Source organism: Salmo trutta, chromosome 28 (assembly GCF_901001165.1).
Source record: "Salmo trutta chromosome 28, fSalTru1.1, whole genome shotgun sequence".
NCBI lineage: Eukaryota > Metazoa > Chordata > Actinopteri > Salmoniformes > Salmonidae > Salmo > Salmo trutta.
The window spans coordinates 9211781-9355959 of record NC_042984.1 but is presented as its reverse complement, the minus strand read 5'-3'; the positions used below and the strand labels follow the sequence as shown (position 1 = coordinate 9355959).

The window sequence follows — 144179 nt, the reverse complement described above, 5'->3', positions numbered from 1 at the left end:
GAACCACAGTGCTACATCTTCACCTCACCAGCCCCAGAACCACAGTGCTACACCTTCACCCCACCAGCCCCAGAACCACAGTGCTACATCTTCACCCCACCAGCCCCAGAACCACAGTGCTACATCTTCACCTCACCAGCCCCAGAACCACAGTACTACACCTTCACCCCACCAGCCCCAGAACCACAGTGCTACATTTTCACCCTCAACTACAACCAGCCAGCCCAGCAACCACTGCCACCCTGCTACACCCACTCAGACACCCACTGAGAAAGCTAGCCTAACTGGTCCAAAGACCACCCTTCCTACAGAGACTGCTATACTGCCTCCTGTTGCCCAGCCCCAGTTCCAGTCCCCCAACCCTGTACCTGGAGCATGTCCACTCAGGAAACTGACCGCAGAGGTCCCTAAATCCAGTTCCACCCCCACCTCACCCCCTTCCTCCCCCCAGCCTCCCATCAGCAGTCTGGAGGGGTCCCCCTCCTCAGAGCCTCCGGTGCCCGGCTTTGCCACCCTGGGCCGGAGGTTGATGCTGGTCACTGAGCCACCAGGACCCCTGCAGCACTACCCTGGCATGGAGGGCAGCACCAGCGGGCACTCTCCAGCCCCTGAGGTACACACCACCCCCACATTCCCCACCTCTGCCACCGGCTGCTATCCCCAATCTGTCCCACATGTGCCATATTCGAGCTACATTGCTGTCACCATCCCCCAGCGCCCACTCCCAGAGAAACGGGGTCAGTCTGCCCAGCTAGGGTCACCTAATTGCGGGGTGAGGACCCTGAGGCCAACCCCCTCACAGCACCATGTCACCTTCTCTCCAACGGTGGGGGAGATGGCGCCCCCTGCTGGCCAAGGAGAGGGAGTGCTATCTCTGGAGAGTGAGATGGCAGGCAGAGTCAATGTTACGTTTGTCCAGGACAACTCACGCTTCTGGTACAAGCCTGGCATCTCCAGGGACCAAGGTAACTTCAGTTACTCTTTTACTTTTCATAAAGGAAGCAGACTGTTATGCAATATGCATGAAACATTTTTTAATGTTTATTTTCTCTATTCCTGTAGCCATAGCTGCACTGAAGGAGAGAGAACCAGGGGCCTTTCTTATCCGGGACAGCAACTCCTTCCAAGGAGCCTATGGCCTGGCTCTGAAAGTGGCCACCCCGCCCGCTAACCTCAACAACCACAGCAGCAAAGGTATGACTCAACGACTGCCCCTTGCCTACATCTCAACCACCTAGATTTATTCGACACAAAGCACTTCAATTTCTGCTAGCTAGTAATGTCCTCCCTGTAACACACACACACAGTGGTCGATCCATTGGAGCAGCTGGTGCGACACTTCCTGATTGAGACGGGCCCCCGTGGAGTGAATATCAAAGGGTGTCAGAATGAGCCCCATTTTGGTGAGCTGTTCATAAAGAATCGTATGCTCTCAGTTTTGGGATACATTGTTAGTTTTCAGTTATTTCAAGTGATATGTTCTATAGTTGCTCTGCCCAATGGAGAATTTAGTCTAAGTGTGTGTGTGTGTGTGTGTGTGTGTGTGTGTGTGTGTGTGTGTGTGTGTGTGTGTGTGTTCCACAGGGAGTTTGTCTGCGTTAGTATACCAGCACTCCATCACTCCCATCTCTCTGCCCTGTTCCCTACGGATCCCAGAGAAAGGTCAGCAGCAACATCCCATTATGGACTGTAATGAGTTAGCCTACTGAAACTCAACATCCCAACATCCCATTATGGACTGTACTGAGTTAGCCTAGTGAAACTCAACATCCCAACATCCCATTATAGGCTGTAATGAGTTAGCCTACTGAAACTCAACATCCCAACATCCCATTATGGACTGTAATGAGTTAGCCTACTGAAACTCAACATCCCAACATCCCATTATGGACTGTACTGAGTTAGCCTACTGAAACTCAACATCCCAACATCCCATTATGGGCTGTAATGAGTTAGCCTACTGAAACTCAACATCCCATTATGGGCTGTAATGAGTTAGACTACTGAAACTCAACATCCCAACAACCCATTATGGACTGTAATGAGTTAGCCTACTGAAACTCAACATCCCAACATCCCATTATGGGCTGTAATGAGTTAGCCTACTGAAACTCAACATCCCAACATCCCATTATGGACTGTAATGAGTTAGCCTACTGAAACTCAACATCCCAACAACCCATTATGGACTGTAATGAGTTAGCCTACTGAAACTCAACATCCCATTATGGGCTGTAATGATTTAGCCTACTGAAACTCAACATCCCATTATGGACTGTAATGAGTTAGCCTACTGAAACTCAACATCCCATTATGGGCTGTAATGAGTTAGCCTACTGAAACTCAACATCCCATTATGGACTGTAATGAGTTAGCCTACTGAAACTCAACATCCCAACATCCCATTATGGGCTGTAATGAGTTAGCCTACGGAAACTCAACATCCCAACAACCCATTATGGGCTGTAATGAGTTAGCCTACTGAAACTCAACATCCCAACATCCCATTATGGGCTGTAATGAGTTAGCCTACGGAAACTCAACATCCCAACAACCCATTATGGGCTGTAATGAGTTAGCCTACTGAAACTCAACATCCCAACATCCCATTATGGACTGTAATGAGTTAGCCTACTGAAACTCAACATCCCATTATGGACTGTAATGAGTTAGCCTACTGAAACTCAACATCCCAACAACCCATTATGGACTGTAATGAGTTAGCCTACTGAAACTTAACATCCCATTATGGGCTGTAATGAGTTAGCCTACTGAAACTCAACATCCCAACATCCCATTATGGACTGTAATGAGTTAGCCTACTGAAACTCAACATCCCATTATGGACTGTAATGAGTTAGCCTACTGAAACTCAACATCCCAACAACCCATTATGGACTGTAATGAGTTAGCCTACTGAAACTCAACATCCCATTATGGGCTGTAATGAGTTAGCCTACTGAAACTCAACATCCCATTATGGACTGTAATGAGTTAGCCTACTGAAACTCAACATCCCATTATGGGCTGTAATGAGTTAGCCTACTGAAACTCAACATCCCATTATGGACTGTAATGAGTTAGGCTACTGAAACTCAACATCCCATTATGGGCTGTAATGAGTTAGCCTACTGAAACTCAACATCCCAACAACCCATTATGGACTGTAATGAGTTAGCCTACTGAAACTCAACATCCCATTATGGACTGTAATGAGTTAGCCTACTGAAGAACCAGTCCACACCTAAGTAAAATAAGCAGTTTTATAGCCATTGATGCTAAGTACCCTCTCACAATCAAATCACGAGACAATTTGTGCTGAAAATGCAAATAATGACTGACTTCTGGCCTGGTGGGAACATTTCCAGCCATGCCCTCCAGATGGAGACAGAGTATATATTGACCCAGATGCCTTTTCCTCTTGTTTACATCTCCGTGTTGTAGATCCCATTGGAGAAATGCAGGAGCTGCAGTCGACTGCCAGTAACATGAGCACAGCTTCAGACCTGCTCAAACAGGGTGCAGGTGAGTTCCATGAATCAGTTATCATAATGTTCAATCACAAATGGCTGCATTCCTGCTGTTGTTGGTGAGAGACCCTAAAGTGATCCCCATAGTTACATCCCTGTTTGTCTGAGTGGTAACTGTCCCGCCCCACCCCCTCTCTTCTCCAGCCTGTAATGTGCTTTACCTGAACTCTGTGGAGACTGAGTCACTGACCGGACCCCAGGCCATCTCCAGGGCAACCGGAGCCACCCTGGCACAGAACCCCCAGCCAGCGGCCACAGTGGTCCACTTCAAAGTGTCCTCACAGGGCATCACACTGACCGACAGCCAGCGCAGGTAACATGACCACTGACCAGTTCATATGGCCTAAATGTCTGAGGCCTATCACCCATGTTCAGTATATCATTAGCAATAAGTAAAGAAAATTGGAATAAAGGTTTGCATGGATGTATTGTGGTAGATTAGTGAAGATGGTTGGGATATTTTATTTATTTTATTTCACCTTTATATCAATGGTCACACTGTCTGTCTGTCTGTCTGTCTGTCTGTCTGTCTGTCTGTCTGTCTGTCTGTCTGTCTGTCTGTCTGTCTGTCTGTCTGTCTGTCTGTCTGTCTGTCTGTCTGTCTGTCTGTCTGTCTGTCTGTCTGTCTGTCTGTCTGTCTGTCTGTAGGGTGTTCTTCAGGAGACACTACCCAGTGAACAGTGTGACGTTCAGCAGCATCGACCCCCAGGACAGGAGGTGGGCACTGGAGCCAGCCAGCACAGAACACAACCTAATCACAACCATGGTCAACCCAGATATGACAGATAGGCTGTAGATCCCACTGAAGACTGAGATGTTATTGAAACCAGTGCCAGGCAGTATCACATCAGTACTATATCCTCAATGTAATGGAAACATTCTGACCACACAGTATTACATTAGTACTATATCCTCAATGTAATGGAAACATTCTGACCACACAGTATTACACCAGTACTATATCCTCAATGTAATGGAAACATTCTGACCACACAGTATTACATTAGTACTATATCCTAATGGAAACATTCTGACCACACAGTATTACATCAGTACTATATCCTCAATGTAATGGAAACATTCTGACCACACAGTATTACATCAGTACTATATCCTCAATGTAATGGAAACATTCTGACCACACAGTATTACATCAGTACTATATCCTCAATGTAATGGAAACATTCTGACCACACAGTGTATCTAAACCATCCATTTAAATAAGAGAATACAGGAATTTCAATCATCACCATATTTCATTCATCTTGCTGTAAACCTGTGCATGGATATATATGTGTCTGTGTGTGTGTGTGTGTGTGTGTGTGTGTGTGTGTGTGTGTGTGTGTGTGTGTGTGTGTGTGTGTGTGTGTGTGTGTGTGTGTGCGTGCGTGCGTGCGTGCGTGCGTGCGTGCGTGCGTGCGTGCGTGCGTGCGTGCGAGATGGAGAGAGTGTGTGGTATGTATATGACTGGGTATTGCAGGCCTTGGCTGTGACTGCAGCTGTACCTATGCCTCTGTGCTTGTTTGAGAGCTCTGTCTGTCTCTTTGCTTCAGGTGGACTAACTCAGACAGCACAACTTCTAAGTAAGTGCTCTACGTGTCTGAAAATGTTGGTTTTGGAGCATGATCTGTCTGCACTTAATGTGTGTTGACAATGTTTGATTACCTGCATGGCATCTTATTGCTTCTGTGCCTTGGCCGTCATCCTGGTAAATATCTGTTGATCATGCTCACAGTCTCAAATTCATGTTCACAAATATCTATGCTCACAGTTTCTGTTTAATGCCAATTTATGACATTTGTGGGGTTTGATGATTAAAAAAAATATTGTATTTTAGCTTAGGAGATATTATGCTAACCTGATCCACCATCCTGAACGCTGGTCTCATTTCGTTTCACTTCACTGAATCTGAGAGGGCGAAACAGAATGGAAGCTTGTGAGATCAGGATGGTTGAACAAGGCTAATATTATCCCTCCAGGTTGTACCTTCTACTTCCGTAACTGTAATTACCGGGCCCATACTTTAGTCTCACCCTGTTTCCTTCTCAAGAGTTGATCACAGAGGTCTCAGTCGTCATATCAAACCAGTAAGAATGGGCATCACTTTGTCTGAGTACGTGTGTATTTCTCCCCCTTCTATCTCTTTCCTTTCCCCTCTCTCTCTCTCCTCCTCCTCCTGTTCAATAGGGTGTTTGGGTTTGTAGCCAAGAAGCCAGGCAGCATGGCAGAGAACGTGTGTCATCTGTTTGCAGAGCTCGACCCGGAGCAGCCTGCCTCAGCCATCGTCAACTTCATCAACAAGGTGATGTTAGGGCCACAGCGCAGGTAGAGAGACAGAAAAGGACCAAGCCAAGGACCTGTCACCGCAGCAACACTGTCACAACTCCTAAAGAGAGTCAGGAGGCTACAGAAATGCTTTACAGACCCACAAAGCACCAGTGGTGGTGGCATCTTCTCAAAGACTGAGTTTTGACCCCAAAAGGTCAACATTTTAAACATGACTGCCATTTCGAATTATAATCAAAATGTAATCGTTGTTTATATTCTAATGTCTATAATGCCGCCCTTTATAGTTGCCTTCAAGTTACCTAAAGCTTTGTTGTCACTTGTTAGTCAGTAATCTAAGGTATCAATAAGTAGTCTAGCCTACCAAAGATCTTGCCTCAACCCTGTCACTCTCCCTTTGACAATCATAAGTGTAAGTCAAACAAAATGTAGAAGATGATTTAGTCCTACAGTAGGATACAGTAGGATACAGTAGACTGACTACATTAGGCTACAGTAGGATACAGTAGGCTACAGTAGACTGACTACATTAGGCTACAGAAGGCTACATTAGACTACAGTAGATTACAGTAGACTGACTACATTAGGCTACAGTAAGATACAGTAGGCTACAGTAGACTGACTACATTAGGCTACAGTAGGATACAGTAGGCTACAGTAGACTGACTACATTAGGCTACAGAAGGCTACATTAGACTACAGTAGATTACAGTAGACTGACTACATTAGGCTACAGTAGGATACAGTAGGCTACAGTAGACTGACTACATTAGGCTACAGTAGGATACAGTAGGCTACAGTAGACTGACTACATTAGGCTACAGAAGGCTACATTAGACTACAGTAGATTACAGTAGACTGACTACATTAGGCTACAGTAGACTACAGTAGGCTAAATAAGGCTACAGTAGTCTACTCTGGACTGACTACATTAAGCTACAGTAGACTACATTAGACTACAGCAGGGTATGTTAAGCTACAGTAGACTACAGTAGACTACATTAGACTTCATTAGGCTACAGTAGATTACAGTAGACTACATTAGGCTACCGCAGGGTATGTTAGGCTACAGTAGACTACAGTAGACTACATTAGGCTACAGTAGATTACAGTAGACTACAATAGGCTACAGTAGATTACAGTAGACTACATTAGGCTACAGTAGACTGACTACATTAGGCTACAGTAGACTACATTAGGCTACAGTAGATTACAGTAGGCTACATTAGGCTACAGTAGACTGACTACATTAGGCTACAGCAGGGTATGTTAGGCTACAGTAGATTACAGTAGACTACAGTAAACTGCAGTAGATTACAGCAGACTACAGTAGGCTGCATTAGACTGACTACATTAGGCTACAGTAGACTACATTAGGCTACAGTAGATTACAGTAGACTACATTAGGCTACAGCAGGGTATGTTATGCTACAGTAGAAAGTAAAAGTGAGAAACGCCTATTTGTAATGTGCAAGCGACAGAGTGTATGTGGTTAGGGTATCAATGTATGTGGAGGCTAGGGGCTAGGGCACAGATATGGTAATGTGGTGGAGGCTAGGGGTTAGGGCACAGATATGGTAATGTGGTGGAGGCTAGGGGCTAGGGCACAGATATGGTAATGTAGTGGAGGCTGGGGCTAGGGCACAGATATGGTAATGTGTGGAGGCTAGGGGATAGGGCACAGATATGGTAATACAGTGGAGGCTAGGGCTTAGGGCACAGATATGGTAATGTATGTGAAGGCTAGGGGCTAGGGCACAGATATGGTAATGTGGTGGAGGCTGGGGCTAGGGCACAGATATGGTAATGTGTGGAGGCTAGGGCACAGATATGGTAATACAGTGGAGGCTAGGGCTTAGGGCACAGATATGGTAATGTGGTGGAGGCTAGGGCTTAGGGCACAGATATGGTAATACAGTGGAGACTAGGGCTTAGGGCACATATATGGTAATGTATGTGGAGGCTGGGGCTAGGGCACAGATATGGTAATGTGGTGGAGGCTAGGGCACAGATATGGTAATGTGGTGGAGGCTAGGGCACAGATATGGTAATGTATGTGGAGGCTAGGGCACAGATATGGTAATGTATGTGCAGGCTAGGGGCTAGGGCACAGATATGGTAATGCAGTGGAGGCTAGGGAACCGATATGGTAATGTGGTGGAGGCTAGGGCACAGATATGGTAATGTGTGGAGGCTAGGGGTTAGGGCACAGATATGGTAATGTGGTGGAGGCTAGGGCACAGATATGGTAATGTGGTGGAGGCTAGGGCACAGATATGGTAATGTATGTGCAGGCTAGGGGCTAGGGCACAGATATGGTAATGCAGTGGAGGCTAGGGCACCGATATGGTAATGTGGTGGAGGCTAGGGCACAGATATGGTAATGTGGTGGAGACTAGGGGCTAGGGCACAGATATGGTAATGTGGTGGAGGCTAGGGCACAGATATGGTAATGTATGTGGAGGCTAGGGGCTAGGGCACAGATATGGTAATGTAGTGGAGGCAAGGGGCTAGGGCACAGATATGGTAATATAGTGGAGGCTGGGGGCTAGGGCACAGATATGGTAATGTGGTGGAGGCTAGGGGCTAGGGCACAGATATGGTAATATGTAGAGGCTAGGGGCCAGGGCACAGATATGGTAATGTATGTGGAGGCTAGGGGCTAGGGCACAGATATGGTAATGTGGTGGAGGCTAGGGGCTAGGGCACAGATATGGTAATGTGGTGGAGGCTAGGGCACAGATATGGTAATGTATGTGGAGGCTAGGGCACAGATATGGTAATGTATGTGCAGGCTAGGGGCTAGGGCACAGATATGGTAATGCAGTGGAGGCTAGGGCACCGATATGGTAATGTGGTGGAGGCTAGGGCACAGATATGGTAATGTGTGGAGGCTAGGAGTTAGGGCACAGATATGGTAATGTGGTGGAGGCTAGGGCACAGATATGGTAATGTGGTGGAGGCTAGGGCACAGATATGGTAATGTATGTGCAGGCTAGGGGCTAGGGCACAGATATGGTAATGCAGTGGAGGCTAGGGCACCGATATGGTAATGTGGTGGAGGCTAGGGCACAGATATGGTAATGTGGTGGAGACTAGGGGCTAGGGCACAGATATGGTAATGTGGTGGAGGCTAGGGCACAGATATGGTAATGTATGTGGAGGCTAGGGGCTAGGGCACAGATATGGTAATGTAGTGGAGGCAAGGGGCTAGGGCACAGATATGGTAATATAGTGGAGGCTGGGGGCTAGGGCACAGATATGGTAATGTGGTGGAGGCTAGGGGCTAGGGCACAGATATGGTAATATGTAGAGGCTAGGGGCTAGGGCACAGATATGGTAATGTATGTGGAGGCTAGGGGCTAGGGCACAGATATGGTAATGTGGTGGAGGCTAGGGACTAGGGCACAGATATGGTAATATGTAGAGGCTAGGGGTTAGGGTACAGATATGGTAATGTATGTGGAGGCTAGGGCACAGATATGGTAAGTATGTGGAGGCTAGAGGTATGGGTACAGATATGGTAATGTGTGTGGAGGCTAGGGGCTAGGGCACAGATATGGTAATATAGTGGAGGCTGGGGGCTAGGGCACGATTATGGTAATGTGTGTAGGCTAGGGCACAGATATGGTAATACAGTGGAGGCTAGGGCTTAGGGCACAGATATGGTAATGTGGTGGAGGCTAGGGCTTAGGGCACAGATATGGTAATGTGTGGAGGCTAGGGGCTAGGGCACAACAGATGTGGTAATAGAGTGGAGGCTAGGGCTTAGGGCACAGATATGGTAATGTGTGGAGGCTAGGGGCTAGGGCACAACAGATATGGTAATACAGTGGAGGCTAGGGCTTAGGGCACAGATATGGTAATGTGTGGAGGCTAGGGGACAACAGATATGGTAATACAGTGGAGGCTAGGGCTTAGGGCACAGATATGGTAATGTGTGAAGGCTTGGGGTTAGGGCACAGATATGGCAAGTCCCAGAGATTATGGGGTATTATGTTTAGTTCACATGTACGTTCTTATGAATTGTGCCCTAGAAACGCTTGCAGTAACCAAGGACAACCAAGGAACAAGGGTGTGCCACACAACTGTCCTCCCCAGTGTATTGTATAACCATGGATTCTTCTGTCAAGCGCTATACACAATAATAATATCGCTGCAAATAGTCCTGTAGTTCTATTATACACATATATTATGGGTAAATTATCTAACCTATGGTGCAAATAATATTCCTTATATTGTATATTATTGAGAAATATATTCAAACATTAAAAACAAGACAAGGATGAGGTCCTGTCTTTGCCTCAACGTAATGCTCACATATCTTTTTACCTGTATGACTTTATGTACAAACACAAATCAGAGAGGTGTCTAAGGTCCTATGTATTTAACCAAAGACAAAGCACTCCTGTATTAAGATGTAACCCTTCATATTTTTAAGCTTCATGTGTTTGTATTGTTAGTTTTAAGACAGGAAGACTACTTTGTATAACAGTGGTAATATATTGTGGTCTGTTTTCTTATTGATCTTTATATGTAGTAATATATTTTCTCACATGCAGCTAGGAAAGTGAATGTCAAAAGGAAACATTCATAAGGAAAATAATCTGTTATATGCTATTTTTTTAAGAAAGCTATGTACAAATGAATATAATAAAACAAAAGTTGTGGTACCAAATCTGATTTCTGCTCATTGGATTTACTATCTCTAGGTTTCTAAACTGTACTCAAGAATTTAAAGCCTTGTGTATTTTGCTTAGAAACATGCACTTTTCAAGAGCAAGAATAAGGACTGAAAACAAAAACGTCACAGAGGCAACACACAGACATGTTCTCATTAAAAAAGTAACCATCTTTATTAGTTGACCATTCCCTTATTCTTTTTTTCTCCCCATTTGAGAATTTTGGCATTTCAAAAATACATACATTTCCTCGTTTTTTTTTGTTACACCTCACCATCTGTTTTCACCTTTCTCCATTGTAGCCTGGTCTCAGATCTGGTTGTGCTCGTCAAGTCATTGCTGTCACTGTCAAGCCAAACATGTTTTGCATGACAATGAGTGACGGGAAGTTAGCATGATAGCACAAACAGATTGGCACTCAGGCGGTCTCCATTGTCCTTTAGTGCAATAACCCTGTTCAAACACAATCCAAAAGATCTAACCAGCAGAGCTAAATTAAACAAGACAATCCGCTAACTTGGAAATACCACACAAGCTTATCGCTTTTTAACGCTCTCGAAATATCAAACCGCAAAAACCAAATTTCAAGTAATTTCATCAGCTTAATTATAAATTCTATGACAACAAGAGGCTGTGCTTTGGAATGTAAACAACATTAAGAAGATACCCAACACAATAGGACAGTGAGTGAGTTAATGACGTTTTAGTCATGCTGACCTGGTTAATACTGCAGTGGCTGTCGTTAAAGAAAACTTTAGCAAGCCATTATGGAGTAATTAAGTCCAGGCTGGGCCTCCGGACAGAGGTCCATACACTGTGCTGTGTACTTGGCAAGACTATGCTTTTAGTATTACATTTTTAACAATCATGTCAACAACGTTGTACTTCAAACATGGTGAGTTGGATTTACCAGCTAATCATGCTCTAGCAAAACATTTGCAGTCCCCCCCCCACCACCCACCCATAATTAAGGGCCGTAAAATGTTCGATCCTATAGGAAAAAAACACAAACCTGCCTTTTTATGGACTTTACAATCATATATTACTACTCTTGTTTAATCTTGTACTGGTATAAATGCTTAGTAAATCAGTGGGAAACACCCAAACAGAGTGTCATAATTTATATTAGTACCTGCTGACAGTAACTCTCCCTTATTAAAAAGCAGAAAATAAATCAGAGATACATATCAAACAATAGCCCTATGTACCATTTTTAAGGTGCAAACAAATTGTCTTAGGCACATCCCTCGACTAGTCCTGTCAAGTCCCAGATATAAATAGCAGGGAGCAAATCTCCCTTCTTGCGCAATAAAATATCAGTCACTTCATACATTCCTACTATGCCAAGTCCCTGAAATCATAGGACCCACACCAAAGGACACTTAAATGTGAGCGGACGCTCTCAATGTCACAAATGCAAGGACTAGCACAGCAGGATACGCAGTCATAATTCAGTAGTAACACCGGTAACTGTGCTCAAGCAAAGGATAACTAATTCCCTCCTAAAGTCAAGATTGTTGCGGCTTCAACAGGATGTAAATTAGTCATGCCTTGAATTTCAGCCAAATGCACAACAGCTAAATATAATTTACAGAAGAGCTGGTGTTTGTTGCATTTATGAAGGCAAGTGATCAAACTTAATGATCCTGAAGTCAAAACAAATGCTTGGACTGAAATGATTGGGAATATTCCTTGGTTCGTGTGGCCTGGCTCCCAGCATCTTGGTCCCTCTGTCCCTGCCTGCTGGACTCTTGGCCTCACCACTGGCTGGTGGTGATTTAAGTGGTGGGGTAGGGAGAGAGGGTTACTGCCACAGTCGGCGTGGGGGCTGGTGAACAGTGGAGTTTGAACCACAGTCAATGTAGCGATAAGCTTCCAGGGTATTCTGGGCCGTGCGCATCATGTAGGAGGTTTTCACAGATGTCCTGGGAACGAAGAACACAGTTATGAGTAAAAACATTGAAATATCATAAAGACAAAATGGCAAGAGGTAGAGATGGAAGTGATACGGTTTCACAATAAGGAGGTAGGATATACTTACTGCATGATAACCAAGATATTGTGAACCTTGATGCTTGCCATGGTGCAGAAGGCACTGGAGGGTGGAAAGAGTGGTTAGAACCTCTTCACAATCACAAATATAACTTTACCCCTACCTACATGTGCAAATTACCACAACTAACCTGTACCCCACACATTGACTCAGTACCGGTACCCCCTGTATATAGCCTCGTTGTGATACTTTTTTTTACTTTTGTTTATTTAGTAAATATTTTCTTATTGTTGGTTAATTAAAAACTTATTTGGGATCGGTGTCCCGTCCACGGGATGTACGAGCTAATGTGATTAGGATGAGGTAAGTAACAAGAACATTTCCCAGGACAGACATATCTGATATGGGCAGAAAGCTTAAATTCTTGTTAATCTAACTGCACTGTCCAATTTACAATAGCTATTACAGTGAAAGAATACCATGCTATTACTTGAGGAGTGCATAATTTTGAACATGAAGTTATTAATAAACAAATTACGCACATTTGGGCAGTCTTGATACAACATTTTGAACAGAAATAAAATGGTTCATTGGATCAGTCTAAAAATGTGCACATACACTGCTGCCATCTAGTGGACAAAATCTAAATTGCACCTGGGCTGGAATAATACATCATGGCCTTTCTCTTGCATTTCAAAGATGTTACAACAAAAATACAAAATAACGGTTGTTTTTTCTTTGTATTATCTCTTACCAGATCTAATTTGTTATATTCTCCTACATTCCTTTCACATTTCCACAAACTTTAAAGTGTTTCCTTTCAAATGGTACCAAGAACATGCATATCCTGAGCTACAGGCAGTTAGATTTGGGTAGGTCATTTTAGACAAAAAAAATTCAAAAGGGGTGGATCCTTAAGAGGTTTTAAGGGCTTGTAAGTAAGGTCTACACCGGTTGTATTCGGCGCATGTGACAAATAACATTTGATATATTAACAATTACGGGACTTGAAACAAAAACTAAATACAGGTCTTTAAAGGTCCCTTTAACTTACTAAACATAGGAGGTGCTTCCACTGATCTGAACGCTGACTGTGAAGTTCACCTGTAGCAAAAATAAAAATGTTTTAAAATAGTCAAGACCAGAAGTCAACTGAAATTTTGGCAGGAAATGCAAACAAGATGTATATTTGAAGCAAGTAACATATACAAGTCAATCATTAAACTACATGTAACATGGAGTGAATGTGTCCCAAGTGATGGTTCACTGCATGTAAGAATGCCGCAGGCCATACCTGTTTCTGGCTCAGGGGCTGGATGGTGATGACGTTATCAAGCTGCATGGTGCCTATGACTGTTTTCATATAGAGAACCTGGCAGCTTAGACTATCCACCATCACTGCGAAGAAGTTTGAGTTGGTGAAGTTCAAGGAGCTCTGACAAATAGGACCGGGGAAAATGAACAGTCAGCAGAACACACCATAAACAGCAGGCACAGTCAAATGACCATCTTATCTCCAACTAACAGAGTACATCTTCACGCGATTTACTGACTTACTGTCATATTCATGAGGACTTTAGTGTTGATGTGATCAAACTGCACGGTGACAGAGCGTATCCCATCATCCTCCACCATGACAGAGCGAGGAAAGAGGAAGAAAACCACCAGCGAGGAAGCCAGGAGACATAGCACCGCCGAGAGGACCACATACAGCTTCCTGTCAAACATAGCACTTCCTGTTTACTTTGGCAATCAATGTTACCCCCCAAAAAACTGTGAACCAACCAAAAATGACAGAATGTGATGGTTATGTACAGTTGAAGTCAGAAGTTTACATACACCTTGGCCAAATACATTTAAACTCAGTTTCACAATCTGACATTTAATCCTAGTAAAAATTCATTTTTTTAAGGTCAGTTAGGATCACCACTTTATTTTAAGAATGTGAAATGTCAGAATAAGAGTAGAGAGAATGATTTATTTCAGCTTTTATTTCACATTCCCAGTGGGTCAGAAGTTTACATACACTCAATTAGTATTTGGTAGCATTGCCTTCAAATTGTTTAACTTGGTTACTCAAAACTAGCCTTCCACAAGCTTCCCACAATAAATTGGGTGAATTTTGGCCCATTCCTCCTGATAGAGCTGGTGTAACCGAGTCAGGTTTGTATGCCTCCTTGCTCGCACAAGCTTTTTCAGTGCTGCCCACTAATTTTCTATAGGATTGAGGTCAGGGCTTTGTGATGGCCACTCCAATACCTTGACATTTTGTCACAACTTTGGAAGTATACTTGGGGTCATTGTCCATTTGGAAGACCCATTTGTGACCAAGCTTTAACTTCCTGACTGATGTCTTGAGATGTTGCTTCACTGGATATCCACATAATTTTCCTGCCTCATGATGCCATATATTTTGTGAAGTGCACCAGTCCCTCCTGCAGCAAAGCCACCTCCACAACATGATGCTGCCACCCCCGTGCTTCACGGTTGGGATGGTGCTTTCGGCTTGCAAGCCTCCCCCTTTTTCCTCCAAACATAACAATGGTCATTATGGCCAAACAGTTGTATTTTTGTTTCATCAGACCAGAGGACATTTCTCCAAAAAGTACGATCTTTGTCCCCACGTGCAGCTGCAAACCGTAGTGTGCCTTTTTTATGGCGGTTTTGGAGCAGTGGCTTCTTCCTTGCTGAGCGGCCTTTCAGGTTATGTCGATATAGGACTCGTTTTATAGTGGATATAGATACTTTTGTACCCGTTTCCTCCAGCATCTTCACAAGGTCCTTTGCTGTTGTTCTGGGATTGATTTGCACTTTTCGCACCAAAGCATGTTCATCTCTAGGAGACAGAACACGTCTCCTTCCTGAGCAGTATGACGGCTGCGTGGTCCCATGGTGTTTTTACTTGCATACTATTGTTTGTACAGATGAACGTGGTGCCTTCAGGCGTTTGGAAATTGCTCCCAAGAATGAACCAGACTTGTGAAGGTCTACAATTTGTTTTCTGAGGTCTTGGCCGATTTCCCTATTTTCCCTAAGTTTGAAGGTAGGCCTTGAAAATATCCACAAGTACAACTCCAATTGACTCAAATTATGTCAATTAGCCTATTAGAAGCTTCTAAAGCCATGACATCATTTTCTGGAATTTTCCAAGCTGTTTAAAGGCACAGTCAACTTAGTGTATGTAAACTTCTGACCCACTGGATTTGTGATACAGTGAATTATAAGTGAAATAATCTGTCTGTAAACAATTGTTGGAAAAATGACTTGTGTCATGCACAAAGTAGATGTCCTAACCAACTTGCCAAAACTATAGTTCGTTAACAAGAAATGTGTGGAGTGGTTGAAAAATGCGTTTTAATGACTCCAACCTAAGTGTATGAAAACTTCCGACTTCAACTGTATGTGACCAATCCAGATATAACCTGGTGAGAAAAAAGGGTTAGCTGTAAAACATACGTTCTCTGGGGCCGGAGTCTCTGGTCGTTGTAGGGAACCAGAGCCACAAGCTCATTGACCTGCTCTGAAGGACAATGACCACAGAAGAGGGACAAGTCAAATGGGAGAACACCATCATAATGATCCCTACCACATCAGTACAGCAATCATTGCCCAGCAGGACAGGAATCCAGACAGGAAATGCCTCACCTGAGGGGATGTGGCCAGTGCCTTGGCATGTTGGACAGGTAATACTGTCCCTGCCAGTAAACTCCACATAAGGGAACCGAGCAATGTCCTCCTGTCTGTCCAGTCCATCCAGCGAGTCATCATCATCATCATCCCCCGTCTGCCACCCTGTCCCAACCTCCGGGACGAGCAGAAGACTGCTGTCGCTTTCGCTTCGGGACCATTGAGTGCCCATGAGCTGGCTGGCAGATAATCAAGCCAGCCTTTTTTCAAAGGACAGACCCTAGAGTACAGCAAAAACAAAAGTTGTTGAGTAAAGGGCAGGACTTATTTAGGCTAATAATCAACGTTTGGCAATTGTATTTAAAATGATTAGCCTACTGCAGATGGGTTGCCTCCCACAATGTAAACAATGTTCCAGTTGCGTTGCCCTACAGTAGGTCTGGGATTTCCAGACTAGACAGACGTTGGCCAGTATGCCAGGCCTCAAAGCACATAATGTCCCAGGCACTAGTACTATACCCTATAGCACAGATATGGCAATCGGAATAAATGGCGTAGGGCGAGGCCTCTTAATGCCAAACGTGGAAGTATCTAGATAGGCATGAACAATGACCATAACATTTTTTTAAAAAACATAGCTATGAACACTATCACAATACAATAGCTAGCTAGCTACACATTGGTTAGTAAAGTATTATGTCCAACAACAACACAACTATCAGTTACTTAGTCGAATCAAAGCACAATAACAACAGCAAGCTTAGTGCCACTGCGGTCGAGAATGTTTGAGCTATCTTGCTAACGTTAGCGGTAAAGTTACGTAAGGTAAGTAGCTAGCTAACTTAGCTATCGAGCTTTTAGCTAGCAAGCAAAGTTAACTAGCCAGCTGTCAACGTTTACCAAGGTGCACAAACCTGCACTAGGCTTGCGTCTTCAGACATAATAGTTGTCTTACCTATATATATTTGGTTGACGATATTTCTAAGAACATTCAGGCAAGGCTATCAAGTCATTGATCGTGTTGTTTTGCCAGGAGCTCGTGACACTCACTTTGCGGTTCGTTCTTGTGCAGGGGTGTATTCATTCCGCAGATTATGTTGCAAAACATTTCTTAAACGGAAGCAAACTGAACTAAACGGGGCGGGAGCTACCTGAATTTGTCCAATGGTTTTAGTTACAAAACAAAACTTTTTGAAACAGTTTGAACTAATGTTTACACCCCGGCTGTTGATGGGCTTGCAATCTGCTTCATTCTAGTGGGCGCTTGAAAATCTTCTTAAAGATACAGTGCAAACCAGGATTAGTTTTTATTTTGGAAGAAGTTTGCGAAGTTTCCGTTTTGCACATCCCTACATAAAAATAAAATAATATTGAAATAAAGTAATGTACACAACCGGTCAAAGGTTTTAGAACACCTACTCATTCAAGGGTTTTTCTTTACTTTATTAAGAGCGTGCAAAGCTGTCATCAAGGCAAAGGGTGGCTATTTGAAGAATCTCAAATATATAATATATTTTTATCTGTTTAACACTTTTTTGGTTACTACATTATTCCAAATGTGTTATTTCATAGTTTTGATGTCTTCACTATTATTCTACAATGTAGAAAATAGTTAAAATAAAGAAAAACCCTTGAACGAGTAGGTGTGTCCAAACTTTTGACTGGTACTGTATATCACAGGAGGTTGGTGGCACCTTAACTTGGAGAACAGGCTCGTGGTAATGGCTGGAGTGGAATAAGTGGAATGGTATCAAATACATTCCATTTGTTCCCTTCTGGACATTATTGTGGGCTGTTCTCCCCTCAGCAGCCTCTTGTGATGTATATCCATAGACTAAATGTAGAGAGAAAGTGCATGATCCTTGGAAAATAAAGTATAGTAAAGACAACACATACAATATCCAACTAGTATTTACTGTTTTATTCAGACATTATAGTTAGAGTCATGTGGTACATCTTCAACATGTGTGTTGCATAAAGGCTTCACCATACTAGGTTTGGTTTGCTTCTTGCAGAACTCAGCTAGGCGAAGTGAACATCTGCGCTCTTATACTCCCTTAAAATACATTAGCTTGAAAAACGAAGAAAAAGCGGCATTACTGTTTGCCCGTCTTAAGACGACATAGCAACAAGTAAACTTCCTCAAAACACTGGGAAGCACAAGGTAAACCTTACTGTTTCAACTGGGAAACATGCTGTAAAAGCTTACCATATGCTTCCCAGTCGAAACAGTTTGTGCGAACTGTTTCCACTGTATGCTTTGCAATTTTGTGACATTTTTGTTCATTTTGGTGTTCGGCAGTGTTTTTTTCAGCTGTTGGCACACACATTTTTTTATCTTCAGGTTTGTCGAAGTTCAGTAGCCGAAGTCTACCCCCCTTCGCCGGTGATTGGCCAACAGTAGGAATACCTGAATGAAGCGCTTGTCTTTCAATGACAGACTAGTTTTCATGCAAATACTGCACCAACATCTTGGTTAGATGTAAAATTTTGCCACAAAGACCTCCTTGACAAAACGTTAAAATTAATTACATATTTCTTGAGTTGTCTTAATTCATACTATTTTGAGGAAGTGTACTGGCTACGGCATCTCAAGAGGGACAAACATTAACATTGCCATTTTTTTTCTCATTTGTCAAACAAAGGTATTTTAAGGGAATATGCCAGCACAGACTTCGCCTAGCCGAGTTCTGCTAGGAGCAAAACAAGCATGTGTATCCGGACACCTTAAGCTTTATAGTCCACTCCTCTTCATGCATATGTCATGTTCAGTTCCTGTGTTCTCAGTAAAGGGGCTGTGTCATCACCGAGGTGAAATGTTACTGGAAATGAGTGAAATTAAGAAAAGGATTTTCAACAGAATTCAGTTGGGGTGTGATGAATGCATGGCTGTATTGCTGTTCTTGTGGGGATTTCCCCACAAGAATAGGAAACAAACACAAATTTTGGGACATTTTGTTTGTCCCCACAAGGTCAAATGCTTTTTCTAGGGGGTTTAGGGTTAAGGTTAGAATTAGTGTTGGAATTAAGTTTAGGGTTAGGAGCTAGGGTTAGGGTTTTGGATTAAGGTTAGGGTTAGGGTTAAGGTTAGGGAAAAAGTACGGGTTAGGGTTAGGTTTAGAGGTTAGGGAAAATAGGATTTTGAATGGGACTGAATTGTGTGTCCAAACAAGGGGTAGCTGTACAAGACTGTGTGTGTGTGTGTGTAGGCCTACTGCTTCCTCACTCACATCTCCTGATGCACTGAGTCTCATCTGCAGCTCTGCATTCTCCCTCTGCAGAACTTTTTTTTTTTAAAGGAGATCTGCAATCTACAACCCATAGATGTTTTTAGTGATGTGCCCTGAAATCAAGACTGAATGATTTCACTGTACTCACAAATGTCTAGCTCTGGAACAGGTAACATTGGTACATATCTGCAGCTGGGTGTTTAGCCACAAAGCCAAAGACTTTGGGTGGGGTCGGGAGGACAGCACAGAAGGACACAGAGGAGAGGGGGCTGGGAACACAAGACAAAAGAGGGAAGTAAGAATGAGAGTGATAAAAAGCGAAAGGAAGATTATTGGAAGAGGGAGGATGGGGTAGTTGTATTACACAACACCATAGAAACACAGAAAAATGTAGTTACTTCTGTAAACCAAGTGTACATTTCTCCTTTTTAGACTTCATCATAATGAAGCAGTTTCATTTTCCCTTGGAGTTTAACCCTAAGCTCTCACCTTGGAGTTGGAGCCTAGGCTCTGACCTTGGAGTTGAACCCTAGGCTCTGACCTTGGAGTTGGAGCCTAAGCTCTGACCTTGGAGTTGAACCCTAGGCTCTGACCTTGGAGTAGGAGCCTCTTCCCTTGGAGTTGAACCCTAGGCTCTCACCTTGGAGTTGAACCCTAGGCTCTGACCTTGGAGTAGGAGCCTCTTCCCTTGGAGTTGAACCCTAGGCTCTTCCCTTGGAGTTGAACCCTAGGCTCTTCCCTTGGAGTTGAACCCTAGGCTCTGACCTTGGAGTTGGAGCCTAAGCTCTTCCTTTTGAGTTAGACCCTAGGCTATTCCTTTGGAGTTGGACCCTACGCAACTAAGCATTTAACGTTAGGCAGCGTCTTTTTTTGGTGCAGTCCTTGATTTCAACGTCCACGGACTTACCGGTCCGAAACAAATCTGAACCAATCACAGACATCCGATCCAGCCTATATTTGGTCCAAATATAGACGTTCCGATTTAGTCCAGTCCGGACCGGCCTTGATTTAGCCCAAACATAGACGTCTAGAATTGGTTCAGATTTCTATGTTTCACAAGTTTGGACAGCACAGTACAGTAGAGCACAGCCCGAGTACAGTACATTACAATACACAGTACAGTACAGGAAGAGTATAGTACAGTAGAGTCCAGTACAGTACAATGCAGTGGAGCACACTAGCCTACAGTAAAGAAAAGTGTACTATAATGTATCTTACTTTACTCTACTGTAATATACTCTACTCTAATGAACTCTACTGTAATGTACTCTACTGAAGTAAACTGTACTCTACTCTAATGAACTCTACTGTAATGTACTCTACTGAAGTAAACATTTACATTACATTTACATTTAAGTCATTTAGCAGACGCTCTTATCCAGAGCGACTTACAAATAAACTGTACTCTACTGTAATGTACTCTACTGTAATGTATTCTACTGTAATATACTCTACTGTAGTGAACTGTACGCTACTGTAATGTACTCTACTGAAGTAAACGGTACTCTAATGTAATGTACTACTGAAGTAAACTGTACTCTACTTAATTAACTATTCTGTACTGTAATGTACTGTCCTGTACTGTAGTATACTCTCCTGTGTTCTACTGTACAAAGCTGTACTGTACTGTGATGTTCAAACTTGTGAAACATAGCCTTTAACGTCTATGATTCGTTCAGATTTGGATCTGGTCCGCACCAACCAAATTGTACTTGTTTGGGGGCAGAGCTCATTAATACCCAGCATGCTTTGCAAGTGTTTGTTTTTAACGTTTACATTTTGGTCATTCAGCAGCCGCTCTCATCCAGTGACTTAGTCAGTGCATTCAACTAAGGATAGATAAATGACAACATATCACAATAATAGTGATAAAATAAAATACATCTCTAACCATTACTCAGAATGTTATTGTAGTTGAAGTGGTCTGTTGGTTTATTAGCTATGATGTATTACTTTGAACATCATTGCTGCCAGATTTTGAAAAAGCAAGCATAACTGCATGTGATAGATGGGAGTAATAATACATATTCTTTTTTCCTATTAAAATGTGTGAAAAAAAGTATAATTGTGTTGTAATGCAAATGTTGATAATTGAGAATGTTTAGCAGCTGAAATTTGGCCATAGAATCAATGACTGAAAAATACTTATTTACAATGTCTGCAAATGACATTTTTTTTTACATCCAGAAAATGTGTATTTTTACCTTTCAATCAGCACCTAAAATCCACAAGATGTTAATGTCAGGACAAGATTACTGTAATATGTATTTTCTATGTCATTTTGCGTACTGAGTAGACTCTCACCTTGGTTTTGTGCTCCAAAATGTCAATCCTGCTCATGGACAAAAACAAACACTTGCTCTTCTGCAGCTTTTCTGTCGACTCTGCGTCAGACATCTAATGGAGGGCAAAGGACAGGGCCTTGCTCAACCACTGAATATGAATATTTAAATCAATCTGATCTTTTGAAAAACTGTTAATTGAAACCATGTTAGACACTGATAAAATTGCTTCTTTCATGAGCCTTGAAAAATGTGAATCTATCTACAAAACCAAACAATCATACTAACAGTACTTCAATGCCACACTAGTCATCTGACATCTGAACAGCTTCATTCATATTTGCATGCCCTCAGGATGGACCACCTTAACACGCCCCAGCAACTTAGATCAAAAAAGCCAGTCAAGAGGCCAAGAACATTCACAAAATCAATCAAGATTTTTTTCCTCCCATCCTCAACAACAATACAGGGTTACTAATAGATGTATTACATTAGGAAAAATATTATGCACGCTGTTTTGAAGTCAGTTGTCATGTATAAAACCTCTAATAGTGTGCACTCTGCTTTCATTATTGTCAGAGATATCACTCATCTTTGGCAGGGCTGTGCTTCCGGAACAACAGATGAAAGTATAGTGTTTCAGGATATTACACCACTAAATCAACTGGTTCATGATCCCTGGGTGTAAATGACATGTAAGGCCCCTTTACGCAACAATACAACTCCTGTTAAATTTGGGATCTTAACCCTTTTAAATAACTCCACACTATTTTAGCACTGTTGACGTCAGGTGGCGAGCTTGCTTTGTGTGTAAAGTCTCGGGAGGTAAATGACTAACCAAAATTAACTTCTCCCTTATTGCCATTCATCTAATATCCTTCAGTTCAGACGCTATCTGACTGTTTGCAGGTATTGCTATTGCAGGCACTGACATCTCTCAGATCATCGGAGAAAAAAAAAAACATTAGGAAAGTGTAATTCAGATCTTGTATTGTTACAACACACCACTTTATCAATGCCTCGTCTTCCAATAGTACATACAGACGTAATTAGAAGCAAATGACCTCAAGGCAAGCAACAATGTAGGAAAACAATGGGTCCAGATTACGTGTGATTTATGGTGATACGCAATAAGATAAATTAAAATTGAGTTCAGAACATCAAAGCAACCTTATTTCTTAAAGCACCTTATATACAAGATGTCGCAAGGTTGCTTCCAACGAAATTTCACAGAATTCCAGAGTTCGGACTTGATAGACTTTGTTTGGCTCTTAGTGACGATAATTGCATGCAGCAGACCTAACATTACCATTACCCCCAAGCTGTTTCCCTAACAACGCCAACGGCCTTTCCCTTTTCCAAAGTACTCTGGTTCTACAGTAGAACAGGGCTCTGTGATAAGTGAAGGGAGCTTAAGGATAGGAATGATGATGGTGTCTAAGAATCGTTGACAGACATGTTCTCCACTTGGTTCTGGAGCTGGTCTCCACCTCCCTGTTTCTTCTTCTTCCCTCCATCCTGCTGCTTCTTCTGCTTCTTGGACGTCTCCACGTCAATAGGCGCTGGCTTCACAAACTTCAGCATCTCTGTCATACCTAAGAAAATGAATAGGAGAGGAATGAAAATGATGTCCACACACACAGTTTTTCATGGCAATACTAGTCATCAAATACGCATAGAACCAACTACAACTCTAGAGACATTTATGAAAATAAGTACTCTGTGAGAAAGACAACCTTTCATGACTACCATCTTCCACGCATAGGGCAAAAGTATTGCAGGCCCCTTCACAAAACCTGTTAAAAAAAAAATATACTGTGTCTCACCTGGAGGCATGAAGTTCCGGAGTACCTCTGGAATGACGACACCCTCTTCGGTCTGGTACGTCTCCAGAATAGCACACATTACACGTGTGGTGGCACACATGGTTGCGTTGAGCATGTGCACATAGTCAGCCTGAAAAACACAGGAAGTGTTGTTTTAAAACTGGTTCAAATATTCCATTTTACTATGAGTTTTTGATTATGGAAGCAAATCCGGATTCTATGTAAAGACTGGGTACTCTCACCTTGTCCATCATCTTTTTGGTCTGTCCATAGCGGATACGCAGCCGACGGGCCTGGTAGTCTAAACAGTTGGAGCAGGAGACCAGCTCTCTGAAGGCTGCGGAGCCTGGGAACCAGGCCTCCAAGTCCAGCTTCTTACTGGCTGCATGGTTCAGAGCACCTGGGTGGGAGCAGACAGACACAGCGGCTCAGACATCCCATGGTGTAACGCTGTGTTGTTTGTGTCGCACTGCTTTGCTCTATCTCGGCCAGGTCGCAGTTGTAAATGAGAACTTGTTCTCAACTAGCCTACCTGGTTAAATAAATAAAAAGACATGTAGGTAGTAAGACACCCTCAAAACAGCTTGCAAGGGAAATGTCCATTGTGTCACATATATCACACAGGATAAAAGGTCATTGTAATACCTTCCAATGAGAAGGTTCTTATTAAAAATGGCAAGTTAACATTTATGAGTGACTGTTATTGTCATGCTGAATACTTAAAGGAATAGTGCAAGATTCTGGCAATAAGAAATACCTCAGGATTTTGGCAATGAAGTCCTTTATCTTCTTCCCCAGATTCATATGAACTCATGGATACCATAGGCTTCCAGTTATTGCACAAAAGCTAGTTAGCATTGGCTCGTGAAACTACCTCCAACTTCCTTCATTCAGGACGCAGACATTTTTTCTCCACGAGTTCATCTGACTCTGGTGAAGTAGAAGGGGCTTAATTGCCAAAAGCCCAAAGTATCCCTTTAAAAGGCTCAGTGCAGTCAAAAACGTGACTTCCCTGTTTATCTATATTTTACACACTCCGAGGTTGGAATAATATTGTGAAAATGATGATGCTTTAGTGTAAGAGCTATTTGAAAAGATCACCTGAAATTTCAGCCTGTTTTGGTGGTTAATTAGTTTAGACCAATAAGAAAGAGTTCCAAACCTCTGCCAAAACAGCTAGTTTTCAGTTTTTCCATCCCCACTCAGACCACTCCCAGACAGTCCAAGCACAATTCTTGCTTGAGAAATTGCTCTTTGCTAAGAAGCTACTTTTGTTTCTTTTTGACCATTTTAATTGAAAACAATCACAGTAAGGTACTTTAATTGGTTACCCAGAAATGATTTGATATTGAGAAAAAAAAAAAACAGCTGCATTGGACTTTTATGCCCTATTTTACTTACCCAGAGTCAAATGGTCTTATGGATACCAATGTATGGTTTGGACCCTAGGTATGGCCCTGCGTGCAGTTTGAAGTACGTTGAAGGCGATTTCGCGAGCCAATGCTAAGTAGAGTTAGCACAATGACTGGCAAAAGGTAACATGTCACTGCACTAACGCTAGTAGCAACAATGAACCCCCCCCCACCTTTGCCACCACTGCTGAAAAAAAATCAGAGGGGAAACAAGACTTCCAGTCATTGTGCTAACGCTAGTTAGCATTGGCACACAAAACTACCCTCAACTCCCTTTAAACTGCACGCAGAATCTAGCACCATCCATTTAATCTAAAACTTGTATTTCAGAGCACACAATGTTTCAAATGACATCAAGACAGGATTTGTAGCAACTAGAGACTCAGTTCAAAATGTCACAATTCCCAACCTTAATCCATTATTTCTCAATAATCATTTTGGATACAGGTCTGCCAATCATCCTTCCTCCAAAAAGGACTTTTCTTTGGATTTACTTTCAGGAAGGTCCAAAACACAAATATCTTTGGGCCAACCACGTATGGAATTGCATGTGATAATTAGTCTCTGTCCCAGAGAGGAACAGACGTGTTAGGGAGGACCATCTGCAGGACCTACCTGAGACTATGTTGATGATGCGGTAGGGGATCCCTAGTGCCTGGTAGAACTCTTCAGCCGTCCCAATCATCTCATCCATCATCTCCCAGGACTTGTTGTCATGAGGAGAGGCAAAAACAAACTGCTCTATCTGGGGGCAGAGAGCATGTTCATTAGTATTTCACAATCATTAGCAGAGGCCCACCCCCCCAAAAAATGACCTTTTCTGGAAAATGTGTATCACTTGAAATGATCTGTAAATTGCCAATAATAACCAGACTTTATCCTTCTCCAATTAGGCCTATAAAATGCAAAGCACTACAACAAAGCTTTTTCCTTTTCTACACTGACCTTGACACAGCCACCATCTCTACTTTGAGAAAATGTCCACTTACCTTCTCAAACTGGTGCACCCTGAAGATGCCTCGGGTGTCACGCCCGTGGGAACCCACTTCCTGTCTGAAGCAGGTGGATAGGCCGGCGTAGCGCATGGGCAGTTCCTCTGGCTTCAGCCACTCGTCTCTCAGGAAGGCTGCGATGGGCTGCTCTGAAGTGGCAATCAGGTACTTCTCATCTATGGCCGTGTCCTCAGATTTCTCACTGCTCTTCCCAATCACCTGAGAGACAAGCAGAGAAGGCAGAGTGAATACATTACATAAAAACACCCACATATCAAGATGAACATCATATATATATATATATATATATATATATATATATATATATATATATATATATATATATATATATATATATATATATATATCTTAACATGCAACAAAACTGAGACATGAAAAAAAAACGTATATCGGGCCCTATCCCGCAATAGGAATGAAAGGAAGATTAGTTTAAAATCCATCATACCTTGTAAAGTTCATCATCAAACTGGCTGAGCTGGGCCACCTCCTGCATGACCTCTTTCCTCATGAAGAAGGGGGTGTAGAGCATTTGGTAGTTCTTGCTGTGGAGCATCCGCAGAGCATAATTGATCAATGCCTGCTCCAGGAAAACCAGTGGCCCCTACAAACACAAAAAGGGAAACACTCGGTAAGGATAACTATCAAGGACACACACTGAGTTTAACAGAATTACACCTGGTATGAATCGGCCTGTGAGTGTATTGGCTACATATGACAGTGTGTGACTAAGAACTTGCTTTGAGGAAGTAGCCACGGCTCCCAGCCACTATAGCTCCTTTCTCTCCGTCGTAGCCGTCGATCATGACTACCAGGTCTACGTGGGAATACTTCTTCTGCACAGTACAGTCTCCCCAGGTGCGCTCCACTTTGTTATCAGCATCCTGGCAAGGAGAGAGCGACAAGGTAAATTACAGAGTAGACAAGTAAACAAGAGGCAAAACAAAATTCATTCATGAGACAGAGGCAGCAGACAAGGCATGAGAATTTGAATTTTCTCCCTGAGGCAATGTGTACTTTCATCCACCTCCCTATTCCTGATGGGAATTCAAATTCCATGACACCCACCTCATCATTACTTATGGGCACAGATGGATGCAGGAGGTTCCCGATCTCTCGCAGGTATTGAAAGCGCTCCTCCTCCAGCTTCACCCTCTCACTGTCAGATTTCTGCACTGCCTCATCTACAAGCAGACGGACCTTCTTGATCTGGGTGACCGTGAGGGGCTAGAAAAAGGGGAAAATAGACATGAAACATACCCATGAGTATGGGACCCACAAGTCAAGCAGCATATAGATGAACTGCTGGCAGGCGAGTTGACCTACCGATAGTGTGTCTGCCGTTAGGGCCTCCAAGTTCTGGGCGTCGTCTGGGACAGAATCATCGTCATCCCCAACTGGCTCCCTCTTCTGTATACAGAAAAGGCACAGAACAGGGTGAACGGGTAGAAAGAAACTATCTGCATATAGAATAGAACATAATGCTTTCAGACTGATGGGGGGGACATGTAGCCATGTAGGTTACATAAAGCCTATATAGTTCACCAGCAGTTTCACAGGTTGTACCTTCATTTTCTCTCCAACTGTCTTGCTGCATAAATTCTTTGCCTTGTTGAGGTTGTCGGCAGTGAAACGACCTGGTGAGTATGGAAAGGGCAAGGGTCAGCGTCATATGCACGTCATGAATCAATATAATGGTGTTTGTGTCTTGCGCCTAGGTGTCAAGACAAGTAGCTGTAACGTTAGTGACGCTCACAGGCGACAATGAAGCAACCCCGTAACCATAACAATGTAGACTTGAGTAGTCCAACATTCAATCTCAGTCAAATCTGCATCCGTGCTATTTTCCATCTTGTCCCAATAACAGGGTCATATATAGATGGGATCCAGCTTGTCAAATTTACACCAAAAGTTTATATAATATTTTTGCATTTTAGCTAACCCTAACCCTTCACCTACTTATCCTAACCTGCTACGTAAATTATCCTAAACCTACAACGAAAAGTAAATTCTGGCAAAAGCTGGATCCCTTCTAGCCAAGACCCAATAACAGCTGTGGGACGCTGAGGAGAGGTTTTGATCCTTTGCTATGGACGGGGATTGCATCAGATTGTAGCTACAGTCAGTGTGGATAGGATGACGTAGCTAACCATCGTTTAGGTTTTCCTTGATAGTTTAGCTACTGAAGCATACATTGTTTTAGTTAGCTAAATTGATGTTAGACAACAATGAACGACATATCAGGTATAGCCTAACTAAAGACATGGGAAAGAAAAGTTATTGGTTGTGGTTAGTGAACTAACGTAGCTGGATAGCTAACTGGCTATACATAGTCATTTGCTAACTACCGGTGACTAACTAGCTAGCTAACGCAGGCTACCAACTAACCAGAGTTTAGCTGAGAATATCCAGGCAGATAATTCACAATAAATTATCTAAAAACGTGAACTGACGTATTATGCTTGAATTTCTTAATTTGTATCTGGGTGACTACAAGGCCGGCTTTTAACTACCTATAATAAATGCATGAAGCTAGCAAGCCATGTGAGTGGACACCACCATCAGATTCAATGAATGCTAACGCTAGCTTGCAGTCGGAACTTACATTTTCTCCATTCTGTATCTGCGTGTACTAGTTTATCCACAAGTGACACATCTTTGAACCTTTTTCTTTGAGTTTCTCTGATTACTTCAGGATCACCGCCTTTATCGGTTCGAAATTGGTCTAAATCGAGCACCATGATGATTCCACGCTTTGATGACTGTCAAAAACAGTGCAGAGTAACAGAAAAAGCAAGCCGGTGTGAAAAGTACCAGCGGCACAAACGATTACGTCACTTCCTTCTTCTTCTTCTTCGATGAGATTTAACGGTGGGTGGCATCCAATATGTTGCATTACCGCCACCAACTTGACTGGAGTACAACTCCCTTATACTTCAAAAAAATAAATAAATAAAAACAAGTCAAATCAAATTGTATTGGTCACATATACATGGTTAGCAGATGTTAATGAGAGTGTAGCGAAATGCTTGTGTTTCTAGTTCCCGACAGTGCAGTATATCTAACAAGTAATATAACAATTCACCAACAACTACCTAATACACACAAATCTAAAGGGTTGAGTGAGAATGTGTACATTTTTTTTATTTATTATTATTATTTTTTTCACCTTTATTTAACCAGGTAGGCAAGTTGAGAACAAGTTCTCATTTACAATTGCGACCTGGCCAAGATAAAGCAAAGCAGTTCGACAAAATACAAAAACACAGAGTTACACACGGAGTAAAACAACATACAATCAATGATACAGTAGAAAAAAATAAGACTATATACACAATGTGAGCAAATGATGTGAGATAAGGGAGGTAAAGGCAAAAAAGGCCATGGTGGCAGAGTAAATAAAGTATAGCAAGTAAAACACTGGAATGGTAGATTTGTTATTTGAAAATGTTCGTCTAGCAATGATCAACAACCAATTTGACAGAGCCTGAAGAATTTTGAAAATAATAATTGGCAAATGTTGCACAATCCAGGTGTGGAAAGCTCTTAGAGGCTTCCCCAGAAACACTGACAGCTGTAATGGCTGCCAAAAGTGACTCTAACATGTATTGACTAGGGGGTTGAATACTTGTCTAACCAAGATAGTGTTTTATTGTTCATTTATTTTACAAACGTTAGACATTTTCTTCCACTTTGACATGAGTGTTTTGTGTAGAGCGTTGACCAGAAAAATTACAATTTAATACATTTTAATCCCACTTTGCTACCAAACGTAAATAAAGTCAAGGGGTGTGAACACTTTCTGAAGGAACTCCAATTATAATTTAATGGCTTCCGATCCACCTGCGCTAGAGATCTACAGATACGTGCGGTGTGTTCCCTGACCTCTATCAAAGTGAATTACAAAAAATAAAAATCCCTTTTGATTATCTACAAATATTTATCCTATTACAGCTGTGTTTATTAATTAATGTACAGATCTCATTTTCAATAGCTTTCAGTTCAAATGACATTACATTTAAAACCACTTGAGTTTAGGTCTTTGACATACCCTCCTATTAGAATTGCCATTTTCATTTAACAGATTTTACATTAATATTACCTGTGATTTGTCTACATTTTTATTGCTCACTATCCATATGAGTGTCACAGAATAAGTCGTACTCATCGTTGAAAATGTCATACATGAGAGAGAAAGACCAAGGCGCAGCGGAAGTGTGGACACTCATGTTTCTTTAATTAACAAAACAAGTAAAGTATCCACTGGAAAACCAAAAACAGTACTCACTACAGCAAACAGTTTTGCAGGCTCACAAAGCAAGTGCAAAAACAATTCCCCACAACCCCAAAGACAAACACACACACCTATATAGGACTTCCAATCAAAGGCAACTATACACACCTGCCTTCAATTGGAAGTCCCAATCATCAACCCAACATTTAACAAACACAAACCCCCTGCCACATCCTGACCTAGACTAAGCAATACGCCCTCTGCTGGTCAGGACGTGACAATGAGCTACAGATCTACATCCAAGTGCGATGGGTTCCTTGACCTCTTATGAAAGATAGACCTTTTTCTAAATTCCTTCCCTTTTGATTTTCTAAAATGTCAACTAGCACAGATTTAGATATTAATTCACATACAGATCAAATTTAATAGCTTTCAGTCCAAATGACATATACATCTTAAACCACTTGATGTTAAGTCACTGGCTTCACTCTCTCCATAGTACACCCATTCCATTACAAAGTGCATTTTACATTGCACTGATTTTACTTGAGTATGTATTGTGGTAGGTCTAATTTTCAATACTTTGTTATCCATATGAGCTACAGGTCTACAGACATGTGCAGCGGCTTCCTTGACCTTTCTTATCAAAGGTTGTCCACTTGGAAATATTTTTGAAATTACTGCTTTGGTTAGTAATTCACGTACACATATTTTCTAAAGCTTTAAATCCAGATGGTTTTGAAATGTAACAAATACTTTCCAATATTGTACATATTTAACATAGTCACCTCAAATACTTGGAATCCTTGATAAAGATGAGCAAAAAAAGACTAAAATAACTAATTTAAATACTGAACTATATTGTCTGCTCAATAATTGGGGAAATTATATATTATTATACAATTGGTTAGAAAAAGCGATTTTGTTTAACAAGTTAGAATTTAAAAAAGTTGACACCTCTTTTTTCAATACTCCAGCACACTCCCCTTGCTAGGATAATGACACTGAGCCTTTTTCTAAAATGTTTTATGAAATTGGATAACACATTGGGAGAGAAGGGTGTTTTCACATACAGTCCTCATTAAAAGAACCGATCTCAGTCCTCTTTAAAGTAAACTTTGATGTAACTTTGTGTACTAACAACGTGAATGTGTTTTGCAGAGCATACAAACATGACGACAACCATCCGTGGAGATCAGTGGACAAAGGGCTGGACAACGGGCCTCACCGAAAAAAACACATGGTTTCCAAGAAAGACAGTATCGGAGGGCAGAGATATGGGTAACAGCTGATGCATTGGTCCAGAGCCAGGCGGCATTGGCAGAGAGTCAAGCGGAGAATGACGTGTTGAAGAGGGCGAGGAACGAGATGGAGTCACAATCCATGCCAGGCACACCTGTGAGCTCTGGAACTTCACCTCAGACAGGCAGAGTCAACATACCTGGCGGGTTCACCAGGTTGTCGGTTCACCCTGACATTTCCATTCCTCTTCTGACAACCTAACTTGACCAACTGCTCACCAGGCACAGCAAGGGCCGTCCGGATTGTTTTGTTGTTCTACTATAGCCTAATAAACAAATGCAGGTGGCTTATATCTTCAAAATGCTTTAAATGCTTTATTATCCAAATGTGAAAGCATATACTGTACTGTATTTATTCATCAGCATTTTTATGCTTTCGTTAATAAAATACTCTTTCAAATACCAATGTTTATTTTAGTTATGGATCCTTAATGAATTACTATGGGAATAAATATCACTAAATTACAGAAATATTGGAACAAAGTTGTCTAATGAAGGTAAACAAACTGTTGCTTACTGGAAAATACTCTTTCAAACACACGGTCACAGTGTACAGCACCATTATGGCTATTAGCAGGTAGCTGGACAATAGACTTGCCTAGAAGGAGGGTAGGGGGAGAATTCTATCGTCAAATGTATTTCTTTCCGTGGTTGGCTGCAATTTGAGTTTAATCCACCAGAAAAGACAAAACAAATAATAGAACAAAAAGTATTATTATTACGTATCACATCGGACCGTGATTGGGAGTCCCATAGGGCGGCGCACCATTGGCCCAGCGTTTCTCTCCCTCTAAAAACAGAAATAAATGTTTTAATCTTTACAAATATTATTTTGGCCTTTATTCAAATTACAATTGCTCACTTTATTTAAAAAAAAAATATGAAATAACCTCCAAAATATTGTTATATCTTATCAAGTTAATGGCACAGTCATATAGCCCGGCACCTACATAAAGCTGAGTGGCTCACTCATTCATGGCTTTGGATCAAAATAAATAAGTACCAACATTCTTTTTTATAGTATTTAATAAAGAAATATTTTGGTTATCCTCACCTGGATACCATGTACAGTATTATAATAGCCCATTGTGGCAACAGCGCCTCTTCAACCTCAGGAGGCTGAAGAAATTTGGCTTGTCACCCAAAACCCTGACAGACTTTTACAGATGCACAATCGAGAGCATCCCGTTGGTCTGTATCACAGCCTGGTACGGCAACTGCTCCGCCCACAACCTCAAGGCTCTCCAGAGGGTGGTGCGGTCTGCACAACGCATCACCGGGGGCAAACTACCTGCCCTCCATGACACCTACAGCACCCGATGTCACAGGAAGGCCAAAAAGATCATCAAGGACAACAACCACTACCATCCAGAAGGTGAGGTCAGTACAGGTGCATCAAAGCTGGGACCAAGAGACTGAAAAACAGCTTCTATCTCAAGGCCATCAGACTGCTAAACAGCAATCACTAACTCAGAGAGGCTGCTCCCTACATTGAGACCCAATCACTGGATCACTAATCACTTTAAACAATGCCACTTTAAATAATGCCACATTAATAATGTTTATATATCTTACATTACTCATATCATATGTATATACTGTATTTTATATCTATTGCACCTTGCCTATGCCGCTCGGCCATCGCTCATCCATAAAGCCAACTCCTCCTTTGGTCGTCTCTCCTTCCAGTTCTCTGCTGCCAATGACTGGAACGAACTACAAAAATCTCTGAAACTGGAAACACATCTCCCTCACTAGCTTTAAGCACCAGCTATCAGAGCAGCTCCCAGATCACTGCACCTGTACATAGCCCATCTATAATTTAGCCCAAACTACTACCCCTTCCCCTACTGTATTTATTTATTTTATTTATTTTGCTCCTTTGCACCATATTATTTATATTTGAACTTTGAACTTTCTTCAAATAACAAATCTACCATTCCAGTGTTTTACTTGCTATACTTTATTTACTCTGCCACCATGGCCTTTTTTGCCTTTACCTCCCTTATCTTTTAAAATTGATTCAATAGATTGAGGGAAAACAATCTACACACAATACCCCATAATGACAAAGCAAAAACGGGTTTAGACATTTTTGCAAATGTATTAAAAATGAAACTGAAATATCACATTTGTATGAGTATTCAGAAATGTTTAGGGAGCAAGTGGGTAAAATTGACTGGTCACCTGTGCTGGATAGTATAGGGGTAGACAGTGCCTGGGAAGCCTTTAAATGTAGATTCCTTGATGTGGTGAATGTGATGGCTCCCATTAGACAGGTCAGGGTAAAGTAGAGATCTAGCCCTTGGTTTAATCATGAGATTCTAGAATCTATCCAAGCAAGGAATAAGGCCTTTAAGACATTTTAAGAACTCTCGAGCAGCCTGATTTTGTCCTATATAAACGTCACAGAAATGAAGCACAGAGCAGGATGGATGAAACTAAGAGGGGTTACTTTGAGAAAATCATTGAGAACAAAAATGACCCTAAAAAGCTTTGGAAATCATTTAAGGAACTAGGCTGTTGTAGTACTACCAAAAACAAACTAAACAGTATTGGATTGAACATAAGGGGGGAGATGGTATATGAAAAAGCCGAGTTTGCCAATTAATTCAACTCTAATGTTTTTAAATTACTTCTGTTGGCAGCAAGCTAGTTAGCAAGTGTTGTGGAATATTGAATCAAAATATTTCACAGATACCGGAACTTGTAAATTCAATTAGACTTTATTACAAAGTAACAAAGCCGAGCAATTCCATGGAAGAACCGAATTCTCTTGCCACAGACCTCAGGCTTTATAGGTTTCCATTTTCAGATAACACACATGGTCACTCCCCTCTATGTAGATGATTAACACCCCTTGGCTTCTTGCCACCATTCTTGCTTGTTTACCAATTCAATTGGTGGCTTATCCATACACAAATGCATGTGTCTGTCCCATGATACTCATGGGACTACACAAAGGCTCTCCCCAAGCCTGTAATGGCACAGACATACATATACAATACAATCACATGCCTTAACACTAGTCACAGGACCAAGCAATGGCTTCCCTCAGGCCTACAACAGCACAGGCATACATACATAATGCAATTGCATGTCTCAAGGCTAGTCACAAGACCAGGTAATGACTTCCCTCAGGCCTATAACAACAACACAGGCACACATTTTCCGCTTACGTTCTGTTTTTGCATGTCTAGTGATTAACTCCATGTTGACCCAGTCTGTACATTCACCTGAGCTCAGCCTTTATTCTGCTTACACATGTCTATTAATTAACCCTATGTTTTCTGTCTCAATACTGCTGGGAGAACAGTCAAGATACTGGAAAATCAACCATTGTCATGAATTTTCACCTACACAAGCTGCCCAAAAGTTCTGGTTTGTTTGGAAACAACCAAGTCAAGAAGTATTACGCCGAGTTACAGGTTCAACCAAACTCTTTTGCAAAGGTAGCAACAGCCAAAATAGTCAATATGCTAGCAGAGCTTAAAATGCTCCAAAACCACAGGCTTGGATAATATTCCTACAAGGTTTCTTATAGTATCACGTTTTAAGGTAAGATCCAGAATCAGACAACGTCAAAGTAACAACAGTTTATTACTCCAACAGGGGCAGGCAGAAGACAGGTCAAGGGCAGGAAAGGGTCAGTAATCCAGATAGGTGGGGTAAGGTACAGGACGGCAGGCAGGCTCAGGGTAGGCAGAAATGGTCAACACCAGGAAAACTAGAAAACCAGAACAATCCCGAGACCGGAACAGAGGGAAAAACGCTGGTAGGCTTGATGAAACAAAACGAACAGACAGAACACAGGTATAAATACACTGGGGATAATGGGGAAGATGGGCGACACCTGGAGGGGGGTGGAGACAATAATAAAGACAGGTGAAACAGATCAGGGTTTGACAGTACCCCCCCCCCCTCTAGGGGCGCCACCTGGCGTCCTACCTGGGCACATACCTGGTTGACTGGGATTTTGGCGTTGGAAATCCGCAACGAGGCCTGGGTCCAGGATGTCCCTGGCGAGGACCCAGCACCTCTCCTCTCCTCATAAACCGCCCAGTCAACCAGGTACTGGAACCCCCTTCCTCGAGGTCGAACCTTCAGGAGACGCCTCACTGTGTATGCCGGTTGGCCGTTGATGAGACGGGGGAGAGGGGTGGGACTGGAAACAGGAGACAAAGGGCTGTGAGACATGGGTTTAAGTCTGGACACATGAAAGGTGGGATGTATTTGAAGGGTACGGCGCAACAGACGGTGAACAGCAGAGGGGCTAATCATTTTGGAGATGGAAAACGGGCCGATAAACTGGGGGGAGAGTTTGCGGGATTCCGGGATCCCGGGTAGTTAGCCGTACCTTCTGCCCGAGATGATACCGGGGAGCCGGGGTCTGATGGCAATCCGCTTGCTGTCAATACTTGGAGGTAATCTTGAGGAGGGCCGACCGGGCTCTCCTCCAGGTACGACGACAGCGGCGGACAAACATCTGGGCAGAAGGTATGCCGACCTCTTCTTCTTGCTTGGGGAAAGAACTGTGGCTGATACCCCAGGGAACATTCAAATGGCGATAGGCCCGTGGCAGAGCATGGAATGGTGTTGCGGGCATATTCTACCCACACAAGCTGCTGGCTCCAGGTGGTGGGGTTGGCGGAGACCAGGCAGCGCAGAGTTGTCTCGAGGTCCTGGTTGGCTCGCTCCGACAGCCCGTTGGACTGGGGGTGGAATCCAGAGGACAGGCTGGCCGATGATCCAATGAGGGTGCAGAACGCCTTCCAGAACCAGGACGAGAACTGAGGACACCGGTCGGAGATCATGTCCACGGCCAGTCCATGGATTCGGAAGACGTGCTGCACCATGAGCTGGGCCGTCTCCTTGGCCGAGGGTAGTTTGGGGAGAGGAATGAAGTGGGCTGCTTTGAAAAACCAGTCGAACACAGTCAGGATGGCAGGGTTACCCTCAGATGGGGGGAGACCCATGATGAAATCCAGGGATATGTGGGACCAGGGACGGTGAGGGACAGGCAGTGGTTGAAGAAGACCAGCCTGTCTGGGCAAGAAGAGCTTGCCAAGGAGTCTTGTTCTGAGCACAGACCGTGCAGGCGGTGACAAACGCGGCGACATCCTGAACCATAGTAGGCCACCAAAAGCGTTGTCGCACGAAGGCAAGCCTGGAGGAATTGGCCCACTCCAGGACCGCGGAGCAGATAGCATCGGGCACAAACATCCGGTTATCTGGGCACCCCTAAAGGTTCGGCTGGGACCGCTGCGCCTCCCGGACCTGTTTCCCTATAACCCCCGCTGAGCGCCGTCGCCAGGCACAAGGTGGGAAGGATTGTCTCGGGCTCCGTGGTGCTAACTGTGGGGCTATAGTGGCGAGACAGGGCATCCAGCTTGACGTTCTTGGACCCCGGCTGGTAAGAGAGGGAAAAGTTGAACCGGGTAAACAGCAGGGCCCATCTCGCTTGTCTGGAGTTGAGGCGCTTGGCGATGTGGAGATACTCCAGGTTTTTGAACGGATGTTCCGCCCCTTCCAGCCTGTGCCTCAATTCCTCCAAAGCCATCTTCACCACGAGAAGCTCCCGACTCCCCACATCGTAGTTCCTCTCCGTGGTGTTGAGGCGGTGGGAGAAGAAGGCGCAGGGATGCAGCTTAAGGTCCAGGGCAGAACATTGGGACAGGACAGCCCACACTCCGACATCCGAAGCATCGGCTTCCACCACGAACTGACGGGAAGGGTCAGGATGAACCAAGATAGAGGCTGTGGTGAAGCGAAGCAATGTTTGAGGTCCCGGAACGCCCGGTCAGCGACAGAGTACCACGTGAACAGAATCTTGGTAGAGGTGAGTGCAGACAGGGGGAAGCCAGGGTGCTGTAACCCCAGATAAAGCAGCAATAAAAGTTGGCAAATCCCAGCAAACGTTGCAGCTGCACTCTGGACATAGGCTGAGGCCAATCCGCCACCGCTCTCACCTTCCCGGGATCCAGCTGCACAATCCCAGCAGAGATGATGTAACCCAGAAAGGGAATGGTGGAGCGATTTAACCCGCACTTCTCCACCTTCACAAACAGCTGAATCTCCAGAAGGCGTTGTAGAACCTGCCGGACGTGGAGCACGTGCTCTTGGGGTGAGCGGGAGAAGACGAGGATGTCATCAAAGTAGATGAAGACGAACCGGTTCAACATATCACGGAGAACATCGTTTACCACAGCCTGGAACTCAGCAGGGGCATTGGTGAGGCCAAAATGCATGACCAGATACTCGTAGTGGCCGCTGGCCGTGTTGAAGGTGGTCTTCCACTCGTCCCCCTCTCGTATCCGCACCAGGTGGTATGCGTTTCGTAGCTCCAACACTGTGGCCCCCTGGAGGGGCTCAAAGGCAGAGGAAATTAGTGGTAGCGGGTAATGGTTCTTTACAGTAATGTCATTGAGTCCTCAGTAGTCAATGCACAGGAGCAGGGTATTTGTTATTTTTCCCCACGAAGAACACTGCGCCGGCAGGAGAGGAAGAGGGATGTTCCCGGGGTGGCGTGGTGCTAGGGAGAAGGCCAATCCCGCAATCATAGGGACGGTGCGGTGGAAGCAAAGTGCCCCGGGCCTTGCTGAACACGTCCCGGAGGTCCTGGTACTCCACAGAGATGGCGGAGAGGTCTGGGGCACCTTCTGAGCCCCAGACCTTCTTAGGGTTGTTGTCCTGATTGAAGGTGAACCTTCACCCCAGTCTGACGTCCAGTGCTCTGGAGCAGGTTTTCCATCAAGGATCTCTCTGTACTTTGCTCCGTTCATCTTTCCATCAATCCTGACTAGTCTCCCAGTCCCTGCCACTGAAAAGCTTCCCTTGGCATTCAGGCAAAAGAGTTCAATCTTGGTTTCATCAGACCAGAGAATCTTATATCTCCTTTATGTTAGAGTCCTTTAGGTGCCTTTTGGTAATCTCCAAGTGGGCTATCATGTGTTGTTTACTGAGGAGTGGCTTCTGTCTGGCCACTCTACCATAAAGGCCTGATTGGTGGAGTGCTACAGAGATGGTTGTCCTTCTGGAAGGTTCTCCCATCTCCACAGAGGAACTCTGGAGCTCTGTCAGAGTGACCATCGGGCCCTGACCAAGGCCCTTCTCCCCCGATTGCTCAGTTTGGCTGAGCTGCCAGCTCTAAGAGGAGTCTTGGTGGTTCCAAACTTCTCCAAATATAAGAATGATGATGGATGCCACGGTGATCTTGGGGACCTTCAATGCTGCAGAAAAATGGTACCCTTCCCCAGATCTGTGCCTCAACACAATCCTGTCTCGGAGCTCTACGGACAATTCCTTTGACCTCATGGTGTCACGTCCTGACCAGTATAGAGGATATTTTGTTATTGTAGTTTGGTCAGGACGTGGCAGAGGGTAGTTTTTGGTCACTGGTGTTTGTATTTCTATGTGTATATTCTAGGGTAGTTTTTCTATGTGTAGGTTGGGTGCTGGACTCTCAACCGGAGGCAGGTGTTTCTAGTTGCCTCTGATTGGGAGTCCTATAAATAGGTGTGTGTTTTGTTTGTCACCTGTGGGTAGTTGTTTGAGAGCACTGCTTTTGTTGAGCCTGCTTCTCTGTTCCTGTCGTTAGTTTGTTTATTGTTTTTCCGTGGTGTTCGCATTTTTTTAATAATAAATATGTTGAGCACGCAACCCGCTGCGCCTTGGTCCCATTCTCTCTTCCACGACAGCTGTGACACATGGCTTGGTTTTTGCTCCAACATGCACTGTCAACTGTGGGACCTTATACTATAGACAGGTGTGTGCCTTTCCAAATCATGTCCAATCAATTGAATTTACCACAGGTGGACTCCGATCAAGTGGTAGAAACATCTCAAGGATGATAAATAGGAACAGGATGCACCTGATCTCAATTTTGAGTCTCATAGCAAAGGGTCTGAATACTTATGTAAATAAGGTATTTCTGTAGTTTTTATAATACATTTGCTAAAATATCAAAAATCCTGTTTTTGTATGCCATTATGGGGTGTTGTGTGTAGACTGACGATGATTTTTATTTTTTTATTTCACCTTTATTTAACCAGTTAGGCCAGTTGAGAACAAGTTCTCATTTACAACTGCGACCTGGCCAAGATAAAGCAAAGCAGTGCGACACAAACAACAACACAGAGTTACACATGGAATAAACAAACATACAGTCAATAACACAATAGAAAAGTCTATTTACAGTGTGTTCAAATGAGGTAAGATAAGGGAGGTAAGACAATAAATAGGCCATAGTGGTGAAATAATTACAATTTAGCAATTAAACACTGGAGTGATAGATGTGCAGAAGATGAATGTGCAAGTAGAGATACTGGGGTGCAAAAAATATATATTATTTAATCCATTTTACAATCAGGCTGTAACATTAACAAAATGTGGAAAAAGTCAAGGGGTCTGAATACTTTCTGATGCACTGTTGAATGTTGAAAAACAACAATGCTAAAGAATTGCTGAATACAGTCAACTCCTGATAAATCCACATTGGATTAGTAAAAATGTAAGTGGAAGTGCATTGCAGTTCATTTTATCCACGGTGGTGTGGATATCTTCCCGCTCCAGTTCTGGTGTGTGGCATCCTTGACACTTCATCTGAGTACAGATGGTGATCATTTATAATATTGCACATTTTCAACGGTAAACGTTCATACTCAGCTCCCAGATTAGTGCAGGCTGTGAGATGCAGCTGAGATTTCACAGGTAAGGAGAGAGCGATAGTGGGGGTGGACATGGAGGGCGCATGGCTTGAAGCACTGAACATCATGACATGACGTGAACTAGAATGTCTTTAGGCTATTACTAGCATCATAACTTCACTGAATTACATGATTACAGTATATACTAGACATTAGGAATATTTTGGAACATAAAATTATTTAAAAAACGGCTCTACAGAAGACTAGAGCTCTTTCGTTCTCAGATCAGTTTCCGTTTCTTGATTTTTTTTTTTTCTATTTTGGTTCTGTTCCCTGAACTGGTTAGAACCCTTGATTAAAACGCTATGTCTCTTCTGTTTCCACTCTGGAAAAACAAGTATAATTTGGTTAGTTATTACTAAAATAGTCAGAGAAATATTTAATCCAAATGGATGATGTAGAGGAAGTTTTGGATTGACAGGGGCGCACACACGCACTCTCAAATTTGTAACATTTAAATAATTTAGCAGACGCTTTTAGGGTGAAGTGCTCAAGGGCACATCGACAGAATAGTTTTTTATTCTACGTAGTCTGCTTAGGGATTCGAACCAGCAACCTTTCGGTTACTGTCACAACAGTTCTAACCGCTAGGTTACCTGCCGTCCCGCTAGGTTACTTGACGCTCCTCTCTCTGACTCACTCATACTCACACACAAACACTAAACAATTAATCACACACACACTAAACAATAATTTATCGACGCAATAGAAACAGGTAAAATGCCAACATTTCTTCTCACTATTATTAATAATAAAACAGCTCCAGCTAATATCATGACAACTGTCATGGATGCCACAGCACTAATTCTGCTTCTAGCTGTGGAATGGGATAGTAGGGGTCCACACTCTGAATCCCACCAAGGAGATCCTGGTTTAATTTCCTGAAGTCCCAAGGATTCACATCTATAAACAGAGAAATACTGGCCATTAATGATTCATTTATAACTTGGTGATACATTTATCAGTTTTAGATTTGTGGTAGGTAAATTTGAATTAGGGTAAAAATTATTTGTGTAAGCCACACTTACCCAGTGTGTGACTGGCAGGATGTTAATGATCCATCTGAATAGGTATCACCAGTACAGTCAGAACACACAGTATCTGTAGATGTTGTTCCTGCACAAATGGAGGTTTAAACATACATTTAAATTATTCAAAAAATAGACTTTCCAAAACAAACTTGTAAACATCGTACTTAAACTTTCCCCATGTACTCATCTTGACTGAGTAACCTGGCACACTGAAAATCATGACAAAATAATGTTGAATACTTGAAAGGAGGCAAACCTGTGTGGCTGATGTATTGACCAGGTTTACAGCTGCTGTGTCTCTGGGCTGCTCTACAACCATCCTTAGTTGGGTCTAGACAGTAGAACCCCTCCAGTGTCCCACAGAGACTGTCTGATGAAGGTCTACATGACTGCTTTACCATCAAACCCAAACCTATAGAGAAAACATGGCCTGTATTATCTGATGCAGATACAACTGACATATCCTCATAGCATAACAACATAGACTAACATATCAGTGTTTGTGTCTGGGTTTCAGTACAGACACACAGCACCACTCTTACCTGGATCACAGTTGGTACACACTTTGCATTTTATGAGACCATTGGGCTCATCAAGGAATGTAGAATCAACACAGGGCACACAGCTGGTGCTGGTGAATTCAGTACAATGGTTATGTACATGATTTCCTGGGGAAGAGAGAATCACAATGTCATGTTTTTCTGTTAGTGTTGATGATGTATTAACATCTGGTGATTCATATGATGTAAAGAGAGGGTCCTTACCTGGTGAACACATGGGACAACATTCATCCCCTATTCTGTACTCAGCTCTACCACATGCAATACAGGATCCAATGCTTTCAAGCACCAATATAATATGTATCTGGAAGTAGAAAAAACCCCCCAAAATAACCAAAATATTAACAGTTCAAGTATAATTATTGTAATTATGTAGGACCATTTTAAGCAGTATTTTGTGAGTGGTGGCGCCCCATTGGTGTGAATGAATTAAAAGTATTGTGTTGTCAGGATTTTTTCTGTAAAAAAGGCCAAACCACAAAATGTGCAATCAGAAATGTTTCACTTACAGTCCATATCAAGCTTTGAAACTGTGCCATGGTTCCTCAGTCCTCACCAAGTCACTGGTAGACCCACACACTGGATTTGTACATTTCTTAGGAGTTATGAAGTATAATGAACTGACCTGAAGACTTCATCAAAACCTTAGGAATCAGAGAGATAAATTAGATGAGTAATTGGAATATGAGAGGATCTATGAGCGCTTAACAGAAATAATCAAAAAGGTTGTAGGAAAATAGACATGTGGGTGGATATACAACTGGTTAACAACAATAATAAAAACTCTGTTTAAGTTAAAACTGAGGTCTGGCAGGTTAATAAAATACCCTCATATAATTATTACCTGGACTGATGGACAACTAGAAAACTCAAACCATGTATTACCAGGTTCATGGAAAAGAGTCAACAATAAAAAACTCCAAGTTTAGAATAAATAATTACTCCAGCACACTGGCAATCTTCCAACAATTACATGAATGTTGGAGGCATCAAGATTGCCAGTGTGCTGGAGTGTTTCATGATGGACAAAACCAAACGAAAAGTACACTACACTACTACCAAAAGTATGTGGACCCTACTCCTTGATTATCTCATTCCAAAATCCTGATCATTAATATGGAGTTGGTCCCTCTTTGCTGCTATAACAGCCTCTACTCTTCTGGGAAGGCTTTCCACTAGATGTTGGAATATTGCTGTGGGGACTAGCTTCCATTCAGTCACAAGAGCATTAGGGAGGTCAGGCACTGATGTTGGGCGATTAGCCCTGGTTTGCAGTCAATGTTCCAATTCATCCCAAAGTGGTTTCATGGGGTTGATGTCAGGGCTCTGTGCAGGCCAGACAGTACTGCCTGCTTCTTCTCTCTGATAGTGGCACATAGCATGTGAATATCCATGTATCATATGAGTGGGTTTACATGAAGGGAAGTCCTGCTTTCTCCAGTCCTATCAACTTAATAATTTCTTCAAAGAAGGGTATGGGAAGACACGTATAAGTAGGCTAGCCTATTTGAAAAGGCATTGATATTCTACACTAGAAAGTTCCTTTGGAAACTATGGAGCGATTTCAGTGCCAACAGAAATTGTATTTTAATTTCGTAAAAGGATATTACATTTGAATGTAATACTTTTTAAATTCCAAACTGAATTGCATGAATATCAGACAATATCTGTCACAAGTTTATTCATCTTCCGACGATATAGAGAAATCGTCGTCTGAGAACGTGGACCAATACGCAGCAGAGTTGGTGCTCATCATCTTAATTTATTAAATGACGTTGAACACGAGAAAACAAGAAAACAACAAGAACGACGAAGGACAGTTTCACAGGCTAAATGAAGACTAGCAGTGCGAAATACAACTACCCACAAAACACAAAGACAAACACACCCTATTATATAGGACTCCCAATCAAAGGCAACTCAACACACCTGCCTTCAATTGGGAGTCCAACCCCAATTAACTATACATAGAAAACAAACCTAGAACCTATACCCACAACTAACTAGACTTAACATAGAAATACATAAACACAGAGCAGTGCCCAAAACCCCCGGAATACAAAAAATAAAACACCCTACTACATACACCACCACCCCGAACCATATAAAACAAATACCCTCTGCCACGTCCTGACCAAACTACAACAACAAATAACCCTTAACTGGTCAGGACGTGACAGTACCCCCCCTAAAGGTGCAGACCCTGGATGCACCTCATATATATAAACAAAAAACCCCAAAACAACAACAAAAGAATCCCCCTAAACTAAAGGGAGGAAAGGGAGGGTGGCTGCGGTCAACGACGGCACTGTGCTACACCCCCCCTCCCCAACCCACCTATATTGGAGGTGGCTCCGGTTCTGGCTGATCCGGGCAGACGGGCCGCTCTGGCAGATCCGGGCAGACGGGCCGCTCTGGCTGATCCGGGCAGACGGGCCGCTCTGGCATCTCCGGGCAGACGGGCCGCTCTGGCATCTCCGGGCAGACGGGCCGCTCTGGCATCTCCGGGCAGGCGGGCAGCTCTGGCATCTCCGGGCAGGCGGGCAGCTCTGGCGGCTCCTGACTGGCGGGCAGCTCTGGCGGCTCCTGACTGGCGGGCAGCTCTGGCGACTCCTGACTGGCGGGCAGCTCTGGCGACTCCTGACTGGCGGGCAGCTCTGGCGACTCTTGACTGGCGGGCAGCTCTGGCGACTCCTGACTGGCGGGCAGCTCTGGCGACTCCTGACTGGCGGGCAGCTCTGGCGACTCCTGACTGGCGGGCAGCTCTGGCGACTCCTGACTGGCGGGCAGCTCTGGCGACTCCTGACTGGCGGGCAGCTCTGGCGACTCCTGACTGGCGGGCAGCTCTGGCGACTCCTGACTGGCGGGCAGCTCTGGCGACTCCTGACTGGCGGGCAGCTCTGGCGACTCCTGACTGGCGGGCAGCTCTGGCGACTCCTGACTGGCGGGCAGCTCTGACGACTCCTGACTGGCGGGCGGCTCTGGCAGCTCCTGACTGGCGAGCGGCTCTGGCAGCTCCTGACTGGCGAGGCTGGGCTGACGCACTAGATGCCTGATGCGTGGGGCTGGTACTGGACGTGCCAGCCTGGAGACACGCACCTCAAGGCTAGTGCGTGTAGCGGGAAACACAGGACCGTAGAGGCGCACTGGCGGTCTCGAGCGCAGGGTTGGCATCACTCCTTCCGGCTTGATGCCCACTCTCCCCTGGCACATGCGGGGCGCTGGTACTGCGCGTACCGGCCTGAAAATACCAGGCCTCACCACAGCCCCTACCCCAAAGCACGGGACCAGTCCAGTGTGTTTCAGTCCAAAAAGGGTACGGGGAGCTGGCCTGGGTCTCCAATCTCGCCCCGCCAAACAGCTCTTGTGCCCCCCCCCAAAAAAAATTATTGTGGCTGCCTCTCGGGCTCCCTTACCCGCCGTGTTCCCCAGTCCTCGACAGAATTCCTCCGCTGCTTGGTCCTGGTATGGTGGGTAGTTCTGTCACAAGTTCCTTCATCTTCCGACGATATAGAGAAATCGTCGTCTGAGAACGTGGACTAATACGCAGCAGAGTTGGTGCTCATCATCTTAATTTATTAAATGACGTTGAACACGATAAAACAAGAAAACAACAAGAACGACGAAGGACAGTTTCACAGGCTAAATGAAGACTAGCAGTGCGAAATACAACTACCCACAAAACACAAAGACAAACACACCCTATTATATAGGACTCCCAATCAAAGGCAACTCAACACACCTGCCTTCAATTGGGAGTCCAACCCCAATTAACTATACATAGAAAACAAACCTAGAACCTATACCCACAACTAACTAGACTTAACATAGAAATACATAAACACAGAGCAGTGCCCAAAACCCCCGGAATACATAAATAAAACACCCTACTACATACACCACCACCCCGAACCATATAAAACAAATACCCTCTGCCACGTCCTGACCAAACTACAACAACAAATAACCCTTAACTGGTCAGGTCGTGACAATATCAGACAATCAGACAACATCCTGATACTTTGCCAGCCAGGAAAGGTAGAGGAGAGCTGATAGAATCAAGCGCTCTCTGTGGTAAACAGAAGCTTTTAGCGATTTCTGAATGTATTTTCTTCTATTTTGTGACGTTCCCCAGCAAGAAAACCAAATAATGTCGCTCAAACAGAAGGTGGAACTAGCAAAGAGGCATTGTAGACAACCAAAACAAAACGGGTGGTGTTTTAGGAGGGGTTGTGAAAAACACTCAAGGGGGTGTCCATTGAACGTTGACTAGCAACAACAACAACTGGGACCTAAAAGACACCCACCATGAGCACCCACTAAGAACCAAACAAAAGAAAAACCAAACTTGAAGACAAGAAGCAAACCAAAACGTGGAGCAAAATGAAAACAGGGAAGATCATAAAGAATTGTCTTTCTAGAAATCAAATAGGGAGCATCACTCAAGACAACTGGAGCACTGGGCCAACCACTCTTAAGTATCACTTTGGCCAGCACAGGTGAAACACCTTCCGACTAATGAGATGGACAAGCCAGCACAGGTGTAACACATACTGCCTAACGAGGTGGCACAAATCAGTGCGTCCTACGTGCTAACATGTTTAAAGTCCAACCTCAAAACATAAATGGAAAAACCAAAAGCTGTAACACCGTCCCCCTTAAGAAAACAAATGTATCCTATATTTTTGTTGGACAAGTTTGCTCACCACCAACAGAAAAGTAGTTCCATCTCACAACACGATCAACTGAAATGTGTCCCCTTCTCCAATATAAACATGTTGTCTACTGGCTGTCAACAATAAAATACCAGACAAAACAGCCACCTATTTTATTTATATTACTTTCTATAGTCACCTGAAACTCACAAGTTTTGAGAAACGATTAAAATCATGTACATTTCTATAACTAACTCTCACCCCCTTGGAATGAGCACAACCAACAACACTCATCCCCAAAACGTGCAGTCAAAATACATTGTGAGCCAGGGCTGCACAGTGCATATGCGCTGCCACTCCTATCCCTGAGGCAATTCAACTGAGGAAAATCACGAGAGGAAAGTTCCCCTTAAAATCAGACATGTCCGTGGTAAGGACAACTTGGAAGTTGATTGTCTTTCAAACATTGGAGGTCAATAAGTTTTGTGTTTTGTGTTTATTCTTGTTCTGAGAAATGAAGGCTATTCCATGCGAGAACTTGCCAAGAAACTCAAGATCTTGTACAATGCTGTGTACTACTCCCTTCACAGAACAGCACAAACTGGCTCTAACCAGAATAGAAAGAGGAGTGGGAGGCCCCGGTGCACAACTGAGCAAGAGGACAAGTACATTAGAGTGTCTAGTTTGAGAAACACCTCACAAGTCCTCAACTGGCAGCTACGTTAAATAGTTCCCACAAAACACCAGTCTCAATGTCAACAGTGAAGAGGCGACTCCGGGATGCTGGCCTTCTAGGCATATTTGCAAAGAAAAAGCCATATCCCAGACTGGCCAATAAAAAGAAAAGATTAAGACGGGCCAAAGAACACAGACACTGGACAGAGGAACTCTGCCTAGAAAGTCAGTATCCCGTAGTCGCCTCATCAATGCTGACGTTGACACTGGTTAGCGGGTACTATTTAATGAGACAGAGGGGTACAAACATTTCCAGACCAATGGCCACTCAAAACATGCCCAAAAGGCCTGAAAACACGCCCATTGTTTCACCCCACAGCAAGAGCTGCCACATTTATACAATAAACTATTTTTTTCACCATACCGTTATCGAGCAAATTACAAAGGAATATCGGCAGAACTTGTAACTACGTTAGAAGCAAAATTAGGTTTTCATCAAAAGAATAACTCTATGACAAGACGTAATAAACTGATTTAAATATGTCGCAAGAGAAAAGATAATTTGCACTTATTAAATTTGCCAGATCATTTACCATCAATGGATGTTGATTAAACTTGTTTGACAGCTATAATTAATCAATACGGCATGAGGGGGTATGTGTAACAGTGTAGGTTCCGTCCCTCTCTTCGCCCCAACCTGGGCTCGAACCAGGGACCCTTGCACACATCAACAACTGACACCCACGAAGCATCGTTACCCATCGCGCCACAAAAGCCGTGGCCCTACTTCAAGTCTCAGAGCGAGTGACGTCACTGAATGAAACACTATTAGCGCGCACCACCGCTAACTAACTAGCCATTTCACATTGGTTACACTCACCCCCCTTTTTGACCTCCTCCTTTTCCGCAGCAACCAATGATCCGGGTCACGGCACCAATGTAACAGTGTAGTCTACTACTAGCCATTTCACATCGGTTACATATGGTATATATCCAATATACCATGGCTAAGGGCTGTTCTTTAGCATGATGGCACACAGAGTGCCTGGGTGCCTTATTGATATTATAAACTGTTTACCAACGTAAATACATTTTTTGTCATACCCAAGGTATATAGTCTGATATACCAAGGATTTCAGCCAGTCAGCATTCAGGGCTTGAACCCGGTTTATAATTGTAAATAAATCCCTGATCAAGAAGCAATATATTTTTTTTTAATCTTAAGCTATTTTCTGGCAATTGTGCCATTATTATGAGCCAGATGTTAAGACTACTGTAATATTTGTGTTGTGGAGAATATCACTAGGCAGGAAACGGGAGGACAGTTTAGTGTCCTTTAGTAAAAACATCTTGTGACCTTCAGCCCCCAGGCCAATAGCAGCATGTGCACTTCCTATTAGGTGTCGTAACATAACACTGCTGTGATAAATTACTGCTTAGTAACAGCATAGTAACTAATATAGACAGATATAGATCACCGATACTACAACTACAAACAGCTATAAATGGCCCATTTGTGAGATTGACTTGTCATTTCAACAGGCTTAGGTTTATGATTGTAATAAACTTTGCCATGGTTTGCTTAGATAGATGCAGGTAGCATATAGCCCCTGATAGGACTACATCTTCAGTTAGTCTACAGTAGCCTGGGAAAAATGTAGGCAAGATGTAAACTGATCCATTTAGCAGCTTGCTTAGTTCAAATTAACAGACTCATTTATTCAACATGAATAGTTTGGCAATTTCGAAGTAAGAAGTAATTGTGTTTCCCAATAGCCTCCTGGAATTGGTTACTGAGGATGGGGTCATAATTTCAATCACTGAATTAAATATGAATATGCTTGTCAACAACAGACAGTGTTCATTTGTTGTTGTTTGTTTTACCTGTTGCCTAATCTGACCTATTGTGTTCTAAAAACTCTTCGGCAATTGCGATAGAGCTTTGATAACTTCCAATTTAATTAACTTAACATGGCCATTAATAATTGCATAATAACACAAGGCTACAACAACAATACACTGAAGTTATAGGATATTTATTTCATCTGTTTGCCATCTCCAGGTAGACTCCACAAGTGGCACGAATTGATTTGCAATGACTCCAGTGATAAAGTTGTTTCAACATATTTATTATATCAAATGGAAGCCTACAGTGGCCTGCAACGACATAGAAATGAATAGGCTACTTGATGGCCAACAGATGCAAATGTATCCTATCATTTTCCACATTTAACATCAGTTTCACGGAGGCCTTTTACCCATAACAGAAGCACGCGAGGGTGTTCCATAACTTCCATTTCAAATTTCCACTCACGCATGAAGACGTGTTAAATAGCCTACCTACAACTGGTTAAAAGTTGTCACACACCTTTGTCTCCTCTCACTCACGTGACTCAGCCAGTAGTGGACTAAGCAGCATGCTCCATTGCTCTCTTAGAAGTACCCCAGAAACCATGAATCCTACCCAATATTGTCATCTCCCTAAAGAAGCTAAACACATAATAAAATATTACCTCCATGAAGATTTCCCCAGCAGTTCACTTCATTCTGGCTCTTCAACCCCATTACTCCTCAAATCTAATAACAATCGCTCCATTTACCTCCCATATTTCTGGCACTGAAATAGAACGTGTTCCGCTGTCTTTATCTCCTCCTGACAATGATCACACCTCCCAGTCTGATGTTTTCCCTACAATTTCAATGAACTGTTGAGCCTTGTGGCGAAGTCGCCTGTGCTTCCACTTTCACTTGTTTAGGGAGATTTTCTAATCCCATGACACACAGCAGTCCCCTATTTACTTGTTTAGGGAGATGATCTAATCCCATGACACACAGCAGTCCCCTATTTACTTGTTTAGGGAGGTTATCTAATCCCATGCGCATGTAGCCTACATCAACATTTTTTTTTTTAAATCAGCTGATTTCCTTTTCTTTTGCAGCTTCAGATCGTTTAAAATAATTGTATGAGGAAGTGAACAACGGTCCTCACTAGTTACCACAGCCACAAAGTCATAAACCCCGCCTATTTAAAACATTAATGTGTTTTAAATGTGATTTTAAACCTAACCTTAACAACACTGCTAACACAATTCCTAAACCTAATGTTAAATTAAGACCAAAAAGCTAATGTTTGTTTTCATGAATTTCTATGATATAGCTTTGTGGCTGTGGTAACTTGTGGAAACCAATAATATATACAGTGCATTGGGAAAGTATTCAGACCCCTTCCCTTTTTTCCACATTGTTACCTTACAGCCTTATTCTAAAATGGATAAAATAAATAAAAATCCTTATCAATCTACACACAATACTCCATAATGACAAAGCGAAAACAGGTTTGTAGACATGTTTACAAATGTATTAAACATGAAAGAGAAATACCTGATTTACATAAGTATGCAGACTCTTTGCTATGAGACTTTAGCTCAGGTGAATCCTGTTTCCATTGATCATCCTTGAGATGTTTCTACAACTTCATTGGAGTCCACCTGTAGTAAATGCAATTGATTAGACAGGATTTGGAAAGGCACACACCTGTCTATATAAGGTCCCACAGTTGACAGTGCATGTCAGAGCAAAAACCAAGCCATGAGGTCGAAGGAATTGTCCTTAAAGCTCCGAGACAGGATTGTGTCAAGGCACAGATCTGGGGAAGGGTACCAAAACAATTCTGCAGCATTGAAGCTCCCCAAGAAGACAGTGGCATCTATCATTCTTAAGTGGAAGCAGTTTGGAACCACCAAGACTCTTCCTAGAGCTGGCTGACAAGCCAAACTGAGAAATCGGGGAGAAGGGCCTTGGTCAGGGAGGTGACCAAGAACCTGATGGTCACTCTGGCAGAGCTCCAGAGTTCCTCTGTGGAGATGGGAAAACCTTCCAGAAGGACAACCATCTCTGCACCAATCAGGCCTTTATGGTAGAGTGGCCAGACAGAAGCCACTCCTCAGTAAAAGGCACATGACAGCCCGTTTGGAGTTTGCCTAAAGGATTCTCAGACCATGAGAAACAAGATTCTCTGGTCTGGATGAAACCAAGATTGAACTCTTATGCCAGAATGCCAAGCGTCACGTCTGGAGGAAACCTGGCACCATCCCTACGGTGAAGCATGGTGGTGGCAGCATCATGCTGTGGGGATGTTTTTCAGTGGCAGGGACTGGGAGACTAGTCAGGATTGAGGGAAAGATAAACAGAGCAAAGTACAGAGAGATCCTTGATGAAAACCTGCTCCAGAGTGCTCAGGACCTCGGACTGGGGCGAAGGTTCACCTTCCATCAGGACAACGACCCTAAGCATACAGCCAAGACAACGCAGGAGTGGCTTCGGGACAAGTATCTGATTATCCTTGAGTGGCCCAGCCAGAGCCCGGACTTGAACCCGATCTAACATCTCTGAAGAGACCTGAAAATAGCTGTGCAGCGAGGCTCCCCATCCAATCTGACAGAGCTTGAGAGGATCTGCAGAGAAAAGTGGGAGAAACTCCCCAAATACAGGTGGGCCAAGCTTGTAGTGTCATTCCCAAGAAGACTCAAGGCTGTAATCGCTTCCAAAGGTGCTTCAACATAGTACTGAGTCTGAATACTTTTGTAAATATGATATTTCCGTTTTTTTTTTGTAATACATTTGCAAAAATGTCTTAAGAACTGTGTAGATTGGTGAGGGAAAAATACATTTAATACATTTTAGAATAAGGCTGTGACGTAACAAATGTGGAAAAGTCAAGGTGTCTCTATAGTTTCCGAACCCACTTTAAATGGGAATCTTTCAACCAGGACAGATTAGCCATAGGTCCAGGGAAGATGGTACAGCTCAATGACATGAAAGAAGGTCCTGAGATTGCTACTAGATTGAATGTCTCAGTGCACACAAATGTTCTTTCAGTGAAATAGTTAAAGCACCAAGGTGCTGACTATCGCCTTAGCTTGATCGTATGTGTTGAAGTAATCATTGACGTGCCATTGTTTTACAAAATCAAGTACATTGTTGTGAAAGATGAGCGACTTCTATTGGTTGGCTCACCCCTTGAAACTCTTTGTTTTGATGACCATTTCCATGCATTCAAAGTCGTATTGAAGCGAAGTGGGCTGTGTACTTTATGTCAATGTCACACCCTGATCTGTTTCACCTGTCCTTGTGATTGTCTCCACCTCCTCCAGGTGTCGCTTATTTTCCACCTGGAGGGTGGTATTTATCCCTGTGTTTCCTGTCTTTCTGCGCCAGTTTGTCTTGTATGTTCAAGTCAACCAGGGTGTTTTTTTCCCGTGCTCCTGCTTTTCAATTCTCTTCTACTAGTCCTCCCAGTTTTGACCTTTGCCTGTTTTCTGGACTCCATTCCCATCTGCATCTGGGTCTCGCCTTGTGCCCTTATAGTCAATGACATTTTGCACTATAAACCATTTGATTTACCGATTGCTTATGGATCAAATCATTTTTGGTACGTGGTTCCATACTGTCACGTATTGCAACTTTGAATAGGTTGCTTTATCCTCTTAAGGATGTAAACATGGTGTACAGTACTTTGGTAGTTGAACTGAAGATGTCTAACTCGTATGCAACTTTGCTTGTTTTTCATTAAATTCAGTCTTACCTTGCTTATTGCTGAAATTAAACCATGTCCTGGGCTTGTTTTATTCATCAATGTCTTATTTGTCCAGTGCTTGTTATTTGATTTTTGATTTACTGTTTATTTTATGAAATATAAACATGTTTAGTTCATAAGGTAACTGCCCAGTATTTACGGATTAATGAATTTGAGTGAAATAGTTTCCAAAACCTGGTAATTAAGAATGTTTAAAGCAGCTTTTCAATGTTGGAATGTTGGGTACATACCGGTCATTACAACTATTAATGGAAGTGAACTGCTGATTGACTGGAGCGCATCCTCAGTAACAGTCCATCCATCACAGCAAGTGTTTTTGTCACGTCCTGACCAGTATAAGGGGTTATTTGTTATTGTAGTTTGGTCAGGGCGTGGCAGGGGGTGTTTGGTTTGTGTGTTTTGGGGTTTTTGGGTTATGTTCTATGTTAGTCTATTTCTATGTTTATTCTAGGTTGTCTATGTCTAGGTTGGGAGTGTTTGGGATTGGTCTCTAATTGGAGGCAGCTGTATCTCGTTGCCTCTGATTAGAGACTATATTTAAGTAGGGTTTTTTTCCTCATTGTGTTTGTGGGTGGTTATTTTCTGTTCAGTGTTTCGTGTACCTGAGAGTACTGTTTGGCTGTTGTGTTTTTTCTTGTTTTGTTTAGTGTTCTAATAAAGTAAATTATGAGCACTCAACCCGTATACCAGTCTACTCCCTTCGAAGGCCTTTACAGTTTTATACATTTTTTCTCTCCAATTTATGCTTTGGCCACATACCAGTTTGGATAAGTCAACATCATTATTTTGGTATGAGTTAACAATATGAACCTTTAAAAGTAAGATTTTCACTGGGCAGTTACTTTAAGTGAGCCATTCCAGAATCCATGTCTCTTGACATGACAGAATGCCTTCGTTGTTATAGTATGTGCTAACATTGTAACACATGCCTAATTTGATATTTGAAGCAGTAAGTAAATATTTTTGGGACATGAGGCATCATTATTTTGTAATTCCAGAAAAGCATTGTTTTTACACTGGACAGAGTAACCAGAAGTGTAAATGTTAACACTAATAAAGACTTAACTCTAGATTAACCAGAGGTGTTGAATAGAAATTACACTGTGAGTGTTAATTCCTCCCAAGTGTTACATTTGAATGACACTGTAACGGCTGTCGTAGAGAGGGGACCAAAGCACAGCATGTTGAGTGCTCATGATGAAATTTATTATAACTCAAAAACACTAAAGACAAAATAACAAAGAGAAAAACAACAGCGCACAGTTCTGTCAGGTACATAGACTAAACAGAAATACAACTACCCACAAACACAGGTGGGGAAAAAAAACCTACTTAACTATGATCTCCAATTAGAGACAACGAGGACCAGCTGCCTCTAATTGGAGATCATCCCAAAAAACCAACAACATAGAAATAGAAAAACTAGAACTTAAACATAGAAATACAAAACATAGAAAAACACAAAACACCCCCTGTCACGCCCTGACCTACTCTACCATAGAAAATAACATCTTACTATGGTCAGGACGTGACATACACTAGGAACTGCAATGCAGTGTTCATTTTTTACACTACTGAGTTTCACATTAACACAAAAAATGTAACACTATAATCAGAGTAATTTTTAAACTCTGTAGAGTGGGACTATATGTTATATGTTATCCGGGGTAGTATTAAAATGAACTGATTTAGTGCAGTGTTGTTTTAACACTGCAAAATGTATTGTGTAGAGCGAGCTTGCCAATACCAGAATGGGCACATTCTCTATAGGCTACCTATGCTATGTGACAAAACTATCAGTAGGCCTGGAGTTGAAAATGCTATGGAAATACATTTTACTTGTGTTTTTTATTCGGTACATGGGAATGTAACCTCTAATTTATTCACAGACTTTTATCTGCAACAAGTCGACTTGATGGAAACACAACTCCAGGGTTTCCCTTAACTGGTAATTGCCAGCTTTTGGCCGATTAAAACATTTAAAGCCGATAAATAAAATTGTAGCAGGCCATATATCCAGGAGAGGCTGTCTATCATGGCCTACACCCCTAATTCACGATTCATGCCTTGTGCTCATGTGCGCCTGATGCTGGGGAGAGAGAGAGCGAATCAGGGGACTTGACCTAGGCTATCTACCATTGAATGCGAAGATGGAGGCCTTTTTCATTGAAGTAAAACAAAACTTAATAAAAAGTTAGAATAAAAGAGTATGGCTGTAGTGAAAAGCACACAAGGGGAATTTAATATAAGTTGTAATATTGTAATAGACTAAGATGAGAAGAATGTTGGCACGACCAAACGCAGGCTACTGTACAACTCTATTCAGGAAGGATGCATTTTTGGAACTTAAATTAATTTCGATCTGTCTTTTTAATTGTGTGCTTCATATTTAGTTTAAGATATTCTGTTGTAAAATAAATAACATTAGCCTATTTCTGTCATTTGTTGGGTACAGTAGGCACTTGCCTTTGTTGGTAATTGCTTCAATATAGTCTGTTTGAAACATTCGTGAATGTTTAAACTAGTTCACAAGTGTTTTGTTTCATTCTGTTGAGACGTTTTCTTTAGCAAAATTAAGTTCCAACTGTAATGCTGTGTTTGCCGCATTATAATAGCCTGCTCGTATTTTCCCTATAAACAATGACTTGACATACTTTTGATATTACCCTAATAAAGTTTATAAAACGTTTGTGAAGCTTTGGTCTGGTGTGGCTATTATTAAGCTTTAGCTACTGCAGGCCTATGATATGAAGGCAGTGCGCACCAACGCTCCAACTGACTCCGACAGTTGAATTTGAGATGAAGAAGAATGTTCCAGGCCTACCAGAGTTACTCCTGAAAAATGAGGTGGACAACTATTGTTTTAGGAAAGTAGCCTAAAAACCAATAAAAGCAAAGGCTGTAAAGTTTGCATAAGCTTAGGGCAGGTTGCATGCATGTCGGTGCTGATGGAGGACGATAACACCCAGCAACAGTCAACAAAGAGCTATTTGAAAGTTTAATGCTTAAAACCAGCAAATCAAATTGTTTGCCACTCCCCCACCTTTGGAAGATCTGTCTTGCCAAAAAAGTTTATAGAAAGGTTAACATCAGTATTTAAAACATTCTATCTTAACCACGTCTCAGTAATGACCAACACATCTGGATTGGAGCTGTGAACCCACACTTTCAATTGATCCATTTTAGGTAATAAGCTTCTAGTGTTAACGTGCAGAAAACCAAGGCTTTTACGAGAGCTGAAATCAGTGAACCAGATATCAGAGCACAAGTCAGAATTGGTGCAAGCAACAGTAGATGGGCCAGGGTGTACATGCACATTTCCAAATATCATCAACATTTATACAGTCAAGGAACGGCAGAGGACAGGGAGAGCTCTGCAGTGTTGATTTATGACATCTGAATGTGCATTAGATGGCAACAAAAATATCATATTATACAGCAATTTCATCCGGGTAACATGAATACAAAGTGGAGGTGGTTAGAATAGGATGGGAGGCCAAAAGTCTGTGTAACTTTGATTATGCCTGAACATCATAAGCTACCAGCCAAACAAGCTTGCAAGAATTTTACTTCAACTCCCCCTAGAGGATAAGCATTTTTTCATCTGTAGCTCTGTAATGTGCCTGTATCTATGTAATTGTATGTGTACATTCGGAAATTGTCAAGGCAAGCATTCGGTACTGGGTAAGCCTACAAGGTAGGAAGGGATGTATTTTCTGTTTGTTGAGATTGACATAGTCTATTTATTGGTGAAAACGTAAACCATGATATTGAAGTGCCCAAAGTAGGTATGCTTTGTTTATTGGTTGTGTGTTGCATTGGCACAGAACTCTGTTGGTGGAAAATGTGTTGCATATATTTTATAGATTTATAAATATGGCATCAAAATGTTGAAAATCTGATTTCCCCCAGTGGCATATATTCATGGCTGCTAAGGGAAGCCAGGCTTCCCCAAACAATGGAATGCACCAAAAATGTAATAATTTATATTTTGTCTCTCTGTGTTTCATAATTTTCCTTCAATTCACAAGAGGCTGAATGTAGCTCACCGGAAAAGCATCTGCGTGAGCGAAACTGCACCTCTGTCTCAGTTACGTTTAGCCCATCTATCTGATGCTGTTGGGTCAAAATAAGTATGACATTGTTGCCGCCCGTAGCATTGAATGCAAGGGAAGCCAGTGAGCATTTGGCTAGCAAAAAAGTATAAAATAATAGCCAATCAGCATTAACCTAAACTGACTGAGCTCAACTGTGAATGGTTCTGGTGCACCCAAAACAATTGTCAAGGGAAGCCAGTTTGGATTTGGCTTCAACTGAAAATAAATCTTGTTTTTGTCTTCCGGTGGCTAACTAGCTAGTTAAAATCAGCCCTTTCCTAAATTAGTCATGGATGGAGATAAGGATTTGGACTTGTGATTTTACTTAATTCTCCGTAATGGCCAATGATTATAACGGTGATTCTGATCCAACCATTAATTCATACACTGTTTCTCTGGCCTGAGAGGATGGAAGATGTAGTAGTCTATACCCACCTAGCAAAATGTAGTTGAAAAGACGACTATGCCCGACGTCCAATCTCTGTTTGGTTTTGGTTGAAAGTTTCAACGACTTGAAAACAACTTAATTTCAACGTACTTGCAGCCTATACACATGAACTCAGTATAAAAAAAATGGTTTATGGACATTTTATTAACAATCATACATCACTCCAGTATTTACACACAGTATTTCTGTACAACATTTGTTCTAATTGTCTTTATTCCACTAATGAAGAAGAATGACTCAAATCATCACCTGCTCATATTTCAAACATCCAACGTGAAAAAGGATACAGTTATTATTCCATGCCTTACCAATAAGTGAATTTTTGCCATTTACATTTTTACAAAGGCGTTTCAATTCGGTTTTGATATTTCATGTAACATTTAGTAATCGTCATTATTTATGCAACCAACTGACAATTTTTTTTACAATTGTATTGTTTGCAAATAATGGAGTAAAACAAGCGTTGGATATTGCATCATATTCTTACTCTTTTAATCAATGGCATCAACATATTGCTAAACTAATGAACCCAATGACCGACCAATCAACATTTTTGCAAAACTAATGAACAAAAATGTGCAAAAGCAACATATATTTTGGTCCATCTTAGAATCAAAAACTCTATGAATTCAGTATATCTTCCTCTGTCTCAAAATTATGTAAGTTTAGTATCACCTTTGAACCAATCCAGTGCATTTTTGTTAAAAAAGTTTTTTTTAAAGTCAACAATAAGTCAAAGGATTCAAATAATGAAAACTGAAAGAAATAAAATGAATCAAACAGATCAATCCCACTTTTCAAGCCTGTTGAAGGCGTTTGGTGGTGGCGTGGTAAACACCATCCCCTGGCTCTACCAGGGAAATGCTTAATAAGGTGGTCTCCCACAGCTCTGCGTGACATGTTCTGTGGCCTTGCTGTTCCATTTCTTGACTGCCCCTGCAACACAGAAATAAACATATTTAGTCATGTTATGTATATAGAACACTCAAAGTAATAGTAATGTAATGTAGCATCTATGGCCTCGGTTACACTTGGCACTTAAAGGTGACTTCTGTCATCCGATCACTCAAAGCTGCAATTGGTCTGGATGCACAAAAGTCATTGTGCTTGCATTAGGTTCAGATCTGCCAGGATGGGCATTGTGTTCAGAATTTGACAGTCTGGATGCAATCAGGCCACCAAATATGTATAAGCTATGTAAAGAGATGGGGTGAAGGAGTGTGTAAAGTACACTACACAAATTACTTTCAGAATAACAAAGAACAAATATGGGTGCCTGAGAGGAAATAAACTGTCAAAAGGGGAGAGAAACTACATGAATCAGTGGACAATTTTTCAATCATGTAAATGAACATTTTTTTTGGTTGCTACATGATTCCATATGTGTTATTTCATAGTTTTGATGTCTTCAAGATTATTCTACAATGTAGAGAATAGTAAAAATAAAGACCCTTGAATGAGTAGGTGTGTCCAAACTTTTGACTGGTACTGTAGATGATGGAACATACTTGCTATTGCTTACGTGACATAAATATTTACCATCTAAACCATGTGATCTCTCACCTCTCTGGCTGTAGAAGTGTTCTCACTCAACAGCTCTCAGACTGTGCTCCACCCTCGCTGGGTCCTCAGAGGAGAGGAAGGCTGGGGAGGGATGGAAGGATGAATGGATCAATCATTCAACAAGTCAGTAAAATAAAGGGAGTGTTGTCTCACAGACAACATTATGTTAATAAATGTAGTGTATAACAAGAGGTGTTCCAGCTCTGAGTCTGGGTTTGATTATGATGCTGCTATCTCTTACCTATCCAGCTCTGAGTCTGGGTTTGATTATGATACTACTATCTCTTACCTATACAGCTCTGAGTCTGGGTTTGATTATGATACTGCTATCTCTTACCTATCCAGCTCTGAGTCTGGGTTTGATTATGATACTGCTATCTCTTACCTATCCAGCTCTGAGTCTGGGTTTGATTATGATGCTGCTATCTCTTACCTATCCAGCTCTGAGTCTGGGTTTGATTATGATGCTGCTATCTCTTACCTATCCAGCTCTGAGTCTGGGTTTGATTATGATGCTGCTATCTCTTACCTATCCCTCTCTGAGTCTGGGTTTGATTATGATACTGCTATCTCTTACCTATCCAGCTCTGAGTCTGGGTTTGATTATGATACTACTATCTCTTACCTATCCAGCTCTGAGTCTGGGTTTGATTATGATGCTGCTATCTCTTACCTATCCAGCTCTGAGTCTGGGTTTGATTATGATGCTGCTATCTCTTACCTATCCCTCTCTGAGTCTGGGTTTGATTATGATACTGCTATCTCTTACCTATCCCTCTCTGAGTCTGGGTTTGATTATGATACTGCTATCTCTTACCTATCCCTCTCTGAGTCTGGGTTTGTTCCTGATTTCTGGGCCACTGAAGCAGACTGGGATGTTACTGCCTGAGAGGTTAGTCTGCCCTTTGACCTCTTGAGGAAGATCCAATGTCATCAAGCGGCTTTGTTTCTTCATCAGACAGTGGAGTCATACGTGAGAGGAGCTCCTTGGTCTGCCATTCCTGAGGGAGAGAAACACAGGACTGATTACAAGGCAGCCATAGCCTACTGTAGAGGTACATCTCAATTGTCTACAGTGGCTTCCTCTATCTCATTTCTTTCATTGTCACTGATCTGAACAGGAGACAGGTGAAAGCATTATGGTATTTCTTTTCACCCATCTAGTTTGTTATATGACTAGGAAAGTCCCTGCAATTTAATTTATGAAAGTGTTAGGCAGAGTGGAAAGTACCCAATGCTTGCAGGCTTAGATTTATATTCTGTTTACTATCTGTCTGAGTAGTCTGACAAATTAAGCATAATAATACTGCTAAACTGTGAATAGTTGTATTGTTGTTAGATTAATTGAATTGAAGATACATTTATCCATTGATTGTAGAGATAGAAAACAGGAAGGGGGGGAGTAATGAGGAAGGAAACCTTGACCTACAGCTCAGAGTGAAACCAACATGTACAGTCGTATACAGGGAATGTTAGGGACGATTTAAAAGTCTGTTGCTCTTTTATTTGTTCAGTTCGATAATTTGCATCTAGTCGTATGTTATGACTGTGTGTTTTGTGGGGGATGTTAAAAGACTGTCAACTGTAAATGATATGTCTACAGTAATTCAGTAAAAAGGTGTAACGCCCTGGCCAAAGAGAGGGGTTTTTGTTCTTTATTTTGGTTAGGCCAGGGTGTTACATTGGGTGGGCGTTCTATGTGCATTTTTCTATGTTGGTTTGTTTCATTGATTTTGGCCGTGTGGCTTCCAATCAGGCACAGCTGTAGAGTGTTGTTGCTGATTGGGAGTCACACATAAGTGCCTGTTTTTCCGTTGGGGTTTTGTGGGTAATTGTTTCTGTTTAGTGTTTTGCACATGACAGGACTGTTTGGCTGTCGTTTGTCTTGTCTTGTTTTGTATAGTGTTCTTTCTGTTATTAAATTCAATGATGAACACTAACTCCGCTGCGCCTTGGTCTACTCTCTCTCCTGAAAGCCGTTACAAAAGGTACTTTTGGGTGAATGTGTTTCCCACAGAACTGTGAATAGAAGTGTATTTACTTGCTGGTAGTAGAACCGGTTTCACAAGGGGAAAAAAAGAAGTGATACTATCTAGGCTACATTTTCTAGGGCCAACTCAGCGGAACCTTTTTGAATTCATGCATATTGTGCAGTTGAAGGTCATGCTGTGTTGTCCTTGTTCTTTCTCCAGAGTTCCCAGTTTACCACAAGTTTACTTGTTTAACAGACACTCACTGAGATGTCTTATGGTTAAAAGCAGGGCTTGAATTGAGGGGGTATGTGAGGATATAGGCCTAACTCTTGTTATAGAAATGGGCAAAAAGCATATGCTACCCCTTGTTTGCTAAACCTTAGTAAAAACAACAATCCAGATTATATATATCGATATAGGCTTTAACAATGATGAATTCCGCAATTATTTCTGCATAGTCCACTAGACTATCGAAGGTCTTGCTCACACTCAACATGGTTTCTTGGTGTGCCTAAGTCTCCGCAATTTAGAATATTAGTGGTAGGCTACGCCTATAGAAAAAGACAAAATATAGAAGCGGTATTCATAGACCAAACAGTTTAACAGATTTTTATTCAGGAGAATCGCATTGAATCAGGCTATTCATTTCAGTGCAGCTGCGTTCTTATACATAACCATAGCCTAAACGGAACCGAAAACACCCCCGCCTATTTTGATCAGAGGTGATGACAAAGCCTGCACATTTCAGCTATATTTCTCATTGATTTAGCCCACTATCGCCTACAGATTCGATACATGAAGCCCTATATTTAATCTGGATTTCACAAAAAATAGTCTGAATTGGATCCTTTGACTTCTCCCCGCACCATATGTGTTCCCAATTACGCTAAATACTTTGAGATACTAGTGCACTTAAAACACTGACAAATACAGTGTTTTACTCCACTTTGGCAACCCTCATAAAATCCTACTTAGCAACAGTAATATGCCAGAAACCAACTTCAAGAAACATTTGAATCGAGATCACATTTACCACAGTGTACAGACTCTGGACGTACCTCAGGTAGCATTTGTAATGATGAGTGCGGTCAGAGCTTGAATCTGTGGGAGAATAAACCAGTAATGAACAAGGACCGTGGGAAAGTGAAGCTATAGTTTCATAGTACTTTGACCATATCTAAGTTGTCATAATTGCATTGATAAGGTGAAGTAATAGAGCATACACCTTTAGTCATACGGCTGAAGTTCTTGACAACTCACCATTTCCAAAACCAGCACCTGCAAGATGCTGTACTTTCTTCTGTTTCATTGTACTACATTGCTTGGTGTTTCCTCTAAATCTGATGATGCCTAATAGAAGGAAACATATTAGTCAATAAAACATTTGTAGTTGAGCCCAGAGTCAGTAGAACAATAATAACATCTGCTCAGCTAACCTTAGAACAGTGACTGTTCAACATGTAGATTATATCAACATACCTCTACAGCATTTACTGTCCCTGGAGAAAAAGTCACTGTTGTTGGACTTTTTATCCTCCTTAGAATTATAAATGCTCTTCTTCTTATTATTTTTCTTCTTCTTATTATTATTATTATTATTATTATTATTATTGCAGGAGCTATTAGGACTGATGCCACAACAACACCAATGATGATTCCACTTTCTATTCTTGAGGATTGTGGTCCACATTCAGAATTGGACAAATGAGTTCCTGGTCTAAGTTCTTGAAGACCTAAGGATTTACACCTGTAACACATAATATAACAGTCTGAGGCAACAATTTTATCATTTAACTTTCCGTTTTGTTTTAGATTTGTACTTTAGTATATTGTATTATTTATCTTCCACTTTTGATGTATGTAAACATATGTGAACTTACTGTGTGTATGGCTGGCAGGCTGTAAATGATCCATTTGAATAGGTATCACCAGTACAGTCAGAACACACACTATCTGTAGATGTTGTTCCTGCATAAATACATAATTGCATTTCGTTTTTTCCCCTACTAATTTAATTCCATTAACTGTTAATGATTATTCACACTGAAGTTACCAACTTGACTAAATTGAATTATGACAACACAATTAGTTTTATGACTGAGACAGAAGACCAACCAGTGTGACTGATGTATTGACCAGGTTTACAGCTGCTGTGTCTCTGGGCTGCTCTACAACCATCCTTAGTTGGGTCTAGACAGTAGAACCCCTCCAGTGTCCCACAGACAGTGTCTGATGAAGGTCTACATGGCTGCTTTACCTTCAAACCCAAACCTATAGAGAAAACATGGCATGTATTATCTGATGTAGATACAACTGACATATCCTCATAGCATAACAACATAGACTAACATATCAGTGTTTGTGTCTGGGTTTCAGTACAGACACACAGCACCGCTCTTACCTGGATCACAGTTGGTACACACTTTGCATTTTATGAGACCATTGGGCTCATCAAGGAATGTAGAATCAACACAGGGCACACAGCTGGTGCTGGTGAATTCAGTACAATGCTTATGTACATGATTTCCTGGGAAAGAAAATCACAACGTCATGTTTTTCTGTTAGTGTTGATGATGTATTAACGTCTGGTGATTTATATGATGTAAAGAGACGGTCCTTACCTGGTGAACACATGGGACAACATTCATCCCCTATTCTGTACTCAGCTCTACCACATGCAATACAGCATCCAATGCTTTCAAGCACCAATATAATAGGTATCTGGAAGTAGAGAAAATGTGAGAAAACAAATCACAAAAATCTTAACTGATGGTGTGTACTCATAAAACTTACAGAAGTAGTTAACAAAATTCTAAACCAAATATTCACATTTCAAATAAAATTATAGTAATTATGTGGGACCATTTTAAACAGTATTTTGTGAGTGTGGTGGCGCCCCCTGGTGTGTTTATTTTGTCTTTAAAGGTGTGACACCAAACCCAAGATAATCTAGGTCAGCGTTTCCCTAACTCGGTCTTGGGGATCCCAAGGGATGAAAGTTTTGGTTGTCTCCCCAGCACTACATAGCTGACTCAAAGAATCAAAGCTTGATGAATTCATTATCTGAATCAGCTGTATAGTGCTAGGGCAAAAAACTACATGTGCACCCCTTAGGGTCCCCAGGACCGAGTTTGGGAAACGCTGACCTAGTGAAAATGTACATCTCTCCACCACGTTTTATCTAAAAGGTTTCATTAAAGACAGAACTAGTAGGCTAATAATAACTCTGATTTATATTTCATAGGGGAAATATTTAAATTGATAATTGTTTTTTAAACATGCCAAGCAAATCATAAATGTTTCACTCACAGTCCATATGAAGCTTTCAAACTGTGCCATGGTTCCTCAGTCCTCACCAACTCACTGGTAGACCCACACACTGGATTTGTGAAGTTCTTAGGTGTTTTGAAGTATCGAGATGAACTGACCTGTTGAATTCATGTGTTTCAGTAAATGTAAATCTAATCCTTTCAATTTGTAAATGATGATATCTTACTGAATTGAATCACTGAAAAAAAATCAATTAGTTAGTAATCAACTTTGAGAAGTATGAAACAGAATTAGGCATGTAGTTATTAGAAACACGCTGGTGGGCCAAGGATGCCGCTCTGAAGGTCTTTGTATTCTTTAGCGACCCACAAAATGCTCTGTTTATGGATGTAATTCTCAGCTTGACGGCTATTGAAGAGATGGCAGGTAAAAGGCCAACTGTACGTGGCAAGTCCAGAGCATTAACAGAGGCCCTGCTCAAGGTACAACACAATCTTCACTGCCCAAACAGTTCTGTCTATAGAGACTGAAAACATCAGCAGTGGAGAAGTACACAACCAGGACTGTGAGTGAGAATCCTGCAGATGGACATGATGAAGAATAAGTGGAGATAATGAATGCAAGTTGTTCAACATGTAAGAACTGTGCTGTATGGAGCTTCTCAACTCTCAAATTCACAAAACATCGACTCAGGAGCATCCTATCATACGATCACTTGGAAGCATTATACTGATGGCAACTTAAAAGGAAATCCTTATGGTCCTGGATACAGATGATGTCATTGACAGGGTGACAGAAGAACTGCTGTGACACCTGCTGACAAAAGGGTAGGGAGGGCAGAGTGACAGCAGAGGAGAACAAGAAGAAACATAGACAGACTGACAACTGAGAATCACTGACAGACAGACAGACAGACAGACAGACAGACAGACAGACAGACAGACAACTGAGAATGACTGACAGACAAGCAGACAACTGAGAATCACAGACAGACAACTGAGAATCACAGACAGACAGACAGACAGACAGACAGACAGACAGACAGACAGACAGACAGACAGACAGACAGACAACTGAGAATCACAGACAGACAGACAGACAGACAAGTGAGAATCACAGACAGACAGACAGACAGACAGACAGACAGACAGACAGACAGACAGACAGACAGACAGACAGACAGACAGACAACTGGGAATCACAGACAGACAGACAGACAGACAGACAGACAGACAGACAGACAGACAGACAGACAGACAGCTGAGAATCACAGACAGACAGACAGACAACTGAGACAGACAGACAGACAGACAGACAGACAGACAGACAGACAACTGAGACAGACAGACAGACAGACAACTGAGACAGACAGACAGACAGACAACTGAGAATCACAGACAGACAGACAGACAACTGAGAATCACAGACAGACAGACAGACAACTGAGAATCACAGACAGACAGACAGACAGACAGACAGACAGACAGACAGACAGACAGACAACTGAGAATCACAGACAGACAGACAGACAACTGAGAATCACAGACAGACAGACAGACAACTGAGAATCACAGACAGACAGACAGACAACTGAGAATCACAGACAGACAGACAGACAACTGAGAATCACAGACAGACAGACAACTGAGAATCACAGACAGACAGACAGACAGACAGACAGACAGACAGACAGACAACTGAGACAGACAGACAGACAACTGAGACAGACAGACAGACAGACAACTGAGACAGACAGACAGACAACTGAGACAGACAGACAGACAACTGAGAATCACTGACAGACTACTGAGAATCACAGACAGACAGACAGACAACTGAGAATCACAGACAGACAGACAGACAACTGAGAATCACAGACAGACAGACAGACAACTGAGAATCACAGACAGACAGACAGACAGACAACTGAGAATCACAGACAGACAGACAGACAACTGAGAATCACAGACAGACAGACAGACAGACAACTGAGAATCACAGACAGACAGACAGACAGACAGACAACTGAGAATCACAGACAGACAGACAGACAGACAGACAGACAACTGAGAATCACAGACAGACAGACAACTGAGAATCACAGACAGACAGACAGACAACTGAGAATCACAGACAGACAGACAAACAACTGAGAATCACAGACAGACAGACAGACAGACAGACAAACAACTGAGAATCACATACAGACAGAGAGACAGACAGACAGACAGACAGACAGACAGACAGACAGACAACTGAGGAGAATTACAGACAGACAGGCTGACAACAAAGTTACAGACAGAGTTACAGACAGAGTGACAGATCAGAACATGGAGAATCACAGACAGAGGGACAGTGACAGCAGAGATACAGAGACAGACAGCACAACAGGGAGAAAACAGACTCAGAGGCCCAGTTATAGTGGTGAGTTGTATCTCCAGACTCCAGTGGTGTTTTAACATGTATTTGTTTTAAACATGAGCTGGTTAAAAAGAGCTGGTTAAAAAAGGAGGAAGACCATGTTTCTTCACTCACTGGTACAGTAAAGGTTGGGAATCTCTGTACTATAGTGTACTACTGATGTTATACACCGCAGGTTAGGAGAGTTAGGTTAAGGTTAGGAAAGGGGTTTGGGTTAGCGGAAATGCTCTCCTAACCTGCTACAAAAATCACTTCCGGTCGTAGCTGTATCAAGTGTCAAAGATGGCAACATTCTCTCCTATAGGAGAGAGACGTCTGTGGGAGTGTCCAGGCTCTTTTTCCCCCACACATTGATTCTTTGGTAGGACTCTGGAATTAACACTGACAGGTTATTTAGTGGAGAGAACAGACATAACTACTCCTATTGTGTCTGCCATCACAAGAGTCAGGACGTGTGTGTAACTACTCCTACTGTGTCTGCCATCACAAGAGTCAGGACATGTGTGTAACTACTCCTACTGTGTCTGCCATCACAAGAGTCAGGACGTGTGTGTAACTACTCCTACTGTGTCTGCCATCAGAAGAGTCAGGACGTGTATAACAGCACATGTACTTGGTTGGGAGAGTGTGAGGATAGCAAGGCAGAGAAACCATTGTACTGGTCTTGTCAGTTTGCAGCTCCATCAGTAGCATTACCAATACATTTACTAATGTCCAGTTGTAGTGTTTCAATGACATCTTTAACACTGAACAAAGTACCTCCCTGATGATGCCTCACAATTGACTAGGTCAATAAGTGGCTTGTAGTGTTGGACGTCAAAGTAAGAAGGGAACCTCTGCCTCCAGACTGATGCAGACTCATGCCATGGTGCCTGTAGAGTCGGCCAGCAGCGGAGAATATGCTAAACACGCTTTTGGCCACTCTTGTCAGGCTGGGCAGAGATGCAGAGTTATTTTTCAAAACATATCTATAAGTTGGCCTAAAGGTTTTATGCAAAATAACACAATCAAGATGGAAAGCTCCTTGAAAGTGGGAATATGCCAGGCCTATTGGGCCAAAATCAATTATGGCCTATTGTATAGATAATAGAACGAATATGAATGAAACGTTTAAGAGATCTGATTTTTAGTTTATAAATACTTTGCTACAATGGCACACTTAGTTATCTACCCACCTCGATTCTTTCTTTTAGCATGTGCACGTAGCAAGTACACCATCATACTTTTGGAATAAGTGTCTTTTCAGATAAAGGATCATTGGATGCTTTAGTTGTGGATGTTTCATGTAGCCAGCCTGTAACAACGTCCATATCCTGCAACTAGAACTATGGCATCCAGTCTGTAACTTAACAGTTTAGCACCATACCAGCAGGTGGCATCCAAGCCTTAAACATACCAGTGGACACTACATCACCGCACTCCCTCTCTTGCTCTTGACCAAGAAGGAGAGTGATGATTGATTTAGTACCTGTGTTTTTATCAGTTTCTTTATGAAAATGTATGAAAATATTTTGCGAACTCCATGACAGTAGCAAAAGCAAGGGGCAGTAGCAGCACACACGTAGACTGCATGCTGGGGCGGGCATGCCCCGAGCTCCTGAAGTGAGCACTGCTGGAGCGCTACTGGAGAGAAATTGGAGCGGGCAAGAAGATCAACGCTCCAGCCTTTGGGAATCTCTCTCCAGTCAAAATGGGCACGCTCTGCTCCGCTCACATACTCTGATCTGATCAAAAGAGTATGACATGTAATACTTTTTCTGGCCAGACAATCAGCTATAATCAGCTACATGGGAAACAGAGGGGCGCTGTTTCGCTCGCTAGTTTCAGCACAGAGGGAAAGGTGAAGCAAGAGGACTCACTCTCGCCAAAATCTGTCCTGAAAAAGCCCAATGTGTTTCTATGTGCATAATATGCTTGTCATCTGCATTCCCAGCGTTGGGGGTGTAAAAAAATAAAATAAATAAGTGTTAAACAAATCAAAATGTAGCAACCCTTTGCCTTGATGACAGCTTTGCACACTCTTGGCATTCTCTCAACAAGCTGCACCTGGAATGCTTTTTCCACAGTCTTGAAGGAGTTCCCACATATGGTGAGCACTTGTTGGCTGCTTTTCCTTCACTCTGCAGTCCAACTCATCCCAAACCATATCAATTGGGTTGAGGTTGGAGATTGTGGAGGCCAGGTCCTCTGATGCAGCACTCCATCACTCCCCTTCTTGGTCAAATAGCCCTTACACAGCCTGGAGGTGTGTTGGGTCATTGTTCTGTTGAAAAAACAAATGATAGTCCCACTAAGCACACACCAGATGGGATGGCGGGCGTATCGTTGCAGAATGCTGTGGTAGCCATGCTGGTTAAGTGTGTCTTGAGTTCTAAATAAATCACAGACAGTTTCACCAGCAAAGCACCCCCACACCATTACACCACCCCCTCCAAGCATTACGGTGGGAACCACACATGCAGAGATTGTCCGTTCACCTACTATGCGTCTCACAAAGACACGGCGGTTGGAACCAAAAATCGCAAGTTTGGACTCATCAAACCAAAGGACAGATTTCCACCGGTCTAATGTCCATTGCTCATGTTTCTTGGCCCAGGCAAGTCTCTTCTTATTATTGGTGTCCTTAAGTAGTGGTTTCTTTGCAGCAATTCGACCATGAAGGCCTGATTCACGTAGTCTCCTCTGAACAGTTGATGTTGAGATGTGTCTGTTATTTGAACTCAGTGAAGCATTTATTTGGGCTGCAATTTCTGAGGTTGGTAACTCTAAATTCTCCTCTGCAGCAGAGGTAACCCTGGGTCTTCCTTTCCTGTGGCGGTCCTCATGAGAGCCAGTTTCATCATAGTGCTTGATGGTTTTGAATAAGACTGCACTTGAAGAAACTTTCAAAGTTCTTGAAATATTCTGGATTGACTGACCTTCATGTCTTAAAGTAATGATGGACTGTCGTTTCTCTTTGCTTATTTGAGATTTTCTTGACATAATATGGACTTAGTCTTTTACCAAATAGGGCTTTCTTCTGTATACCACCCCTACCTTGTCACAACACAACTGATTGGCTCAAACGCATTAAGAAGGAAAGAAATTCCACAAATTAACTTTTAAAAGGGCACTCCTGTTCATTTAAAAGCATTTGTGACTACCTCATGGAGCTGGTTGAGAGAATTCCAAGAGTGTGCAAAGCTGTCATCAAGACAATTGGTGGCAACTTTGAAGAACCTCAATTATGAAATATATTTTGATTTGTTTAACACTTTTTTGGTTACTACATGATTCCATATGTGTTATTTCATAGTTGTGATATCTTCACTGTTATTTACAATGTAGAAACTAGTAAAAATAAAGAACAACCCTGGAATAAGTAGGTGTGTACTTTTGACACGTACTGTATGTATCACTCTTTTTGTTACCCGTTTGACTTTGAATGTGTGCCACTTCAGCTCAGCTAATCAGAAAACCGGGCTGGACCATTTTGGGAGGGTGGGGCGGCCTTGCCTACTGGTCAGCCAAGTGCTCAATAACAGAGAAATTGAGAGAAATTGTACAAATGTAATCGAAAACAGGCCCATGACCCACCCGGCATGTTTTTTTGTAGAAATAAAACATTATTAAATGTTTTTAATTTTTCACCAACCCACCCCAATAAAAAAGGTTTGTCGTTTCTGCCATTTGCCAGAATTGTCAGACGTCCAATTTGCCCATGCATGGAGCAATGTCCTACACCTGGCAGCAGGCCAAAATAACGATGAACGCCTACACTCCAAAAATTTGAATTCCAACAAGCGTTCTTCAAAGATCCTAAAAGTTCCTCAGGGTTCTTGGCTCTGAAAAATGCCTCCAAAATGTTCTTCCAAGAACCCCAAAGGAGGTGGGGTCAGTCGAGGAACCTCCTTAGTTGGTGGGGGTTCTTGCAGGAACTGCCCAACTGAAACATTTGGATTTGAATTTGAGATGACAGCAGGTGCAGGCACTTAACTAAAAATGTAAATATTTCCTCAATATAAGGTAAGGTTTCTCCCTTGTAGGATCTAAATTGATATTGTTTGATGATCATACCTTCTATCTTTTCACATTTGTAGAAATGGCGGTGTTGTTTAACACTTTCTTTTTTTTTTTTTTTGCAAATAAGAAAAATTGTAATTATATTTCTTTAAAAATGAGAAGGCCAAAACGTTTCATTTTTCAAGGACAGGGACAATTCGATTGAGTTTAGCACCACACTTTCAAATCAAAAACCAGTTGAGTCACCATAGGCAGAGCAGACATTGAAAACACAAGGAAGAGATCAGTCTTGTCGTAAAATTACAAATACAGCCATTAATCACGATTAAAATATGTCATTCTTTTTCAGTTACTTCACGGTACATGTTAAGTAGGCTATTTCCACATATACACACATAATCTGAAACTTACCCCGTCTTGGTTCGCAGTTGAACTATTTTACTTTCACGTTGACTTTCCAAATAACGTTTGCGAAAGGTGGGAGGCAAATTAATGATAATCCACTATACCGTTTAAATTGATAATCCACCCCCAGAAATACAAATCAATTTGGTGAAAGCCTATGTTCTATCAATTGGTAAAATACATTTCCCCCATGATTTTACTTGTAAATGGTCCGCCTGTGAAAATCTGGACATCGTGAATGAACGTATCACAGCCAGGCTATAGAATTATTGTCACTGGAGATACAGGATTGCACGCTGTCAGATTTCATAACGCTTTCAAATCAATGACCTACACCCCAGACTGCCAAATCAGCCAGTAGATGGTTTGGTTTCACATCCATCCGTTTATAATGTCATGACAAAGTATAGATTTCACTTAGATGCAGGGGCGGAAATCCCGGGGGGGACGGGGGGACACGACCCCCCCATCCTGGGAAAATATGATTTGTCCCCCCCCAATCTATCACTGAAACATAACTATGTGATTTAAATAATATTAATAATATGCAGTGAAAGTAATTGTGCTGATTATAGACACTTAATGGCGCGTTTTTAAGTTTGAAAAGATTGCGACCCCCCCACCCTTTGCCTCACAATGGTTTGATCCACTGCCAGTTCCTTAGTTGGCAAGGTAACAGAGGGGTCGTATCTACTGTCTGAAAGGCACTCAATGAACGTAACTGACGTGAGGTTAATCTAGTCAATCGCGCACACACACTAGCTGAGCTGAATATGCAGAGCTAGCGCGCAAATATTAACTATTAAGCTAGCTAGTACCTATTCCATTTATGTGGCGTCGTCAAAGATGGAATCTTTGCTATCGTCAATCTATTCCAAGATCAGCATGCAGATGATGTAAGTTAGTGCTTCAAAGTCCCTGTGATAAGGTTAGCAATAAACTGAAGTCCAAACTGAACAGAACTACACTCTCTTCTACCATTGTCTTAAATATATTTAATGGTCTCGTTGCAAAAGCTAAATTGTCGCAAGGGAACTTTTATTTATTTATTTTATTTCAGCTTTATTTAACCTGGGTAGCAAAGATTATAGCAAACACCACTGAAACTGAATTGGTGCTCGCTAGCTTTGCAAATTCAGCTATTGTTGGAAGCCAGCCAATATGAAACAAACTATTAAAATTACAAAAGGTTGCAGCATATGTTGTGTAAATGGTGAACTAATACAGCTGTCAACTCTTGTCATTTTAATCCGTTTCACATTTGCTAGCTACCTTTTAGATCGAAGCCCAAATAGAATGATAGAAGATGATAGAAGCCCATCTCCTACTGTAAATAACCTACACACTGTGTGTGTGTGTAGCCAGCCAGCCAGCCAGGTAGAAAAATGGCAGAAAAATAAAAGACGGACATCAGAGTATTTTTCAATACACCAAAACGCATAGTAAGAACCCTAGTAGCCTAATATCTCAAAGACTAGTTGATAAAATGTTCATAAGAAAGAAATGAAATTCTAATGGAAATGTTTCACAATGATGTCATTAGGCAGAGCAGGCAACAGACAGCAGAGTTGGGGACAGATATGCAGGGACAGACTGGCAGAGACAGGGAGTCTCTGGTAAGTTTGTTGAGTCTTTGTTTGGCAACATTATAAAAGGTTCTCCATTTTTTTGAAATAGGAACATAATTGGAAAATGCCATGGATACCCCCACTCTCAACTTAAACTGGTGACTGAACTAAGATTTGTTAAAGGCAATGGTATTGCTGTTGTGATTAGTTGTGTAGTTTTGGGTACCGGTAGTTAGGAGTACGGCAAACACCTTATTTCTTTGGTTCCTCAATATACATTTACCATATTACAATGTAGGCTATGTGTTACAGCACTACTTTTGGTGTCCCCCTCAGGAATTGCTCTTGAGAAAATGTAATGTTATTGTCCCCTCCAAAGTTGATATCAGATTTTCGCCCCTGCTTAGATGTGCTCAATCTAAACAGTGTACCAATGTATTAACCTCCGTTTCCTCTTCAAGTACCATGTCACAATGTGCCGTGTCTGTAGGATAACCGAACACACTAAACTAATATTGGATGTAAATACCCATAAAGGTCATCAAAAGGCATAATGTTTATTCTGAGTGGATCTTAGCACCATTTTAAATCCATATTACATGTATGTTTTCTTGGTTTTTAAAGAACATTTAGCCTGCAATTTAATTTGATGATTTTGTTTTTGTAATCCCCACTGTTTTTACTACTTGTAACTCTAATAAAAAATAAAAATAAAAATATAAACATTAACGAAGCAGTAAGGCATACTGTTAAGGGCTGTTCTTAGAATGATGCAAAGCATGCTCATTCTCATTCATTCTGATTGTGTTCCTCAAATGCCATTGTTTAGATTGACATAATTTAATAGGATCTCTGTGGTAGGCTAACAACCATATAAATAGAATGAATATAATTGGCTTGGAACCTCTAATCCTGGCAATGAATTCTATTTCTATGTAACAACCACTCTATGACATCAGCAGCCATAGAGATAGAACGTGTTTCATTTCTATGATGGCAGTCTCAAAGAAAAACGGTATTATTTGGGATGGAATGTTAAAACCTATGTAATAACCATAGAGATATTTGATCTTGGTAAAATGTTAACAAGTTCTGGTGTCTAACATCTAAATTATTATTAAGATAGGCGACTTATATCACTGCTTTCTACAATAATATGCTACATGAACTTTCTTAACATCCAAAAATACACTTAGTAAACATTTCCTGATGGTGGTTTATTTAATCACTTTTAGTTGATAATAAATAATGCTTTGTTTTACAGTCCGAAATGACAAGTCAACAGTCAGAGAGAGTGAAGGTCTCAGTAAAAAGAAAAAACTATATATGAATAAAGTGAAAGTTAATGAATGTTTCTTGCATGTAACTGAAGCCTGCAGGTGAACGGCTCCACAAAAGGAAATTGCAGGTTTAGCCTGCTTAGACCCCACTTTAAATGGCCCCTAGTAGATCTAGAAGGATCTGATGGTTGTTAGCACTATGGTTGGCTCAGTTGGGTGGGCACCATATTGTAGGTTGGTATTGACTGTAGTTGTAGTATTGTAACTCCTCTTTTTAAAGGAGCAGAACATACTGATGTTAGGTGAGGAAATCACTCACCTGTCAGTTTGAAGAGGTGAAGAAAGACCAAGAGATCTGTGTGCTTCAGGAGGAGCTGACAGAACTGACCATTTCTCATTATGAGGATGTGGTCAGAGGTCAGGTAGGAAGTAGGAACTTCTCTGTACTGTATATTTCAGAGTTCTGTGAGAGTATTGTAGCTCATGTACTGAACAACAACGTGTGACCTTTGGTTTAATGAATATACAGACATATACTGATTACTACAGCAGTGCTATAAATTCAACCATGTCATCTATCCCTCTATCTCTGACACTAACTACAGTATAAAAGTGATCTAACTATAACAGTGTCATCTATTCCTCTATCTCTGACCCTAACTACAGTATACAAGTGATCTAACTATAACAGTGTCATCTATCCCTCTGCATTTGAACCGTAAAGGTTGACTAACATTGAAACTAAAACAAAATTAAAAAGAAACAAAAAAGAAGGTAAAACCTTGAAACTTCAGGTTACAAGACTGATACCAGAAACAACAGAGATCTAGAATTAGACTGTTGAAACTAAAACTGATACCAGAACCAACAGAGGTCTAGAATTAGACTGTTCAAACTAAAACTGATACCAGAACCAGCAGAGCACAACACACATCTAGAATTAAATATAAAATCTGTCAAACTAAAATAAAACTAATGAAAAGACAAATGTATATAAAAAATAGTGAAAATGTGGCGTTGAAGTAACCTTCGTCATCTCACAGACTTTTCTGTGTTTCTTTATATTAAACGTGGAGTTGATAGTGTGTCTGTCAGAGGAGGTCAGGAATCGGAGGGAGGTGGAGAAGGAGGTGCAGGAAAAGAGCAAGCATACAGCAGGATACAGCCAGGCTAGAAGAGGAGCTCCACAGGCTGAGAGATGCAAGCTCTGGGTGGGGTCCTGAACATGGAGGGTTCCTAGCCCTGTTGGACAGAGAAGCATCTCAATCTGAGACAGACACCAAGCCATACAGCATGAGGATAACCTTTAGTTAGGTCAGAGTTAGGAATTAATCATTTGTTAACATTTGAAATTGTTATATAGGCTGCATGTAATATTATGTTCTGAAATTTGACCTAAAACTAATCTAATCTTGCATGGTGCTAGGCTGCATTATGAATCTTCTAGTATGTACGCATGGAGATACAGCGTCAAACACAGCTTTAGAACCTAAGCTGTGGGAGGATGAGCCCCCAATCCCAAATCAACTCTTAGCACTCACCTCCTGAGATATGAAAGGTTTGCATATGTGTGAACAATCATGTCAATAAAAGGTGAAACTCTTATTGTATGTTATCCCAATCAATACTGTACTCTGCAGGTACAGTGAGTTCCTTGTGAAGAACTCTGTCCATAAAGGAAGGAGAGCTGACCACTGCTAAAGGCCAGCAGGATGAGTTGAGACAACAGCTGAGGAACCAGTTGGACCAGCTATAGGCCATGTCCAGGAAGGTAGTGAAGGACAGGTTGGTCCAGCTACACACCATGTCCAGGAAGGTAGTGAAAGACAGGTTGGCCAAGCTACAGGCCATGTCCAGGAAGGTAGTGAAGGACAGCTTGGTCCAGCTACAGGCAATGTCCAGGACGGTAGTGAAGGACAGGTTGGCCAAGCTACAGGCCATGTCCAGGAAGGTAGTGAAGGACAGCTTGGCCCAGCTACAGGCCATGTCCAGGACGGTAGTGAAGGACAGCTTGGTCCAGCTACAGGCAATGTCCAGGACGGTAGTGAAGGACAGGTTGGCAAAGCCACAGGCCATATCCAGGAAGATAGTGAGGAACCGGTTGTCCCAGCTAAAGGTATTGTCTAGGAAGGTATGAACATGCTTTGAGTGTGTAGATTAGGCTATATAGCTTTCTATGTGAATCAGACCTGGATCAAATATTTCAAATGATTTAAATACTTCAGGTGCTCATGATTTAGCTTAACTGGCAGGCAGAGTTTACACTTTTGGGACACTTCGGTTGTTTCCATTGTGCCTAGATCGAGCACACCTAAAGTCCTTTCAAATACACAGTGGATGTAGCTTTCTGGGGCTCCGAGGGGTGCAGCGGTCTAAGCTGTCTAAAGTCACTACAGACCCTGGTTCGAATCCAGGCTGTATCACAATCGGCCGTGATTGGGAGTCCCGTAGCGCGCCGCACAATTGGCCCAGCGTCATCCTGGTTTGGCCGGTGTAGGCCGTCATTGTAAATAAGAATTGTTCTTAACTGACTTGCCTAGTTAAATAAAAGGTTAAAAAAACAATCTGTGAACTGCCTTTACTTTCAGTTCTCTTGTTAAAGTGAAGGTATGAGGGACTCGTGAGAATGCTGGAGGAGGAGAATGGAACTTGTGATCATTATCATGTGATAACTTTGTTTATACTCTACACTTCCTCTTCATATTTTCACCTTCATGAACTATGATAGATAAGGCATTGGTCTACTACACACTTCCAACTAAGATAAATAGTTTAATGTCTAAGCGAAAAAGTACCAATGTCCCATTTTATAGGCTCATTAACACATTGTAAATAGATGAGTATTAAAACTGTCACCTGTTATAAAGCGAGGTGCGCTACATTACGCTGTTTAGGGAGAGGTAAGGATAATAAACACAGGCAACTGTGCTTTGTTTTATCCAGTTCATCACTAACAGAGGAGGTGTGTTCATCTTAGAAATTTAATAGAAAAAGAGAACACTTTACAAAAATAAACCAAAGACGACAGCAAAACAGTCCTGTCAGGAAAAACTCTCAACAGAAAACAATCACCCACAAACCCCAAAGGAAAAACAGGCTGCCTATGTATGACTCCCAATCAGCAACAACGAACTACAGCTGTTCCTGATTGGGAGCCACACACGGCCAACCAAAGAAACAAACCAACATAGAAAAATAAACATAGAACGCCCACCCATGAAACACCCTGGCCTAACCAAAATAGAGAACAAAAACCCCTCTCTATGGCCATGGCGTTACAGTATCCCCCCCAAAGGCGCGGACTCCGGCCGCAAAACCTGACTCTGAAGGGGAGGGTCTGGGTGGGCCCTCCTATGGCGGTGGCTCTGGTGCGGGACGTGGACCCCGCTCCACCCTTGGCTTAGCCCACTTAGGTGGCGCCCCTAGCTGTGCCGGAGGACTGGCAGGCGACCCTGGCTGCGCCCGGATGGCAGGCGACCCATGCTGCGCCCGGCTGATGGGCAACCCTGGCGGCGTCCGGAGACTCTGGCGGCTCCCTGCTGGCGGGCAACTCTGGCCCTCCTTGCTGGCGGGCGGCTCTGGCGGCTCCGGACAGGCGGGCGGCTCTGGCGGCACCGGACAGGCGGGCGGCTCTGGCGGCTCCGGACAGGCGGGCGGCTCTGGCGGCTCCGGACAGGGGGGCGGCTCTGGCGGCTCCGGACTGGCGGGCGGCTCTGACGGCTCTGGCGGCTCCGGACTGGCGGGCAGTTCTGGCGGCTCCGGACTGGCGGGCGGCTCTGGCGGCTCCGGACTGGCGGGGGCGGCTCTGGCGGCTCTGGCCCAGGATTCACCAGGCTGGGGAGACATGCAGGAGGCCTGGCTCTGGGCGCAGGCACAGGACTCACCAGGCTGGGGAGACCCACAGGAGGCCTGGTCCTGGGAGGAGGCACAGGATAGACCAGGCTGGAGAGACCCACTGGAGGCCTGGTCCTGGGAGGAGGCACAGGATAAACCAGGCTGGAGAGACCCACTGGAGGCCTGGTCCGAGGAGGAGGCACAGGATAAACCGGACTGTGGGGGAACACTGGAGTTCTGGTGCGTAGGATTGCCACCCAAACTCCAGGCTGAATGCCCACTTTTGCCAGGCACGGGCGGAGCGCAGGCATAGGCCGAACTGAGCCCTTCCAGCGCCCCGGAGACACAGTGCACAGCGCCGGTGCAGGATAGCCTGGACCGAGACAGCGCTCCGGAGACCAGATGTGCTGAGCTGGAACACTCCGACCTGGCTCGATGCCCACTCTCACATGGCACTTGTGGGGGGCTGGCATGTAGCGCTCCGGGCTATTAACGCGTACTGGGGACACCGTGCGCTTTATCGCATAACACGATGCCTGACCAGTATTGCGGTTAATCCTGTAAGCACGGGGAGTTGGCTCAGGTCTCCAACCTGACTCTGCCACACTCCCCGTGTGCCCCCCAAATTTTGGGGTGGGGGGCTGCCTCTCGTGCCTGTTGCGCTCCCTTGCCTCATACCAGCGCCTCTCAGCTATCGCTGACTCGATCTCCCACTGCGGGCGGCGATTCTCCCCAGCTTGAGCCCATGGTCCTTTACCGTCCAGTAATTCTTCCCATGTCCACGACTCCCAATAGCTCCTCTCCTGGTGCTTCTCCTTCCTCCGCTGCTTGGTCCGTTTTTTGGTGGGTGATTCTGTAACGGCCGTCGTCGTAATGAGACCAAGGTGCAGCGGAGGATGTGTGTTCATCTTAGAAATTTAATAGAAAAAGAGAACACGTTACAAAAATAAACCAAAGACGACAGCAAAACAGTAATGTCAGGAAAAACTCTCAACAGAAAACAATCACCCACAAACCCCAAAGGAAAAACAGGCTGCCTATGTATGACTCCCAATCAGCAACAACGAACTAAAATTGACGAGCTATACGGAAAATTAAACTACCAACGGGACATTAAAAACTGTAAAATTGTATCCATCACGGAGTCGTGGCTGAACAATGACAATATCAACATACAGCTGGCTGGTTATACGCTCTACCGGCAGGATAGAACAGCGGCGTCTGGTAAGACAAGGGGCGGCGTGCTATGTATTTTTGTAAATAACAGCTGGTGCACGATATCTAAGGAAGTCTCGAGATATTGCTCGCCTGAGGTAGAGTTTCTCATGATAAGCTGTAGACCACACTATCTACCAAGAGAGTTTTCATCTGTATTTTTCATAGCTGTGTACATACCACCACAGTCAGAGGCTGGCGCAAAGACAGCATTGAATGAGCTGTATTCTGCCATAAACAAACAAGAAAACGCTCACCCAGAGGCTGTGCTCCTACTAGCCAAATTTCTATCAACATGTTAAATGTGCAACCAGTAGGAAAGAAAACGCTGGACCACCTATACTCCCCACACAGAGACGCATATAAAGCTCTCCCTCACTCTCCATTTGGCAAATCTGACCATAATTCTATCCTCCTGATTCCTGCTTACAAGCAAAAATTAAAGCAGGAGGCACCAGTGACTAGATCAATAAAAAAGTGGTCAGATGAAGCAGATGCTAAGCTACAGGAATGTTTTTCTAGTACAGACTGGAATATGTTTCCCGGGAATCCTCCGATGGCATTGAGGAGTACACCACATCAGTCATGGGCTTCATCAATAAGTGCATCGATGACGTCGTCCCCACAGTGACCGAACGTACATACCCCAACCACAAGCCATTGATTACAGGCAGCGTCCACACTGAGCTAAAGGCTAGAGCTGCTGCTTTCAAGGAGCGGGACTCTAACCCGGAAGCTCATAAGAAATCGTTCTATGCCAACCGACGAACCATCAAAAAGGCAAAGCATCATTACAGGACTAAGATCAAATTGTACTACACCGGCACTGATGCTTGTCGGATGTGGCAGGGCTTGCAAACCATTACAGACAACAAAGGGAAGGAAAGCCGAGAGCTGCCCAGTGACATGAGCTAAACCACTTATATGCTCACTGACCAACTGGCAAGTGTCTTCACTGACATTTTCAACCTCTCCCTGTCCGAGTCTGTAATACCAACATGTTTTAAGCAGACCACCATTGTGCCTGTGCCCAAGAACACTAAGGTAACCTACCTAAATGACTCCCAACCCATGGCACTCACGTCTGTAGCCATGAAGTGCTTTGAAAGATTGGTCATGGCTCACATCAACAGCATCATCCCAGAAACCCTAGACCCACTCCAATTTGCATACCGCCCCAACAGATTCACAGATGATGCAATCTCTATTTCCCTCCACATTGCCCTTTCACACCTGGACAAAAGGAACACCTATGTGAGAATGTTATTCATTGACTACAGCTCAGCGTTCAACACCATAGTGTCCTCAAAGCTCATCAATAAGCTAAGGACCCTGGGACTAAACACCTACCTCTGCAACTAGATCCTGGACTTCCTGACTGGCTGCCCCGAGGTGGTGAGGGTAGGATCCGCCACGCTGATCCTCAACACAGGGGCCCCTCAGGGGTATGTGCTCAGCCCCCTCCTGTACTCCCTGTTCACTAATGACTGCATGGCCAGGCACGACTCCAACACCATCATTTAATTTGCCGATGGCACAACAGTGGTAGGCCTGATCACCGACAACGACGAGACAGCCTATAGGGAGGAGGTCAGAGACCTGGCCGTGTGGTGCAAGGACAACAACCTGTCCCTCAACATGATCAAGACAAAGGAGATGATTGTGGACTACAGGAAAAAGAGGACCGAGCATGCCCCTATTCTCATCGACAGGGCTGTAGTGGAGCAGGTTGAGAGCTTCAAGATCCTGGGTGTCCACATCACCAACAAACTAGAATGGTCCAAGCACGCCAAGACAGTCATGAAGAGGGCACGACAAAACCTATTCAAAACCTCAGGAGACTGAAAAGATTTGGCATGGGTCCTCAGATCCTCAAAAGGTTCTACAGCTGCACCATCGAGAGCATCCTGACTGGCTGCATCACTGACTGGTATGGCAATTGCTCGGCCACCAACCGCAAGGCACTACAGAGGGTAGCGCGAATGGCCCAGTACATCACTGGGGCGAAGCTTCCTGCCATCCAGGACCTCTGTACCAGGCGGTGTCAGAGGAAGGCCCTAAAAATAGTCAAAGACTCCAGCCATCCTAATCATAGACTGTTCTCTCTACTACAGCATGGCAAGCGGTACCGGAGCACCAAGTCTAGGACCAAGCCATAAGACTCCTGAACAAGTAATCAAATGGCTACCCTGACAATTTTCATTGTCCCCCAACCCCTCTTTTACACTGCTGCTACTCTCTGTTCTTCATATATGCATAGCCACTTTAACCATACCTACATGTATATACTACCTCAATTAGCCCGACTAACCGGTGCACCCGCACATTGGCTACTAGGACTACCACCCACCACCCACCACCCGCCAATCCCCTCCTTTACACTACTGCTACTCTCTGTTTATCATATATGCCTAGTCACTTTAACCATACATACATGTACATGTATTCCTCCTCTGTTCCTCTGGTGATGTAGAGGTGAATCCAGGCCCTGCAGTGCCTAGCTCCACTCCTATTCCCCAGGCGCTCTTTTTTGATGACTTCTGTAACCGTAATAGCCTTGGTTTCATCCATGTTAACATTAGAAGCCTTCTCCCTAAGTTTGTTTTATTCACTGCTTTAGCACACTCTGCCAACCCGGATGTCCTAGCCGTGTCTGAAGTCTGGCTTAGGAAGTCCACCAAAAACTCTGAAATCGTCATCCTAACTACAATATTTTCAGACAAGATAGAACGGCCAAAGGGGGCTGTGTTGCAATCTACTGCAGAGATAGCCTGCAGAGTTCTGTCCTACTATCCAGGTCTGTACCCAAACAATTTGAACTTCTACTTTTAAAAATCCATCTCTCTAAAAACAAGTCTCTCACCTTTGCCGCCTGCTATAGACCACCCTCTGCCAAACACCTGTGCTCTGTACACCATATGTGAACTGATTGTCCCCCATCTATCTTCAGAGCTCGTGCTGCTAGGTGACCTAAACTGGAACATGCTTAACACCCCAGCCATCCTACAATCTAAGCTTGATGCCCTCAATCTCACACAAATGATCAATGAACCTACCAGGTACCACCCCAAAGCCGTAAACACGGGCACCCTCATATATATCATCCTAACCAACTTGCCCTCTAAATACACCTCTGCTGTTTTCAACCAAGATCTCAGCGATCACTGCCTCATTGCCTGCATCCATAATGGGTCAGCGGTCAAACGACCACCACTCATCACTGTCAAACAAACACTCCCTGAAACATTTCAGCGAGCAAGCCTTTCTAATCGACCTGGCCCGGGTATCCTGGAAAGATATTGACCTCATCCCATCAGTAGAGGATGCCTGGTTATTTTTTTTAAATGCCTTCCTCACTATCTTAAATAAGCATGCCCCATTCAAGAAATTTAGAACCAGGAACAGATATAGCCCTTGGTTCTCTCCAGACCTGATTGCCCTTAACCAACATAAAAACATCCTGTGGCGTTCTGCATTAGCATCGAACAGCCCCCGTGATATGCAACTTTTCAGGGAAGTTAGAAACCAATATACACAGGCAGTTAGATAAGACAAGGCTAGCTTTTTCAAGCAGAAATTTGCTTCCTGCAACACAAACTCAAAAAAGTTCTGGGACACTGTAAAGTCCATGGAGAATAAGAACACCTCCTCCCAGCTGCCCACTGCACTGAGGATAGGAAACTCTGTCACCTCCGATATATCCACTATAATTGAGAATTTCAATAAACATTTTTCTACGGCTGGCCATGCTTTCCACCTGGCTACCCTTACCGCGGTCAACAGCACTGCACCCCCCACAGCTACTCGCCCAAGCCTTCCCCATTTCTCCTTCTCCCAAATCCAGTCAGCTGATGTTCTGAAAGAGCTGCAAAATTTGGACCCCTACAAATCAGCCAGGCTAGACAATCTGGACCCTTTCTTTCTAAAATTATCTGCCAAAATTATTGCAACCCCTATTACTAGCCTGTTCAACCTCTCTTTCGTGTCGTCTGAGATTCCAAAAGATTGGAAAGCAGCTGCTGTCATCCCCCTCTTCAAAGGAGGGGACACTCTTGACCCAAACTGCTACAGACCTATATCTAGCCTACCCTGCCTTTCTAAGGTCTTCGAAAGCCAAGTCAACAAACAAATTACCGGCCGTTTCGAATCCCACCGCACCTTCTCCACTATGCAATCTGGTTTCAGAGCTGGTCATGGGTGCACCTCAGACACGCTCAAGGTCCTAAACGATTGACCTGGCCAAGGCTTTCAACTCTGTCAATCACCACATCCTCATCGGCAGACTCAATAGCCTTGGTTTCTCAAATGATTGCCTCGCCTGGTTCAACAACTACTTCTCTGATAGAGTTCAGTGTGTCAAATCGGAGGGCCTGTTGTCCGGGCCTCTGGTAGTCTCTATGGGGGTGCCACAGGGTTCAATTCTTGGTCCAACTCTTTTCTCTGTATACATCAATGATGTCGCTCTTGCTGCTGGTGAGTCTCTGATCCACCTCTACGCAGTCGACACCATTCTGTATACTTCTGGCCCTTCTATGGACCCTCCAGACGAGCTTCAATGCCATACAACTCTCCTTCCGTGGCCTCCAACTGCTCGTAAATATAAGTAAAACTAAATGCATGCTCTTCAACTGATCGCTGCCCGCACCTGCCCGCCCGTCCAGCATCACTACTCTGGACGGTTCTTACTTAGAATACATTACATTTACATTTACATTTAAGTCATTTAGCAGACGCTCTTATCCAGAGCGACTTACAAATTGGTGCATTCACCTATAATATCCAGTAGAACAAACACTTTACAATAGTGCATCTAAATCCTTTAAAGGGGGGGGTGTTAGAAGGATTACTTTATCCTATCCCAGGTATTCCTTAAAGAGGTGGGGTTTCAGGTGTCTCCGGAAGGTGGTGATTGACTCCGCTGTCCTGGCATCGTGAGGGAGATTGTTCCACCATTGGGGTGCCAGAGCGGCGAACAGTTTTGACTGGGCTGAGCGGGAACTGTGCTTCCTCAGAGGTAGGGAGGCGAGCAGGCCAGAGGTGGATGAACGCAGTGCCCTTGTTTGGGTGTAGGGCCTGATCAGAGCCTGAAGGTACGGAGGTGCCGTTCCCCTCACAGCTCCGTAGGCAAGCACCATGGTCTTGTAGCTGATGCGAGCTTCAACTGGAAGCCAGTGGAGAGAGCGGAGGAGCGGGGTGACGTGAGAGAACTTGGGAAGGTTGAACACCAGACGGGCTGCGGCGTTCTGGATGAGTTGTAGGGGTTTGATGGCACAGGCAGGGAGCCCAGCCAACAGCGAGTTGCAGTAATCCAGACGGGAGATGACAAGTGCCTGGATTAGGACCATCCTACCGATCCTCGACTTCGGCGATGTAATTTACAAAATAGCCTCCAATACCCTATTCAATAAACTGGATGCAGTCTATCACAGTGCCATCCGTTTTGTCACCAAAGCCCCATATACTACCCACCACTGCGACCTGTACGCTCTCGTTGGCTGGCCCTCTCTTCATACTCGTTGCCAAACCCACTGGCTCCAGGTCATCTACAAGACCCTGCTAGGTAAAGTCCCCCCTTATCTCAGCTCACTGGTCACCATAGCAGCACCCACCTGTAGCACGCGCTCCAGCAGGTATATCTCTCTGGTCACCCCCAAAGCCAATTCCTCCTTTGGCCGTCTCTCCTTCCAGTTCTCTGCTGCCAATGACTGGAACGAACTACAAAAATCTCTGAAACTGGAAACACTTATCTCCCTCACTAGCTTTAAGCACCAGCTGTCAGAGCAGCTCACAGATCACTGCACCTGTACATAGCCCATCTATAATTTAGCCCAAACAACTACCTCTTCCCCTACTGCATTTATTTATTTTGCTCCTTTGCACCCCATTATTTTCTATTTCTACTTTGCACTTTCTTCCACTACAAATCTACCATTCCAGTGTTTTACTTGCTATATTGTATTTACTTTGCCACCATGGCCTTTTTTGCCTTTACCTCCCTTATCTCACCTCATTTGCTCACATTGTATATAGACTTATTTTTCTACTGTATTGTTGACTGTATGTTTGTTTTACTCCATGTGTAACTCTGTGTTGTTGTATGTGTCGAACTGCTTTGCTTTATCTTGGCCAGGTCGCAATTGTAAATGAGAACTTGTTCTCAACTTGCCTACCTGGTTAAATAAAGGGTAAATAAATAAAATATATAAATAAACATGCTACCTCTATTAGCCCGACTAATCGGTGCCTGTATATAGCCTCGCAAATGTTATTTTTCACTGTTGTATTTATTTCTTTACTTATCTATTGTTTACCTAATACCTATTTTTTACTTAAAAATCACACTGTTGGTTAAGGCCTGTAAGTAAGCATTTCACTGTAAGGTCTACAACTGTTGTATTCGGTGCACGTGACAAATAAACTTAGATTTGATTTGATTCTGGTGGAACCCCCAAAAAATATGAAGAGAAGCCCGTTTGGATTTGTCCTTCGGTAGCTAACTAGCTAGTTAAAATCAGCCCTTTCCTAAATTAGTCATGGATGGAGATAAGGATTTGGACTTGTGATTTTACTTAATTCTCCGTAATGGCCAATGATTATAACTGTGATTCTGATCCAACCATTAATTCATACACTGTTTCTCTGGCCTGAGAGAATGGAAGATGTAGTAGTCTATATACCCACCTAGCAAAATGTAGTTGAAAAGACGACTATGCCCGACGTCCAATCTCTGTTTGGTTTTGGTTGAAAGTTTCAACGACTTGAAAACAACTTAATTTCAACGTACTTGCAGCCTATACACATGAACGCAGTATAAAAATAAATTGGTCTATGGACATTTTATTAACAATCATACATCACTCCAGTATTTACACACAGTATTTCTGTACAACATTTGTTCTAATTGTCTTTATTCCACTAATGAAGAAGAATGACTAAAATCATCACCTGCTCATATTTCAAACATCCAACGTGAAAAAGGATACAGTTATTATTCCATGCCTTACCATTAAGTGAATTTTTGCCAATTACATTTTTACAAAGGCGATTCAATTCGGTTTTGATATTTCATGTAACATTTAGTAATCGTCATTATTTATGCAACCAACTGACAATTTGTTTTACAATTGTATTGTTTGCAAATAATGGAGTAAAACAAGCGTTGGATATTGCATCATATTCTTACTCTTTTAATCAATGGCATCAACATATTGCTAAACTAATGAACCCAATGACCGACCAATCAACATTCTTGCAAAACTAATGAACAAAAATGTGCAAAAGTAACATATATTATGGTCCATCTTAGAATCAAAAACTGTATGAATTCGGTATATCTTTCTCTGTTTCAAAATGATGTAAGTTTAGTATCACCTTTGAACCAATCCAGTGCATTTTTGTTAAAAAAGTTTTTTTTAAAGTCAACAATAAGTCAAAGGATTCAAATAATGAAAACTGAAAGAAATAAAATGGATCAAACACATCAATCCCACTTTTCAAGCCTGTTGAAGGCGTTTGGTGGTGGCGTGGTAAACACCATCCCCTGGCTCTACCAGGGAAATGCTTAATAAGGTGGTCTCCCACAGCTCTGCGTGACATGTTCTGTGGCCTTGCTGTTCCATTTCTTGACTGCCCCTGCAACACAGAAATAAACATATTTAGTAATGTTATGTATATAGAACACTCAAAGTAATAGTAATGTAATGTAGCATCTATGGCCTCGGTTACACTTGGCACTTAAAGGTGACTTCTGTCATCCGATCACTCAAAGCTGCAATTGGTCTGGATGCACAAAAGTCATTGTGCTTGCATTAGGTTCAGATCTGCCAGGATGGGCATTGTGTTCAGAATTTGACAGTCTGGATGCAATCAGGCCACCAAATATGTATAAGCTATGTAAAGAGATGGGGTGAATGAGTATGTAAAGTACACTACACAAATTACTTTCAGAATAACAAAGAACAAATATGGGTGCCTGAGAGGAAATAAACTGTCAAAAGGGGAGAGAAACTACATGAATCAGTGGACAATTTTTCAATAATGTAAATGAAGATGACATTTTTTTGGGTTACTACATGATTCCATATGTGTTATTTCATAGTTTTGATGTCTTCAAGATTATTCTACAATGTAGAGAATAGTAAAAATAAAGACCCTTGAATGAGTAGGTGTCCAAACGTTTGACTGGTACTGTAGATGATGGAACATACTTGCTATTGCTTACGTGACATAAATATTTACCATCTAAACCATGTGATCTCTCACCTCTCTGGCTGTAGAAGTGTTCTCACTCAACAGCTCTCAGACTGTGCTCCACCCTCGCTGGGTCCTCAGAGGAGAGGAAGGCTGGGAAGGGATGGAAGGATGAATGGATCAATCATTCAACAAGTCAGTAAAATAAAGGGAGTGTTGTCTCACAGACAACATTATGTTAATAAATGTAGTGTATAACAAGAGGTGTTCCAGCTCTGAGTCTGGGTTTGATTATGATGCTGCTATCTCTTACCTATCCAGCTCTGAGTCTGGGTTTGATTATGATGCTGCTATCTCTTACCTATCCAGCTCTGAGTCTGGGTTTGATTATGATACTGCTATCTCTTACCTATCCCTCTCTGAGTCTGGGTTTGTTCCTGATTTCTGGGCCACTGAAGCAGACTGGGATGTTACTGCCTGAGAGGTTAGTCTGCCCTTTGACCTCTTGAGGAAGATCCAATGTCATCAAGCGGCTTTGTTTCTTCATCAGACAGTGGAGTCATACGTGAGAGGAGCTCCTTGGTCTGCCATTCCTGAGGGAGAGAAACACAGGACTGATTACAAGGCAGCCATAGCCTACTGTAGAGGTACATCTCAATTGTCTACAGTGGCTTCCTCTATCTCATTTCTTTCATTGTCACTGATCTGAACAGGAGACAGGTGAAAGCATTATGGTATTTCTTTTCACCCATCTAGTTTGTTATATGACTAGGAAAGTCCCTGCAATTTTATTTATGAAAGTGTTAGGCAGAGTGGAAAGTACCCAATGCTTGCAGGCTTAGATTTATATTCTGTTTACTATCTGTCTGAGTAGTCTGACAAATTCAGCATAATAATACTGCTAAACTGTGAATAGTTGTATTGTTGTTAGATTAATTGAATTGAAGATACATTTATCCATTGATTGTAGAGATAGAAAACAGGAAGGGGGGGAGTAATGAGGAAGGAAACCTTGACCTACAGCTCAGAGTGAAACCAACATGTACAGTCGTATACAGGGAATGTTAGGGACGTTTTAAAAGTCTATTGCTCTTTTATTTGTTCAGTTCGATAATTTGCATCTAGTTGTATGTTATGACTATGTGTTTTGTGGGGGATGTTAAAAGACTGTCAACTGTAAATGATATGTCTACAGTAATTCAGTAAAAAGGTGTAACGCCCTGGCCATAGAGAGGGGTTTTTGTTCTTTATTTTGGTTAGGCCAGGGTGTTACATTGGGTGGGCGTTCTATGTGCATTTTTCTATGTTGGTTTGTTTCATTGATTTTGGCCGTGTGGCTTCCAATCAGGCACAGCTGTAGAGTGTTGTTGCTGATTGGGAGTCACACATAAGTGCCTGTTTTTCCGTTGGGGTTTTGTGGGTAATTGTTTCTGTTTAGTGTTTTGCACCTGACAGGACTGTTTGGCTGTCGTTTGTCTTGTCTTGTCTTGTCTTGTCTTGTCTTGTCTTGTCTTGTTTTGTTTTGTTTTGTATAGTGTTCTTTCTGTTATTAAATTCAATGATGAACACTAACTCCGCTGCGCCTTGGTCTACTCTCTCTCCTGACAGCCGTTACAAAAGGTACTTTTGGGTGAATGTGTTTCCCACAGAACTGTGAATAGAAGTGTATTTACTTGCTGGTAGTAGAACCGGTTTCACAAGGGGAAAAAAAGAAGTGATACTATCTAGGCTACATTTTCTAGGGCCAACTCAGCGGAACCTTTTTGAATTCATGCATATTGTGCAGTTGAAGGTCATGCTGACAACCACCTTAATGATTAGTACAACTTGTATTCTAATGTTGTATCGTACAGGCACCACCTGTGGGTTCAGTGTATCGTACAGGCACCACATGTGGGTTCAGTGTATCGTACAGGCACCACGTGTGGGTTCAGTGTATCGTGCAGGCACCACCTGTGGGTTCAGTGTATCGTGCAGGCACCACCTGTGGGTTCAGTGTATCGTACAGGCACCACCTGTGGGTTCAGTGTATCGTACAGGCACCACATGTGGGTTCAGTGTATCGTACAGGCACCACATGTGGGTTCAGTGTATCGTGCAGGCACCACATGTGGATTCAGTGTATCGTGCAGGCGCCACATGTGGGTTCAGTGGCCTTTTAGTGTTGTCCTTGTTCTTTCTCCAGAGTTCCCAGTTTACCACAAGTTTACTTGTTTAACAGACACTCACTGAGATGTCTTATGGTTAAAAGCAGGGCTTGAATTGAGGGGGTATGTGAGGATATAGGCCTAACTCTTGTTATAGAAATGGGCAAAAAGCATATGCTACCCCTTGTTTGCTAAACCTTGGTAAAAACAACAATCCAGATTATATATATCGATATAGGCTTTAACAATGATGAATTCCGCAATTATTTCTGCATAGTCCACTAGACTATCGAAGGTCTTGCTCACACTCAACATGGTTTCTTGGTGTGCCTAAGTCTCCGCAATTTAGAATATTAGTGGTAGGCTACGCCTATAGAAAAAGACAAAATATAGAAGCGGTATAGAAGCGGTATTCATAGACCAAACAGTTTAACAGATTTTTATTCAGGAGAATCGCATTGAATCAGGCTATTCATTTCAGTGCAGCTGCGTTCTTATACATAACCATAGCCTAAACGGAACCAAAAACACCCCCGCCTATTTTGATCAGAGGTGATGACAAAGCCTGCACATTTCAGCTATATTTCTCATTGATTTAGCCCACTATCGCCTACAGATTCGATACATGAAGCCCTATATTTAATCTGGATTTCACAAAAAATAGTCTGAATTGGATCCTTTGACTTCTCCTCGTACCATATGTGTTCCCAATTACGCTAAATACTTTGAGATACTAGTGCACTTAAAACACTGACAAATACAGAGTTTTACTCCACTTTGGCAACCCTCATAAAATCCTACTTAGCAACAGTAATATGCCAGAAACCAACTTCAAGAAACATTTGAATGTAGATCACATTTACCACAGTGTACAGACTCTGGACGTACCTCAGGTAGCATTTGTAATGATGAGTGCGGTCAGAGCTTGAATCTGTGGGAGAATAAACCAGTAATGAACAAGGACCGTGTGAAAGTGAAGCTATAGTTTCATAGCACTTTGACCATATCTAAGTTGTCATCATTGCATTGATAAGGTGAAGTAATAGAGCATACACCTTTAGTCATACGGCTGAAGTTCTTGACAACTCACCATTTACAAAACCAGCACCTGCAAGATGCTGTACTTTCTTCTGTTTCATTGTACTACATTGCTTGGTGTTTCCTCTAAATCTGATGATGCCTAATAGAAGGAAACATATTAGTCAATAAAACATTTCTAGTTGAGCCCAGAGTCAGTAGAACAATAATAACATCTGCTCAGCTAACCTTAGAACAGTGACTGTTCTACATGTAGATTATATCAACATACCTCTACAGCATTTACTGTCCCTGGAGAAAAAGTCACTGTTGTTGGACTTTTTATCCTCCTTAGAATTATAATTATTATTATTATTATTGCAGGAGCTATCAGGACTGATGCCACAACAACACCAATGATGATTCCACTTTCTATTCTTGAGGATTGTGGTCCACATTCAGAATTGGACAAATTAGTTCCTGGTCTAAGTTCTTGAAGACCTAAGGATTTACACCTGTAACACATAATATAACAGTCTGAGACAGCAGTTTGATCACTCAACTTTCCGTTTTGTTGTAGATTTGTAGTTTAGTATATTGTATTATTTATCTTACACTTTTGATGTATGTAAACATATGTGAACTCACTCGGTGTGTGGCTGGCAGACTGTAAATGATCCATCTGAATACGTTTTACCAGGGCAGTCAGCACACACACTATCTGTAGATGTTGTTCCTGCACAAATACATCATTGCATTTCGTTTTTTCCCCTACTAATTTAATTACATTAACTGTTAATGATTATTCACACTGAAGTTACCAACTTGACTAAATTGAATTATGACAACACAATTAAAATTATGACTGAGACAGAAGACCAACCTGTGTGGTTGATGTATTGACCAGGTTTACAGCTGCTGTGTCTCTGGGCTGCTCTACAACCATCCTTAGTTGGGTCTAGACAGTAGAACCCCTCCAGTGTCCCACAGACAGTGTCTGATGAAGGTCTACATGACTGCTTTACCATCAAACCCAAATCTACGGAGAAAACACGGCATGTATTATCTGATGTAGATACAACTGACATATCCTCATAGCATAACAACAGACTAACATATCAGTGTTTGTGTCAGTGTTTCAGTACAGACACACAGCACCACTCTTACCTGGATCACAGTTGGTACACACTTTGCATTTTATGAGACTATTGGGCTCATCAAGGAATGTAGAATCAACACAGGGCACACAGTTGGTGCTGGTGAATTCAGTACAATGCTTATATACACGATTTCCTGGGGAAGAGAGAATCACAATGTCATGTTTCTCTGTTAGTGTTGATGATGTATTAACGTCTGGTGATTCATATGATGTAAAGAGAGGGTCCTTACCTGGTGAACACATGGGACAACATTCATCCCCTATTCTGTACTCAGCTCTACCACATGCATTACAGGATCCAATGCTTACAAGCACCAATATAACAGGTATCTGGAAGTAGAGAAAATGTGAGAAAACAAATCACAAAAATCTTAACTGATGGTGTATATTCATAAAACTTACAGAAGTAGTTAACAAAATTCTAACCCAAATATTCACATTTCAAATAAAATTATAGTAATTATGTGGGACCATTTTAAACAGTATTTTGTGAGTGTGGTGGCGCCCCCTGGTGTGTTTATTTTGTCTTTAAAGGTGTGACACCAAACCCAAGATAATCTAGGTCAGTAATTCCCTAACTCGGTCTTGGGGATCCCAAGGGATGAAAGTTTTGGTTGTCTCCCCAGCACTTCATAGCTGACTCAAAGAATCAAAGCTTGATGAGTTCATTATCTGACTCAGCTGTTTAGTGCTAGGGCAAAAAACTACATGTGCACCCCTTAGGGTCCCCAGGACCGAGTTTGGGAAACGCTGACCTAGTGAAAATGTACATCTCTCCACCACGTTTTATCTAAAAGGTTTCATTAAAGACAGAACTAGTAGGCTAATAAAAACTCTGATTTATATTTCATAGGGGAAATATTTAAATTGATCATTGTTTTTTAAACATGCCAAGCAAATCAGAAAAGTTTCACTTACAGTCCATATCAAGCTTTCAAACTGTGCCATGGTTCCTCAATCCTCTCCAACTGACTAGAAGACCCACACACTGGATTTGTGAAGTTCTTAGGAATTTTGAAGTATCGAGATGAACTGACCTGTTGAATTCATGTGTTTCAGTAAATGTAAATCTAATCCTTTCAATTTGTAAATGATGATATCTTACTGAATTGAATCACTGAAGAAAAAATGAATTAGCTAGTAATCAACTTTGAGAAGTATGAAACAGAATTAGGCATGTAGTTATTAGAGAATGTTGCCGTCTTTGACACTTGATACAGCTACGACCGGAAGTGATTTTTGTAGCAGGTTAGGAGAGCATTTCCGCTAACCCTAACCCCTTTCCTAACCTTAACCTAACTCTCCTAACCTGCGGTGTATAACATCAGTAGTACACTATAGTACAGAGATTCCCAACCTTTACTGTATCAGTGAGTGAAGAAACATGGTCTTCCTCCTTTTTTAACCAGCTCTTTTTAACCAGCTCATGTTTAAAACAAATACATGTTAAAACACCACTGGAGTCTGGAGATACAACTCACCACTATAACTGGGCCTCTGAGTCTGTTTTCTCCCTGTTGTGCTGTCTGTCTCTGCATCTCTGCTGTCACTGTCCCTCTGTCTGTGATTCTCCTTGTTCTGATCTGTCACTCTGTCTGTAACTCTGTCTGTAACTCTGTCTGTAACTTTGTTGTCAGTCTGTCTATGTTTCTTCTTGTTCTCCTCTGCTGTCACTCTGCCCTCCCTACCCTTTTGTCAGCAGGTGCCACAGCAGTTCTTCTCTGTCACCCTGTCAATGACATCATCTGTATCCAGGACCATAAGGATTTCCTTTTAAGTTTCCATCAGTATAATGCCTCCAAGTGATCGTATGATAGGATGCTCCTGAGTCGATGTTTTGTGAATTTGAGAGTTGAGAAGCTCCTCTCACAGGCTACCTGGGTGACAGAAAGGGTGAATAGGAACTTGTACCCCAGGCCTATAACATGGTAAGCCTCTGTCAACAAGATGTACCACCGTAAACATTGATAACATACACAGTTCTTACATGCTGAACAACTTGTATTCATTATCTCCATTTATTCTTCATCATGTCCATCTGCAGGATTCTCACTCACAGTCCTGGTTGTGTACTTCTCCACTGCTGATGTTTTCAGTCTCTCCCATTGACCGGCAAGACTAGTCAACTCACACTGCAAAGTGCTGACAGCTGCTCGGCTGTCAAACTTAAGCAAGAGTTCGCTTAGTTTCGCAAGTGATGTCTGGGGCAATCCATTATATTGTATCTCTGAGAACCTGCTGGGGTCCAGATGAGTAAGTAAGTAAGTAAGGTCTGTGTACAATGTGCCTGGTGTCAGCAAGAGCTGACAGATGCTCTCAGTGACTGTATCCATGATGACAGAGTGCACCTTAGTCTTGTAGACCCTCTCTGCATCCCTATCATGGTATCATGGCATGATCTTCTTTTTTTTGTTCACTTCTGAGGCATCTCAGCTTGCACTTCCAGTTCGTTGTCTTCATCCTGTTCTTGCAGCTTGTCATTGGACCACTGCATGAAGCTGTTTGCAGCCCTCTCCACAGCAAGTCCCTCACATTCTTTTGCAGAGCCTCGTGTTCCCAATACCATCCCGCTGTCAGGATGTCCATGCCACTGGTTTGTATGTACTTGGAGAGAGGGGATGTTCTCTCAAATATAGACAGACCTGTTTGGGCAGTGAAGATTGTGTTGTACCTTGAGCAGGGCCTCTGTTAATGCTCTGGCCTTGCCACGTACAGTTGGCCTTTTACCTGCCATCTCTTCAATAGCCGTCAAGGTGAGAATTACATCCACAAACAGAGCATTTTGTGGGTCGCCAAAGAATACAAAGACCTTCTTCAGAGCAACATCCTTGACCCAGCAGCGTGTTTCTCCTATAGGAGAGAGACGTCTGTGGGAGTGTCCAGGCTCTTTTTCCCCACACATTGATTCTTTAGTAGGACTCTGGAATTAACACTGACAGGTTATTTAGTGGAGAGAACAGACATAACTACTCCTATTGTGTCTGCCATCACAAGAGTCAGGACGTGTGTGTAACTACTCCTATTGTGTCTGCCATCACAAGAGTCAGGACGTGTGTGTAACTACTCCTACTGTGTCTGCCATCACAAGAGTCAGGAAGTGTGTATCTACTCCTACTGTGTCTGCCATCACAAGAGTCAGGACGTGTGTGTAACTACTCCTACTGTGTCTGCCATCACAAGAGTCAGGACATGTGTGTACCTACTCCTACTGTGTCTGCCATCACAAGAGTCAGGACGTGTGTGTAACTACTCCTACTGTGTCTGCCATCAGAAGAGTCAGGACGTATATAACACCACATGTACTTGGTTGGGAGAGTGTGAGGATAGCAAGGCAGAGAAACCATTGTTCTGGTCTTGTCAGTTTGCAGCTCCATCAGTAGCATTACCAATACATTTACTAATGTCCAGTTGTAGTGTTTCAATGACATCTTTAACACTGAACAAAGTACCTCCCTGATGATGCCTCACAATTGACTAGGTCAATAAGTGGCTTGTAGTGTTGGACGTCAAAGTAAGAAGGGAACCTCTGCCTCCAGACTGATGCAGACTCATGCCATGGTGCCTGTAGAGTCGGCCAGCAGCGGAGAATATGCTAAACACGCTTTTGGCCATTCTTGTCAGGCTGGGCAGAGATGCAGAGTTATTTTTCAAAACATATCAATAAGTTGGCCTAAAGGTTTTATGCAAAATAACACAATCAAGATGGAAAGCTCCTTGAAAGTGGGAATATGCCAGGCCTATTGGGCCAAAATCAATTATGGCCTATTGTATAGATAATAGAACGAATATGAATGAAATGTTTAAGAGATCTATTTTTTAGTTTATAAATACTTTGCTACAATGGCACACTTAGTTATCTACCCACCTCGATTCTTTCTTTTAGCATGTGCACGTAGCAAGTACACCATCATACTTTTGGAATAAGTGTCTTTTCAGATTTCTTTTCAGATAAAGGATCATTGGATGCTTTAGTTGTGGATGTTTCATGTAGCCAGCCTGTAACAACGTCCATATCCTGCAACTAGAACTATGGCATCCAGTCTGTAACTTAACAGTTTAGCACCATACCAGCAGGTGGCATCCAAGCCTTAAACATACCAGTGGACACTACATCACCGCACTCCCTCTCTTGCTCTTGACCAAGAAGGAGAGTGATGATTGATTTAGTACCCTTGTTTTTTATCAGTTTCTTTATGAAAATATTTTGCGAACTCTGACAGTAGCAAAAGCAAGGGGCAGTAGCAGCACACACGTAGACTGCATGCTGGGGCGGGCATGCCCCGAGCTCCTGAAGTGAGCACTGCTGGAGCGCTACTGGAGAGAAATTGGAGCGGGCAAGAAGATCAACGCTCCAGCCTTTGGGAATCTCTCTCCAGTCAAATTGGGCACGCTCTGCTCCGCTCACATACTCTGATCTGATCAAAAGAGTATGACATATCATACTTTTTCTGGCCAGACAATCAGCTATAATCAGCTACATGGGAAACAGAGGGGTGCTGTTTCGCTCACTAGTTTCAGCACAGAGGGAAAGGTGAAGCAAGAGGACTCACTCTCGCCAAAATCTGTCCTGAAAAAGCCCAATGTGTTTCTATGTGCATAATATGCTTGTCATCTGCATTCCCAGCGTTGGGGGTGTAAAAAAATAAAATAAATAAGTGTTAAACAAATCAAAATGTAGCAACCCTTTGCCTTGATGACAGCTTTGCACACTCTTGGCATTCTCTCAACAAGCTGCACCTGGAATGCTTTTTCCACAGTCTTGAAGGAGTTCCCACATATGGTGAGCACTTGTTGGCTGCTTTTCCTTCACTCTGCAGTCCAACTCATCCCAAACCATATCAATTGGGTTGAGGTTGGAGATTGTGGAGGCCAGGTCCTCTGATGCAGCACTCCATCACTCCCCTTCTTGGTCAAATAGCCCTTACACAGCCTGGAGGTGTGTTGGGTCATTGTTCTGTTGAAAAAACAAATGATAGTCCCACTAAGCACACACCAGATGGGATGGCGGGCGTATCGTTGCAGAATGCTGTGGTAGCCATGCTGGTTAAGTGTGTCTTGAGTTCTAAATAAATCACAGACAGTTTCACCAGCAAAGCACCCCCACACCATTACACCACCCCCTCCAAGCATTACGGTGGGAACCACACATGCAGAGATTGTCCGTTCACCTACTATGCGTCTCACAAAGACATGGCGGTTGGAACCAAAAATCGCAAGTTTGGACTCATCAAACCAAAGGACAGATTTCCACCGGTCTAATGTCCATTGCTCATGTTTCTTGGCCCAGGCAAGTCTCTTCTTATTATTGGTGTCCTTAAGTAGTGGTTTCTTTGCAGCAATTCGACCATGAAGGCCTGATTCACGTAGTCTCCTCTGAACAGTTGATGTTGAGATGTGTCTGTTATTTGAACTCAGTGAAGCATTTATTTGGGCTGCAATTTCTGAGGTTGGTAACTCTAAATTCTCCTCTGCAGCAGAGGTAACCCTGGGTCTTCCTTTCCTGTGGCGGTCCTCATGAGAGCCAGTTTCATCATAGTGCTTGATGGTTTTGAATAAGACTGCACTTGAAGAAACTTTCAAAGTTCTTGAAATATTCTGGATTGACTGACCTTCATGTCTTAAAGTAATGATGGAATGTCGTTTCTCTTTGCTTATTTGAGATTTTCTTGACATAATATGGACTTAGTCTTTTACCAAATAGGGCTTTCTTCTGTATACCACCCCTACCTTGTCACAACACAACTGATTGGCTCAAACGCATTAAGAAGGAAAGAAATTCCACAAATTAACTTTTAAAAGGGCACTCCTGTTCATTTAAAAGCATTTGTGACTACCTCATGGAGCTGGTTGAGAGAATTCCAAGAGTGTGCAAAGCTGTCATCAAGACAATTGGTGGCAACTTTGAAGAACCTATGAAATATATTTTGATTTGTTTAACACTTTTTTGGTTACTACATGATTCCATATGTGTTATTTCATAGTTGTGATGTCTTCACTGTTATTTACAATATAGAAACTAGTAAAAATAAAGAACAACCCTGGAATAAGTAGGTGTGTACTTTTGACACGTACTGTATGTATCACTCTTTTTGTTACCCGTTTGACTTTGAATGTGTGCCACTTCAGCTCAGCTAATCAGAAAACCGGGCTGGACCATTTTGGGAGGGTGGGGCGGCCTTGCCTACTGGTCAGCCAAGTGCTCAATAATAGAGAAATTGAGAGAAATTGTACAAAAGTAATCGAAAACAGGCCCATGACCCACCCGGCATGTTTTTTTGTAGAAATAAAACATTATTAAATGTTTTTAATTTTTCACCAACCCACCCCAATAAAAAAGGTTTGGCCTTTCTGCCATTTGCCAGAATTGTCAGACGTCCAATTTGCCCATGCATGGAGCAATGTCCTACACCTGGCAGCAGGCCAAAATAACGATGAACGCCTACACTCCAAAAATTTGAATTCCAACAAGCGTTCTTCAAAGATCCTAAAAGTTCCTCAGGGTTCTTGGCTCTGAAAAATGCCTCCAAAATGTTCTTCCAAGAACCCCAAAGGAGATGGGGTCAGTCGAGGAACCTCCTTAGTTGGTGGGGGTTCTTGCAGGAACTGCCCAACTGAAACATTTGGATTTGAATTTGAGATGACAGCAGGTGCAGGCACTTAACTAAAAATGTAAATATTTCCTCAATATAAGGTAAGGTTTCTCCCTTGTAGGATCTAAATTGATATTGTTTGATGATCATACCTTCTATCTTTTCACATTTGTAGAAATGGCGGTGTTGTTTAACACTTTCTCCCTTTTAAAATTATGGATATCAAATCAACAAAGAGGTAAGAACATGTTGAAGGCTATAGCTGCATTGGGTGCAGATGACTATACCTCTCACTTGTGTGTGTGTGTGTCTGAGTCAGTAGGTATACTAACCAGGAGGTACACAAAGGTATGTACTATTGGTATGTTGTGCAGATCACATGTATCATTTACAGTTAATTTTGGTTTCTCAGTCACAGCAGCCCCCCTTACCTCTTCAATGATAATCCCAGAGGCCTCTACATTATGGACAAGGTATTTGTATAAAAACCATAATCAAAAGTGAACAAGTTTTTTTTCATTCACATTTACCACAAAAACCAAGGTATGAATACTGCCATGCGCACGTTTTTTTATCATCTGTATAATTGCAATTTTTGGGATTTACACACTTCACCCTCCCTACACCTCTGATGAATACAACAGGAAACCTGTTCGATCACCACCATTGTGGCTGTGGATACAGAGAACATCAACACTAACATCAACACGACAGAGGATAAATCCATTGGACTTGGGGCTCGGCTGGGAATTTTCCTCATCTTTGAATTAATTCTGCTTTGCCACTAAATTCATAATAAACACTGGCAACTAAAATATTGTGTTATTGTTGTTATTATTATGCCTATTATTATTAATATTGGAGGGGATTGTTCAAAAATGTACCCCAAAAGGTTATCTGAGGATGGATTAAAAGCGGTTCTTCGAAGAATTTATAGAGGTTCTCCACAGTTTCAATTTGAAGAACCTCTAAAGGATACTCCAGCAATCTCCTTTTTTTTAGAGTGTACAGCCAGGCAAAGTCAGGGCTTCTGACGTTCACTATATTATTTTGTCCGTTTTTTTTTGTTGCAAATAAGAAAAATTGTAATTATATTTCTTTAAAAATGAGAAGGCCAAAACGTTTCATTTTTCAAGGACAGGGACAATTCGATTGAGTTTAGCACCACACTTTCAAATCAAAAACCAGTTGAGTCACCATAGGCAGAGCAGACATTGAAAACACAAGGAAGAGATCAGTCTTGTCGTAAAATTACAAATACAGCCATTAATCACGATTAAAATATGTCATTCTTTTTCAGTTACTTCACGGTACATGTTAAGTAGGCTATTTCCACATATACAAACATAATCTGAAACTTACCCCGTCTTGGTTCGCAGTTGAACTATTTTACTTTCACGTTGACTTTCCAAATAACGTTTGCGAAAGGTGGGAGGCAAATTAATGATAATCCACCATACCGTTTAAACTGATAATCCACCCCCAGAAATACAAATCAATTTGGTGAAAGCCTATGTTCTATCAATTGGTAAAATACATTTCCCCCATGATTTTACTTGTAAATGGTCCGCCTGTGAAAATCTGGACATCGTGAATGAACGTATCATAGCTAGGCTATAGAATTATTGTCACTGGAGATACAGGATTGCACGCTGTCAGATTTCATAACGCTTTCAAATCAATGACCTACACCCCAGACTGCCAAATCAGCCAGTAGATGGTTTGGTTTCACATCCATCCGTTTATAATGGCATGACAAAGTATAGATTTCACTTAGATGCAGGGGCGGAAATCCCGGGGGGGACGGGGGGACACGACCCCCCCATCCTGGGAAAATATGATTTGTCCCCCCCAATCTATCACTGAAACATAACTATGTGATTTAAATAATATTAATAATACGCAGTGAAAGTAATTGTGCTGATTATAGACACTTAATGGCGCGTTTTTAAGTTTCAAAAGATTGCGACCCCCCCACCCTTTGCCTCACAATGGTTTGATCCACTGCCAGTTCCTTAGTTGGCAAGGTAACGTATCTACTGTCTGAAAGGCACTCAATGAACGTAACTGACGTGAGGTTAATCTAGTCAATCGCGCACACACACTAGCTGAGCTGAATATGCAGAGCTAGCGCGCAAATATTAACTATTAAGCTAGCTAGTACCTATTCCATTTATGTGGCGTCGTCAAAGATGGAATCTTTGCTATCGTCAATTTATTCCAAGATCAGCATGCAGATGATGTAAGTTAGTGCTTCAAAGTCCCTGTGATAAGGTTAGCAATAAACTGAAGTCCAAACTGAACAGAACTACACTCTCTTCTACCATTGTCTTAAATATATTTAATGGTCTCGTTGCAAAAGCTAAATTGTCGCAAGGGAACTTTTATTTATTTATTTTATTTCACCTTTATTTAACCCGGGTAGCAAAGATTATAGCAAACACCACTGAAACTGAATTGGTGCTCGCTAGCTTTGCAAATTCAGCTATTGTTGGAAGCCAGCCAATATGAAACAAACTATTAAAATTACAAAAGGTTGCAGCATATGTTGTGTAAATGGTGAACTAATACAGCTGTCAACTCTTGTCATTTTAATCCGTTTCACATTTGCTAGCTACCTTTTAGATCGAAGCTCAAATAGAATGATAGAAGATGATAGAAGCCCATCTCCTACTGTAAATAACCTACACACTGTGTGTGTGTGTAGCCAGCCAGCCAGCCAGCCAGCCAGCCAGGTAGAAAAATGGCAGAAAAATAAAAGACGGACATCAGAGTATTTTTCAATACACCAAAACGCATAGTAAGAACCCTAGTAGCCTAATATCTCAAAGACTAGTTGATAAAATGTTCATAAGAAAGAAATGAAATTCTAATGGAAATGTTTCACAATGATGTCATTAGGCAGAGCAGGCAACAGATGGCACACAGACAGCAGAGTTGGGGACAGATATGCAGGGACAGACTGGCAGAGACAGGGAGTCTCAGGTAAGTTTGTTGAGTCTTTGTTTGGCAACATTATAAAAGGTTCTCCATTTTTTTGAAATAGGAACATAATTGGAAAATGCCATGGATACCCCCACTCTCAACTTAAACTGGTGACTGAACTAAGATTTGTTAAAGGCAATGGTATTGCTGTTGTGATTAGTTGTGTAGTTTTGGGTACCGGTAGTTAGGAGTACGGCAAACACCTTATTTCTTTGGTTCCTCAATATACATTTACCATATTACAATGTAGGCTATGTGTTACAGCACTACTTTTGGTGTCCCCCTCAGGAATTGCTCTTGAGAAAATGTAATGTAATTGTCCCCTCCAAAGTTGATATCAGATTTTCGCCCCTGCTTAGATGTGCTCAATCTAAACAGTGTACCAATGTATTAACCTCCGTGTCCTCTTCAAGTACCATGTCACAATGTGCCGTGTCTGTAGGAGAACCGAACACACTAAACTAATATTGGATGTAAATACCCATAAAGGTCATCAAAAGGCATAATGTTTATTCTGAGTGGATCTTAGCACCATTTTAAATCCATATTACATTTACATTTTTACATTTTAGTCATTTAGCAGACGCTCTTATCCAGAGCGACTTACAGTAGTGAATGCATACATTTCATACAATTTCATACATTTTTTTCCTGTGCTGGCCCCCCGTGGGAATCGAACCCACAACCCTGGTGTTGCAAACACCATGCTCTACCAACTGAGCTACAGGGAAGGCTTATTACATGTATGTTTTCTTGTTTTTAAAGAACATTTAGCCTGCAATTTAATTTGATGATTTTGTTTTTGTAATCCCCACTGTTTTTACTACTTGTAACTCTAATAAAAAAAATAAAATAAAAAAAACGAAATACAAACATTAACGAAGCAGTAAGGCATGCACGGTTAAGGGCTGTTCTTAGAATGATGCAAAGCATGCTCATTCTCATTCATTCTGATTGTGTCCCTCAAATGCCATTGTTTAGATTGACATAATTTAATAGGATCTCTGTGGTAGGCTAACAACCATATAAATAGAATGAATATAATTGGCTTGGAACTTCTAATCCTGGCAATGAATTCTATTTCTATGTAACAACCACTCTATGACATCAGCAGCCATAGAGATAGAACGTGTTTCATCTCTGTGATGGCAGTCTCAAAGAAAAACTGTATTCTTTGAGATGGAATGTTAAAACCTATGTAATAATCATAGAGATATTTGATCTTGGTGAAATGTAAACAAGTTCTGGTGTCTAACATCTAAATTATTATTAAGATAGGCGACTTATATCACTGCTTTCTACAATAATATGCTACATGAACTTTCTTAACATCCAAAAATACGCTTAGTAAACATTTCCTGATGGTGGTTTATTTAATATTGGAGGTTGGTATTGACTGTAGTTGTAATATTGTAATCCCTCTTTTTACAGGAGCAGAACATACTGATGTTAGGTGAGGAAATCACTCACCTGTCAGTTTGAAGAGGTGAAGAAAGACCAAGAGATCTGTGTGCTTCAGGAGGAGCTGACAGACCTGACCATTTCTCATTATGAGGATGTGGTCAGAGGTCAGGTAGGAAGTAGGAACTTCTCTGTACTGTATATTTCAGAGTTCTGTGAGAGTATTGTAGCTCAGGTAGTGAACAACAACGTGTGACCTTTGGTTTAATGAATATACAGACATATACTGATTACTACAGCAGTGCTATAACTTTAACAGTGTCATCTATCCCTCTATCTCTGACACTAACTACAGTATAAAAGTGATCTAACTATAACAGTGTCATCTATCCCTCTATCTCTGACCCTAACTACAGTATAAAAGTGATCTAACTATAACAGTGTCATCTATCCCTCTATCTCTGACCCTAACTACAGTATAAAAGTGATCTAACTATAACAATGTCATCTATCCCTCTTTCCCTGACCCTAACTACAGTATAAAAGTGATCTAACTATAACAGTGTCATCTATCCCTCTTTCCCTGACCCTAACTACAGTATAAAAGTGATCTAACTATAACAGTGTCATCTATCCCTCTATCTCTGACCCTAACTACAGTATACAAGTGATCTAACTATAACAGTGCCATCTATCCCTCTATCTCTGACCCTAACTACAGTATAAAAGTGATCTAACTTTAACAGTGTCATCTATCCCTCTCTCTGACCCTAACTACAGTATAAAAGTGATCTAACTATAACAGTGTCATCTATCCCTCTGCCTTTGAACCATAAAGGTGGACTAACATTTACACTAAAACAAAATTAAAAAGAAACAAAAATGAAAGTAAAACCTTGAAACTTCAGTTTCAAGAACCAACAGGGATCTAGAATTAGACTGTTCAAACTAAAACTGATACCAGAACCAACAGAGATCTAGAATTAGACTGTTCAAACTAAAACTGATACCAGAACCAACAGAGATCTAGAATTAGACTGTTCAAACTAAAACTGATATTAGAACCAACAGAGCACAACACACATTGTCACGGATTCCCCCCGTACTGCTGCTCATTCCGTTCACCAGCTCCGGAGGTCTACATCACCGGCCTTCTAGGTGTCACTGAACTGGATCATTACCACCAACCCCGGTCTTGTCTCATTACGTACACCTGGTTCCCATTCCCCTGATTAGTATGTACAGTGCCTTGCGAAAGTATTCGGCCCCCTTGAACTTTTCGACCTTTTGCCACATTTCAGGCTTCAAACATAAAGATATAAAACTGTAATTTTTTGTGAAGAATCAACAACAAGTGGGACACAATTATGAAGTGGAACGAAATTTATTGGATATTTCAAACTTTTTTAACAAATAAAAAACTGAAAAATTGGCCGTGCAAAAGTATTCAGCCCCTTTACTTTCAGTGCAGCAAACTCTCTCCAGAAGTTCAGTGAGGATCTCTGAATGATCCAATGTTGACCTAAATGACTTATGATGATAAATAGAATCCACCTGTGTGTAATCAAGTCTCCGTATAAATGCACCTGCTCTGTGATAGTCTCAGAGGTCCGTTTAAAGCGCAGAGAGCATCATGAAGAACAAGGAACACACCAGGCAGGTCCAAGATACTGTTGTGGAGAAGTTTAAAGCCGGATTTGGATACAAAACGATTTCCCAAGCTTTAATCATCCCAAGGAGCACTGTGCAAGCGATAATATTGAAATGGAAGGAGTATCAGACCACTGCAAATCTACGAAGACCCGGCCGTCCCTCTAAACTTTCAGCTCATACAAGGAGAAGACTGATCAGAGATGCAGCCAAGAGGCCCACGATCACTCTGGATGAACTGCAGAGATCTACAGCTGAGGTGGGAGACTCTGTCCATAGGACAACAATCAGTCGTATACTGCACAAATCTGGCCTTTATGGAAGAGTGGCAAGAAGAAAGCCATTTCTTAAAGATATCCATAAAAGGTGTCGTTTAAAGTTTGCCACTAGCCACCTGGGAGACACACCAAACATGTGGAAGAAGGTGCTCTGGTCAGATGAAACCAAAATCAAACTTTTTGGCAACAATGCAAAACGTTATGTTTGGCGTAAAAGCAACACAGCACATCACCCTGAACACACCATCTCCACTGTCAAACATGGTGGTGGCAGCATCATGGTTTGGGCCTGCTTTTCTTCAGCAGGGGCAGGGAAGATGGTTAAAATTGATGGGAAGATGGATGGAGCCAAATACAGGACCATTCTGGAAGAAAACCTTTGTCTTGGTCAAAATGAACCAGAAGTTGTGCTTTCACTTCCTTGTGCTGGCCCCCACTTCCATTTACAGTCTTTGTGGAGCAGCTGATAAAGTGGAGCCAACACTGTTGACAGAACAGGGAGGAACTTACCATAGTAGTTCACCATGCCCAGGATCGACCTGAGCGCTGACCCATTCTTGGGGTTTGGAGCATCCTTGATTGCCCTGACTTTGTCCTCCACAGGACACAGACCCTGCGCTGTGATCTTGTGACCTAGGTATGTCACACTGTGCTTGGAATGTGCACTTGCTACGCTTCAGGCGCAGCCCTGCCTCAGAAAATCTCTTCAACACCTGGTCCAGATGGTGGAGGTGCTCCTCCTCCGTCTCCCCTGTAACCAGGATGTCATCCAGGTACACTGCTACATGAGGGATCCCCTGCAGCAGATTGTCCATTGTCCTCTGGACAATGGCTGGGCTGGACGCCACTCCGAAAACCAGGAGGAGCTGTTGGTAGGCGTGAAAAAGTCCTCCACCTGCGGCAGCGGGTAAGCGTCTAGCTTAGAGGCCCTGTTGATGGTGAGTTTGTAGTCCCCACATATACGCACCGTGCCGTCACTTTTCAGAACGGGAACGATAGGAGCTGCCCAGCAGGAGAACTGAATGGGAGTAATGACGTTTGCTTCCTGCAGCCGCTCCAACTCATCTTCCACTTTCTTTTTCATGGCGTAAGGCACTGTCCTGGGCTTGAAAAAGCGAGGCTCGGCCTGAGGATCCACGAACAGCTTAACTGCAGTGCCCTGCAGTGTGCCCAGTTCATCTTTGAAAATCTCTGGGTACTTTTGAATGGCATCCTCAGTCACTTGGGTGTGGTTTATCTCACCCCAGTTCAGTTGTATTTTGTTTAGCCAGTCACGCCCTAGTAAACTAGGCCCATTCCCTTTCACCACCAGGAGCCGTGCTCTCGCTTCCTGGCTGTTGTATGCAATGTCCACCTCTAGAGCCCCCAGCAATGGTATTGTCTCCCCGGTGTACGTACGCAGTCTGATCCCTGCCGGTGTGAGGGCAGAAGCCTGTCTTGAGCCCCAGATTTGTTTGTAGGCCTCCTCACTTATGACAGAGGCAGAGAGCAACTCGATCCCCAAAAGGAATTTCTCCCAGTATCCGTGGTGTAGCCAAATTCCTCATTAGCTTGTAGGTTTTAGCCCCACACACACTCAAGAGAATAGAGCGCTGTTTAGCCTCATCTGTGATTCCATTTGCTAAGAAAAAGTGTCCCAACCTTTCCACATATTCCGTCCAGTCCTCTTTCTCTTCCACAAACTCAGTGATAGTCCCAAACATTGCCATTATAACGCCAACTTGTCCTTGATCCTCGTTAGGGATTTTCACATGCTGCTGATTGTCCCCGTCGGTGTTTCCGTCCAGCGGCACCTGCTCTCCGTCGCTCATTAAGCTAGCTAGCTAACTGACTACCTCCACTGTTTCTTAGATCGCTAGCACCTCGCCCTGTACAAGTTGATCAAGTTTTATCCTCGCCGCCAAAAAAATGTAGTAACTTGACAAGGAATGCCCACACACATTTCAATAGTGTCCATAACCAGAGGTAATTAATGTAACATTTGTCCAACGGAGTAGACCAAGGTGCAGCGTGGTAAGTGTTCATCTTGAATTTATTTTAAATCAGAACACTTAAACAAAATAATAAACAATGATAAACGACCGTCACGTCTTGCAGGCTATACCGAGCAGTACAAAAATAAGATCCCACAACTCAAGGGGGGAAAAAGGGCTGCCTAAGTCTGGTTTCCAATCAGAGACAACGATAGGCAGCTGCCTCTGATTGGAAACCATACCTGGCCAAAACATAGAAATATAAACCATAGAATGCCCACCCCACACCCTGACCTAACAACATAGAGAAATAAACCGTCTCTCTCAGGTCAGGGCGTGACAATTAAACTGTTCTGTGTTCTTTTTCTCCATCTATGCCTGTCTTGTTGTACTGTACATGGAACCTGTCTCACATGCATTAATTAAAAAACCCTTAAGATGTCACCTGCTAATTTTCAGACTTACACCACATAAACACAGCCATTTACACTGGACTATCTGTTGCTATCTGTTGCTGCCAAGTCATGATTTCCCTGGGAGTTAGCCTTGCAATAACCAAGTGGTGAGACACATAGCCCTCTATATTTAAATGTTTCAGGTACACTCCGATAGGTGTCTGCGTCACATACAGTATCTTCTATTGACATTATCTTCTATTGTTTGTCATCATGTGTCTGTTTTTCAGCATAAAGTACTCTGTAGCTACTTAGTGTGGACATCAGGTGAGACCACTGTCGTGTCTTTGCTATGCCGGATTAAGTGATATGACATGCTATTCTATAAAATAATTTCTCTGTAATTAATATTACCTGATTAAACTAATCAGGTAAATGTAATTAACTAGAAAGTCGGGGCACCACAAAATATTGTTTATAGAGCTGTTATCTTCCGAATAAACTCTTAAAGACCTGGTAATCTTTTACCTCAGTAGCAGTCAATTATTAATCGTCACCTTGTTCAGTCTCATCTGAACGTCGTAGAATTCTTGGTTATCTTCACGAACCCTGGCTAACAAGTTGAATCAGCAATACAAAATTTTGTTTAATTATTTATTTACTAAATACCTAAATAATCACACAGAATTACATATACACAGGATGGGTCATACATTGATTACTAATTATGTCATAAAAGAAAACGTCCCTAGCGGACGGAACAGATATGAAGGCTGGTTACACAAAGAAAGGGGGTTGGGTTTGAATGAAAGCGCGGGAAGACCGAGGAACAAAAGATTTTGGGTCTCTGATCGGACCTTGTGAAGCTATGCTATCGTAAATACAGAATCGTATGCATTCTAAATAACCGCCCATTTGGAAAAGGAAAATGCAAGAAATATTTACTCTGAGCTGCGCTTCAATAGGTTGGTCGTAGATGGAAGGCCGGGTTGCCCAGCAGGGATCTTCCTGTCCTCTGAAGAATGTCTGGTAGAACGAATGCTTTGTAGTAGCGTCGTGTGTTTGGTAGAAGAGATACTTTGTCCGTCCTTTCCTAGCCCACATTTACAGCTGCTGCTGTTAACTCAACGGCTAGGAGGTATCACTTCTTTAGTGAATAAAAGTTCAAAGTTCATACCAAGTTGCCATACTTTGAGCTCACGCTGAGGTTGGCTTAGTTCTATAGTTGATATTAGCCCTTTTAACATCTGGACAGCAGTCCTCACGTCCTCGGGAACACAAATGTTACATTTTCGTAAAGGGGCTTATGTAGTAGAGAGAGAAGGGCGTGTTTCATAGTTTACAACCAATGTCTGTTCACTTGTGTGGGGCCACTGAGTGAGCAGAGTTTTTTACTTTATGAAAACCATTCTCTCATTTAGAAGCTAAAATTACACTTCATATTTTCACAAATAGTTTCATATTTAAACATTTAAAATGCACAAGAATTCCATGTGAATCTGATAACTACAATGGGTAGACTTTCCAAGATACAGTTTATGTCGTCCTTTCATCAGTAATTATGTCTCAGACAACAACTGATCTGACATCATATTCTTTAAGTACCAACGCATATTTTCAACGGGTTAGATTACCGAAATATGGTTCTGTTCCCCACCCTTTTGATGTTACCAGACTCTCTCTACGTTAACAAAGGCTTTCCAAGAGTCACATCTGTAGAGTAGAGAGAGAGGAAAGGGGGAAACCTCACCAACAGGGAAACGTCATGACACCACACACACACACAATAACAGTCTCTCTTCTTCACTTCATCCCTCTCCCCCTTCTCCCTAAATCCTCTAAGTTATATCAGCTGTTTTGGTGAACCCCTCCGGCATCTGAACTGGCTGACACAGAGGGCACAGCATGATCATAGGTGAGATGTCACTTGGTCGGGTCAACAGGAGGTATTATTAAAGAGATGCTTTACATTGAAATACAGATAGAGACGCAGTAGTCCCAGAATTAATGATCCAAGGTCAGTTTTGCATTTCACCTCCTGATTATGATGACTGACCGTGTTAGAATAAAAAAAACAAGGCTTAATCATGCTCTCTCTCTCTATCCATCTGTCACTCATCTGCAGGTATGTTTGGATGTGAGAGAGGAAGCCAGTGCCATCATCGCCACCTTACCCGCTCTTAAGATAACCTTCGGGCCAACTGGGGGCCCAAGGCTGGTTAGGAGACACCGCAATTGTGATGAACTGAGAGAATATTAGGGTAGCACTGTAATTCATTAATCATATGCTGTCTGCCGCTGTTCTTACCTCTCTCCCCACCTCATCTTTCTTCCTCCTTTTATAATGCACACCATATGTGCATTAAATACAGATTGAACTTGTATTTATAATATAATATTACAATTATCATAATTATAATGCATTTATGTATTTATAACACTTGGATAATGAACTTCTTTCAATAAAGCGTTTCACATTCTCCACTGGTTGAAATTAAGTATCTCATTGAAATACTATCCTGTGTCCTCAGATTAATGCAGATGAAGGGAGTTAGATATGCATAGTTTTTTTTCTGTATATATGAATTACATATCAATCATGTTTCTAGTCTATTTGCATAGTTACAATGTGTAATCATTGATGTCCCAGGAGCAGGAGTGGTAAACACTGTTGAAGTGTATAATTGTAATACATACATGCAGACAGAGGATCATTCAAATAATGGAGTTTGATATGACTGAAAAAGAATGTCTCAGAGATTCATACCTGAACCGCACCTTTATTTGCCAAGGAAGAGTACATGATCAGTGAATATATTCAATGTACAGGCTACAATGTGGGAATCTCATGCGTGGTAGTAACAACAGTACATGTATATAGGACTTGCATCCTTGGCACAATAAAGTTATTATATTCTACTCCATCCATAGGCTTCATTCATGCCATTCAGACTTGAAGTTGATACAACAACTATGATAGCTGAGGTTCATAGATTGGTATGAATATTAGTTCAGAACCTAACGTTTTAGGGTCCATACACAGATCGGCTACATACTGTAGCTAGCTTCACACCCATAGGCAGTTATTTTTATCCTCCACTACACAATAAGCAAGTAAATAGTTAGCTAGCTATTACTTCAGCTGCATTGCAAGGCAAGCTTACACAATTGTACATTCAATTTGCAGTAAATGCTTTAGCTAGCTAGATTCTTTACATCCACTGTTTCACAAGACGACAGCCTGGTTTGCTGATTTTCTCAGGAGTCCCTAAAACATTAAACAACACGAATTACAAATGCATTCTCCTAACACTAGCTAGCTGGCTAATGTTAGCTAGTCAGATAACTTGCTAAATAGCAATATTCGTAAATTTACTTAATGACAAAAAAATATGCACAAACGTTTGTCTCTACATTAACTAACATATTCCTCTCAATTGTAATTTTTTTGCTTGACTCGTTATGACGTTATAACAACTTACATTTGGTTCCACCGTAATGTTTTGTCAGCCATCTTTGTTGAGGAATGCCACCAGGCAAGGGTGGCTCGTATCAAAATTCGTCATTGAAACCACTCGATAAGATTGGTCATATAAAAACCTTGGGACCCAAATGCATAATGAGTGCTCTAACTCCCCCTTGTGGTGGTCTGGAGCAATGAAGTCGTGACGCTGGGTACCTCTAAGTCCCGCGGTGCAAGCTCGCAACTTTTAGAGGAACCATTGTGTTTAATAAGTGCGTACACACCAGAAGAGATCACATGATTCTTCCTGGCCTCCTCTAACTCCCTCCTCAGTGGTTGGTTGGTTCTCTCCACTTCTCTCATCTGTTTAGTAAGTGATACTCTGTTGTCTTCCTCCTCACTGTCCACAGCATTTTCTATAGATCTGAAGAGCTGTGTTTGTGGCCAGGTTTCAAGACTCAGACAAGGCCCCCATGCAAGATTAGATTCGTTTTAGGTTTTATACCAAACGATAGCATTACATGCATGCAGCCTTTATATCAGTGTTAATGTTAAGAAATGATTAATTCCTAACTCTGACCAAGTTAACTAAGGGTTAACCTCATGCTCTATGGCTTGGTGTTCTGTCTCTGATTCTAGATGTGTGTTGTGCTCTGTTGGTTCTGGTATCAGTTTTAGTTTGAAGAGTCTAATTCTAAATCTCTGTTGGTTCTGGTATCAGTTTTAGTTTGAAGAGTCTAATTCTAGATCTCTGTTGGTTCTGGTATCAGTTTTAGTTTGAAGAGTCTAATTCTAAATCTCTGTTGGTTCTGGAATCAGTTTTAGTTTGAAGAGTCTAATTCTAGATCTCTGTTGGTTCTGGTATCAGTTTTAGTTTGAAGAGTCTAATTCTAGATCTCTGTTGGTTCTGGTATCAGTTTTAGTTTGAAGACTATAATTCTAGATCTCTGTTGGTTCTGGTATCAGTTTTAGTTTGAACAGTCTAATTCTAGATCTCTGTTGGTTCTGGTATCAGTTTTAGTTTCAACAGTCTAATTCTAGATCTCTGTTGGTTCTGGTATCAGTTTTAGTTTCAACAGTCTAATTCTAGATCTCTGTTGGTTCTGGTATCAGTTTTAGTTTCAACAGTCTAATTCTAGATCTCTGTTGGTTCTGGTATCAGTTTTAGTTTCAACAGTCTAATTCTAGATCTCTGTTAAAACTAAAACTGATACCAGAACCAACAGAGATCTAGAATTAGACTGTTGAAACTAAAACTGATACCAGAACCAACAGAGATCTAGAATTAGACTGTTAAAACTAAAACTGATACCAGAACCAACAGTCTAATTCTAGATCTCTGTTGGTTCTGGTATCATTTTTAGTTTGAAAAGTGTAATTCTAGATCTCTGTTGGTTCTGGTATCAGTCTTGTAACCTGAAGTTTCAAGGTTTTACCTTCTTTTTTGTTTCTTTTTCATTTAGTTTTAATGTTAGTCAACCTTTATGGCTCAAGGCAGAGGGATAGATGACACTGTTATAGTTAGATCACTTTTATACTGTAGTTAGGGTCAGAGATAGAGGGATAGAGGGCACTGTTATAGTTAGATCACTTTTATACTGTAGTTAGTGTCAGAGATAGAGGGATAGATGACACTGTTAAAGTTAGATCACTTTTATACTGTAGTTAGGGTCAGAGATAGAGGGATAGATGACACTGTTATAGTTAGATCACTTTTATACTGTAGTTAGTGTCAGAGATAGAGGGATAGATGACACTGTTATAGTTAGATCACTTTTATACTGTAGTTAGGGTCAGAGATAGAGGGATAGAGGGCACTGTTATAGTTAGATCACTTTTATACTGTAGTTAGTGTCAGCGATAGAGGGATAGATGACACTGTTAAAGTTAGATCACTTTTATACTGTAGTTAGGGTCAGAGATAGAGGGATAGATGACACTGTTATAGTTAGATCACTTTTATACTGTAGTTAGTGTCAGAGATAGAGGGATAGATGACACTGTTAAAGTTAAAGCACTGCTGTAGTAATCAGTATATGTCTGTATACCCATTAAACCAAAGGTCACACGTTGTTGTTCAGTACATGAGCTACAATACTCTCACAGAACTCTGAAATATACAGTACAGAGAAGTTCCTACTTCCTACCTGACCTCTGACCACATCCTCATAATGAGAAATGGTCAGTTTTGTCAGCTCCTCCTGAAGCACACAGATCTCTTGGTCTTTCTTCACCTCTTCAAACTGACAGATTAGTGATTTGCTCACCTAACATCAGTATGTTCTGCTCCTTTAAAAAGAGGGATTACAATATTACAACTACTGTCAATACCAACCTCCAATATGGTGCACCAATATGGTGCACCAATATGGTGCACTGAGCCAAACATAGTGCAAACAACCATCAGATCTAGGCTATCAAAAATGTGTCAACACAGTGATTTTGATTTCAGACTGGGCCACACCAATCTGTATATAATTATGTACCTTCTCATGTAGTAGGGTCATGTACCATGGTACCTTCCCCCCTGTGTCCTCGGCCATGGTGGTTCTGAAGTTAGGCTTGTTCTGATTACCCTTTCTGGCTGCTCCAGGGTCCAAGCAGACTAAACTGGTAATGTCCCTTTATGCATCCATTAACCTGCAGGTCTCAGATAAAAACATTCACAGTTGAGCATGGTTGCAGAAGTACAACACTGAAATGTTACAAACAATCCAGTACGGCTGACAATTATACACTTAAGGGCAATCTAAGGTTAAATGTAAGTTTGAAGAGCTTGAAAAGCAGGGCTTGAAAACTATTTCGGACTACAACGGGAAACCCAGCCGCGAGCTGCCCAGTGACGCGAGCCTACCAGACGAGCTAAATGCCTTTCATGCTCGCTTCGAGGCAAGCAACACTGAAGCATGCACGAGAGCACCAGCTGTCCTGGATGACTGTGTGAAAATGCTCTCGGGAGCCGATGTGAGCAAGACCTTTAAACAGGTCTACATTCACAAAGCTGCAGGGCCAGGTGGATTACCAGGATTTGTACTCAAAGCATGTGCAGACCAACTGGCAAGTGCCTTCACTGACAATTTCAACCTCTCCCTGACTGAGTCTGTAATACTTTTAGGTTTCAAGCAGACCACCATAGTCCCTGTGCCCAAGGAAGTGAAGGTAACCTGCCTGAATGATTGCCGCCCCGTAGCACTCACGTCGGTAGCCATGAAGTGCTTTGAAATGCTGGTCATATCGCACATCAACAGCATCCTTCTGGATACCCTAGACCCACTCCAATTTGCATACCGCCCCAACAGATCCAAAGCTGACGCAATCTCAATCGCACTCCACACTGCCCTTTCCCACCTGGACAAAAGGGACACCTATGTGAGAATGCTGTTCATTGACTACAGCTCAGCGTTCAACACCATTGTGCCCACCAAGCTCATCAGTAAGCTAAGGACCCTGGGACTAAACACCTCCCTCTGCAACTGGATCCTGGACTTACTAATGTGCCGCCCCCAGGTGGTAAGAGTAGGCAACAACATGCTTGCCACGCTGATCCTCAACACTCGTGCTCCTCAGGGGTGTGTACTTAGTCCCCTCCTGTACTCCCTGTTCACCCACGACTGTGTGGCAAATCACGACTCCAACACTATTATTAAGTTTGTAGATAACACAACAGTGGTAGGCCTGATCACCGACAACGATGAGACAGCCTATAGGGAGGAGGTCTACAAATTGTGAGTGTGGTGCCAGGACAACAACCTCTCCCTCAATGTGAGCAAGACAAAGGAGCTGATCATGGACTACCAGAAAAGGTGGGCCGAACAGGCCCCCATTAACATCAACGGGACTGTAGTAGAGCGGGTCAAGCGTTTCAAGTTCTTTGGTGTCCACATCACCAACAAACTATCATGGTCCAAACACACCAAGACAGTCGTGAAGAGGGCACTCCTTTAACTTTTCTTACACAATTTGTATGTTAAAGTAAATTCGGAGGGACGTTGGGTTTATGTAGGCTTCATTGACATATGATTTGCTCAAAGGACAACATTTCAACATGTAGCTAGGTATACTATCATTCATCCATGATTGATTGGATCTTTGGAAGTTTAGAAGTAGTTACTCTTAGCATTATAAATAAGATGCCAAATTCATGATATTAATAATTCACTTTTACCTTTGGATGTCGTCTTGTATAAGAAAGAATATTGGTTTATTTCAAATTTAATTGACAAGTTATTAAAATGTTGGATTCACGTCTCTATCTCAACCAAAACCTCAAAGTTTGTAACGACTGTTGTGAGAGAGAGTGGACCAAAACGCAGCGGAGTTAGTGTTCATCATATTTAATTATTAAACGGAACACTAGACAACTACAAAATAAGAAACTGACAGCCAAACAGTCCTGTCAGGTGAAACACAATGACAGAAACAATTACCCACAAAACCCCAACGGAAAAACATGCACTTATGTGTGACTCCCAATCAACAACAACGAACTTCAGCTGTGCCTGATTGGGAGCCACACACGGCCCATATAAAAACATAGAAACAGAACATAGAATGCCCACCCAATGTAACACACTGGCCTAACCAAAATAAAGAACAAAAACCCCTCTTTATGGCCAGGTCGTTACAGTACCCCCCCCCCCAAGATGCGGACTCCGGCCGCAAAACCTGACACTGAAGGGGAGGGTCCGGGTGGGCCTTCTTACGGCGGCGGCTCAGGTGCGGGACGTGGCCTCTGTTCCACCCTTGGCGTCGCCCTCTTAGGTGGAGCACCTGGCCGCACCGAAGGTCTGGTGGGCGACCCTGACGTCGCCCGGCTAGCGGGCGACCCTGGTTGCGCCCGGCTGGCGGACGACCTTGGCTGCGCCCGGCTGGCGGGCGGCGATGGCTGCGCCCGGCTGGCGGGTGTCCCTTGCTGCGCCCGGCTGGCGGGCGGCGATGGCTGCGCTCGGCTGGGGGGCGGCGATGGCTGCGCCCGGCTGGCGGGCGGCGATGGCTGCGCCCGGCTGGCGGACGACTCTGGCAGATCCGGACAGGCGGGCCACTCTGGCAGATCCGGACAGGCGGGCCACTCTGGCAGATCCGAACAGGCGGGCCACTCTGGCAGATCCGAACAGGCGGGCCACTCTGGCAGCTCCGAACAGGCGGGCCACTCTGGCAGCTCCGAACAGGCGGGCCACTCTGGCAGCTCCGAACAGGCGGGCCACTCTGGCAGCTCCGAACAGGCGGGCCACTCTGGCAGCTCCGAACAGGCGGGCCACTCTGGCAGCTCCGAACAGGCGGGCCACTCTGGCAGCTCCGAACAGGCGGGCCACTCTGGCAGCTCCGAACAGGCGGGCCACTCTGGAGGCCTAGTCCTGGGAGGTGGCACCGGACAGACCAGGATGGGGAGACCCACTGGAGGCCTGGTCCGTGGAGCAGGCACAGGACAGACCAGGATGGGGAGACCCACTGGAGGCCTGGTCCGTGGAGCAGGCACAGGACAGACCAGGTTGGGGAGACCCACTGGAGGCCTGGTCCGAGGAGGAGGCACAGGCTTAACCAAGATGGGGAAACCCACTGGAGGACTGGTCCGAGGAGGAGGCACGGGCTTGACCAGGATGGAAAGACATGCAGGAGGCCTGGTTCTGGGCGTAGGCACAGGACGTGCAAGGCTGGGAAGACATGCAGGAGGCCTGTTTCTGGGCGCAGGCACAGTCTTCGACAGGCGGCCAGCACGCACCTCAGGACGAGTATGGAGAACTGACTCAGGTGACATCAATTCACTGACACGCTCCGTAGGGCGAATACCGTGCCTTATGCACCAAACCAGCAGCTCTTTCATCTCTCTCTCCTCCAATCTCCCCATCAACTCCTTCACTGTCTCTGCTTCGCACCCTTCGCTCACCTCCAACGTCAACCCGACTGGCTCTGGTTCCGACCTCGTGTGCCCCCCCCAAAAAAAAAATCTTGGGGCTGCCTCTCGTGCCTGTTGCGCTCTCTCTCCTCATACCATCGCCTCTCCGCTCTCGCCGCTTCGATCTCCCACTGCGGGAGGCGATACTCCCCAGCCTGAGTCCATGGTCCCTCTCCGTCCAGTATTTGTTCCCACGTCCATGAGTCCATCATGCTGCTCTCCTGGTGCTGCTCCTTCCTCCGCTGCTTGGTCCTTGTTTGGTGGGTAATTCTGTAACGACTGTTGTGAGAGAGAGTGGACCAAAACGCAGCGGAGTTAGTGTTCATCATATTTAATTATTAAACGGAACACTATACAACTACAAAATAAGAAACTGACAGCCAAACAGTCCTGTCAGGTGAAACACAATGACAGAAACAATTACCCACAAAACCCCAACGGAAAAACATGCACTTATGTGTGACTCCCAATCAACAACAACGAACTTCAGCTGTGCCTGATTGGGAGCCACACACGGCCCAAAACAAGAAATACAAAAACATAGAAACAGAACATAGAACGCCCACCCAATGTAACACCCTGGCCTAACCAAAATAAAGAACAAAAACCCCTCTCTATGGCCAGGGCGTTACAAAGTTGAAGAATAGGACAAATTCAAATCAAACTTTATTTGAAGTGCTTTTAAAGTTTGATTTGATTTAGTGCTATTCTTTAAAGGTACAATGCAGTCATTTTTATCTCAATATCAAATAATTTCTGGATAAAAATGAAGTACCCTAATGTGATTGTTTTTAATGAAAATGGTCAACAATTAACAAAAAAAGCTTCTTAATAAAGAACAATTGCTCAAGAAATAATTGAGTTAGGACTGTCTTGGAGTGGTCTGAGTTGGGAGGGGAAAATGGTAAACTGAAAACTAGCTGTTATTGGCAGAGAGGTTTGGAACTCCCTTTCTAATTGGTCTACTAACTAATTTATCACCTGGTGATGTCACCAGGCAGGCTAAAATTCCATCCCACCAAAACAGGCTGAAATTTCAGGCAGTCTTTTCAAACAGTTCTTACACTAAAAGGGCATAATCATCATTTTCACAATTTCACAGTATTATTCCAAGCTAATAGTGTGGATATATATATAAAACACAGGTAAATCACGTTTTTGACTGCACTAGGCCTTTAACTTAGATTTTTGGTTGAGACGGAGATGTGACTCCAACATATCAATCATTAATTTCTAGACAAACTGAATATTGAATTGTCAATGTAACAAAATTTCAACATTTGATGGAGACATATCATCTGCTTGGATAGTATATATACTGTATATTATGAATAACAGAGTGCATTCGGAAAGTTTTCAGACCCCTTGGCTTTTTCCACATTTTGTTACCTTGGGGCGGCAGGTAGCCTAGGGGTTAAAGCGTTGGGCCAGTAACCGAAAGGTTGCTAAATCGAATACCCGAGCTGACAAGGGAAAATTCTGTCGTTCTACCCCTGAACAAGGCAGCCAACCCACTGTTCCTAGGCTGTCATTGTAAATAAGAATTTGTTCTTAACTGACTTACCTAGTAAAATTACTGCCTTATTCTAAAATGGATTACATTTTTGTATTTTTCATCAATCTACACACCCACAATGACAAAGCAAAAACAGGTTTAGACATTTTTGCAAATGTAAAAACAAATAATAACCTGAAACATAACATTTACATAAGTATTCAGACCCTTTACTCAGTACTTTGTTGAAGCACCTTTGGCAGTGATTACAGCCTGGAGAATTCTTGGGTATGAAGCTACAAGCTTGGCACAGCTGTATTTGGGGAGTTTCTCCCATTCCTCTCTGCAGATCATCTCAAGCCAACTCTAGGAAGAGTCTTGGTGGTTCCAAACTGCTTCCATTTAAGAATGATGGAGGACACTGTGTTCTTGGGAACCTTCAATGCTGCAGAAATGTTTTGGTACCCTTCCCCAGATCTGTGCCTCGACACAATCCTGTCTCGGAGCTCAACGGACAATTCCTTCAAGCTCAGGCTTGGTTTTTGCTCTGACATGCATTGACAACTGTGGGACCTTATATAGACAGGTGTGTGTCTTTCCAAATCATGTCCAATGAATTGAATTTACCACAAGTGGACTCCAATCAGGTTGTAGAAACATCTCAAGGAGGATCAATGGAAACAGGATGCACCTGAGCTCAAAGGGTCTAAATACTTATGTAAATAAGGTATTAAAAAAAAAAGTTTTATAGATGTGCAATGTATTCGCTTTGTCATTATGGGGTTTTGTGTGTAGATTGCTGAGGAAAAAAATAATGTAATCCATGTTAGAATAAGGCTGTAACGTAACAAAACATGGAAAAAGTCAAGGGATTCACGTCCTGACCAGGGGTTATTTGTTATTGTTGTTTGGTCAGGACGTGGCAGGGGGTGTTTGTTTTATGTGGTTCAGGGTGTGTTTTGTGTATGTGTTTAGGTAGAGGGGTATTTGATTTATTAGTCCAGGGTTTGTTAGTCATTGTTCTATGTTAGTATATTTCTATGTTCTATCTAGTCTTTTGTATTTCTATGTTTAGTTAATTGGGGTTGGACCTTCAATTGGAGGCAGCTGGTTATTGTTGCCTCTGAGGGTCCTATAATTAGGAGTTTGTTTTTTATGGGTTTTTGTGGGAGATTGTTCTTGTTTAGCTGTTTGCCTGACAAGACTGTCAAGTTTGTTTTGTTTCGTATACGTTTTATGTGTTTTCCTTATAAAAAGAAGATTAGTGTACATTTTCCCGCTGCGTCTTGGTCTCTACCCTACGACACCCGTAACAAAGGGGTGTGAATACTTTCATAATGTGGCAAAAATTGCTGATTTTTTTTTTATCTAGTGTATCTTTGCATTTAATTCAAGTCTGTTATGTGTATCTATGCATTTAACTAAAGTCCTATGACATACTGATGAGATTTGCTCCCTCTGCTAAAACACTTCCCCTTTGTCTACGTGACTGAACTGTGGTTTTGGACTTGCTGTTATTCCATATTTAGCAGTAGACTGAACTAAGCTGTAAGAGACGAGCAGGACAAATGGTTTTTGGTTTCTTTAAGAACTGTGTCGAGACAATGAGCATTGAGAAATGGTGTGATATTTCTCAACAAGACCTCGCCACAGGCCAACAGCAGTTTCTCAGTTCCATATTCCTTTAAGGTCACCAACCAGTACTTCCTGTGTGTGTATATATATATATATATATATATATATATATATATATATATATATATATATATATATATATATATATATATACACACACAGTGCATTTAAAATAAAAGACAATATCCAAAGCTATAAGTGTATTATTAATATCATGAATTTGGCATCCTATTTATATTGCTAATTAGAGTTGGGAATTGCAGGGGACCTCACGATACAATAATATCACGATACTCAGGTGCCGATATGGTATGTGTTGTGATTTTCACGATTCTGTATGTATTGCGATTCAATACTGTAATTTTATTGCGCTGCTATGTTCCAAACATATTGCTCAACATATGTCTGCTGCAAAGGGACAAGAGAAAGCCATGAGCAAACAAGTTTTGATCAGTCATGGAAATAAAAGTGCTGAGACACGTTTAATGAAACTGGGGTCCACTTGATCTCCATCATAACCTAATGAGTACAAACCGTAATTTACTGTTTTGCTAAAACGTTATTTCTCATTATAGATGTGAATCCTTGGGACTTCAGGGAATTAAACCAGGATCTCCTTGGTGGGATTCAGAGTGTGGACCACAACTATCCCATTCCACAGCTAGAAGCAGAATTAGTGCTGTGGCATCCATGACAGTTGTCATGATATTAGCTGGAGCTGTTTTCTAATTAATAATAGTGAGAAAAATATATATATATTTTAATCTGTTTCTATTGCATTAGTAAATTGTTGTTTAGTGTGTGTGTGAAGATCTTTTTTGTGTTTGTGTGTGAGTATGTGAGTCAGCGATAGGGGCAGCAGGTAGCCTAGTGGGGCGGCAGGTAGCCTAGCGGTTAAGAATCTTAGGCCAGTAACTGAAAGGTTGCTGGTTTGAATCCCCTAGGTAACTAAGGTTGCTGGTTTAAACCCCTGAGCAGACTAGGTGGAAGAAAATAAAAATGTGGTTGATGTGCCCTTGAGCAAAGCACTTAACCCTAAGAGCGTCTGCTAAATTATTTAAATATACAAAATTAGAGTGTGTGTGTGCGCCCTTGTCAATCCTGTACGTCATCCATTTGGATTAAATATTTCGCAGACTATAATAGTAACAACTAACCAAATTATACTTCTTTTTCAAGAAATGGACACTGAATCGGGAATAAAAGTGATATCTAGTGTTCTGGAACAGAACCGTTATTTACAAATCTTGAGAACAAATTTCTATAATCTTATTCTTTGTTCCAAAAGTATTTCTAATGTCATGTGATCTTGGTTCAACTGTTCTTTAGCCTAGTTTTGCAACATCCTATATCAAGAACATGTCACTTTTTACTGTTAATAATGTCGTTATAAAAATAAAGTGTGATATGAATTGTCTTTACTTGTTCCTTCTAACCAAACCTTTTTGCTGATTTCTTGAATAACAATTCTATGTAAGTTATATTTTAATGACCTGGTACATTTGACATTATTTGTTGTTTTTCTGTACAGTAATTTGTATCTGCACAAAACACTTGTACCTTTGTTAATATTCTGAAAAGAATCAACATCCATTCAGCAGGTGTACCTAATTTTTTGTTTTTAATTTGACAAATATTTTTTTAAATATATATATATATTTTTTTTCTAAATTTAAAAAAGACCTAGACTACCAGTGATTTGATTCCAGTAGTAGCCTAAATTGCCATTCCATAAGATGGCAGACAAGGGTAACAGTTACAGCCACACTTTACTCTGTTCTCCGGTTAAACCCTGAAGGTGAGATTAAATAGGCCAATCAGAACAGGTGCAGGTCAGTCGGTTGTTGCATGCTGAATGGCGATTAAACAACTACATGTATGTACAATTGCCATAAATGTTAATTATTTGAAATGCATGGAGAACGCCCGCTTCAAAAATATCCCTTCTAGTTTCAGCTGTCAGTAGTTCCTCCACTGTGTGTGACATTAGATCTTCTTCTGTGGTGTTGGAGCTACTGCTTTCACTATTAGATCTTCTTCTGTGGTGTTGGAGCTGCTGCTTTCACTCCCCTAGCCTCAGCTTTAGCTCCCTGTACATCACAAAGTAAGAGGAGGGATTTGCTCTACTTTCTGCTGCAGTTTTTGGTAGAACTTTGTCCTGTCATCAATGATTTTCTAAAACAAACAAAAAACAATCAGTATGTTTTAAATCTTCCAAATTTTCATGGGCATAGTTTATTGGTAAACGCTAGCATTACTATGGGAATGGCTGATACAGGGGTATCAGTTCAGGTACATTTGGTATTTTACTTAATCAACCTTTTATTTTTACCAGGTTGTACCTTTTGAAGTCAGAAAATTACCTATTATGTCGTTTTTATAATTTAAAAAAATGGATGACGGGTTGTATGACGTGTTTAACCTGTTTGGGAATCTGTCACAAAACATTGACCCGGATGAAGCTTTATCTAACTGTCATCAATGATTTTCTAAAACAAACAGTATTATACAATGTTTTAAAGCTCACAAATTGTCATGGTTGTAGTTTATAGGTAAACGTTAGTATTACTATGGTTAGAGCGTTGGTCTAATAACCGAAAGGTTGCAAGATTGAATCCCTGAGCTGACAAGGTAAAAATCTGTCTTTCTGCCCCTGAACAAGGCAGTTCCTAGGCTGTCATTGAAAATAAGAATGTGTTCTTAACTGACTTGCCTAGTAAAATAAAGGTAAATAAAAAAATATAAATAAAAATGACTGATACAGGGGCAGTATTCAGTTGAAGTGTTTAACCTGTTTGGGAATCTGTTATCTATGAGGTACAAAACATTGACCTGGATGGAGATTTATCAAATGTCAATCAAACTACTCCCTAAATGTACCTGCATGGTGGGGAGAAGAGCCTGATCACTGACTTCAGTCTGGGGGTGTTTGGCTCCGGGAGAAGAGAACACAGCCTAGATGATCTTCAATGTCAGCCTCTCATGCTGGAAGACTTGGAACCAGGTTTATCCACACAGCTTTCTGAAGGTGCCAATAGCTTTTATGTAGTTTAAGCAATTATGAACAGCTCTAAATCATTTAACATGAAATGTAGTTTGTTAGTGTTGTCAGTCTATGCACATATTAGAAACTAAACCAAGGCCTGAACTAAACTGGAATGAGATTTATTGGTAACAATGTTCACTCCTGATTCATAGACTGTAAATGTAAAATTATATGAATACATTATCCCTAAAGTATGCCTTAATTTAAGGTATTATGATTCACCTGGCTAACTACATCATTGCATTTGAAGATTAATTTGAAGACAGCATGATGCAGATGACTAGGAATGACAAGAGAGTACAACCTAGCCGGTGACCAGATGTATGCTCTGACTCATCAAAACAGATGACAAACAATATTCCAGCACATGATGACATGGTGATAAAGTCAGCTGACAATATCACTGTAATTGTGACACATCCTCATGTTGTTTTGGAGGACATTATGACTCAACTGCAACAAGGACTACAACAAGGACGACGCACAAGACATTCATTGTTTATTTATCACCACAGGCAGATGCTGGCACTAAGACCGCACTCAGTCAGCTGTATAAGGAAATAAGCGAACAGGAGACCACTCACCCAGAGGTGGCGCTCCTAGTGGCCGGAGACTTTAATGCAGGGAAACTTAAATCAGTTCTACCAAATTTCTATCAACATGTTAAATGCGCAACCAGAGGGAAAAAAATTCTAGATTGCCTGTACTCCACACACAGGGACGCATACAAAGCTCTCCCTTGCCCTCCATCTGGTAAATCCGACCACAACTCTATCCTCCTGATTCCTGCTTACAAACAAAAATGAAAGCAGGAAACACCAGTGACTCGGTCTATAAAAAAGTGGTCAGATGAAGCAAATGCTAAACTACAGGACTATTTTGCTATCACAGACTGGAACATGTTCCGGGATTCTTCCGATGGCATTGAGGAGTACACCACATCAGTCACTGGCTTTATCAATAAGTGCATCGAGGACGTCATCCCCACAGTGACTGTACGTACATACCCAACCAGAAGCCATGGATTACAGGCAACATTCGCTCTGAGCTAAAGGGTAGAGCTGCTGCTTTCAAGGGGCGGGACTCTAACCCGGAAGTTTACAAGAAATCCTGCTATGCCCTCCGACGAACCATCAAACAGGCAAAGCGTCAATAGAGGGCTAAGATTGATTCATACTACACCGGCTCCGACGCTCGTCTTATGTGTCAGGGCTTGCAAACTAATACAGAGTACAAAGGGAAGCACAGCTGCGAGCTGCCCAGTGACACGAGCCTACCAGACGAGCTAAATCACTTCTATGCTCGCTTCGAGGCAAGCAACACTGAGGCATGCATGAGAGAATCAGCTGTTCCGGACAACTGTGTGATCACGCTCTCCGTAGCCGACGTGAGTAAGACCTTTAAACAGGTCAACATACACAAGGCTGTGGGGCCAGATGGATTACCAGGACGTGTGCTCCGGGCATGTGCTGACTAACTGGCAGGTGTCTTCAATGACATTTTCAATATGTCCATGATTGAGTCTGTAATACCAACATGTTTCAAGCAGACCACCATAGTCCCTGTGCCCAAGAACACTAAGGCAACCTGCCTAAATGACTACAGACCCGTAGCACTCACATCCATAGCCATGAAGTGCTTTGAAAGGTTGGTAATGGCTCACATCAACACCATTATCCCAGAAACCCTAGACCCTCTCCAATTTGCATACCGCCCAAACAGATCCACAGATGATGCAATCTCTATTGCACTCCACACTGCCCTTTCCCACCTGGACAAAAGGAACACTTATGAGAGAATGCTATTCATTGACTACAGCTCAGCGTTCAACACCATAGTACCCTCAAAGCTCATCACTAAGCTAATGATCCTGGGACTAAACGCCTCCCTCTGCAACTGGATCCTGGACTTCCTGATGGGCCGCCCCCAGGTGGTGAGGGTAGGTAGCAACACATCTGCCACGCTGATCTTCAACACTGGAGCTCCACAGGGGTGCGTACTCAATCCCCTCCTGTACTCCCTGTTCACCCACAACTGAATGGCCAGGCACAACTCCAACACAATCATTAAGTTTGCAGACGACACAACAGTGGTAGGCCTGATCACCAACAACGACGAGACAGCCTATAGGGAGGAGGTCAGAGTAACAACCTATCCCTCAAAGTAACCAAGACTAAGTAGATGATTGTGGACTACAGGAAAAGGAGGACCGAGCACACCCCCATTCTCATCGACGGGGCTGTAGTGGAGCAGGTTGACAGCTTCAAGTTCCTTGGTGTCCACATCAACAACAAACTAGAATGGTCCAAACACACCAAGACAGTCATGAAGAGGGCACGACAAAGCCTATTCCCCCCCAGGAAACTAAAAAGATTTGGCTTTGGTCCTGAGATCCTCAAAAGGTTCTACAGCTGCAACATCGAGAGCATCCTGACTGGTTGCATCACTGCCTGGTACGGCAATTGCTCGGCCTCTGACCGCAAGGCACTACAGAGGCTAGTGAGTACGGCCCAGTACATCACTGGGGCTAAGCTGCCTGCCATCCAGGACCTCTACACCAGGCGGTGTCAGAGGAAGGCCCTAAAAATTGTCAAAGACCCCAGCCCCCCCAGTCATAGACTGTTCTCTCTACTACCGCATGACAAGCGGTACCGGAGTGCCAAGTCTAGGACAAAAAGGCTTCTCAACAGTTTTTACCCCCAAGCCATAAGACTCCTGAACAGGTCATCAAATGGCTACCCGGTCTATTTGCATTGTGTGCCCCCCCAACCCCCTCTCCCAACCCCTCTTTTTACGCTGCTGCTATTCTCTGTTTATCATATATACATAGTCACTTTAACTATACATTCATGTACATACTACCTCAATTGGGCCGATCAACCAGTGCTCCAGCACATTGGCTAACCGGGCTATCTGCATTGTGTCCCGCCACCCACCACCTGCCAACCCCTCTTTTACGCTACTGCTACTCTCTGTTCATCATATATGCATAGTCACTTTAACCATATCTACATGTACATACTACCTGAATCAGCCTAACTGTATGTCTGTATGTAGCCTTGCTACTGTATATAGCCTATCTTTTTACTGTTGTGTTATTTCTTTACTTACCTACTGTTCACCTAACACCTTTTTTGCACTATTGGTTAGAGCCTGTAAGTAAACATTTCACTGTTGTATTCGGCGCACGTGTCACGACTTCTGCCGAAGTCGATGCCTCTCCTTGTTCGGGCGATGTTCGGCGGTCAACGTCGACGGTTTTCTAGCCATTGCCGATCCATTTTTCATTTTCCATTTGTTTTGTCTCGTTTTCCCACACACCTGGTTCTCATTTCCCTCATTATGTGTTGTGTATTTAACCCTCTGTTTCCCCCATGTCTTTGTGTGGTATTGTTTATCTGTTTTCATGTATGCGCACGTTAGGCTAGTTGCGCTGGGTTATGTTCAACCCGTATTTGTATTTCGTGTTCGTTTGTGCCGTGTGCTTTTGGTTCGCCAAATAAAAGGCTCCGTTTTGCTACCAAATATCTGCTCTCCTGCACCTGACTTCCTACAGCCCTTCACGCATACCTTGACAGCACGTGACAAATAAACTTTGATTTGATTTGACTGGCGATGCAGCAAGCATAAGCAGCTTTGTTTCTGTTTTAATTCTATTGTTTTATTCCTCTTTGTTTTTATTCTCTTTGCTGTACAGTGTCCTTGTTTTTAATTTGAAAGGTGCTTCAAATCCCATGTATTATTATTATTATTATTATTTGGAATGCGTCAGAATATAGGACATGTTGGGAGGTTATTATGACTCGCTTCGCTTGACTCAATCACTTTCAGGTTCTCTCATTGAATTTTTGTTTATTATGATCCCCATTAGCCGTTCCTCATGCAGTAATCAAGGTTAACCCAGAACAAAAATATTCCGTCATTGGTCAGATGCCCGATTAAGTTCTAGGTACATACTGCAATTAATGCACTTTCTTAGGCATCCATGAGCTAAAGCTGAGCTGCCTGGTCTACCTTTGACATCAGTTACTTCCTGTTTCCTCTGGGATACGTCCTCCTGCAGCTGGACTACAACCTGGAGGATCGCAATATCACAACCTATCCCGTGACCGGATGTAAGCCCCGTCTTGCTGGAGATATATTTTTTGGGGACTTGCCTAGTTAAATAAAGGTTAAATTAAAAAAAAGATACCTTATCTAAACCCTTTCATTTACATTACTTGCCAATCTTTGAGGTTTCTCATTGAAGCATTCCTTGACATAATAACTCAATCATCAAGTTTGCAGAGGACACTACAGTAGTAGGCTTGATTACCAACAATGACGAGAGCCTACAGGGAGGAGGTGAGGGCCCCCCGAGTGTGGTGTCAGGAAAATAACCTCTCACTCAATGTCAGCAAAACAAAAGAGATGATCGGGACTTTAGGAAACAGCAGAGGGAGCAGCCCCCTATCCACATCGACGGGACAGTAGTGGAGAAGGTGGAAAGTTTTAAGTTCCACGGTGTACACATCACGGAGAAACTGAAATGGTCCACGCACACATACAGTGTGGTGAAGAAGGCGCAACAGCACCTCTTCAACCTCAGGAGGCTGAAAAAATGTGTCTTGTCACCGAAAACCCTCACAAACTTTTACAGGTGCACAATTGAGAGCATCTTGTCGGGCTGTATCACTGCCTGGTACGGCAACTCATAACCGCAGGGCTCTCCAGAGGGTGGTGCAATCGGCACAACATATCACCGGGGGCAAACTTCCTGCCCTCTAGGACACCTACAACACCCGATGTCACAGAAAGGCAAAAATGATCATCAGGGACAATAACCACCCGAGCCACTGCCTGTTCACCCCGCTTCCATCCAGAAGGCGAGGTCAGTACAGGTGCATCAAAGCTGGGACAGACAGACTGAAAAACAGCTTCTATTTCAAGGCCATCAGACTGTTAAATATCCATCACTAGCACAGAGAGGCGGCTGCCTACATACAGACTTGAAATCATTGGCCACTTTAATAAATGGAACACTAGTCACTTTAATAATGTCACTTTAATAATGTTTACATATCTTGCATTACTCATCTCATATGTATATACTGTATTCTATACTATCTATTGCAACTTAGCCTATGACGCTCTGACATTGCTCATCCATATATTTATATATTCTTATCCCATTCCTTTACTTAGATTTGTGTGTGTTAGGTATTTGTTGTGAACTTGTTAGATATTGCTGCACTGTCGGAAACTAGAAGCACAAGCATTTCGCTACACTTTTAATAACGTCTGCTAAACATGTGTATGTGACCAATAAAATTTGATTTTGATTCAAAGTTATCTGATGAAGTAACAGGAAAGGCATGTCCCAACATGCATCAGGGTGTCCTTCTCTTCGTCCAGCATTATCATGAGTTCCTCATACCGTCACGTGTAGGAGAACTGAAATAAAGCCAACTTACTGAGAAGTCACATTCACAGTATATTTTTAAGGACTTCAGCTGTGCTTGATATAGGAACAATGGAAACAACTAATTAGTCCCGAAGACGCTGATCATAAAGTAAGTAAAATTAGTCCAGGGTCCTACCCTACTGGGATCAAGGCTGGGGTAAGATAAATATTACGTGTTTACGTAGAAATAGCCTACTTTACATGTTCTGTGAATGTAGCCTAACTTTAAGAATGATTTATTTTCATCTTGATGAATGATTGTGTAATTTTACTACAATGAATAGGCAGGCCTACGCTCGGCTGTTCTCTCCCTTCTGTTTTCCATGTCTGTTCTGCCTCATTTATAAACCGTGTGTATGTACAATATAGATCCCAACACTTTTATGTATTCCATATGCGGCAGGTAGCCAAGTAGTTAGAGTGTTGGGCCAGTAACCGAAAGGTTGCTAGATCGAATTCCTGAGCTGCCAAGGAAAAAAACGGTTGTGCTGCCCCTGAACAAGGCTGTTTAACCCACTGTTCCTAGGCTGTCATTGAAAATAAGAATTTGTTCTTAACTGACTTGCCTAGGTAAAAAAATTCAATATTTTCTAATTTTGCTGAATGTAATAGGCAGAGTAGAAGTCCAGCAACACACCGTATTATTCAGAAACCCATGAAATTACACCATTTATACAACAGGTGGGTCTAATCCTGAATACTGATTGGTTAAAACCGCATTCCAGCCAGTGTCTATTCCAAGAGTTACCACCGGCTAAATCTATTAAGTTAAAATGCCTATTTACTCTGTTTCATCTGACTGCGCAATCCACTGTGTAATCAGCACAGCCAAGCACTTTATAAACTTGATCTCCACTATTTTATTTATTTTTATTTTACCATTATTTTACCAGGTAAATTGACTGAGAACACGTTCTCATTTACAGCAACGACCTGAGGAATAGTTACATGGGAGAGGAGGGGGGATGAATGAGCCAATTGTAAACCGGGGATGATTAGGTGACCATGATGATATGAGGGACAGCTTGGGAATTTAGCCAGGACACCAGGGTTAACACCCCTACTCTTACAGTAAGGGACATGGGATCTTTAATGACCTCAGAGAGTCAGGACACCCGTTTAACATCCCATCCGAAAGACGGCACCCTACAAAAAAAGCATGTAGACAATCTCACATTTATTTTAGACTAACATTTAGTTTTCAACAGCGGAGATTTGTATAAATCTTGCTATCTGTCTCTCCGACATTTGCAACATTGTTTCAATATTCAAATTCAATCTCCAGCTGTCCCATAGTAATGAACTTGTCTGGTGTCGGGGCGAGACAGACAGACAGGCAGGCAGGCAGCGTTTCTCAGCCAGTCGGAATCATAAATCAGCTGGCATCATCTTTATGGATCTATACAAAGAAATGTCAACTGAAAAAAGGTCAAATGAAACTAAGTGCAGCTAGTTTGCAGTCTTTCCAGCTTCAGTTTGAAGTGATTGTGTTTAGCTGTGTTGTTGGCTAGCTTCTCTGAACAACAATGTTCTGACGAGTGAGCACATTTTCTATACCATGGGAAATCGTGCCTCATTAGCTCATTGTTATGGATGTATCCAAATAAATTTCACTAGAAAACTGTTTAAACAAATACAAATCCTGCTACTTTGGTGTTATTCTGGCTACACTTCATGACAGGTCTTCCCTGTAGCTCAGTTGGTAGAGCATGGCGTTTGCAACGCCAGGGTTGTGGGTTTGATTCCCACGGGGGGCCAGTACGGCGAAAAAGAAATGAAAAATGAAATGTATGCATTCACTACTGTAAGTCGCTCTGGATAAGAGCGTCTGCTAAATGACTAAAATGTGACACTCAGTTAGCTGTTGTTGGCTAGCTTGCAAGCAAGGGATAAGAACGTTGCTAGCCAGTATGGCAATGGAACATTTAGAATGAATGACTGGATCGCGTCCATAGATACAGAACAAAAAGAACGACTGGGTTGCGTCTCTAGCAACTGAACCAGCCAGCTTGGGTAGCAACCATAGATTTGTGTCGGGACTATGTCTTGTGGAAGGATGAAATAGTATGAATAAATTCATCAAAATATATTTTTTAATGCCAATCATTATTTGAATATGTTAGAAACCCATTGTATAAAAGTGATAATGCCCTCGAAGCCGATGTTTGGAGGATATTTTGGATATATCGACTTCGCCTTGGGCCTAACACCTGTGCCAATATATACTCCAAACACCAGCTTCTCAGACATTATCACTTACTTATACATTCTACAGACCCTACTGAGTATTCTCTACAATAATTTTACTACAGCACCTAGAATAGTTTTTGCTCTAAAAGCCAATATGTATTCCATATACAGTGATTTTAATTGTTGGCGAATGCAATGGGAGGAGTTAAAGGCCAGCAACACTCCATATTATTCAGAGCCCCATGAAATTACACTATATGTGCACATTCTACAGACCCTACTGAAGTATCAGGAAACAAGGTAAGACCCAAGTGCAGACTGTGTGAAGTAATAATGTTTATTGTAACCACAGGGGCAGGCAAACGACAGGTCAAGGCAGGCAGGGGTCGATAATCCAGAGCAGAGGCCAAGGTACAGGACGGCAGGCAGGGTCAGGTCAGGCAGGGGTCGATAATCCAGAGCAGAGGCCAAGGTACAGGACGGCAGGCAGGGTCAGGTCAGGCAGTGGTCGGTAATCCAGAGGTGGAGCAAAGATACAGGATCAGGACAGGCAAAGGTAAAACACCAGGAGGACGAGAAAAAGAGAAACTAGGCAAACCAGGAGCTGAGACAAACCGCTGGTTTGCTTGAACAAACAAGACAACTGGCAACAGACAGAAAACACAGGTATAAATACACAGGGGAATAATGGGGAAGATGGGCGACACCTGGAGGGGGTTGGAGACAAGCCCAAGGACAGGTGAAACAGATCAGGGCGTGACATGAAGTTTCCCTACACTTTTACTGCGGCACCTGGAATACTTTTTGCTCTATAAGCCGATATGTATTTCAAATACAGTGATTTGCATTGGGGGCATTTATGTGACCTTGGAACATGTTTTAAAAGACAGACTTTGCCTGGCTGTACTTTTTGTTAATTGTCCTAGTTTGGGGGTAGAACCACAGAGTTTCTTAACCCAGAGGCGCAACATCACAAGATTTCCGAGGACGCTTGCGAAACAGACCAGACAGACCTGGGGCCTCATTTATAGATTTCCGAGGACGCTTGCGAAACAGACCAGACAGACCTGGGGCCTCATTTATACACCGTGTGTACTTACATAACAGACTCCAAAACATGCATGCACCAGTTTTCACGCAAAAGTTGCCATTTATAAAAACTGAACTTGAAGTGAAAATGTGCTCACCTTCTCACAAACGTTAGACCATGCGTATGTACAGTTTCTAGTGGTTGAAGTATAGCATTGAAAACAGTATAGCATTGAAAACTAGTATTTTGTACAAATGGGGGATATGATGGACAGGCTTATTCATAACAATAAACAGGTTAATAACAAGATGCAATCATTTGCCGTTAGTGAGAGGAGAGGAAGTCTGTTTTATTCATCTTTGCTTTTTAAAATAATTAGAAATAGGCATCTATTTCCAAGGCTATTATTTATTTCTGTCACACCCGGATCTGTTTCAGCTGTCTTGTGCTTGTCTACACCCCCACCAGGTGTCTCCCATTTTCCCATCCCCATGGTCTCTTTCACAGATGAGCCCTGCATGAACATCAATAAGCATCAATTACACTAAACATATCTACAGTTCATTCTGAAAGTATTCAGACCCCTTCTCTTTTTCCACATTTTGTTACGTTACAGCCTTATTCTAAAATGGATTAAAAAAAAAAAATTCCTCAATGTCCTCAATCTACACACAATAACCCATAATGACAAAGTGGAAAGAGGTTTTTTGATTATTTTGCAAATGTACTACAAATAAAAAACAGAAATACCTTATTTACATTAGTATTCAGACTCTTTGCTATGAGACTCGAAATTCAGCCCAGGTCATTAAAATGCAAATCAATTTATTAAATTTTTGACATGCGTTTTTCTGGATTATTTTCTTGTTATTCTGTCTCTCACTGTTCAAATAAACCTACCATTAAAATTATAGACTGATCATTATAGACAGGTCTTCCAAGATGGCGTAGCAGTGCAGACGTGTTTTGTTCGTCCTCTCGTGTACTTTGTTATTTTTCGTCTTTTTTTGTATATATTTTGTATATATTTGAATTTTATTTTCAGTCTCTTTTCCATTTTAATTCAATTTTTCCTTCCGGTAACCTGACCTCACCCAATGTGATACGGAACCGCTATTATTTTTATTTTTAGACCTTATAGCAAGAACCACCAAGCCACCAGAAGCTAACCAGCTAATTAGCTACAAGCTATGTAGTCATTGTTAGCCACTGCTAGCGGCCTTTACCTTCTGCACAGATACCAGCCCTTTTTTTAGCCTGGATAATACTCGCCAGCCTACCAGTATCGGACTGTCTCTCCACTACAACATCGGATTCCTGCCGTAATCCCAGGACCATTACTCCTGATCTTCACAGCTAGCTATCACCCACCGAGTTACCTAGTACTGAAGCTATCCCTGAGGCCCACCTCCTGGCCTACCAGTTGTTCACCCGGACTCCACCCAAACACGGCTAGAACCCACTACTCCACCAGATCCTCGCCGTAAGCTCTGGACCGTGGCACCGGATCACCGCTGCTACCAAGTGGCTATAGTGGCTAATTCCCCTGCCCCAAAGCTAGCACCAGTTAGCCGTGAGCCAGGCGCATCTCCCGGCTAGCAAACTAAATTACTACAACTACAATACCTCTTTCGCCATCTGGCTTGGATCCTTTGTCGACACGGCGCCCCGCCGCACCACCACAACTGGTCTTGTTTTAGTTTACAATGGAGCCCCTAGTTCCACTCATCATACCTCTGATGTCTCCTTTGTCCCACCTCCCACACATGCGGTGACCTCACCCATTATAACCAGCATGTCCAGAGATACAACCTCTCTTATCATCACTCAGTGCCTGGGTTTACCTCCGCTGTACCCGCACCCCATCATACCCCTGTCTGCACATTATGCCCTGAATCTATTCTACCACGACCAGAAATCTGCTCCTTTTATTCTTTGTCCCCAACACTCTAGGCGACCAGTTTTGATAGCCTTTAGCCGTACCCTCATCCTACTCCTCCTCTGTTCCTCGGGTGATGTGGAGGTAAACCCAGGCCCAGCGGGTCCCCAGGCACCCTCATTTGTTGACTTCTGTGATCAAAAAAGCCTTGGTTTCATGCATGTCAACATCAGAAGCCTCCTCCCTAAGTTTGTTTTACTCACTGCTTTAGCACACTCTGCCAACCCTGATGTCCTTGCCGTGTCTAAATCCTGGCTTAGGAAGGCCACCAAAAATTCTGAGATTTCCATACCCAACTACAACTTTTTCCGTCAAGATAGAACTGCCAAAGGGGGAGGAGTTGCAATCTACTGCAGAGATAGCCTGCAAAGTTCTGTCATACGTTCCAGGTTTATACCTAAACAGTTCGAACATCTAATTTTTAAAATTAATCTCTCCAGAAATAAGTCTCTCACTGTTGCCGCCTGCTATCGACCCCCCCTCCGCTCCCAGCTGTGCCCTGGACACCATTTGTGAATTGATCGCCCCCCCATCTAGCCTCAGAGTTCGTTCTGTTAGGGGACCTAAACTGGGATATGCTTAACACCCCGGCAGTCCTACAATCTAAGCTAGATGCCCTCAATCTCACACAAATCATCAAGCAACCCACCAGGTACAACCCTAAATCTGTAAACATGGGTACCCTCATAGACATTATCCTGACCAATTTGCCCTCCAACTTGCCCTCCGCTGTTTTCAATCAGGATCTCAGCGATCACTGCCTCATTGTCTGTATCCGCTATGAGTCTGCGGTCAAACGACCACCCCTCATCACTGTCAAACGCTCCCTACAACACTTCTGCGAGCAGGCCTTTCTGATCGACCTGGCCCGGGTATCCTGGAAGGATATTGAGTTCATCCCGTCAGTCGAGGATGCCTGGTCATTCTTTAAAAGTAATTTCCTTACCATCTTAGATAAGCATGCCCCGTTCAAAAAATGCAGAACTAAGAACAGATATAGCCCTTAGTTCACTCCAGACCTGACTGCCCTTAACCAGCACAAAACATCCTGTGGCGGACTGCAATAGCATCGAAAAGTACCCGCGATATGCAACTATTCAGGGAAGTCAGGAACCAATACACGCAGTCAGTCAGGAAAGCAAAGGCTAGCTTTTTCAAGCAGAAATTTGCATCATGTTGCTCTAACTCCAAAAAGTTTTGGGACACTGTAAAGTCCATGGAGAACAAGAGCACCTCCTCCCAGCTGCCCACTGCACTGAGGCTAGGTAACACGGTCACCACCGATAAATCCATGATAATCGAAAATTACAATAAGCATTTCTCAATGGCTGGCCATGCCTTCCTCCTGGCTACTCCAAACCCGGCCAACAGCTCCGCCCCCCCCGCAGCAACTCGCCCAAGCCTCCCCAGCTTCTCCTTCACCCAAATCCAGATAGCAGATGTTCTTAAAGAGCTGCAAAACCTGGACCCGTAGAAATCAGCTGGGCTAGACAATCTGGATCCTCTCTTTCTAAAACTATCCACCGCCATTGTTGCAACCCCTATTACCAGCCTGTTCAAACTCTCTTTCGTATCGTCCGAGATCCATAAAGATTGGAAAGCTGCCCCGGTCATCCCCCTCTTCAAAGGGGGTGACACCCTAGACCCAAACTGTTAGAGACCTATTTCCATCCTGCCCTGCCTATCTAAAGTCTTTGAAAGCCAAGTTAATAAACAGATCACTTACCATTTCGGATCCCACTGTACCTTCTCCGCTGTGCAATCCGGTTTCCGAGCGGGTCACGGGTGCACCTCAGCCACGCTCAAGGTACTTAACGATATCATAACTGCCATCGATAAAAGACAGTACTCTGCAGCCGTCTTCATCGACCTGGCCAAGGCATTCGACTCTGTCAATCACCGTATTCTTATCGGCAGACTCAATAGCCTTTGTTTTTCTAATGACTGCCTCGCCTGGTTCACCAACTACTTTGCAGACAGAGTTCAATGTGTCAAATCGGAGGGCATGTTGTCCGGACCTCTGGCAGTCTCTATGGGGATACCACAGGGTTCAATTCTCAGGCCGACTCTTTTCTCTGTATATATCAATGATGTCGCTCTTGCTGCGGGCGATTCCCTGATCCACCTCTATGCAGACGACACCATTCTGTATACATCTGTCCCTTCCTTGGACACTGTGCTATAAAACCACCAAACGAGCTTCAATGCCATACAACACTCCTTCCGTGGCCTCCAACTGCTCTTAAACGCTAGTAAAACCAAATGCATGCTTTTCAACCATTCGCTGCCCGCACCTGCCCGCCCGGCTGGCATCACCACCCTGGACGGTTCTGACCTAGAATATGTGGACAACTATAAATACCTAGGTGTCTGGTTAGACTGTAAACTCTCCTTCCAGACTCATATTACACATCTCCAATCCAAAATCAAATCTAGAATGGGATTTCTATTTCAGAATCAAGCCTCCTTCACTCATGCCGCCAAACTTACCCTAGTAAAACTGACTATCCTACCGATCCTCGACTTTGGCGATGTCATCTACAAAATAGCTTCCATTACTCTACTCAGCAAACTGGATGCAGTCTATCACAGTGCCATCCGTTTTGTTACCAAATCACCTTATACAACCCACAACTGCGACCTGTGTGCTCTAGTCGGCTGGCCCTCGCTACATATTCATCACCAGACCCACTAGCTCCAGGTCATCTATAAGTCTATGCTAGGTAAAGCTCCGCCTTATCTTAGTTCACTGGTCACGATAACAACACCCACCCGTAACACACGTTCCAACAGGTACAGTGGGGAGAACAAGTTTTTGATACACTGCCGATTTTGCAGGTTTCCCTACTTACAAAGCATGTAGAGGTCTGTAATTTTTATCATAGGTACACTTCAACTGTGAGAGACGGAATCTAAAACAAAAATCCAGAAAATCACATTGTATGATTTTTAAGTAATTCATTTGCATTTTATTGCATGACATAAGTATTTGATACATCAGAAAAGCGGAACTTAATATTTGGTACAGAAACCTTTGTTTGCAATTACAGAGATCATACGTTTCTGTAGTTCTTGACCAGGTTTGCACACACTGCAGCAGGGATTTTGGCCCACTCCTCCATACAGACCGTCTCCAGATCCTTCAGGTTTCGGGGCTGTCGCTGGGCAATACGGACTTTCAGCTCCCTCCAAAGATTTTCTATTGGGTTCAGGTCTGGAGACTGGCTAGGCCACTCCAGGACCTTGAGATGCTTCTTACGGAGCCACTGGCTGTGTGTTTCGGGTCGTTGTCATGCTGGAAGACCCAGCCATGACCCATCTTCAATGCTCTTACTGAGGGAAGGAGGTTGTTGGCCAAGATCTCGCGATACATGGCCCCATCCATCCTCCCCTCAATACGGTGCAGTCATCCTGTCCCCTTTGCAGAAAAGCATTCCCAATGAATGATGTTTCCACCTCCATGCTTCACGGTTGGGATGGTGTTCATGGGGTTGTACTCATCCTTCTTCTTCCTCCAAACACGGCGAGTGGAGTTTAGACCAAAAAGCTCTATTTTTGTTTCATTAGACAACATGACCTTCTCCACAAGAGGGCAGCTTTCTTGAATAATAATTTGCCAATTTCAGTTTCATAATTCTCAAAGTTGATAACTATTTTACAAAAACAAAAATTCTGTGAATCAATTCAGTAAGATATAATTATTTACAAATTGAAAGGTTATTATATTTGATTGTGATTCAGTTCAGTTTTATTCACATTGATGGTGGTGACTGATAACTCAGGGGTGGCCAGCCAACGTACATTACTATATTATATTTATTAATGGTATGCAATTTTTATGCAGCATATAATAGAGCTATTCTTACTATTCAGTACATGTAGTAAAGTACATGAAGTCCACAGGTCTGTTCATCTCGATACTTTAAAACGCTTAAGAACTTCACAAATCCAGTGTGTGGGTCTTCCAGTGAGTTGGAGAGGATTGAGGAACCATGGCACAGTTTGAAAGTTTTATATGGACTGTAAGTGAAACATTTATGATTTGCACATTTTGTGACTTTGCATCTTTTTACTAGCCTTGTACGCCATAAAACAGAATGTAAGCTCGTGAGATCAGGATGGTTTGCACGAGGCCATCTTTTCACGGAACAGAAATTTATGGCACCAAACAGCATAATCAATTCACAGTATGACACCACATGTATGAATATCATACATATTACATTATATTGTGAATATTTTTGTTCGAATTTTCCTAACTTGTTCTGTAAGTAAAAAAAATACACAATCAGTTTCAATTTGAGTGATTAGTGTATTTTCTCTCGAATTCCAGATATCTGTTATATTGGTGCTTGTAAGCATTGGATGCTGTATTGCATGTGGTAGAGCTGAGTACAGAATAGGGGATGAATGTTGTCCCATGTGTTCACCAGGTAAGGACCCTGTCTTTACATCATATGAATCACCAGATGTTATTACATCATCAACACTAACAGAAAAACATGACATTGTGATTCTCTCTTCTCCAGGAAATCATGTACATAAGCATTGTACTGAATTTACCAGCACCAGCTGTGTGCCCTGTGTTGATTCTACATTCCTTGATGAGCCCAATGGTCTCATAAAATGCAAAGTGTGTACCAACTGTGATCCAGGTAAGAGTGGTGCTGTGTGTCTGTACTGAAACACTGACACAAACACTGATATGTTAGTCTATGTTGTTATGCTATGAGGATATGTCAGTTGTATCTACATCAGATAATACAGGCCATGTTTTCTCTATAGGTTTGGGTTTGAAGGTAAAGCAGTCATGTACACCTTCATCAGACACTGTCTGTGGGACACTGGAGGGGTTCTACTGTCTAGACCCAACTAAGGATGGTTGTAGAGCAGCCCAGAGACACAGCAGCTGTAAACCTGGTCAATACATCAGCCACACAGGTTGGTCTTCTGTCTCAGTCATAATACTAATACTTGTGCTGTCATAATTCAATTTAGTCAAGTTGGTAACTTCAGTGTGAATAATCATTAACTGTTAATGTAATTAAATTAGTGAGGGAAAAATGAAATGCAATTATGTATTTCTGCAGGAACAACATCTACAGATAGTGTGTGTGCTGACTGCCCTGGTAAAACCTATTCAGATGGATCATTTACAGTCTGCCAGCCACACACCGAGTGAGTTCACATATGTTTACATAAATCAAAAGTGTAAGATAAATAAACAATATACTAAAGTACAAATCTACAACAAAACGGAAAGTTAAATGATAAAATTGTTGTCTCAGACTGTTATATTATGTGCTACAGGTGTAAATCCTTAGGTCTTCAAGAACTTAGACCAGGAACTCATTTGTCCAATTCTGAATGTGGACCACAATCCTCACAAATAGAAACTGGATTCATCATTGGTGTGTTTGTGGCATCAGTCCTAATAGCACCTGCAATAATAATAATAATAATTATAATTCTAAGGAGGATAAAAAGTCCAACAACAGTGACTTTTTCTCCAGGGACAGTAAATGCTGTAGAGGTATGTTGATATAATCTACATGTTGAACAGTCACCGTTCTAAGGTTAGCTGAGCAGATGTTATTATTGTTCTACTGACTCTGGGCTCAACTAGAAATGTTTTATTGACTAATATGTTTCCTTCTATTAGGCATCATCAGATTTAGAGGAAACACCAAGCAATGTAGTACAATGAAACAGAAGAAAGTACAGCATCTTGCAGGTGCTGGTTTTGTAAATGGTGAGTTGTCAAGAACTTCAGCCGTATGACTAAAGGTGTATGCTCTATTACTTCACCTTATCAATGCAATGATGACAACTTAGATATGGTCAAAGTGCTATGAAACTATAGCTTCACTTTCACACGGTCCTTGTTCATTACTGGTTTATTCTCCCACAGATTCAAGCTCTGACCGCACTCATCATTACAAATGCTACCTGAGGTACGTCCAGAGTCTGTACACTGTGGTAAATGTGATCTACATTCAAATGTTTCTTAAAGTTGGTTTCTGGCAAATTACTGTTGCTAAATAGGATTTTATGAGGGTTGCCAGACTGGAGTAAAACACTGTATTTGTCAGTATTTTTTGTGCACTAGTATCCCAAAGTATACTGCTCAAAAAATTAAAGGGAACACTTAAACAACACATCCTAGATCTGAATGAAAGAAATAATCTTATTAAATACTTTTTTCTTTACATAATTGAATTTGCTGACAACAAAATCACACAAAAATAATCAATGGAAATCCAATTTATCAACCCATGGAGGTCTGGATTTGGAGTCACACTCAAAATTAAAGTGGAAAACCACACTACAGCCTGATCCAACTTTGATGTAATGTCCTTAAAACAAGTCAAAATGAGGCTCAGTAGTGTGTGTGGCCTCCACGTGCCTGTATGACCTCCCTACAACGCCTGGGCATGCTCCTGATGAGGTGGCGGATGGTCTCCTGAGGCATCTCCTCCCAGACCTGGACTAAAGCATCCGCCAACTCCTGGACAGTCTGTGGTGCAACGTGGCGTTGGTGGATGGAGCGAGACATGATGTCCCGGATGTGCTCAATTGGATTCAGGTCTGGGGAACGGGCGGGCCAGTCCATAGCATCAATGCCTTCCTCTTGCAGGAACTGCTGACACACTCCAGCCACATGAGGTCTAGCATTGTCTTGCATTAGGAGGAACCCAGGGCCAACCGCACCAGCATATGGTCTCACAAGGGGTCTGAGGATCTCATCTCAGTACCTAATGGCAGTCAGGCTACCTCTGGCAAGCACATGGAGGGCTGTGCGGCCCCCCAAAGAAATGCCAACCCACACCATGACTGACCCACCGCCAAACCGGTCATGCTGGAGGATGTTGCAGGCAGCAGAACGTTCTCCACGGCGTCTCCAGACTCTGTCACGTCTGTCATGTGCTCAGTGTGAACCTGCTTTCATCTGTGAAGAGCACAGGGCGCCAGTGGCGAATTTGCCAATCTTGGTGTTCTCTGGCAAATGCCAAACGTCCTGCACGGTGTTGGGCTGTAAGCACAACCCCCACCTGTGGATGTCGGGCCCTCATTACCACCCTCATGGAGTCTGTTTCTGACCGTTTGAGCAGACACATGCACATTTGTGGCCTGCTGGAGGTCATTTTGCAGGGCTCTGGCAGTGCTCCTCCTGCTCCTCCTTGCACAAAGGCGGAGGTAGCGGTCCTGCTGCTGGGTCGTTGGCCTCCTCCACATCTCCTGATGTACTGGCCTGTCTCCTGGTAGCGCCTCCATGCTCTGGACACTACGCTGACAGACACAGCAAACCTTCTTGCCACAGCTCGCATTGATGTGCCATCCTGGATGAACTGCACTACCTGAGCCACTTGTGTGGGTTGTATACTCTGTCTCATGCTACCACTAGAGTGAAAGCACCGCCAGCATTCAAAAGTGACCAAAACATCAGCCAGGAAGCATAGGAACTGAGAGGTGATCTGTGGTCCCCACCTGCAGAACCACTCCTTTATTGGGTGTGTCTTGCTAATTGCCTATAATTTCCACCTGTTGTCTATTCCATTTGCATAACAGCATGTGAAATTTATTGTCAATCAGTATTGCTTCCTAAGTGGACAATTTGATTTCACAGAAGTGTGATTGACTTGGAGTTACATTGTGTTGTTTAAGTGTTCCCTTTATTTTTTGGAGCAGTGTATTAAGTGAAAACAAACATAGAAAACAGTATTGGCAGCAATGAAATGAAAAGGAAAGGCTACTATTATATTATAATTATTTCGGTGACAATGGTTGATTAATAATATTGTGTTGACAATGCAAATAGTCCGGGTAGCCATTTGATTAGCTGTTCAGGAGTCTTATGGCTTGGGTGTAGAAGCTGTTAATAAGCCTTTTGGACCTAGACTTGGCGCTCCGGTACTGCTTGCCATGCGGTAGAAGAGAGAACAGTCTATTACTAGGGTGGCTGGAGTCCTTGACAGTTTTTAGGGCCTTCTTCTGACATCGGTTAGCCCATGCAAATGAGTAGGAAAACATTCAAAGCTTATTAATAGGACTACATTTAGCGTGATTGGGAACACATATGGCGCGGGGAGAAGTCAAAGGGTCCTAGTCAGGCTATTTTTTTGTGAAATCCAGATTAAATATAGGGCTTCATGTGTATCAAATCTGTAGGCAATAGTTGGCTATATCAATGAGAAATATAGCTGAAATGTGCAGGCTTTGTCATGATCAAAATAGGCGGGAGTGTTTTCGGTTCTGTTTAGGCTATGGTTATGTATAAGAACGCAGCTGCACTGAAATGAATAGCCTGATTCAATGCGATTCTCCTGAATAAAGATATGTTAAACTGTTTAGTCTATAAATACCACTTCTATCTTTTTGGTCTTTTTCTACAGGCATAGCCTACCACTAATATATCAGTCCATCTCTAAGCGCTCCTGTTTGGCTAAAATTCTTGAGTCATTGGTGAATAGGCAACTACAATCTTTTTTAACTGTTAACAATACTCTTTCTAGTAATCAATCTGGCTTTAGACCTAAACACAGTACTATTACGGCCACTGTACGTGTTGTAAATGATATTACTAATGCCCTAGATAATAGAAAGTACTGTGCCGCCTTGTTCATAGATTTATCTAAAGCTTTTGACACTGTAGACCAGGCGATACTTTTGGGTAAGCTGTCGTCAATAGGACTGGGATTGGATGCCTGTCATTGGTTTCATTACTATCTAAAGGATAGAAGTCAGGCTTTTGGAGTCGACGGCATCCAGTCAGAGCCATTGGAGTTGGTTAAAGGGGTCCCACAAGGTTCTATACTTGGTCCATTACTGTTCACTCTCTACATAAACAATATCGGTGATGAGATAAGAAAGTGTCAAATTCATTTATATGCTGATGACACTGTCATGTGCTCTATCGCTTCAACGGCTGACCAAGCATTATCACTATTGGAGACAGATTTTAAGATATTACAAGGGTATTTTATAGAGCTGAAACTTGTTTTAAATGCAACGAAAACACACTTTATGATTTTTAATAGGTTCAAAAAGTTGGTTGAAAATACACTTGCACTTACGAGCTTAGATGGTTCTCAAATTAGTCAAGTCTCTGCATATAAATACTTAGGGAAATGGTTGGATGATAAACTGTCTTTTAAAATGCATATTGACCAACTTTGTAAACGGCTAAAAATCAAGCCAGGCTTCCTCTATAGAAACAGGACATGTTTGTCCTCTACAAATAGAAGACAAATTGTGCAAGCTACTTTTATGTCTGTTATAGAATATGGGGATATTATTTACATGCATGCCAAGGCATCAACACTTAAATCGCTGGATGCTACTTATCATTGCGCACTTAGGTTTATTACTGTCACGGTAGTCGTAGGATTGAAACCAAAACGCAGCGGGTATATGTACACTCATCTTCTTTTATTTGGACAAAGAAGGGAAACCAAAAACACAACGACGATAGACAGTCCTGCAAGGCATAACGCTAAACACGGAAATAACCTCCCACAAAGTGACAGGTGAAAACAGGCTCCCTAAGTATGACTCTCAATCAGCAACAACGATGTACAGCTGTTCCTGATTGAGAGTCATACCAGGCCAACACAGAAATACTAAAACTAGAACAGCCCCTTAGAAATACAACCACAAGAACATACCCAATACCCCGGAACACATACATCAAATACCCCTCTACAATACACACACACCCCGAACCACCTAAATCAACTACCCCTCTACATCGACACTTACACCAATAAACCCCAGAAACACTCTACGCAAAATATCCCTCTATCTAAACCCATACACAAAACCATGAAAACAAATACCCTCTGCCACGTCCTGACCAAACTACAATAACAAATAGACCCCTTTACTGGTCAGGACGTGACAATTGCAGGTGCTAGCTACAGAACTCACCACTGTGTCTTATATCAAAATATGGGTTGGACTTCGCTGTCCGTGAGACCAGAACAACATGCTCTCGTGTTTGTCTATAAAGCACTTCTGAATAAGATACCCTCTTATTTATCATCATTCATCAATATTAGAATTATAATTCCTAAAACCAGGTCTCAAGCATGGATTACACTTGATGCCCATGTGATTTCCACAGAGTTGGGTATGGCTGCCTTTTCCTGTTACGCTCCTTGCCTATGGAATAGCCTGCAGACTAAACTTAAACTTGAGACTCTTGTCCCCCTTGCTCATTTTAAATATTTATTGGAGCGTTTTTATTCTTGTATTGCTTGTAACTGTTTCGGGTAATGCAAGTTCTTGTGCTGTTAGTAGAATAACCTATGTGTAAATGTAATCTGTTGCTGTATTTTTTTTTGTTATCTGTGATCGATTTGTTTGTCTTGTTTAGTTTTTTAATCATTGTACCTAAACTGTATGTGTAAACATGTATACGCAGGGCCCAGCTGTAAAAGAGACCTTGGTCTCAGTCTGTGTTCCTAGTTGAAATAAAGGTATAATCATAATAATATTCTAAATTGCGGAGACTTAGGCCTACCAAGAACCCATGTTGAGGGTGAGCAAGACCTTCGATAGTCTAGTGGACTATGCAGAAAGAATTGTGGAATTCATCATTGTTATAGACTATATCGCTTTATATAATCTGGACTGTTGTTTTTACTAAGGTTTAGCAAACAAGGGGTAGCATATGCTTTTTGCCCTTCTCTATAACGAGTTAGGCCTATATCCTCACATACCCCCCTCACTTCAAGCCCTGCTTTTAAACATAAGACATCTCAGTGATTGTGTTTGTTAAACAAGTAAACTTGTGGTAAACTGGGAACTCTGGAGAAAGAACAAGGACAACACTAAAAGGCCACTGAACCCACATGTGGCCCCTGCACCATACACTGAACCCACATGTGGTGCCTGCACCATACACTGAACCCACATGTGGTGCCTGCACCATACACTGAACCCACATGTGGCGCCTGTACGATACACTGAACCCACACGTGGTGCCTACACGATACACTGAACCCACACGTGGTGCCTACACGATACACTGAACCCACACGTGGTGCCTGCACCATACACTGAACCCACATGTGGTGCCTGCACCATACACTGAACCCACATGTGGCGCCTGTACGATACACTGAACCCACACGTGGTGCCTACACGATACACTGAACCCACACGTGGTGCCTACACGATACACTGAACCCACATGTGGCGCCTGTACGATACACTGAACCCACACGTGGTGCCTGCACCATACACTGAACCCACATGTGGTGCCTGCACCATACACTGAACCCACATGTGGCGCCTGTACGATACACTGAACCCACACGTGGTGCCTACACGATACACTGAACCCACACGTGGTGCCTACACGATACACTGAACCCACATGTGGTGCCTGCACCATACACTGAACCCACATGTGGCCCTGTACGATACACTGAACACACACGTGGCGCCTGTACGATACACTGAACCCACACGTGGTGCCTGCACCATACACTGAACCCACATGTGGTGCCTGCACCATACACTGAACCCACATGTGGCCCTGTACG

At 42.5% G+C, this 144179-nt stretch overlaps 6 protein-coding genes and 4 long non-coding RNA genes across 19 annotated transcripts in view; 5 read left to right on the top strand and 5 right to left on the bottom strand.

Moving 5' to 3' along the window:
• The window catches only part of LOC115165413 (tensin-2), a gene marked incomplete in the record, with an annotated part of 48424 nt that extends 41992 nt beyond the window's left edge, over window positions 1–6432 (top strand). Inside the window, 9 exon segments of the mRNA XM_029718497.1 lie at window positions 1–965; window positions 1063–1194; window positions 1308–1403; window positions 1585–1662; window positions 3445–3525; window positions 3675–3843; window positions 4179–4247; window positions 5084–5113; window positions 5718–6432. The exon segment at window positions 1–965 is cut by the window's left edge and continues 567 nt beyond it. Coding sequence (XP_029574357.1) covers window positions 1–965; window positions 1063–1194; window positions 1308–1403; window positions 1585–1662; window positions 3445–3525; window positions 3675–3843; window positions 4179–4247; window positions 5084–5113; window positions 5718–5859 — 1762 coding nt within the window.
• A 176-nt stretch (window positions 6433–6608) lies between these two features.
• On the top strand, window positions 6609–10494 carry LOC115165412 (uncharacterized). The gene is made up of 2 exons (XR_003870169.1): window positions 6609–7376; window positions 7816–10494. It is a non-coding gene; the product is annotated as an uncharacterized LOC115165412 (long non-coding RNA).
• A 151-nt stretch (window positions 10495–10645) lies between these two features.
• On the bottom strand, window positions 10646–17246 carry LOC115165411 (transmembrane protein 106C). 3 transcript variants are annotated; one of them, XM_029718494.1, is made up of 8 exons: window positions 17074–17212; window positions 16137–16398; window positions 15948–16011; window positions 14049–14208; window positions 13786–13926; window positions 13546–13595; window positions 12540–12593; window positions 10646–12423 (listed from the first exon to the last, which is right to left on the bottom strand). In XM_029718494.1, exons 2-8 carry the CDS (start codon window positions 16348–16350, stop codon window positions 12303–12305), a joined length of 804 nt encoding a protein of 267 aa, XP_029574354.1. In that variant the 5' UTR covers window positions 16351–16398; window positions 17074–17212; the 3' UTR covers window positions 10646–12302. The 3 variants fall into 3 exon arrangements, with proteins under 3 accessions (XP_029574354.1, XP_029574356.1, XP_029574355.1); XM_029718496.1 differs by having other exon boundaries at window positions 12280–12423; window positions 17169–17246; XM_029718495.1 differs by having other exon boundaries at window positions 12280–12423; window positions 17033–17209.
• Window positions 17247–22889: 5643 nt separating this feature from the next.
• Window positions 22890–28713, bottom strand: LOC115165410 (serine--tRNA ligase, cytoplasmic). The gene is made up of 11 exons (XM_029718493.1): window positions 28484–28713; window positions 27445–27515; window positions 27205–27288; window positions 26947–27105; window positions 26619–26762; window positions 26327–26482; window positions 25858–26079; window positions 25484–25613; window positions 23699–23856; window positions 23457–23586; window positions 22890–23225 (listed from the first exon to the last, which is right to left on the bottom strand). Exons 1-11 carry the CDS (start codon window positions 28617–28619, stop codon window positions 23068–23070), a joined length of 1548 nt encoding a protein of 515 aa, XP_029574353.1. The 5' UTR covers window positions 28620–28713; the 3' UTR covers window positions 22890–23067.
• Window positions 28714–40592: 11879 nt separating this feature from the next.
• LOC115165405 (tumor necrosis factor receptor superfamily member 14) lies at window positions 40593–71150 on the bottom strand. 6 transcript variants are annotated; one of them, XR_003870163.1, is made up of 12 exons: window positions 70821–71150; window positions 64026–64144; window positions 63338–63437; window positions 63118–63243; window positions 62832–62987; window positions 62597–62684; window positions 62196–62463; window positions 61977–62066; window positions 61750–61817; window positions 59561–59744; window positions 58744–58824; window positions 57307–58110 (listed from the first exon to the last, which is right to left on the bottom strand). XR_003870163.1 is itself a non-coding variant. In XM_029718491.1 (7 exons), exons 2-7 carry the CDS (start codon window positions 64053–64055, stop codon window positions 40790–40792), a joined length of 732 nt encoding a protein of 243 aa, XP_029574351.1. In that variant the 5' UTR covers window positions 64056–64144; window positions 70821–71150; the 3' UTR covers window positions 40593–40789. The 6 variants fall into 6 exon arrangements, 3 of the variants coding, with proteins under 3 accessions (XP_029574351.1, XP_029574350.1, XP_029574349.1); XR_003870162.1 differs by having other exon boundaries at window positions 57307–58116; window positions 61775–61817; XR_003870161.1 differs by having other exon boundaries at window positions 61775–61817.
• Window positions 59953–60811, top strand: LOC115165409 (uncharacterized). The gene is made up of 2 exons (XR_003870168.1): window positions 59953–60361; window positions 60732–60811. It is a non-coding gene; the product is annotated as an uncharacterized LOC115165409 (long non-coding RNA).
• Window positions 71151–85532: 14382 nt separating the features above from the next.
• LOC115165407 (uncharacterized) lies at window positions 85533–90194 on the bottom strand. 3 transcript variants are annotated; one of them, XR_003870166.1, is made up of 5 exons: window positions 90139–90194; window positions 89912–89979; window positions 87311–87494; window positions 86974–87054; window positions 85533–86337 (listed from the first exon to the last, which is right to left on the bottom strand). It is a non-coding gene; the product is annotated as an uncharacterized LOC115165407 (long non-coding RNA). The 3 variants fall into 3 exon arrangements; XR_003870165.1 differs by having other exon boundaries at window positions 85533–86343; window positions 89937–89979; XR_003870164.1 differs by having other exon boundaries at window positions 89937–89979.
• On the top strand, window positions 87494–88601 carry LOC115165408 (uncharacterized). The gene is made up of 2 exons (XR_003870167.1): window positions 87494–88111; window positions 88522–88601. It is a non-coding gene; the product is annotated as an uncharacterized LOC115165408 (long non-coding RNA).
• Window positions 90195–90634: 440 nt separating the features above from the next.
• Window positions 90635–99479, bottom strand: LOC115165406 (tumor necrosis factor receptor superfamily member 14-like). The gene is made up of 6 exons (XM_029718492.1): window positions 99177–99479; window positions 92143–92261; window positions 91455–91554; window positions 91233–91358; window positions 90949–91104; window positions 90635–90801 (listed from the first exon to the last, which is right to left on the bottom strand). Exons 2-6 carry the CDS (start codon window positions 92170–92172, stop codon window positions 90710–90712), a joined length of 504 nt encoding a protein of 167 aa, XP_029574352.1. The 5' UTR covers window positions 92173–92261; window positions 99177–99479; the 3' UTR covers window positions 90635–90709.
• A 28039-nt stretch (window positions 99480–127518) lies between these two features.
• Window positions 127519–138765, top strand: LOC115165386 (tumor necrosis factor receptor superfamily member 14-like). Its single transcript, XM_029718480.1, has 9 exons — window positions 127519–127580; window positions 136534–136652; window positions 136964–137063; window positions 137160–137285; window positions 137416–137571; window positions 137721–137808; window positions 137941–138163; window positions 138293–138382; window positions 138542–138765. Exons 2-8 carry the CDS (start codon window positions 136623–136625, stop codon window positions 138335–138337), a joined length of 768 nt encoding a protein of 255 aa, XP_029574340.1. The 5' UTR covers window positions 127519–127580; window positions 136534–136622; the 3' UTR covers window positions 138338–138382; window positions 138542–138765.
• Window positions 138766–144179: the final 5414 nt, after the last annotated feature.

Coding starts and splice junctions, on each gene's coding strand:
- LOC115165411 (XM_029718496.1), bottom strand. CDS start 16,350: ATGGGCACTCAATGGTCCCGAAGCGAAAGCGACAGCAGTCTTCTGCTC. Junction 16,012..16,136: donor CACTGGCCACATCCCCTCAG/GTGAGGCATTTC, acceptor ATTGTCCTTCAG/AGCAGGTCAATGAGCTTGTG. Junction 12,594..13,545: donor GGAAGCACCTCCTATGTTTA/GTAAGTTAAAGG, acceptor TCCACCCTCCAG/TGCCTTCTGCACCATGGCAA.
- LOC115165410 (XM_029718493.1), bottom strand. CDS start 28,619: ATGGTGCTCGATTTAGACCAATTTCGAACCGATAAAGGCGGTGATCCT. Junction 27,106..27,204: donor TAACGGCAGACACACTATCG/GTAGGTCAACTC, acceptor CCCTTTTTCTAG/CCCCTCACGGTCACCCAGAT. Junction 23,857..25,483: donor CATCATCAACATAGTCTCAG/GTAGGTCCTGCA, acceptor GCTCCCACCCAG/GTGCTCTGAACCATGCAGCC.
- LOC115165405 (XM_029718491.1), bottom strand. CDS start 64,055: ATGGCACAGTTTGAAAGCTTCATATGGACT. Junction 42,014..64,025: donor TTGAAAGCTTCATATGGACT/GTGAGTGAAACA, acceptor TTCTACTTCCAG/ATACATATTATATTGGTGCT. Junction 41,818..41,913: donor TTGTCCCATGTGTTCACCAG/GTAAGGACCCTC, acceptor TCTCTTCCCCAG/GAAATCATGTACATAACCAT.
- LOC115165406 (XM_029718492.1), bottom strand. CDS start 92,172: ATGGCACAGTTTGAAAGCTTGATATGGACT. Junction 91,555..92,142: donor TTGAAAGCTTGATATGGACT/GTAAGTGAAACT, acceptor CTCTACTTCCAG/ATACCTGTTATATTGGTGCT. Junction 91,105..91,232: donor GTGTACCAACTGTGATCCAG/GTAAGAGTGGTG, acceptor TTTTCTCCGTAG/ATTTGGGTTTGATGGTAAAG.
- LOC115165386 (XM_029718480.1), top strand. CDS start 136,623: ATGGCACAGTTTGAAAGTTTTATATGGACT. Junction 137,809..137,940: donor GTCTGCCAGCCACACACCGA/GTGAGTTCACAT, acceptor TATGTGCTACAG/GTGTAAATCCTTAGGTCTTC. Junction 138,164..138,292: donor GGACAGTAAATGCTGTAGAG/GTATGTTGATAT, acceptor TCCTTCTATTAG/GCATCATCAGATTTAGAGGA.